The sequence below is a fragment of the Anolis carolinensis genome, chromosome 4 (genome assembly GCF_035594765.1).
Source record: "Anolis carolinensis isolate JA03-04 chromosome 4, rAnoCar3.1.pri, whole genome shotgun sequence".
NCBI classification, from domain to species: domain Eukaryota; kingdom Metazoa; phylum Chordata; class Lepidosauria; order Squamata; family Dactyloidae; genus Anolis; species Anolis carolinensis.
The window spans coordinates 256,109,841-256,238,820 of NC_085844.1; the positions used below are offsets into that span (position 1 = coordinate 256,109,841).

Below are 128,980 nucleotides of genomic sequence, written 5' to 3' on the forward strand. Positions count from 1 at the left end.
AAAGGGATTGGACTCAATGGCCCAAAGGGTCTCTTCCAACCCTCTTTATTATTATTATTATTATTATTATTAATAATTATTATTATTATTATTAATTATTATTACTCAGCGGCCAACTATAGTCCGGCCTGCCAACAGTCCGAAGGATCGTGAACTGGCCCCCTGTTTAAAAAGTTTGGGGACCCCTGGCCTAAGCTATCGCTGAGTCGTTGGGCAAACATTGGTCACCTTAACACTATCATCCTTACATTCCCTTCATTGTTTCCCCCACCCGGCCCGCCTCCTCCCTTCCCATTGGCTGAGGAGCCGAAGCGGGACAAGCACTCTGATTGGACAGCGCTGCCGTCCACAGCCAGCTGATGTCTTCCACCAATCTGTTGTGACTCAGCCTCAGCAGTGCCAGAGTGAAGATGAGGAAGGGGATTCTGGTTTACAGATGCAGGTGTCAGATGGTGGGATTCAAGTTGAGTTTCAGGATGATGCCGTGGGAAATTATGGGATTCAGACACAAGCTGGTTCAGAAGAGCAGCCTGTGGATGACCTCCTGGTGCAGCCTGTCATGGAGGAGAACCAAGGAAACATTCCCATGGGAAATAATGAGCTTGATCTGTCTCAGGCTCACGTTCAGGTGCGAGATAATGATAATGAGGAGTCTGGACTTGACGGTCAGGGCGAGTCTGAAGCCCCGTTGCTCTCTCGGGCTGATCGTTTGCAATGGAAAGGAATGCCACGGCGAAGCCTTAGATTAGCTGGGAAACGGGAGACCACTGAAGGGAAAAGAAATGAATTTTTGGGTTGCTTTTAAAAACAGTGTGTTGAGAGGCAAATCTCTGTCAAAGCAAATCCTCGCTTCATCAGGGTAGATGGTCTATGTCTTCATGCTACTCCTGCTTTGGAAATTCTCCTGTTTGTGAATCCTTGTAACCTGTGGACTATTTTATCTTTGGAAATGGACTACTGCTTCTTGTCTATGGATTATTGGATTTATTGACTACTTTTGCAGCTACTTTTGGAACTATATTTCTGCCTGCTTTGATATTATATATACCCTGCTTTTGCTCAATAAAATTACAAAAGATGGCCTGACATCTACAGCAAGGTGAACTATTCTGAGGTGTGACACAATCGCGTGAAGCCAGCATGGAGGCGGGCGTGGGAAATTTGAATTTGACAGCTCTGTATTTTCCTATAAATGTTGTGTTTCTTCGCCCATTGAGTTATGTCGGCTCCTGGACAAATGATTGCGGTCGTCATCCGTTCCAGCTGGAATTAAATAAACACCCCAGTGGCTTTCCTTCAACCTGGTGAGATTTTTATTTGGAAAAATTAGGGGGAAATTCCATTGGGTTCTTGCTGTCTCGCCAGGGTTCCCGGATCCTCCTTTTTGGGTCTGGCCGGTCTCTGCTTTGCCAGGGCCTCCCAAATTCATACTCAACAACACTTTACCCTGGAAGAGAAAAAGGGCACAATCTCAGATCCTGGGTGACCTCAGGGGGCATTTTATGGACTCTTCAAGTGGGAAGAGACCCCAAAGGCCACCCAGCCCAATCCCCTTCCTTCTTCAGGCAGGAAGGTGTCGCTCAAGCCCTCCCGACAGAGGCACATCTGGCCTCCTCCACAGAAGGAGACTCCACCCAGGCAGCACGTTTCTTCCTTTTCAAAAAAACCCAAAGACTTCCAGAAGGAATTCCTGGACGTGGTTTCCCAGCCATTTGCAGGAAGCCCTGCGCCCTCCTTGTCCCCTTTCCTTCCCTCCAACTCCGTGAAATGGTCTTTGCAAAGGACCTTTGACCTTTGCTGACCTTTGCTGATTCCATTCTCACACCCAGGAATGAGAGCCCGCTTGGTGCAGTGGTGTGAGTGCTGGACTCCAACTCTGGGACCAGGGTTCACATTTCTACTCAGCCTTGGAAACCACAGGGTGGCCTTGGGCAAGCCACACTCTCAGAGGAAGCCAATGGGCAAGCCTGGCCAGAAGCCCTGGAGCCAGTGGGACGGATGCCGTAGGGTCAGTGCTCAGGGGGCGACTAGGAGTGGCCGCTCAACAACACCTGGGGGGCCACTCCACCCCCACTCTCATTCTGTGGCATGAGATACCTAGACAGGGCCCCTCGGTGTCCACTTGGGGTTGTTTCCAGGGCCTCGTGTGGATGCCAAAATCCACGGAGGCCCAAGTCCCATGAAGTACAATGTGCAAGACAATGACATCCCTGGTATGCAATGCCAAAAACCTAGCTCTGCTTTTGAGATTTCTTTTCAGTGGAGAGGAATCATTTCAAGCCATAGGGGTGGATGCAGAACCCATGGACATGGACACAGATGTCCCCTCAAGACGAGGCAGCTGCTTCATCAAACAGCTCCCCAAGGGACACCCCCACCCCAATCCCTGGGCCAAATTGCTTGGATGTGGACAAGATGGGAGGCGTCCAGAGAAGGGCCACCAAAATGGCCAAAGGTGTAGAAACCACAAATCCCTCCGAGGAGCAGCTTGTGGAGCTGCGCAGGCTTAGCTTGGAGACGAAAAGGCTGAGAGCGAAATGTTAGAAAGGATGTCCCATCGCGGAAGGGACAGAATGCTTGGCTTCTGCTGCTTTGGAGACTAGGATTTAAACTGCAAGAAATGAGAGTCCGCCTGAACATCAGGATGAACTTCCTGCTCAAAAGCTGTTCAGCAGAGGCACCTGCTGTCGCCAGGGAGCTTGGCAGCAGGAGCCTCCTTCCCTGGAGGTTCTAAGCAGAGGCTGGGTGGCTCAGGACAGCAAATAAACAACCCTCTGTAAACAGGGGAATGCCAGACTTGAAACAATCAGGACCAGCTAACACCTCCCAACAAAGGATTCCCCCAGGCAGGAAGCAGGCCAGGCTTTGAAACTGCAAGGCCATTCAGTGCTAATCAGGGTGGCCATTTGCAACATTTCCCTTTCCTCAAGCAGACAAGAGTTCTCTCTTCCATCCTGGACATCCTTGTCCAGTTCCCAACAGACCTCACAATCTCTGAGGATGTCTGCCATAGATGTGGGTGAAACGTCAGGAGAGAATTCTTCTGGAACATGGCCAGACAGCCCAGAAAACTCACAGCAATCCAGAAAGGAGAAGCCTTTGCCTGTGTATTTGTGTCTCATTGTCTGTCATTGTCACAAGGCAGTGAATGTTTGTCTGTGTCTGTTTATCTGCTGTAATCTGCTCTGAGTCCCATCGGGGAGAAGAGTGGAAAATAAATAGTGTTGTTGTCGTTGTTCTTAGGGAGAAGGGCTCCTGGATCCATCTCTCCTAATGTCAGTCCAGGGAGATGCAACGGCCAGGAGTGCATACTATCAGCTTTGGCTGATGTTTCCTAGACTTGGAGGACCTAAAGATGGTAGTTCAAGCTGTTGGGAATCTACTGAGCGGTTAGACTCAAAAATAACCCCCCTTGGGGTGATTCCATATAAAATGCAGCTGAGTGGCAGAAGCACACTTCGTGAGCAGCAGAAACTTACGTGTGGAGAGCTGGGATATGCTTTTGTTCCTTAGGATGGCAAAGGATTGCAGAGCCACAATTATAGGTTCAAAATATTTATTGTGGTAAAAAGAAATCCCTTCTAGATAGAAAAGGTTCTTGGAGCAGACTCGTTGTCTAAGCTATCTTCCAAGGAAGGTAAAAGGGTAAAAATATCCAAATATCCATGTAGCTACATTTCGCCTGGAGAAAGGCAGAATGCATACTCTCGAGAGAACCAAGGCAGCGAAGGACGTAAGGGAGGCTGACCACGTGGTCAAAGGCCAGGGGCAACCACAACACCAATAGGGAGGAAGCTACCTCACACCTCAAAGAGAGACCATGGCGACATCTTCAGACACGGGAGTTGACAGTGGTCAAGCAGGAAGAGTAGCGGCAGGAAAGGCCCCTTCTAGGGAATAGAGGAAGGACTCCCTGATTCTAAGCCTGTTTTCTATCCTAGCTACTCGCTGAGGACTGGGGACTTGTGGAATCCAGGATGGCCCTCAATACACACACTGGCAATGCGTTTTACATTGGGCGACCCTTGTGCCAAGTTTGGGAACTCCAGTCGGTTCAAAATGCAGCAGCCAGTTGGTCACAGGGACATCCAGGCATGAGGATAGTATACCCCATACTAAAATAATAATACTAATGCACCTGATTTATATTCCGCTCTATCTCCCCGAGGGAACGCAGAGCGGATGACAATGTTGCACCCCAAGGCAGTGTGAGCACTCGAAAACCAGACAAGAGCCAATATAACCCACTCTATCTTTATTAAAACAATTATAGATCCAAAGGAAATTAGGTATAAAGTCTGAGTAAGGAACAGTTCTTGTCAGAAAGTAAATGATAGTTTTAATTATGTGAAGGAAAAGGTCCGATATTATAATCCAAAATGAGAACTCGTTAGCTCTCCCAAGAAATCAAATCCACAAAGTTAAACAGGGAAACAAGGCTGGTAGAAAACAGAGTTCTATCCACTGGAAATGCTTTGTAGCAATCAAGGGAAACAAGGTGTTAAAGCAGGGGCGATCTTGAATCAGGAACGAGGAATAACATCCGAAGTAAGGTCGGGGTCTACTTGAGAGTCGCGGCCTGGCGCAGCCCGACTGGAAACTGGAAACTTGGCTTGAACAGGAACTAGGAACAGAGAAACCTTTCTCCAGAAAGCATCATTGACACCGCAAAGGAATCTACCAAACACACTTTTAACAGATTCTGGTCTGTTCAGAAGTTGGGGAGTACAAACTCCCAAAACTTTCTCAAGGGAATGCTACCCATTTTCCCATGTTTGCCAGTCTCTGGCTGTGGTAAATTTCCTGTTTTGCCCCCCTTTGTCTAGTCACAAACTCTTTACGATTAAACACTCAGTTCCCAGGCATTTCTTCCACATCTGGCTCTGTCTGCAATGAAGGACTAGAAGAATCCTCCCCAATTAACAATTCTTCAACGTCAACATTTCAGGCACCTGCAGCTGTAAAGGCCCCTCCGTGGAGGGTGCAATGTCAGTGAATTCCTCCTCATTATCGGTGTCAAAGGGCAGGTCCTGAAACGCTGCAGGCCTTGGTGCCTTGGCTGGCTGGGACCTAACAGACAACATACACAGGTAGGCAAACATTCAGTGCCTTTAATACAGTGGAAGAACAGTGACATGCAAATACACAGAACAGAGGTAAAGGCTTCCCCTTTCGTCTCCGGCTTCTGGAGGCGGTGCTCAACTCTGGCCACGGGGAGGGAGGGAGGTGCTCTTGTTCCATTTCCAAGCCCAGGAGCCTGCTGTCCTCCTGGTTGTGCTGCCGACATGGCTGCATGGGCGCCTTTATTACCTTCCCGCTGAAGCTGTACCTATTGACCTAGCCACCTTTGCATGTTTGGGAACTGCTAAGTTGGCAGGAGCTAAAGCTAACATCAGGAGCTCACAGCGTACTGTGGCTTCAAACTGCTAATCTTTAGATCAGCAGATTCAACAGTTCAACAGTTTAACCTGTTGCAACACCACCGCCCCCATTGGCTGTCAATGTGTTTCCGGGCAAGACAAACAGCATTTGATTTGAGGGTTAAAGCCCTGCATGGTTTGGATCCAGGATGGCCTTCTCCCTTACAACCCACCCCTCTGACGGATGTTTATTCCATCCATCCGAAACCCAACTGGTGGCCATCACCCAGAGGACCTTTTCTTCGGTCACCCCAAAACTGTGGAACGACCTGCTGGAAAAAGAGCTAAATGAGTATCAGAATTTTCACACCATCTAATTCTAAAAACCTAAAGGGGTACTTTGTGCTTTTCCTTCATGGCACTAAAAGGGGTTGGACTAGATGGCCCACGTGGTCTCTTCCAATTCTGTGATTCTAGGATTCTCCCAGCAAGTCTACCCAGCCAGCTTTAAGCATGGATTTTAAACTCGTGTCCTGTGTTTAATGTCTGTTCTGTGTATTTTAATATGCATTTTATAGAACTATGTTTTAACATATAAATTTGTGGGATGTTTACAAAGTTTATGTGTTTTAGTTATTCTGTAACCAGTCTCGAGCTACAAGAGGCAGGTAAAATAACAATAATAATAGTTGTTGTTGTTATTTTTATTATTATTTTAAGTGTAACTCCAGCCATATACAAGGGATATCTAGAAAGTAAGGTTACAAGATTTTTTAAAAATACAAAGAATGAATATATTTTAATCAAATTTATAAGGATGATAGCACAGGTATTACACAACCTCTGAGGATGCCTGCCATAGATGTGGGCGAAATGTCAGGAAAGAATACTTCTGGAACATGGCCATACAGCCTGAACAACACACAACAATCCTGTGATCCCGGCCATGAAAGCCTTCGACAACACAGGCATTACAGTATTTTTCCACAGAATCACCATTCAGTTAAATATATTTTGTTATATATTTTGTTTGGAATGAATTTTTGATGCTTGTGTCATAGAATCTCCCTCCACCTTTTTCAGCCAGTTCGTCACTTCGTTTGCAAGGAAGAAGGTTTCACTTCAATTACTTGGGAGTAACACGAAAGAAACTTATCTCCATATATGGGGTTGGTTTGCTAGTGAAACTGAATTTCCGTGTCATGAAAGAATGGATGTCTAAAACGTATCAACAACATGTAAAGTTTGAAAAGCTCCGTCTCTGTCTTAGCAAATCTCTGGGTGTCCTTCTGTCGGGGGTGCTTTGAATACAATTTTCCTGCTTCTTGACAGGGGGTTGGACTGGATGGCCTACAGGGTCTCTTCCAAGTTAATGATTCTATGTATAGAGTTTCTCTGCAGTGTGACTCCGTTCATGTGTACATAGGCATCTACTCCCAGTGAAGCTCTTTCCGCACTCCAGGCATGTAAACGGTTTCTCTCCAGTGTGAGTCCTTTGATGCAAACGTAGCTTTCCACTCTGAGTGAAGCTCTTTCCACACTCCAGGCATTTATAGGGTTTTTCCCCTGTGTGAGTCCTTTGATGTTGCTGCAGAATAGCCTTCCGAGTGAAACTCTTTCCGCACTCCAGGCATGTATAGGGTTTTTCCCCAGTGTGAGTCCACTGATGTGAACGTAGACCTACTCTGGAAATGAAACTCTTTCCGCACTCCAGGCATGTATAGGGTTTTTCCCCAGTGTGAGTCCATTGATGTGAACTTAGATCTGAACTAGAAATGAAATTCTGTCCACACTCCAGGCATTTATAGGGTTTCTCTCCAGTGTGAACCCGTTGATGTGAACGTAGGCTTCTACTCTCAGTGAAGCTCTGTCCACACTCCAGGCATGTATAGGGCTTTTCCCCAGTGTGAGTCCATTGATGTGAACGTAGACCTGAACTAGAAGCGAAACTCTGTCCACATTCCAGGCATTTATAGGGTTTCTCTCCAGTGTGAGTCCGTTCATGCGTACGTAGGTATCTACTCTCAGTGAAGCTCTTTCCGCACTCCAGGCATGTAAACGGTTTCTCTCCAGTGTGAGTCCTTTGATGCAAACGTAGCTTTCCATTCTGAGTGAAGCTCTTTCCACACTCCAGGCATGTATAGGGTTTTTCCCCTGTGTGAGTCCTTTTATGTTGCTCCAGAATATTCCTCCGAGTGAAACTCTTTCCGCACTCCAGGCATGCATAGGGTTTTTCCCCAGTGTGTGTCTGTTGATGGAAACGTAGACCTAAACTAGAAGTGAAACTCTTTCCGCACTCCAGGCATGTATAGGGCTTTTCCCCAGTGTGAGTCCATTGATGTGAACGTAGACCTGAATTAGAAGTGAAATTCTGTCCACACTCCAGGCATTTATAGGGTTTCTCTCCAGTGTGAGTCCGTTGATGTTTACGTAGGTGTCCACTCTCAGTGAAGCTTTTTCCACACTCCAGGCATGTATAGGGTTTCTCTCCAGTGTGAGTCCGTTGATGTTTACGTAGCTTTCCACTCCAAGTGAAGCTCTTTCCACACTCCAGGCATGTATAGGGTTTTTCTCCAGTGTGAGTCCTTTCATGTTGCTGCAGATGATGCCTCTTAGGGAAACTCTCTCCGCACTCCAGGCATGTATAAGGTTTCTCTTCAATGTGAGTCCGTTGATGCAAACGTAGCGTTCCACTCTGAGTGAAGTTCTTTCCACACTCCAGGCATTTATAGGGTTTTTCTCCAGTGTGAATCCTTTCATGTTGCTGCAGAGAATCCCTCCGAATGAAACTCTTTCCGCACTCCAGGCATGTATAGGGTTTTTCCCCAGTGTGAGTTCGTTGATGCAAACGTAGGCTTCCACTTTCAGTGAAGCTCTTTCCACACTGCAGGCATGTACAGGGTTTTTCCCCAGTGTGAATCCATTGATGTGAATGTACACCTGAACTAGAAGCGAAACTCTGTCCACACTCCAGGCATTTATAGGGTTTCTCTCCAGTGTGAGTCCGTTGATGTTTACATAAGTTTCCACTCTCAGTGAAGCTCTTTCCGCACTCCAAGCATGTATAGGGTTTCTCTCCAGTGTGAACCCGTTGATGTTTACGTAGTTTTCCACTCCAATTGAAGCTCTTTCCACACTCCAGGCATGTATAGGGTTTTTCCCCAGTGTGAGTCCTTTCATGTTGCTGCAGATGATCCCTCCGTGTGAAACTCTTTCCGCACCCCCGGCATGTATACGGTTTTTCCCCAGTGTGAGTCCGTTGATGTGAACGTAGACCTGAACTAGAAGCGAAACTCTGTCCACACTCCGGGCATGTATAGGGTTTCTCTCCAGTGTGAGTCCATTGATGCAATTGTAGGCTCCTACTCTCAGTGAAGCTCTTTCCACACTCCAGGCTTTTAGATGCTTTCTCTGTCATGTCAACAATGATATGGGTGCTTAATTGCAATACTGAGACTTGATTCTTCTTTTTTCCTTTCTTATTAGTAAGTGAGATCAGGAATTCAGCAAGGCCATCACCTTGAGAGGATTTCTTCTTCTGGTAATATTGGTTTCCTTACTGCACCCAAGAGATGGCTCCACTGAGTCCTCGTTTCCCTGGTCAAGAAAGAAGAAGGTCAAGGATGAAAACCAGAAACCTTCTCTACCTCCAAGATTTCCCCCCTAAACCTTCATACCATGGCTGCTTGTTTGGTGGTCTATGCCCTCTTGATCTTGGGCCGACCAACCCATGTCCCTGGTCTGGGCAGGGACCCCCTGGGACCACCAGACAGGAAAAGGACTGGCCCTCTCTGCCTGAAATGGACGCATTGGATGTGACAGAGATCCTTGGACGGGTGCCTGTCTCTCCTTCAGTGCCCCCCTTTTGTGGAAGCCCCCAACGACGTCGCTGCCTCTCCCTGTCAAAGAGGCAAGCACCAAAGATGGCGGCTGACCTTGGGGACGCCATCGGTGAGCTCATGCCTTCTTCTCCAAACCCCAAAAAGCTTCGGCACAGGCGTGCGGGTCACACCGACTGGAGACAGAAACGCTGCCATGATATGCGCCGGACTTCTGGTGAGAAGCCAGAACAAATTATTTTTCTAGCAGAGGGAGTTCCTGGCACTTTGCAGAGTGCTGGATTGGCAGCGGGCCAAGATGGTCTGACCACAGACTCTGGAGAACCTGAAGCCCCAGACATGGACAAATATACAATGATGGGAACCGGTAAGCCTCCAAATCGTAGGTCTCAGAGACGTGGCTGTCATCAAAAGAAATTTAAGACTAGAATCTTCTGGGGAGTAGGATTCGGTAACCGGACAAGACCTGCAACTACTCCCTTCTCCCACAAATTGGCCAATGTTCCACCAAGTGGTTCTAGATCTGTTAATATGGAGAAGGGAGCACGCCCCCAAAACACTAGTACCTGGGATTCGAGTATCAGAACTGTGGACATAAAAGAGAGAGTGACCTCCCGGTGTGGTGGAGTTAAGAACTTATCCCAACACTCTCGAGGGAACCTAGACTTGACGTCCCCTAGATCACCCCCCCACCCACAATGCTGGCCGGGGTGTTCTGGCCTTTACACCTGCCCCTCATTACTTTGAGGGCTCTATTTATGACCACTTGGTAATTGGCCATGCCCCACCTCCTTTTCAGGGGGCCAGTCGAACATTGGGCACCTAGTTTCTGCTGTAGAGCCCCCAAGAGAAGTAGGTCTGTGTATGGGAATTCCTACGATCTCTGGGAGGGGGAGATATGACGGTAGGCTCAGGCCGAAAATTAGAGGGAGGCTGAGTCGACGGAAGACTCGGCCCCCCTCTGACCTGCGGCCTATCCCCAAGTGCACCTATGACAGGCGACCAGTTTCCTCCCCTCCTACCCTGGTGTTGGTGAACGCTAGGTCCATAAGGAATAAAACTGCTACTATCAGAGATTTTCTTACTGACCAGGGAGCTGACCTAGTGTGTATCACTGAAACCTGGATCCAAGAGGGGGACGAGATCCTACTCCAGGAAATAACATCTCCAGGTTATGTAATCACCCACCAGATGCGGAGTGGGAGGCGGGGGGGTGGGGTGGCTATGCTCTCCCGAGAAAGCTTTTCTCTTAGGGCAGTTCCTGTTGTGGACATCTCTGGCACTGAATGTGTTGGTCTGGTGTGGGATTCCCCTGAGAGCATGGCCTTTCTGCTGGTGTACCGTGCGCCTAGTGCACCAGCAGACAGCCTATCCCAGCTGCTCGAGACTGTGTCGGAGTGGTCCTTGAGGTTCCCCAGACTTGTTGTCCTGGGGGACTTCAATGTCCACGCTGATACGGACTCTTGCTCAGCAGCGGCTATGGACCTAGTGTCTACCATGGAGACACTAGGACTCTTGCTCTGCAGTACTGGGCCCACGCATCAAGCAGGACATACGCTAGACTTGATCTTCAGCGCAGGAATTCAAGTGACCCAAGCCTCTATTTTAGAGGTTCCATGGTCGGATCACTGTGCCCTGAGAGTCAGGCTGGAGCATGCCTACCCACCTGGCAAGGGCGCCGAGCCGATTTGGGCTCGCCCAAGAAGACTTATGGAACCTAGTAGGTTCCAGAATGCTCTGAAGGATCTGGAGCCTGTCAGCGACTCAATCGATGTGCAGGTGGACATGTGGAACATCAGGCTGTCCAATGCACTCGACGAGATCGCCCCTAGACGCCCTCTCCAACCCCACCGAAATCGGTCTCCTTGGTTCACCGAGGAACTTCGATCGATGAAGCGGGAAAAGAGGCGGCTAGAGGGCGTGTGGCGAGAACTTCATGACAGAGCTTCGAGATCAGCTTACAGGGCATTTATGGAGTCCTATGAGCATGCTACCATCGAAGCAAAGAGAGTATACTATGCCTCTTTGATAGAGTCCGCCAGCTCACGCCCGGCAAAATTGTTCAAAATAATTAGATCTCTAACGACGGTTTCTACCAACCCAAAAAGTGATGATCAGACCCCTTCAGCCGAGGCTTTTCAAAGCTATTTTGCTGACAAGATCTCACTACTACGCCGGGACCTCCCCGCCACAACTGATACAATGAGAGAACTTGAGACTCCGTGGCCACTTGCTGGGCCCACCCTCGACCAGTTCATCCCACTGGACGCAGAGGGTCTCGATAGGCTCATAGCTGCAGCTAGACCGACCACTTGCTCCCTTGACCCGTGTCCCTCTTGGTTAGTAAAATCCTGCTTGGAGGGATTACGTGACCCGCTGCTGAAGATAATAAACAGCTCCCTTGAGCAAGGAGTCTTTCCAGAGGGATTAAAAGAGGCAGTGGTCTCTCCTCTGCTGAAAAAACCAGATTTAGATCGTTTGGTTCCCTCCAGCTACCGCCCAGTTTCGAATCTTTCATTTCTGGGCAAGGTGATTGAGAGGGCAGTAGCGGTGCAGCTGCAGCAGTTCCTAGACGACACAGCCGGACTGGATCCTTTCCAGTCTGGCTTCCGTGCGGGGCATGGGACAGAGACTGTATTGGTTTCCATCACAGATCATCTCCGATGCCAGCTTGACCGGGGCGGGTCGGTGTTGCTTGTGTTATTGGATCTCACAGCAGCATTTGACACAGTCGATAACAATCTCCTGACCCACCGCCTTGCCGTTGCTGGAGTTAGGGGGACAGCTTTAAATTGGCTGGCCTCCTTTCTTCACAACCGTGGACAGCGAGTGGAGAGGGGGGGCCTGGTCTCTGAGAGGTCCCCTCTACATTGTGGGGTTCCTCAGGGGGCCATTCTCTCCCCTCTGTTGTTTAACATCTATATGCAACCACTTGCTCAGGTGGTCCGAGATTTCGGGCTCGAGTGTTATCAATATGCTGACGACACTCAGCTTGTGTTAAAGATGGAAGGCCAACCGGAGTCTGTACCCGACAGTTTTCACCAGTGCCTCGAGGCCATTATTGGATGGTTGCGTTCCAGTAGGTTGAATCCAGCAAAGACGGAGATCCTATGGCTGGGCCGACCGGGCAGTGGGGATATCCAGTTGCCAACCCTGGATGGTGAAGTGCTACGCCCGTCTTCACTAGTAAAGAGTCTGGGAGTCCTCTTGGACCCTTCACTGACGATGCAGGCCCAGGTCTCCGCCGTTACCAAAACTGCCTTTTTTCATCTTCGGCAGGCTAGACGGCTAGCCCCCTATCTATCTAGGGACAACCTGGCTACAGTGATCCAGGCTACAGTCATCTCGAGACTGGATTACTGTAATGCCCTTTACATTGGCCTTCCTGTGTCGGTGATCCGGAAGCTCAAATTGGTGCAAAATGCAGCTGCCCGGCTCCTTGCGGGAGTCCCCATAAGATGCCACATAACACCAATCTTACGGCAGCTGCACTGGTTACCAATTGAGCACCGGATCACTTTCAAAGTGATGGTGCTTACCTTCAAGGCCTTACATGGTCCAGGGCCGATGTACCTGAGGGACCGCCTCACCCCTTACAAACCCCAGAGATCCCTCCGTTCTGAGGACCAAGACCTGCTGGAAGTCCCCAGTTTTAAGACCTTGCATCTAACTGCAACTAGACGCAGAGCCTTTTCAGTAGTGGCGCCATCTCTGTGGAACACCTTGCCACCTGAAGTTCGTGCCTTGCGGGACTTGTTGGCCTTCCGCAGGGCATGTAAGACACACCTGTTTCGGCAGGCTTTTGAGTTCTGTTGCTGATGTTTTAAAAGGTGCTTTTAGGATGTTTTAAAGATTTTTTTTTAAATGATGTTTTTAAAATGTTTTTTAAATTGTTGGTTTTAGCCGGTTCTTGTAAGCCGCTCCGAGCCCTAGGGGAGTGGCGGCATATAAGTTTGAAAAATAAATAAATAAATAAGTCATATTGAAAATGGAAACACCAAGAAATGCAAACATCAGGGTCTCAAGCGCATACACAGATACCAGCAAAGGGAATAACTGATTCTTAAAAAAGAATGAATCTAGAAAGAAAGAAGAAAATGAGGGTCTACTTTTACAACCTCTCCATTTTAATCCATGTTTTTTAGCTCTTGTCATTTGTTTTTACTGGCTAATGTTTAAATTTTTATAATTGTGCATGTTTTTTGTCTATTGTTGTGTTTTATATTGCTATTGTTTTTATTCGGGCTTGGTCCCCTGTGTCCCCTTTGGGGAGATAGAGGCGGGGTATAAAAATAAAGTTATTATTATTATTATTATAAAGGCGTCCATGAAGCCATGCTTTCTACACGACCAGGAGGTGTCTAAGGACAACAGGCTGATCAGCTTGGAAATTGAAAAAAAGCACTCCCCCATGGCCGGAGTTGAGCACTTCCTCCATCAGCCGGAGATTAAAGGGGAAGGGTTTACCTTAGTTCTGTGTATTTGCGTATCATTTTTATTTCACTGTAGTAAAGGCATTACATGTTTTCCTATCTGTGTATGTTGTAATCCACTCTGAGTCTCCTCGGGGAGATAGAGAGGAATATAAGTGTTGCTATTATTTTTACATCCCATTAAAGCAGCTTCATTTGGCTGTCTATACGTTTCTGGAAAAATTCAAAGTGCACATTATTACCTATAAAGCCCTATACCAGGGGTCCCCAAACTAAGGCCCGGGGGCCGGATGCGGCCCTCCAAGGTCATTTACCTGGCCCCCGCCTTCATTTATAACATAATATTTTTATATCAGTTTTAATAATATAATATATTGTATATACATATGATATTGATAATAATATCATTTTATACAATATAATACTAATAATATTACCATATAATAATATTAATTATATGTTATATATTACATATAATATTACAGTATACTGGTATAGTTCAGTATAGTAATATATAATGCTAATATTGTGCTATGCTAATAATATAATATATTGTATGTACATACAGCTGCTCTGTGTTCCCTTCGGGGTGAGAAGGGCGGGATATAAATGTAGTAAATAAATGTAGTAAATGAATAAATAAATAATTTTGGACTTAGGCTCACCCAAAGTCTGAAATGACTTGAAGTCACACAACAACAACAACAACAATCCTAATTAACCTGACTATCTCATTGGCCAGAAGCAGGCCCACACTTCCTATTGAAATCCTGATAGGTTTATGTTGGTTAAAATTATTTTTATTTTTAAATATTGTATTGGTCTTTCATTGTTATTGTTGTTGTTTTGCACTACAAATAAGACATGTGCAGTGTGCAGAGGAATTTGTTCGCTTTTTTTTTCAAATGTCAGAAGTCAGAAGGATTGTGGACCGGCCTCGGCTTTAAAAGTTTGAGGACCCCTGCCCTATACGGTCTGGGCCCATCCTATTTACATGACTCTATCTCTCCCAATGAAGCTGTTCGGACTTTAAGATCCACTGGGGAGGCCCTTCTCACGGTCCCACCTCCGTCACAAGCGCGGTTAGTGGAGACGAGGGAGGGGGCCGTCTCAGTAGTCGTGTCCTCCTCCCCCCCCCCCCCCCGGGGCTCTGGAACACTCTCCGCAGGCCCTTACGCTTTCAACCTTTCGGAAGGAATTGAAAACATGGCTTTATAAACAGGCTTTTGATAATAGTTACATACAATAACATCCAATGGTTGGAGGATTTAATATAAACTATTTTTAACTGGTCTTTATTTTCTTTATTCACCAGAGCAGTGACTGAGATGTTTTAATTGGTTTTAAATAACATACTTATATACTTGAGTATAAGCCTAGTTTTTCAGCCCTTTTTTAAAGACTGAAAAAGCCCCCCTCGGCTTATACTTGGGTGAGGGTCCTGGTTGGCTTATATTTGGTTCAATACATCAATATGAAAACAGATACAAAAGGCGTTGTTAAACAATCAAACAAAGGACTGTTACATTCATAGTAGAAACAATATTTTTCTCTTGAAGGATGAATTTACTCGTCATAAACAATAAATGTTCTTTAGTTCTTTGATTGTTCCACATACACTATCTATCTATTAATCTCTATTATTATTGGTATTATTACATTTATTATTTTTCTCTATTATTGTTGCTACTATTACATTTATTTTACTCTATTTTTATTATTATTAATACATTTATTATTTCACTCTGATCTTATTATTATTATTACAACAAATTTGACAGAAAAAGTAGTTCATTACTATTACATTAATGCTATGTAGTAATCACTGTATTTACGAATTTCACACCAAAATATCACAATGCATTGAAAACATGGACTACAAAAATGCGTTGGATAATCCAGAACGTTGGATAAGTGAGTGTTGGATAAGTGAGACTCTACTGTATCTCTAAGAGGTTTTGCTCAGGAATGCCAAATGGAGGGGAAAAGGCCTCCAGGCTGAACCATCTCATCCAACCCTACAGGGGAGTCCCAAGCCCCACCCCCAAAATGAGCGCCAATGGAACAGACCTCCCGAGAACAGCAACCAGGAATAAGCAAGAGAGGGAAAGCCAAGGGAGACATCACAGGAACCATAAAATGTGTTGTCGAAGGCTTTCATGGCCAGGATCACAGGGTTGTTGTATGTCTTTCGGGCTGTGTGGCCATGTTCCAGAAGCATTCTCTCCTGACGTTTCGCCCACATCTATGGCAGGCATCCTCAGGCCCTTTCCTTTTCACCCCCAGCCGCTTAAGCCTGAGGATGCCTGCCATAGATGTGGGCGAAACGTCAGGAGAGAATGCTTCTGGAACATGGCCACACAGCCCGAAAGACATACAACAACCCAACCATAAAATGAATTCCTTCTCGAAGGAAGGAAGGAAGGAAGGAAGGGCGGGCGGGCTGGGGGCCCCCGGAGGTCTCTTCCGAGTCTCCCAGGAACATGCTAGGGTTCCCCCCACCTCCTCCGCCTCGGCTGCCCGTAGAGCTCCCCGAGCCTCCGCGATGCGTGGCCTGCCGCCGAGGGCCCGAGCTTACCCGCCGCGAAGAGGCCGCCGGGACCTGGGCTGCTCCCTCCGCGCTCCCCTCAGCGGGCGACTCTCTGGGGCGCGGAAGGGGCGGGGCCTGGAGCGCCCTCTCCCTCCCTCTCTGCCCTCAGGCCCCGCCTTCCTTTCTTCCCTCCGTCCCTCTTGCCCCGCCCTCTCCTTGCCTTCCACCAATCCCAGCCAGAGGAAGGGTGGCAGGCAGGCAGGCAGGCAGCCAATGGGAGGGCGACGCTTGTCCTGAGGGGAGAGGAGGCGCCTCCCGGGTGGAGCCTCGCCTGCCTCCGCCATTTTGGAGACAAGGAAAGAAAGGAGCCGAGAGAGAGAGAGAGAGAGAGAGAGAGAGAGAGAGGTGAGAGGGCGGGGCCGGCTTCGGAAGGCGCGACAGGCCCCGCCCACTTTTGGGCCCGGGGTTTGGCACGACCGCGCCCCCAATTGCCCCTGAGAGGAATGGCGGGGGTGCAGCCCTAAACTCCCCCCAGAAGCGGGCCCAGGCCTGGCTGGATTCCGAGCCGGAACCCGCCTTCTTCACCCGGAGCGAGCGCCTGCCTGCCTGCCTGCCTGCCTGCCTGCCTGCCTCTCCTTCCCTGCCTCCCGTGAGGTGACTGCGCTTGAGACCTCCTTGAATGAATTCATGTTATTGCTACGCTCACAGACCACCCGGCTGGCGGGGGGGGGGGGGGGGGGACACTTCCAGATAGATATATGCATGCCTAGTCATAATATAATGTGTTCCTATCATCTCCAGAGACTATATATATGTGTGTGTGTATACACACACAAATAATAATAATAATAATAATAATAATATATTGTGTTCCTGTCATCTCCAGAGACTATATATATGTGTGTGTATGCACACTCACATAATAATAATAATAATAATAATATATTGTGTTCCTGTCATCTCCAGAGACTATATATATGTGTGTGTGTATACACACACATATAATAATAATAATAATAATATATTGTGTTCCTGTCATCTCCAGAGACTATATATATGTGTGTGTGTGTGTGTGTATGCACACTCACATAATAATAATAATAATAATATATTGTGTTCCTGTCATCTCCAGAGACTATATATATGTGTGTGTATGCACACACACATAATACAGTAGAGTCTCACTTATCCAACATAAACGGGCCAGCAGAACGTTGGATAAGCGAATATGTTGGATAATAAGGAGAGATTAAGGAGAAGCCTATTAAACATCAAATTAGGTTATGATTTTACAAATTAAGCACCAAAACATCATGTTATACAACAAATTTGGCAGAAAAAGTAGTTCAATATGCAGTAATGCTATGTAATAATTACTGTATTTACGAATTTCGCACCAAAATATCACGATATATTGAAAACATTGACTACAAAAATGCCTTGGATAATCCAGAATGTTGGATAAGCAAGTGTTGGCTAAGTGAGACTCTACTGTATGTGTGTGTGTATACACACACACATATAATAATAATATATTGTGTTCCTATCCTCTCCAGAGACTATATGTGTGTATGTGTGTGTGTACACACATATATAATAATAATAATAATAATATATTGTGTTCCTATCATCTCCAGATACTATATATGTGTGTGTGTGTGTATACACACACATATAATAATAATAATAATATATTGTGTTCATTACATTTCCATATAATAACTTATTGTGTTCCTATCATCTCAAGAGACTATATATATAGAATCAGAATCTTAGAGTTGGAAGAGACCTCGTGGGCCACCCAATCCAATCCCATTCTGCCACGAAGCAAGAAAATCTCTCTCTCTCTCACACACACACATATATACAGACAGCTTTGCTTGTGTTTACAAAAGTATTTTAATTACTATTTTATTAATTATTATGGAGTGCTTTGCTTGTGCTTTTGGTGTAGAAAGGCAGAAGCAGGGTGGACTAAATGGCCCACGGGTCTCTTCCAATCCTCATTATTATTATTATTATTATTATTATTATTATTATTAACATTGAGGCTGTATTTGTTCCCTTTTTTTACTTCAAAATAAGATATGTGGAGTGTGCATAGGAATTTCAGAGTTGTTGTATGAGGATGCCTGCCATAGATGTGGGCGAAACGTCAGGAGAGAATACTTCTGGAACATGGCCATACAGCCTGGAAAACATACAACAACCCTGTGATCCCGGCCATGAAAGCCTTTCACAACACATTGCATAAGAATCTGTTCACCGTTTTGTTTTTTTTTAAACTATAGTCCGGCCCTCCAACGGTCTGAGGGACTGTGAACTGGCCCCTTGTTAAAAAAGTTTGGGGACTCCTCATTTACAGTAATAAAGAATAATTGCATTTCCTAATAATCAAGAACTGGGTCTGAACGATTCTAACACCCATTTTTTCTAAGGCTTCAGGAGAGGGAAAAACACTAAGCACTACTACATCTTTGCACAGCACATACCCTTTATACGAAGGTGTAAGACAACTGAAGTCAGATCCAAAAAGGCTTGCAGTAGAAAAGGATCCATTCTACACAACCAATCACAATGAGAGCAGAAACGGAGGAGAGAAAAAGTTGGTACATTCCCAACTGTCATACAGGAGCTGTGGGGGAAGGGAAACTCTTAGCCTATACTAAGCTAACTAAACTGTTCCTCATTGAGGACTTGAGACTTGAGCAGTGTGGGGTTGAATTCCCAACACAACTGCGCTTATGACGGAGGTGGGACTGTGAGAAGGGCCTCCCCAGCGGATCTTAAAGTCCGAACAGGTTCATAGGGAGAGATGCGGTCACGTAAATGGGCTTGACCCGAACCATATAGGGATTTGCAGGACATAACTTGCACTTTGAATTGGGCCCGGAAACATATACACAGCTGCTTTAATGGGAGGGGGGTAGTATGTACCCTATAGTTTGCTACAGTCAGCAACCTGGCCACAGATCTTTGTACTGGTTGTAGTTCCCAGGTCATCTTCAGAGGCAGCCCCACGTAGAGAGCATTGCAGTAATCCATCCGAGACTGCGATTTCCTGTTTCTTGGCAGGGGGTGGACTGGATGGCCCATGAGGTCTCTTCCAACTCTACTATTCTATGATTCTAGATGTAACTAAGGCATGGACCACTGTGGCCAGATCTGGCTTTTTGAGGTAGGGGTACAGTTGGCACGCAAGTTTTAATTGTGCAAAGACCCTCCCGGCCACTGGCCACGTCTGGGCTTCCAGGATCAGTGCTGGGTACAGGAGGAGCCCCAGACTGCGATCCTGTGTCCTCGGGGGACTGTGACCCCTTCAAGTGCAGGTTGCCACCCTAGACCCCTACTGACTGGGAGGGCCTCTGTCATGTCTGGATTAAGGTTCAGCTTGTTAGCCCTCATCCAGCCCATCACAGCTGTCAGGCACTGGTCCAGGACCTGGGGAGCTTCCTTGGATTTGGGTGGAAATGAGTAAAAGAGTCGGGCGTCATCTGCATACAGATGACACCAAACTCCAAAATTCCGGATGAGCTCACCCAGCAGTTTCGTGTAGGTGTTAAAGAGCATGGGGGAAAGAATGAAACCTTGTGGGACTCCACAGGCCAATGGCCAGGTGTCTGAGCAAGTATCCTGCAGCACCACCATCTGGGTCCGATCCTCCAGGAACGAGCGGAGTCACAGCAAGGGAGTGCCCCCAAATCCCCTCCCGGAGAGGTGGCCCAGAAGGATCCCATGGTCAATGGTATTGAAAACTGCTGAGAGATCCAGGAGGACTAGCAGGGACACACTCCCCCTGTCTAGTTCTCTGCAGAGGTCATCCACCAAAGCTGTTTCCGTCCCATGACCAGGTTTAAACCCAGTCTGTGATGGGTCAAGATAATCGGTTTCGTCCCTGGAGTTGAGTAGCCACCACCAGCTCTAGAAACTTGCCCAAGAAGGGAGATTGGAAATAGGTGAATATTTGTTTAATACCCAAGGGTCCAGAGACAATTTTTTCAAATTTGGTCTTTTTTATCATGTTAGAAGCGACTTGAGAACATGCTGCAAGTCGCTTCTGGTGTGAGATATTACCCAGGGGATGCACAGATATATGACCATCCTGCTGGGAGACTTCTCTCATGTCCCGCAAGCTAGAGCTAACAGACGGGAGCTCACGTCATCTCATGGATTACAACCACCTCTTTCAGGGATGTTGGAATCTAGACCTGACCCAACAAGGCATTTACAATCCTTGTAATCCATTCGGCCAATCCCCCTCTGCTTAATTTAATAAGCCAGGAGGGGCAAGGGTCTAGCATGTATGTGATCATTCTCACAGCTTGAAGAATCTTCTCCACGTCATCAGGCTGAACAAACTGAAACGAGTCCACAAAAATAGGACAAACAGGTGCCTTGGGTACATTTATTGGTACTGCCGCAATGCTGGAGTCTCTGCATCCCATCCTGGGGCTCATTTGAGGGATGAACTTCCCAACAAGCCTCAATGTGGGTTTGAATTTGTTGGTTGGGGAGGAAAGGTCTGAACTGATGGCAGGATTCCTTTGGGAAAAGGCAGGGAATTTGGTGGCAGCAGACGTCTAATTTGGGGTGCTCAGAAAGCAGTCCTGGGAGCCCTGTAATCTTTGTGGCCCTCAGCATTTAGCACATCCTCGTCATTCAGAGAAACCCATTATCCAGTGAGTGACACCCTTTATTACTGAAAAGAACTGTTCCCTCCTTTCTGCCTGCCTGCATCACATTCCTTTGTCCACATTTGTGTTCAACCCAATGAAATCAATCTGATGCTCTTTCTTCTGTTATTAATTTCTTTCTTCCGGTGGTGAAGTGCGTTAAAGCGCTGAGCTGCTGAACTTGCAGACCGAAAGGTCCCAGGTTCAAATCCCAGGAGCGGCTTGAGCGCCCGCTGATACCTCCAGCTCCTGCCAACCTAGCAGTTCGAAAACATGCAAATGTGAGTAGATCAATAGGTACCGCTCCGGCGGGAAGTTAACGGCGCTCCATGCAGTCATGCCAGCGGCCACATGACCTTGGAGGTGTCTACGGACAATGGCGGCTCTTTGGCTTAGAAATGGAGATGAGCACCAACCCCCAGAGTCAGACATGACTGGACTTAACGTCAGGGGAAACCTTTACATTTACCTACCACTTCCTTTTGTTCTTTCCTTCTATATTCATTCTTTTTTAAGAATCAGTTATTACATTTGCTGGTATTTCTGTATGCGCTTGAGACACTGATGCCTGCATTTCTTGGTGTTTCCATTTTCAATATGACGTATGAAGGTTTAGGGGGAAAATCTTGGAGGTAAAGAAGTTTTCTGGCTTTCATCTTTGACCTTTGGCTTCTTTCTTGACCAGGGAAAACGAGGATTCTGTGGAGCCACTTCTTGAGTGCAGTAAGGAAACCAATAATATTGGAAGAAGAATTCCTCTCAAGGTGATGACCTTGCTGAATTCCTGATCTCTCTTACAGAGAAGAAAGGAAGAAAGAAGAGTCAAATATCTGTATTGCAATTAAACACCCATATCACTGTTGACATGACTGAGAAAGTATCTGAATGCCCGGAGTGTGGAAAGAGTTTCACTCGGAAGCATGATCTGCAACGACATGAAAGGATTCACACTGGGGAAAAGCCGTATACATGCCTGGAGTGCGGAAAGGGATTCACTCATAGCTCAGGTCTGTGTTCACATCAACGGACTCACACTGGGGAAAAGGCCTATATATGCCTGGAGTGCGGAAAGAGCTTCACTGAGAGTCGAAGCTTACGTTTGCATCAAGGGACTCACACTGGAGACAAACCCTATACATGCCAGGAGTGTGGAACAAGTTACACTCGGAAGCATCATCTGCAGGAACATGAAAGGACTCACACTGGGGAAAAACCCTATATATGCCTAGAATGCGGAAAGAGTTTCACTCGGAAGCATCATCTGCAGCAACATGAAAGGACTCACACTGGGGAAAAACCCTATACATGCCTGGAGTGCGGAAAGAGCTTCAGTGAGAGTGGAAGCCTACGTGTGCATCAAGGGACTCACACTGGAGAGAAACCCTATACATGCCTGGAGTGTGGACAGAGCTTTATTCAGAGATCAGGTCTACGTTCACATCAACGAACTCACACTGGAGAGAAACCCTATACATGCCTGGAGTGTGGAAAGAGTTTCACTCAGAGACATAATCTGCAGCAACATGAAAGGACTCACACTGGAGAGAAACCTTATACATGCCTGGAGTGTGAACAGAGCTTCACTCATAGTTCAGGTCTACGTTCACATCAACGGACTCACACTGGGGAGAAACCCTATAAATGCCTGGAGTGTGGAAAGAGTTTCACTCATAGTTCAGCTCTACGTAAACATCAACGGACTCACACTGGGGAAAAACCATATACATGCCTGGAGTGTGGAAAGAGTTTCACTCAGAGGCAGAATCTGCAGCAACATGAAAGGACTCACACTCGAGAGAAACCTTATACATGCCTGGAATGTGGACAGAGATTTATTAAGAGTTCAGGTTTACAGTCACATCAACGGACTCACACTGGGGAAAAACCCTATACATGCCTAGAGTGCAGAAAGAGTTTCACTCATAGGCAAAATCTGCAGCAACATGAAAGGATTCACACTGGAGAAAAACCCTATACATGCCTGGATTGTGGAAAGAGCTTTATACAGAGTTCAGGTCTACGTTCACATCAAAAGACTCACACTGGGGAAAAACCCTATACATGCCTGGAGTGTGGAAAGAGTTTCACTCAGAAGCAGAATCTGCAACAACATGAAAGGACTCACACTGGAGAAAAACCCTATACATGCCTGGAGTGTGGACAGAGCTTCACTGATTTTTCAGGTCTACGTTCACATCAACGGACTCACAGTGGGGAAAAATCCTATACATGCCTGGATTGTGGACAGAGCTTCACTCATAGTTCAGGTCTACGTTCACATCAACGGACTCACACTGGGGAAAAACCCTATACATGCCTGGAGTGCGGAAAGAGTTTCACTCGGAGGGATTATCTGCAGCAACATGAAAGGAGTCACACTGGGGAGAAACCCTATACATGCCTTGAGTGCGGAAAGAGCTTCACTGGGAGTGGAAAGCTACGTTTGCATCAAAGGACTCACACTGGGGAGAAACCCTATACATGCCTGGTGTGTGGAAAGTGTTTCCCTCAGAGGCATCATCTGCAGCAACATGAAAGGACTCACACTGGAGAGAAACCCTATACATGCCTAGAGTGCGGAAAGTGTTTGGCTGATAATAGAAGCCTACGCTCACATCAACGGATTCACACTGGAGAGAAACCCTATACATGCCTGGAGTGTGGCCAGAGCTTCAGTCATAGATTTAGTCTATGTTTACATCAACGGACTCACACTGGGGAAAAACCCTATACATGCCTGGAGTGCGGAAAGAGCTTCACTGAGAGTGGAAGCCTACGTTCGCATCAACGGACTCACACTGGAGAGAAACCCTATAAATGCCTGGAGTGTGGAAAGAGCTTCACTCAGAGTTCAGGCCTACGTTCACATCAACGGACTCATACTGGGGAGAAACCCTATACTTGCCTGGAGTGTGGACAGAGTTTCACTCAGAGGCATCATCTGCAGCAACATGAAAGGACTCATACTGGAGAGAAACCTTATACATGTCAAACCACGGTTAGTAGTACGCCCGTATAGTTTGATTTGCAGAGTGAGGAAGATTGTTAGCCTTTATCCTGTGAAGGATATAACAGCCCCTTTTTACTCTGGGTTTCCCTGAACTCAAACCCTAACGAAGGAAAAAAAAAAAACACTTTAGTTTCTACTTTAAAGCATAGCTGGACTAAAGTTTCTACTTTAGGCCGGGCTGTGGCGCAGGCTGGATAGCAAGCCAGCTGCAACAAATCACTCTGACCAAGAGGTCATGAGTTCGAGGCCAGCCCGTGCCTGCGTCTTGTCTATGTTCTATGTTATGGCATTGAATGTTTGACTTTATGTGTGCAATGTGGTCCGCCCTGAGTCCCCTTTGGGGTGAGAAGGGCGGAATATAAATGCTGTAAATAAGTAAATAAATTCACTTAAAAATAAGAAAAATTTACAGCACAATTCATAGCAGCTTTCCTTAGCACATTGAAATACAAACAAATACTCAGTACAGTAGTACCTAACAGCCAACACCAGTGGCTAGCAGTCAGTACCCACTGGTAAATAGCCAATAAACAGGTATAAAATATAAACTTATATTGAATTTAATACAATAAGTACAGAATTTACAATATAATGTTAATGCTCCATACATCAAAATGAATATAATACCAAATAATGCTTCCTCCATACATAAATTTGCCACCTGTGAAATCAGTCAGTTGAACCAAAGAGCATGTAGAACACACGACCAGTTTTGACTCTTAGTCTTCCTCGGGTGAATTTATCTGAGAAAATTATAATGAATTAACAGGAGCGTATAACATATCCACACAAATACAGTTATAAATCTGATATAAGTACTCAGAATTGTACATTCACATGAAACTCCCTTTACATTCCTCTCTCAAGTTTGTGTTCTTAGATATTTTTTCAATGGTGGGTACTGAACAAAAAGAACAAACAGTGGCTATAACAAAATCAAAAGCTTAAAATGTCAGTTTCAAAAGTTTATATACATATCTGTATACACACAGTGTCTGTGAATTTATGTATTTCTGCAACACTCTTCTGACTCTCTGTTAGTTCTTATTGCGAGTATAGAATGTTCTTTGGGATCACCTGTAATATAATGGGAAAAATTATCATCAGGTGGGATGATTTCAAGTACCAGCTAGACTGTATGTATCCATTTAAAGTGATACTACACTTGATCTTAGCCAAAAGGCCGAGAAACTTGCTCTTTTATCTGACTTTTATGGGAACTGCGATTCCCCTTTCGGGCACCTATGCCCATTTCTATATATTCTGGTCATAGACCGTAATAAATTGCTACAATAGGCTATCCATTTAAAGTGAGAAGGAGTTACTGAATGTCAAGAGTCAGACGCCAGTTAACATACAAAACAGAGTTTATTCCGAAGATAAGCCAGAAAATAACATAAACACAGGAAATATCCTTGAAACACTTCACTTTTCAGTGTTTCGAGAGTAGATTGGACAATAATAACTCAAAAACGAGCCACGCTAATTTCCCATGCTGGCATTCAATAAAAAATTAAATAACGCTTCAATTCAGCTTTGGAAAACAAATAGAGTTAATTGCTGGAAAATAAACAAACTAGAAAAGCAATAAAGCTGCTTCCACGGTGCAGATAAGCTGAAAGCCTCAAAGGGATGATGAATAGCCGTCGTCAGAGGAATCCAAGGTCAGGTCAGGAGGCAGCAGAAATTCCGAAAGACAAACCAATAGTCAGAAGCCGGGAGTAGCCGTCAGTCAGAGGGTGTAGACAGAAGCCAGGTCAAATTCAATCCAAAGTCCGAAGAGGGTGCAGTCATCCAAAACAGGTCCACGATAAGACACAGCGAGAGCCAAGCTAGGTGATATCAGCAGATTCAAATCATAGTCCAAGTCCAGTCTTCATGGAAACACAGAGATCCCAATGGCGCCTCAGCAACACCTTGCCACACGCAAAGTGCAGTGGCCAAACATTCCCATTTTATTCCCCTTCCTCCTAGGTGACCAAACACTCACACCCAAACACCAGGTGTCCCAAATCTACTCAGAGTCTGAACTCCACACAGCTAGAGCTCGTGGATCTGGAGTACCTAGCAATTCGTCGGAGTCCCAATCATCCTGCCCACACTTAGCCCCATGAACACTTAAAATCATAGAATCATAGAACCATCCTCCCTTCTCCAAGCATCCCAATTGGGATCAGCTCCTGCAGAAACCCCAGGTTCAGAAGTATCCATAGGCCCCAAATCCCCAGACATCTCCGGTGGCTGTGCCCATTCAGTGCCCGCTTCCCCAGCCACCACCTGTTCCTCAGCATCCATCTCCCCATCTGAATCTTCCTCAGAAGATCCCCCATATAGCTCTCTAAGTCGCTTCCTGCGCAACTCCTCCAGTGAACCCTCATCACGAGGGTTTTTTCTTCCTCTTCGAATTCCATCACCATCAACCATAATCCCCGAAGGCGCAGTCACAACACTGAATATAATGATATATATGCCTACAACCACCAGATGGGGCTGATTGTATTCACAGTATAGTTGTAATTTATAGTATGTTAAATTTACCAAAGTACAGGCTCACATGAAGCAACATTTAGACCACAAGGGTGCTCAATTTGTAACTTGAACATCCAGTACGATTATCTTTATAAGAATTTAGTATTGTAATCCATATGTTTAGGTTGTGTCACCACTTCTAATATGTGAAATTTAAATGATTCTGAGCTGTGTTGTTGATCATGAAAGTGTTTGTAGAGTATCGATTATCTAGACTGATTCCTGATTCTGCTTTTGTGTTCAATAATCCTGGATTTTACTGCCCGTTGTCCAAACGTATCTCCTCCTATGAGCCAGGAAGATCCCTAAGGTCATCTGGTGAGGCCCTGCTCTCGATCCCACCTGCGTCACAAGTGCGGCTGGCGGGAACGAGAGACAGGGCCTTTTCGGTGGTGGCTCCCCGGCTGTGGAACACCCTCCCCAGAGATATATGACAAGCACCAACCCTTTTGAGCTTTAGAAGAGCGCTAAAAACATGGCTGTGTGCTCAGACCTTTAATGAATAAACAACAAAGACTACCTGGACTGATTTATGGATAAAGCATGAGGATCTTGGATGAACGGATTTAACCATATGTCTTATATTTTATTTTGTATTTAATTGTTCTTAATGGATTTTATATATTGTTACGATTTTAACTATGTTGTCGACATCAAATTGGTGCCAATTGTGTAAGCTGCCCTGAGTCCCTCCGGGTGAGAAGGGCGGGATATAAATGCTGGAAATAAATAAATAACTCCCTTTGTACTACAAGTAGCACAGTGGGTGTATTTAAAAGCTGAATGTGGATCTATGAATGTTTTTGAGGCTAGCAATTGAAAACATACAGAGCAATGGTGACATGGGTAATTCCCTACTAAATTAGGTTTCGTAAGATTTATGTTGTGGACAATATCGAAGTGGACTAGTATATTCTTAATGTTTTTTGTTCTCTTGTATACAATTAAAGGGGGTCTTTCCCATCCTGGGATATCACTAATCAAATTCCAGTATTTTTTAACCATTTTGATGGCAATATTAGACATGTTCATAAGGGTGAGTGGCCATATCAAGCTCTCTACTCTATGTCTAGTCTTGCCTTTAAGTAATATATTTCTTGGTATATTGGATGCGTTTTAAAAAGCGGATTGAATTATGTGCTCAGGATAGCCCCGATTTCTAAATTGAGATTTAACCACTACTACCTCCTAATTGAAGTCATTTTGTGAAGAGGAATTACTTAATCCTAAACATCTGTACAAAGGGTAAGTTATTCTTCAAAGCCCAGTGATGGTAGTTGTTATAATGTAGTAAAACATTTATGTCTGTGGATTTATGATTTCTAACTTTCAATTATTCATTCTCTTTTATAACTCAAACATCCAAGAAGACTACAGATGTAGAACTAATGTTTCCTTTGAATGTAATGTTGGGGTGAATTTATTAATACATGACAATAGTTGTTTCACAGCTTGATGGGACTTAATGATGATAAAAATATCATCTATGAATCTGCAGTATTTACTTACACTGTCTGCAGTACGGTTGTGAGTGTGATTAAGAATGAAGTTGCATTCTAGATTATCCATGAATTGATTGGCTATAGAACAGGCCATGGGGCTCCCCAAAGCTACCCCTTGTTCTTGAAAGTAAAATTTCTGATCAAACTTGAAATAATTTTCTCTAGTTCAATATCAATTAGGTCTAACCAAAAATGTGTAGGAGGCTGACAATTAGCCCTTTTATTCAAAGTTAATTCACATATGTCAGCTCACCACAGCCGCTCCTGAATGAACACACGAGACTCTCTGTGGTATCACCAGGAACTTTTACTGTAGGAAACATGAACATCAGAAAAGCCAAGAATGGGAGGCTCCGGCCAACCCTCCTTTATATACCCTCCCCCTCATTTGAACAGTCTCTTCCCGCTCAGTAAAACCCCGCGCAAATTCCCCGCCAAGTCCATCAGCCGTTTCTCCTCCGAGTCCTGGGACGCAGGTGTCTTATCAATGTCAGTGACCCTGAAACTCAGAGCCACATCCAGGCTCTAGTAGCAGGGTTCTGACATGGCGTCCTCCTCCCCTTCGTCCTGGAAGGAAAAGATTAAACACAACTATTGTTCTCCGCTGTCCAGAGTTCCTTTATACTTTTTTAACAGGCTGCAATGGAATACCGGGTGTACCTTTCCTAGGTCCTTTGGTAGCCTCAGCTCATAGGTCACTTCGTTTATTCTTTTTGCTACCCTGAATGGCCCTATATAGCGTGGAGCCAATTTCTTGGATGGGAACCCCAATTTCAGGTTTTTTGTGCTCAGCCAAACCAGATCTCCTTCGCCCAATTTGTCCCCCTCTCGGCGCCTACGATCCGCAAAGAGCTTGTACTTCTTTTGTGTTTCCCGCAATGCCTCTACCACGGTTTGCCACCCTTGCTTGATTTTGGCCGGCCATTCCTCGTCGGTCTGGCCCTCCCCTTCCTTCCACTCGGGTAGCCTGGGGAAAGGTGCCACCTCCTGTCCGTATACTATTTCGAATGGGGCACGACCTGTGGCCGAATGTACGGCCCCGTTAAAAGCCATCTCAGCAAACGGAAGAAGGTCCGCCCAATCATCCTGTCTATAATTGGTGTACATCCTTAAGAATTGGCACAGTGTCTGTTGGGTACGTTCGACCCCCCCGTTGGTCGCGGGATGAAAGGCCGAGCTCAGGTTCCTTTCTGCTCCTAACAGCTGTAAGAATTTTCCCCAAAATTTTGCAGTAAATTGGACTCCCCGGTCACTAATTATCTTGTCGGGACACCCATGTAGGCGATATACATGCTTCACATACAAATCAGCAAGTTTTTCAGCTGAAGGGAGTTTTGGCAGAGCCACAAAGTGTGCCTGTTTTGAGAATAGGTCCAATATTGTCCAAATGTATCTGTGGCCTCTGCTGGGGGGTAGTTCGCCTACAAAATCCATGGCTACGCATTCCCATGGCCTCATGGGCTCCACCACCTTCTGCAATAGCCCCTGGGGCTTCCCCGGTGGTGTTTTTCCCTCTGCACATAATTCACACTGCGTGACGTATCCCCTGGCGTCTTTCCTCATTCCGGGCCACCAGCATTGTTTGGCCAACAGTTTAATAGTCCTGGTGGGGCCTAGATGACCCGCACCCTTGTTATCATGGTACTTCCTTAACATTTCTCGTCTTAAACATTCAGGAATATACAATTTCTTATTTACAAACACCAAATCCCCACACAATTCTCCCTTTTCTTTGTTTGTTTGTAACCATTTGTCCATTCCATACGCTCGCTTCAACTCTTCCTCCCATATTTCTCCTCCCCCCGTGGAAATGGCAGTACGTTTGTTTTCTTTGGCCGCTTGTGCTCGAGTTAGTACTGCCAGGCCCCATTGCTTATCAAGAAAAATACTCCCTTCAGATTCCTGAATTCCTCCCCCGTGCTGAGGCATCCGAGAGAGAGCGTCAGCGAGTATATTATGTTTCCCCTGGAAGAATCTGAGTCTGAAATCAAAACGGCTGAAATATTGGGCCCATCTAATTTGCTTCGCTGATAGTTTACGAGGGGATCTTAGATACTGTAAATTTCTATGGTCAGTCCACACCTCAAACGGTGTTCCACTTCCTTCCAGAAAGTGTCTCCAGCACTCTAGTGCTTTTAGAATCGCTAAGGCTTCTCTCTCCCAAATCGGCCAGTTTTTTTCTGTATCGCTAAACTTTTTTGACAGATAGCCACATGGCTTCAGGTTCCCCCCCTCGTCTTTCTGTAGCAGAACTGCCCCATATGCCCGGTCTGACGCATCGCAATGTAATACAAAGGCTTTAGACATATCAGGGTGCTGTAGGACAGGCTCCTCAGTAAAACGCTTTTTAAGGGCTTCGAAAGCTTCCTGGCATTCCATTGTCCAGGCCAGTTTGGCCCCTGGGGCCTTCACTTTGGCTGTTTCTCCCCTACCTTTAGTCTTTAACAAATCCGTTAATGGCAAAGTGAGGCGCGCAAAGTCCTTGATAAATGTTCTATAGAAGTTTGCGAACCCTAGGAAGGATTGCAGCTGCTTCCGTGTTTTGGGGGCTTCCCACCCCCTCACGTCTTCTACCTTCGCAGGGTCCATCGCCACTCCCTGGGAGGAAATCCTATACCCCAGAAAGTCTATCTGGTCTTTATTGAACTCGCACTTGGCAAGCTTCGCATACAGTTTTGCTTCTCTCAACTTTTGCAGGACTTCCCTGACTAGTTCTATGTGTTGCTCCTTAGTCCGAGATACTAACAATATGTCATCTAAAAAAACAAAGACTCCCTTGTACAACAATGGATGCAACACTTCGTTGATTAATTGCATGAACGCGGCGCCTCCGCCGCACAAACCGAAAGGGAGCACACGATAATTGAATAATCCGAATGCACAGGAGAAGGCCGTCTTCCACCTGTCCTCTGGTTTAATCTGCAATTTATGGTACGCTTCAATTAAGTCCAATTTAGTGAATATCTGTCCCTCCGATAACTGGGCGATCAAGTCCTTCACTAAAGGTAGGGGGTATTTATTTCCAGAACTGATTGCATTCAGGCCCCTGTAGTCAATGCAGAGCCTCAGCGTTTGGTCCTTTTTGCGCCTGAACAACACAGGCGCCCCTAGAGGGGAATTTGAAGGCTCTATGAAACCCCTCGCTAGGTTTTTATCAATGTATTTTCTCAGTTCCTCCTTTTCCCTAGCCGACATTGGGTATATTTTTGCCTTAGGAAGCTCTGCTCCTGGGACTAGCTCTATCTTCACTTCAACTCTCCGCTTCGGTGGGAAACTGTCTGCTTCCTTCTCATCAAATACGTCCACAAAATCCCGATACTCTGGGGGTAATTTATCTGCCAGTTCTGCTATCCTGATAGAGTCTTCCTCCCCCCTTTTCCCCGGCTCCCTTTCCACTTCCTGGCTCCCTCCTTCCAACTTCATCCTGAAGATCATGCTCTTATCCTCCCAGTTGATTTGCGGGTTGGCCTGCCCCAGCCATGGCATGCCTAGTATAACATTATAGCTGGCTATTTGTGATATCACAAATGACACCTTTCCTTCCCAACTCCCTATCTTACACTTTACATCTTCGGCACTGTACTTAGCTAATGATCCCGATGCTGTGGATCCGTCCAACTGCGAAAAAGCTATTGGGGATTCTAGGTTCGTTCTTTCGCATCCCAATCCCTCGGCTAATTCAGGGGAGATGATGTTCCTGGAACATCCACAATCCACAAATGCTTTGCAGGTTGCTTGTTTGCTGCCACTTTCCAGCTGAATGGGGACCACTATCATGGCTTTGTCCTGACTTACCAACCCCCCCGAGTGGTGCCTCATCGGTGGTTCTTCCTCGGCGCGTTTCCCTGCCACGGCTCTTGGTTTGGGCGGGCCTCCGCCTTCCCCTTTTCTCTGCCAGCACTCGGCAGCCCTGTGGCCCAAACGGCCGCACACGAAGCAGCCCCTCCTGCTGGTGCTCACGTTCCCTGTCGGCTCCGTTCTCCTCCCGGCTGGGGTTGATCCCTCCTTCCGGCTCCCCTCTTTCATCTGCGGCCGCTGCTGTAGCCCTCCTCGGTGCCTCCTCGCCTGGGCCAGCGATGTCTCGATGCGCCCCGCCAGCTGAATCCATCCGCGCAGTGTGTCAGGCTCATCACGATGCACCGCCCAGGAGAGGATCTCCCGCCTGAGCCCCTCTTTGAAGAGTTCTATCTTTGTCACTGCAGACCATTCCGGCACCTTTTCAGCGAGGCATTGGAACTCCTCCGCATACTCAGATACCGACCTCTGCCCCTGGGAGACGGTCTTCAACTCCTCCCTCGCCCGGATCTGCTCCAGTGGATCTCGGAAACGGGTCTCCAGGGCCCCCATAAAGCGTCGGAGTGACCCCAGACATGGGTCGCGCCGCGCGTGTAGTTGAACGTACCAGCTGGCCGCTCCCCTCTTCAACACTGCACCAATGGCCCGTACCCGGCTGGATTCCGTTCTAAAAGTGTGGGCATTGTCCTCCATATAGCCCCTCACCGTGGTCAGGAAAAAATCCAGTTCAGAGGACTCTCCCCCAAACTCGATCCTTAGTTCCTCTCGTCTCGGTAGGGGTCCCTGTGGTGGCAATCCCCAATTCTCCGCCCGTCGCAAGCCCCCTTGCGGGCCAGTGGGCCCCGCTGCTGCTTCCCTTTGTCCTGTGCCACGCCCGGCATTCGCCAGGGGCACCAGGGTCTCAGTTGGGAGCGTAGCCGGGATTCTCGGAGGCTTTTCCCCTTCGTCGTCACTCTCCTCCACCCGCGTCAGGCTCGTTTGGATCTTGGGCCGGGCACCGGGCTCCTTTCGCATTTCCCTTCCCTTCGGTGCTGGGAGGTCTGCAAAGCCCTGGCTGCTTCCCATGCTCACGTCCCACATTGAGCTAGCCCGGAGTTCCCTTCCTCGCTCCGGCTCCGCCAAAACCGCCAGGCGCTCCATCGCCCTCGACATCACTGCCAGGGTGGTCTCCATCGCCGACATCCTCTCCTCCAGAAACACCATCTTTTGCGGGCCTGGGGAAGGTGAACCTTCCTCTCCTCCGGTGCTATCTCCCCGCACCACTCCGCGCCTCTGGGTTACCCCATTCGGCTGGGCATAAGCGGTGGATGACGCCAGGGCCGCCAGCTGGTGGAACTCAGCGTCCGTCTCGGGAGTGGCCCTTTCCGACCTTCCTCCTCCGGCGCCCAAGAGCTCTTCATCCTCCACTTGCATGTTACACCTCACCGCTACAGCGGGATGGTGTCCGTATTCTTGGCTTAGTGTCAGCTCACCACAGCCGCTCCTGAATGAACACACGAGACTCTCTGTGGTATCACCAGGAACTTTTACTGTAGGAAACATGAACATCAGAAAAGCCAAGAATGGGAGGCTCCGGCCAACCCTCCTTTATATACCCTCCCCCTCATTTGAACAGTCTCTTCCCGCTCAGTAAAACCCCGCGCAAATTCCCCGCCAAGTCCATCAGCCGTTTCTCCTCCGAGTCCTGGGACGCAGGTGTCTTATCAATGTCAGTGACCCTGAAACTCAGAGCCACATCCAGGCTCTAGTAGCAGGGTTCTGACAGTACATGCCTCACGCAAAGGGGTGCGAATATACAACACTGTAAAGTCTACAACCATTAGAAATGAATCAATAGGGATCGTCAGGGTCTCAATTATGTTAATAAATTTTTTGGTGTCTCTGATATAAGAAGAAGTCAATTTTACAAAGGGTTGTGGATAGAAATCCAGCAATTTAGATAATGCTTCCAAAACAGAACCCAAACCTGATATAATAGGATGACCAGGAACTAGTGTAATGATCTTATGTATCTTGGGTAAGGTATACAGTACAGGAATTCTGGGATGTGAAGTATTTAGAAAATTGTATTCATCTTCTGATATATCCCCTAGACTTAGTCCCTCCATTATGACAGTTTTTATAATAGACTGAATGTGAGTAGTTGGATCCTGTTTAATATTACAGTAACTGACAACTGTCTATAAATCTCATTCATGTAATTGGTTCCATTCATTAATACCATAGCCCCCCCCCCCACCCCTTTGTCTGCTGGCTTCCAAATAAGGTCCTTATCATTGGCTAAATTCTGAAGAGTTCTCTAATCACTATTTGAAACGTTCAATCCCCACACCTTTCTATTATGAGAAGATGTATGACATAAGTAAAAGACCCAGTCTTTTAAACTTGAACACGCCTATCTGTGTTTTATAATGCGTTTTATGAATGTCTGATGTAAGTTAATATTTTTTTAAACTGATTTATAGTGTATTGCACAATTTTTATATATGTGTTTTATTGTAAGCCGCCCTGAGTCCCCTGTTGGGTGAGAAGGGCGGGATATAAATATTGCAATAAATAAATAAATAATTCATCAGTTACTGCTTTTTTCCCCCCTCTGGCTGTACGTGAACTATAACTCCCAGAATCAAGGTCCATTCCCACTAACCCCTGCAGCATGTTCAGTTGGTCACGGGGCTTCTCTGTGCCAAATTTGGTCCCAGTCCATTGTCAGTGGGGGAGGGGGGGTCACAGTATCAGTGAAGGTACTGCAAGTCCCATTATTCGTGGCAAGTTTTGTTCAGATTCATCATTAGTTGTGTTAACAGTACTCTCTGGATGTAGGTCAAGTACAACTCTAATAATTCATTGTGAATTCTCCCCAAACCTCTTGTTCAGTTGCTGATCAATTCCTCTGTTAACTATATGCCATAGGAAAGGGAAGGAAAGGGTTAAGGAAGAGGCAGTGGGCGGGGTCATGCAAATGAAGGAACCCTGGGGTGTCCATTCTGGAGGAAAAACAGAACATCTAGGACAGGGGTCCCCAAACTAAGGCCCGGGGGCCGGATGCGGCCCTCCAAGGTCATTTACCTGGCCCCTGCCCTCAGTTTTATAATATAATATTTTATACCAGTTTTAATAATATAATATATTATATATACATATAATATTGATAAAATATTATAATGTTATACAATATAATACTAATAATACCATATAATAATATTAATTATATGTTATATATTACATATAATATTACAGTATAGTGGTATATTTCAATATTGTAATATATAATGCTAATATTGTGCTATGCTAATATAATATATTGTATGTACATACAGCTACTCTGAGTCCCCTTCGGGGTGAGAAAGGTGGGATATAAACGTAGTAAATAAATGTAGTAATTAATTAATTAATTTTAGACTTAGGCTCGCCCAAAGTCTGAAATGACTTGAAGGCACACAACAACAATCCTAATTCACTTGACTATCTCATTAGCCACAATCAGGCCCACATTTTCCATTGAAATCTTGATAGGTTTATGTTGGTTAAAGTTGTTTTCATTTTTAAATATTATATTGTTTGTTCATTGTTGTTGTTTCGCAGTGCAAATAAGACATACGCAGTGTGCATAGGAATTTGTTCGTATTTTTTTCCAAATGATAATTTGGCCCCTCAACAGTCTGAAGGATTGTGGACCGGCCCTCTGCTTTAAAAGTTTGAGGACCCCTGATCTAGGATGAAATTGTCCCCACAGGAAAGCCTTCACCTGGGTGGGGGGCAGAATGGTGTTTGTGAAGGACATGGGCAGGGTCTGGGCATCATGTTCATGGTGCTCACTATAACCTGCATGTCAGTTGTGTCTCCTGCTCAGAGGGCCTTTGACAACGCATGGAACTATAGTTGTGTGGTAGCATTCAGAAAGAGCTTGAAAACCTGGCTCTTTGGTCAGGCCTTTGGATAAAGATTGCTCATCCCCATAACAATCTTGTATCTGTGACCATTCTTGTACCGGTTTGCACTTTTTACCTTTGTCAACTTGATATAGACACAGGGTCTACTACTTCCATCCCAATTTGCACTTCCAAGAATTTGCAGCACTTTATCAGTCACCTCGTGTTTACAATATTTATATGCTGCACCTTACCCAGTCTACTTTTACAACCTCTCCGTTTTAATCCATGTTTTTATTAGTTCTTGTCATTTGTTTGTATTGGCTAATGTTTAAATTTTTATAATTGTGCATGTCTCTTGTCTATTGTTGTGTTTTATATTGGTATTGTTTTTATTCGGGCTTGGCCCCATGTCGGCCGCCCTGAGTCCCCTTTGGGGAGATAGAGGCGGGGTATAAAAATAAAGTTGTTATTATTATTATTATTATTATTATTATTATTATTATTATTATTATTATTTATGGAGGTGGGAGGCTGTCTATGTAAGTGGACAGCTCCTCCACTTACACATAAACACATTTTTCACTGGGTTGTTGTATGTCTTTCGGGCTGTGTGGCCATGTTCCAGAAGCAGCACTCCCTCCTGACGTTTCGCCCACATCTATGGCAGGCATCCTCAGGCCCTTTCCTTTTCACCCCCAGCCGCTTAAGCGGCTGGGGTTGAAAAGGAAGGGGCCTGAGGATGCCTGCCATAGATGTGGGCGAAACGTCAGGAGAGAATGCTTCTGGAACATGGCCACACAGCCCGAAAGACATACAACAACCCTGTGATCCCGGCCATGAAAGCCTTCGACAACACATTTTTCACTTTTATTATGAGTATATAGATAGCTAGATCTATATCTATACCGGTCCCAGGTTCAAATCCCGGGAGCGGGATGAGCGCCCACTGTTAGTCCCAGCTCCTGCCAACCTAGCAGTTCGAAAACATGGAAATGTGAGTAGATCAATAGGTACTGCTCCATGCAGTCATGCCAGCCACCTGACCTTGGAGATGTCTATGGACAACGCCGGCTCTTTGGCTTAGAAATTGAGATAAGCCCCAACCCCCAGAGTCAGAAACAACTGGACTTAAGGTCAGGGGAGATATAGATAGATGAGTAGATAAATAGATAGATAGAAGATATAGATTGTTGGGTCTTGCCCCCATGTAAGCCGCCCCGAGTCCCCTTGGGGAGATAGGATACAGAAATAAAGTTGTTGTTATTATTTGTTGAACTTCAGTTGGCTTTTGTAAATAACTGCGGACATTTATTTAGATTTTATGTCACTATATAATTCTTGTCTGCCTGACTGTATTGGTTTCAGTTCGTGATGTCCGGCTCAATTCACTGAGGTGAGGTTTTTAACGCTTCCCAAGCCCCGCCCCTCCCCTCTGAAAGAGCCCAAGGGGGGCCGCGGTGACGTCACTCCCCCTCCCTCCCTCCCTCCCTCCCTCCGCCTCTCTAGGGCGCTCTCTTCCCTCCCTCCCTCCGCCCCTCCTGCCCCGCCCCCTCCCTGCCGTCCTCCAATCCCAGCCGGAGGGAAGGAGGCAGGCAGCCAATGGGAGGCTCCGGTGGGAGGGGCCACTTCCCGGGCGCAGCCAATGGGAGGGCGCCGCCTGGCCGAAGACGGGAGGCGGTGAGGCGGGCCTCCTTTCGGGCGGGGCCTCGCCCTCCTCCGCCATTTTGGAGACCAACGAGGACGGACGAGAGGAGCGGAGAGGAGGAGGAGGAGGAGGAGGAGGAGCGGCGCCTGAGGCCGAGAAGGCGAGAGAGAGAGAGAGAGTGAGTGCGAGCGAGGGGGCGGGGCTTGTTGGGAGGGAGGGGGAGGGGCCTGCCCCCCCTCCTCGGGGCCCCTCCCCCCTCCGGCGCCCGCGAGGCCTCCTGAGGGCCAGAAGGAAGGCTGCGGGGAATGCTGGGAGTTGTAGTCCAAGGCCTCCCTGTAGCTCATGGGCAGAGCGGACCCGAGAGGAAGCCGGGCCAGGCTCGGGGGAAGCGGGCACGGAAGCCGGGAGGGGAGTTTTCTCTCTCTCGCTCGCTCGCTCTCGGGGAACGGCACGCGCCCATGATTCATTGGACGCTTATTCTACTTGCTACAAATGTACCCCTTGGCATTGTATGAATTATTGTTTCATTTATTCGTTTACAGTACAGTAGATTCTCACTTATCCAAGCCTCTGGATTCTCCAAGCCATTTTTGTAGTCAATGTTTACAATACATCGTGATATTTTGGTGCTAAATTCGTAAATGCAGTAATTACAACATAACATTACTGCGTATTGAACTACCGTTTCTGTCAAATTTGTTGTATAACATGATGTTTTGGTGCTTAATTTGTAAAATCATAACCTAATTTGATGTTTAATAGGCTTTTCCTTAATCCCTCCTTATTATCCAAGATACTCACTTATTTATTTATTATTTACAGTATTTATATCCCGCCCTTCTTTCTCACCCCGCAGGGGACTCAGGGCGGATTACAATGAACACATATATGGCAAACATTCAATGCCAACAGACAAACAACATTCAGTTTAGACAGACACAGAGGCATTTTAATATCTTTCCAGCTTCATGATTCCGGCCACAGGGGGAGCTGTTGCTTCACCGTCCACTGGTGGCTGTTCTTCCTCATTCTTTTCCTCATGTTTTCCTGGCAGTTTTATGGTGTTGTAAATTAGTTAAATTAGCCTTCCGCATAAAGCGTACCTAAATTTTCCCTACTTGACAGATGCAACTGTCTTTCGGGGCTGCATAGGTCAACAGCAAGCCGGGGCTATTTTTTTTTTAACGGTCGGAGGCTTAACCCAACCCGGGCTTCAAACTCATGACCTCTCAGTCAGTAGTGATTTATAGCAGGTGGTTACTAGTCAGCTGCGCCACAGCCCGGCCCCAAGGTTTAGCTTGGATAAGTGAGGCTCTACTGTATTTATATTCCGCCCTTCCTTCTCACCCCGAAGGGGACTCAGGGCGGATCACAATGCACATCCACATGGCAAACATTCAACGCCATTATTAGACATATAACAGACAGACAGACAACAGAGGCAGTTTAACCTTGTTCCAGCTTCTGGCTTCATAAGGGTGTCCTCGATTCCAGCCACAGGGGCAGCTGCCGTTTCCTCGTCCACTGGGACACCGAGTCTTTTGGGTGGTAGTACTTCCTCACTGCTCTTCACCTATGGTGACGTAAATTAAGTTAACTTAGCCTCCCCGCATTGAGCGGTACCTAAATTTTATACTCACAGATGCAACTGTTTTTGAACTGCTTAGGTGGGCAGCAAGTTAGGCTAGTAACAATCGGAAGCTTTATCTTGACCTTTGAACCAGTGACCTCTCGGACCATAGTGATTTATTGCAGCTGGCTACTAACCAGCTGCGCCACAGCCCAGCCCTAAATCCCCAAAGCCTGGAACTTCTAGTATCACAGGAACTGCATAATGGGCTGCAGTGCCAGCAGTTTGAAGCCTGTTCTGATTAAACAATAAGGCATCTACGACCTCACTGTAGAAGGAGAAGAATGATGTCGATGGTGAAAGGCAGCGTGACCAGATGGTGCATGGTAATACTGCTGCCAGAGGAGGAAGTGATCCAATACTCCTTCCCCTACAGATTGACTCCACAGTGCTGGTTATGTCTGGTTTTAATGGGATTTAATTTTAATGTCTGCATTATATGTTTTTAAGGCACTGAATAATTGCCTCTATGTAAGCCGCCTTACACAATCTACACACACATATATTCCATATAATAATAAATTGTGTTCCTGTCATCTGCAGTGACAATACATTATATATTTATTTATTTACGACATTTGTATCCCACCCTCTCTCACCCCAAAGGACTCCGAGCGGCGTACAAGTTATATATACGTACAATATATTATATTATTAGCATAGCACAATATCAATATTAGATATTAGTATATTGTACTGTGCCACTTTACTGCAATATTATTAGTAATTTTACATGTAACATATACAGTTATATTGTATGATTATTAGTATTATATTGTATTGCATTATAATTTTATTATCAATATTATGTGTATATACAATATTTTATATTAGCATAGCACAATATTAGTATTTTATATTACTACATTGTTGCTAGGGGGAAGTGCTCCCATCTGATGACATGGGAGACATGGTGGAACTGTGTCTCCTGGTTCCTCCTCTTCACTCTGGCCCCAGAGAGGCAGTTGTTACATGTACACACACACACACACATACATGTTTTCCTATCATCTTTGTTGACATTACACTATATCTATCTATTTATTTGTTTACTGCATTACTGCCCTGCTCTATCTTCACCCTGAAGTCGACTCAGAGCAGTTGCACACACATATATTCCATACTAGCTTGGGTACCCAGCGTTGCCCGTGTTATTTGAAAAAGTTAATTTTTTAATTGTCTGAAATGTAATTGCATTTAGTTGTAGATGAACTACAACTCTCATCATGCCAGGTTAACATTGAGAAACTCCCATCAGTACTTAAACTTTGTTATGTTAGGCAAGTTTGCTCTAGATGCACCATGGGTGGGGTTCAGTTTGCTCTCTGGCTATTTACGATATTTCTATTCCACCCCTCTCTGTCCCAAAGGGGACTCAAGGCGGCTGACATATAGGCAGTTATTTGTGTTAATGTGGGATTTGTGTATTGGTAGTGTTTAAATGAAATTTATGTCTTTCCTGTATTGCATACTGATTGCATCATCCAGAGTGTAACATAGTCTGGAAAGAGTTAATTACTGAGAAGCTGTGATGTCCTTGATGTGTGGCTGGAACCAGGGAATGTCCAGACACAAGTGTGTGTGCATTGCTGATTGCATCAGTTCTGTTCTGTTCTGAGTTGGGTCGAGTGCTGTCTGCTGAGAGTCAAGTCCTGTGTCCATTGTCTGCAAGTCTGTCTTTATTACTGCTTTCAGTAAAACATGTATATAGTTTTACCATTGTCTCTGATGTCTCTTTGTTCTGCGTTCCACTGATTCCATCCAACTGCTGCTGCGCTGCAAATTACTCTGACAATTTTATGCCTTAAAAACAATAGAAAATTAAAATGTACATTTAAAATAGACTAAGAAAATACAATTAAACAATTTTAAAGACATTTTAAAACCAAACCAAACAATCACATTTAATAATATAACATAATCCACAAGCATAATCTGGACCTTTCCTATAGTTTTTACAGATCCTTCCATATCTGTTTATTGCATTAGTTCATGGAGGCCATGAAGCCCTGAGCCGCTCCTGACAGGATGGTCTCAGCGTGGACATTGAAGTCCCTCAGCACTATGAGCCGTTGGGACTCCAATGGCAGGCCCGAGACCACCCCAGCTAGCTCAGGCAGGGAGACTGTAGTGCAGAGGGGTGTCGGTACACTCACAGAATCCCTATCCTGTCCCGGTCACAGACCCTCAGGCTGACACATTTGAAAGTGGTTGACTGCGAGATGGGACACCTGGTCAGGGAGATGGAATCCATATACGGCGACCTATTGCGCCAAATTGCTATGTGTGTGTGTGTAAAGACATCCTTGCAAAGTTGCTTGCTTTCTCTGCAAAAAGGGAGCTGAGAGCTTTTTGCAGAGGCAAGCCACGCCTCAAACAATGTATCAGTTTGCTGGCAGATGGCTTGGTTTGTCAGTTGGAAATCTGCTTGTAGAGAGAGCACAGAAAAGACAGGCTCTCTAGCTACGGTCAAGTGGCAGTTTTAAATATGCTATGCTGGATATATTGAATGCTGATTGATTAGTTATTGATCCTATGCAACTACAAGGACATTGTATGATTGCTGAACTGTTTATTTGACTTCAACTCAACAAGTAAAGTTTTCTTTGTTCTTTCAATTCCTCTGCCTGGTCTGAGTCTTTTGAACATGGTGTTAACTGGACGCTGCTGGTTCCGCTATACACACCTGCTAGACTGCGAGATGGGACACCTGGTCAGGGAAATGGAATCCATATACTGCAACCCCCCCCCCCCCCAGATCTCTGGTGGGCAAAGCTGGCCGAGATTAACTCTCCCCCCCCCCCCCCAGCTTCGTCCAACCAGGTCTCCCCGCTGCCCTACAATTTCCAGGTCCCTCCCCCAACCTCCTCCAAGTGCAAATGGAAAGTGCAAAGGGTTTAGGAGCCCCATGAGTGCATTGAGCAGGTCTGGAAATCTATAAAGGGCAAAGCAGGTTATAAGATTTTACAACTAGTGGGTAAATTAATTAAATTCAATTCAATTAAATAAAGTGCCAGTACAGGACTACGTCATAGCAGCATAGATAACTCAATATAGAGGGACCAAGTTTTAGCAGCATAGGTAATTCGTAGCAGCAATAATTATTAAATTTTGTTAAGGTGGTATTCATAGTTGGAACAGACTCAGAGTTCCGATAGGCCCTTAATAAGATGTTAATAAGATGTTAAGGCAGCAGGATTGTAATGGGCCAGAGGGGGATAATGAGGGACAGGATCTGGGCCTTCTGTGGCTGCAGCAGCGCTCGTGGGCTGCCTCCCAAGGGGCGAGGGCTCACCGAGGGACGTCTCCCCAGATCTCCCTCGGCCAGGCCCTTGCCAGAGGAAAGAGTTTCCTCCAGCAATGGCCTGGCCGAGGAAAACCCTCCCTTGGAGGGAAAGGCGTCCCCTCAGGAAACGAGGAGTGTGCCGCGGGTTTTCCTCAGCCAGGCCATTGCTGGAGGAAACTCCCTTCTCCGGCAAGAGCCTGGCCGAGGGAGATCCGGGGAGACGTCCCTCGGCGAGCCCTCGCCCTATCCGAACCATTCAGTTATCCGAGATTGGGCCCGCCCCTTTATCTCGGATAACCGGGGCTCTACTGTAGTTCGAAAACTGCAGTGAGTGCAAAGATCAGCATCTAGATTACTAACTGGAGTGTTGTATCGTGAGAAGATGACTCGCATGCTGCGACAGCTCCACTGGTTGCCGGTCCACTTCTGGGTTAAATGCAAAGTGTTGAGCGTTACCTATAAAGCCCTAAACCAGGGGTCCTCAAACTTTTGAAGTGGAGGGCCAGTTCATGGTCCCTCAGACTCTTGCAGGGCCGAATTATCATTTGAAAAAAAATATGAACAAATTCCTATGCACACTGCACATGTCTTATTTGTAGTGCAAAAAAACCCCAACAACAATTATTTATTTTTTATTTACTACATTTATATCCCACCCTCTCTCACCCCGAAGGAGTCAGAGCAGCTTACAAGTTGTATGTACATACAATATATTATATTATTAGCATAGCACAATATTAGCATTATATATTACTATATTGTACTATACCACTATATGGTAATATTATTAGTAATATTAAATTTAATATATAATGTATAATTAATATATTATATTATTATTAATATTATTATATTGTATGACATTATAATAATATTATTAATAATATAATATGTATACACAATATATTATATTATTACTATAGCACAGTATTGGTAAATGAAAGAACAATACAATATTTAAAAATAAAAACAATTTTAACCAACATAAACCTATCAGGATTTCAATGGGAAGTGTGGGCCTGCTTCTGCCCAATGATATAGTCAAGTTAAGTAGGATTGTTGTTATTGTTGAGTGCCTTCAAGTCATTTCAGACTTTGGGTGAGCCTAAGTCTAAAACTGAGGGCGGGGGCCAGGTAAATGACCTTGGAGGGCCGCATCTGGCCCCCGGGCCTTAGTTTGGGGACCCCTGCCCTAAACAGTACGGGTCCAGGCTGTTTGTCAAATCGCATCTCCCTGTCTAGATCATCACGTGCACTGCGGTCTACAGAGGAGGTCCTCCTCTCAGTGCCACACCCATCACAAGCTCGGTTGATGGGAACGAGAGAGGGTGCCTTCTCTGTGGTTGCTTCCCATCTCTGGAACTCCCTCCCTACAGAAATTAAATTGGCCCCCACCCTCCTCTCCTTTAAAAAAACTTCTAAAAATGCACATATGACCTTTAGTGTATGGGGAGGGGAAGAATTAGGACTGATAGCTAATCTACGTGTATTAGATGGCTCTTATGATACATCTTAAATGAAACACCATTATCAGCCATTTTAATGCAATATCTCATAATTTGTTTTAGGGTGTAAATTATAATGTTTATGTTTTAGTTTTTATGTCTTAATGGATTGTTCTTCTTTTTATTTTATTTTGATTCTTAATTCCTTTGTTGTAAGTTTTCTGTTGTTACTCTCCATTATTTTGTATTATTTTGATGTGTCTGTACCTATTTTGAGGCATTGAAGGTTTGCTTTTTCATGTGTAGACCTCCCTGAGTCCTTCTGGGGAGAGAGGATGGTCTAGAAATAAAGTATTATTATTTATTATTATTATTATAGATATGCTGGATTTCGTATCACAAAATCACAAGTCGAACACTTCCCAAGTGTCTAGGACTGTGTGATGTATTTTCGGATGATGCACACAGATCCCAGCAGGGTGGCCTTTTGCAGTTGGCAGATCGTAATTTTGTCAATGTCTATTGTTTCCAAATGCCAGCTGAGATCTTTTGGCACAGTACCCAGTGTGCCCATCACCACCGGGACCATCTGCACTGGTTTCTGCCAGAGTCTTTGAAGTTCAATCTTGAGGTCCTGAGTTTTTCCTGTTGTTTTTCGTCAATGCGACTGTCACCTGGGATAGCGACATCAATGATCCAAACCTTTTTCTTTTCCACAACTGTGATGTCTGGTGTGTTGTGTTCCAGAACTTTGTCAGTCTGGATTCGGAAGTCCCACAGTACCTTTGCGTTTTCATTTTCCAATACTTTTGCAGGTTTGTGATCCTGCCAGTTCTTTACTGCTGGGAGGTGGTACTTGAGGCATAAGTTCCAATGAATCATTTGGGCCACATAGTTGTGCCTCTGTTTGTAGTCTGTCTGTGCGATTTTCCTACAGCAGCTGAAGATATGATCAATGGTTTCGTCAGCTTCCTTGCACAGTCTGCATTTTGGGTCATCAGCTGATTTTTCGATCTTGGCCTTAATTGCATTTGTTCTGATGGCTTGCTCCTGGGCTGCAAGGATCAGGCCTTCTGTCTCCTTCTTCAGGGTCCCATTCGTATTATTATTATTACTTTTAATTGTGCAAAGGCTTTCCCAGCCATGGCTGACACTTGGGCTTCTAGGCTCAGCGCTGAGCCCAGGAGGACCCACAGCCTGCGGACCTGTGTCCTCAGGGGGAGTGTGACACCGTCGAGCACAGGTTAAATGTGCAAATGCCCTCCTAGCCACTGCTAACACATAAGTTTCAAGTGTCGGTTATGAATGCTGAGCACAGGTTACCAGCCTAGAGCGCAATCAGCCTCCCGACTGACCAGGAGGACCTCTGGATTATGCTTAAGTTTCTTAGCCCTCATCCAGCCCATCACAACTGCCAGGCACTGGTCCAGGACCCAGGGTTGATGGTATCGCAAGCAGCTGGTCCTCCTGTCCCTGCTAGTTTGCTATGGAGGTCATCCACCAAGGCGACCAAAACTGTCTCCATCCCATGACCAGGTCTGAACCCAGACTGATGCGTCAAGATAACTGGTTTCATCCAAGAATCCCTGGACTTGAGTAGCCACCACCTGCCCTAGAATCCTGCTCAAGACGGGAGATTTGAAATAGGCCGACAGTTGTTTAATGCCGAAGGGTCCAGGCTGATCTTTCTCAAAATTGGGCTTACGGCCGCCTTTTTCTGGTATGTTGTCCCAATGAAGCATTTACAATTCTTGTAATCCATTTGGCCAATCCCCTTCTGGCTAATTTAATAAGCCAGGAGGGTCAAGGGTCTAGAGCACATGTGGTCGCCCTCACAGCTCCAAGACCCTTCCCCACATCATCTGGCTGAACAAACATCCATCAAAATAGGACAGATTGGGGCCTCGGGTACATTTACTGGTACTGCCGCAATGCTGGAGTCTGCATGCCATCCTGGGGCTCATCTGAGGGAGTGAATCGCCCAAAGGGGACGTTGTTCAGCAAAGACGCATTTTGTGAACATCCCAACAAGTTGGTTTCAATTTTTTCATTGGGGAGGCAGGGTCTGAATTGGTGGTAGGATTCCTTTGGGGAAAGGCAGGGAATTTGGTGGCAGCAGGCATCTAATTTGGGGTACTCAGGAAGAGGACGTGGGAGCCATTGTGGGAAAGGAGGCAGCACTGTAATCTTTGTGTCCCTTGGCATTTAGCACATCCTGGTCATTCAGAGAAACCCACTATCCAGTGAGTGAAACCCTTTATTATTGGAAAGAGCCATATTTGTGTTTGACCCAATGAAATCAATGTGATGCTCCAATACATTGAAGGAGTTTGTTTTTTTAAAATTTTAAACAATTATATTCCACCCTCCTCCTCACCCCGAAGGAGACTCAGAGTGGAGCACAACATATATACAGCAAACATTAAATGCCGTAAAATAAAATAGACCATAAACATACATAAAGAGTCCCTCCTTTTCTTCTTTCTTTCTAGACGCACTCCTTTTTAAGAATCAGTGAATGCCTTTGCTGGTATCTGTGTATGCGCTTGAGACTGTGATGCCTGCATTTCTTGGTATATGTGATTGAGATTGTATGTGATTGAGACCCTGAGGACATTTTCAGCATGACCTATGAAGAGAAAAATCTTGGAGGTAAACAAGGTTTCTGGCTTTCATCCTTGACCTTTTGCTTCTTTCTTGACCAGGGAAAATGAGGATTGTGTGGAGCCACCTCTTGAGTGCAGTAAGGAAACCAATAATATCGGAAGAAAAAATCCTCTCAAGCTGATGGTCTTGCTGAATTCCTGATCTCAATTACAGAGAAGAAAGGAAAAAGAAGAGTCGAGTATATGCATCGCAATTAAACTCCCATATCACTGTTGAAATCATGGAGAAAGCATCTGAATACCTGGAGTGTGGACAGAGTTTCACTCAGAGGCAACATCTGCAGCAACATGAAAGGATTCACACTGGGGACAAACCCTATACCTGCCTGGAGTGTGGACAGAGTTTCACTTCTAGTTCAGGTCTTCGTTTACATCAGCGGACTCACACTGGGGAAAAACCCTATACATGCCTGGAGTGTGGAAAGAGCTTTGCTCAGAATTCAGTTCTACATAAACATGAAAGGATTCACACAGGGGAGAAACCGTATACATGCCTGGAATGCGGAAAGAGCTTCAGTGAGAGTGGAAGCCTACATTTGCATCAAAGGACTCACACTGGAGAGAAACCCTATACATGCCAGGAGTGTGGACAGAATTTTACTTTTAGTTCAGGTCTACGTTCACATCAACGAACTCACACTGGGGAAAAACCCTATACGTGCCCAGAGTGTGGAAAGAGCTTCAGTGAGAGCGGAAGCCTACGTTTGCATCAAAGGATTCACACTGGAGAGAAACCTTATACATGCCTGGAGTGTGGAAAGAATTTTACTTATAGTTCAGGTCTACGTTCACATCAACGGACTCACACTGGGGAAAAACCCTATACATGTCTGGAGTGTGGACAGAGCTTCACTCATAGTTCAGGTCTACGTAAACATCAACGAACTCACACTGGGGAAAAACCCTATACATGCCTGGAATGTGGACAAAGTTTTATTCAGAGTTCAGGTCTACGTTCACATCAAAGGACTCACACTGGAGAGAAACCTTATACATGTCTGGAGTGTGGACAGAGCTTTATTCAGAGTTCAGGACTACGTTCACATCAACGGACTCACACTGGGGAAAAACCTTATACATGCCTGGAGTGTGGCCAGAGCTTTATTCAGAGTTCAGGTCTGCATTCACATCAGCGGATTCACAGTGGGGAAAAACCCTATACATGCCTGGAGTGCGGAAAGAGTTTCACTCGAAGCCATCATCTTCAGCAACATGAAAGGATTCACACAGGGGAAAAACCCTATAGATGTCTGGAGTGTGGAAAGAGCTTCACTGAGAGTGGAAGCCTACGTTTGCATCAGCGGACTCACACTGGAGAGAAACCATATACATGCCTGGAGTGTGGTCAGAGCTTCACTCAGAGTTCAAAACTACGTTCACATCAATGGATCCACATTGGGGAGAAACCCTATAAATGCTTGGAGTGTGGAAAGAGCTTTGCTCAGAATTCAATTCTACATAAACATCAAAGGACTCATACAGGAGAGAAACCTTATACATGTTTGGAGTGCGGAAAGAGCTTCACTGAGAGTGGAAGCCTACATATGCATCAAAGAATTCACACTGGAGAGAAACCCTATACATGCCAGGAGTGTGGACAGAGTTTTACTTATAGTTCAGGTCTACGTTCACATCAACGCACTCACATTGGGGCAAAACTTTATACATGCCTGGAATGTGGACAGAGCTTCACTCATAGTTCAAGTCTACGTTCACATCAACGGACCCACACTGGGGAAAAGCCCTATACGTGCCTGGAGTGTGGACAGAGCTTCTCTCATAGTTCTGGTCTTCGTTCGCATCAAAGGACTCACAGTGGAGAGAAACCCTATACATGCCTGGAGTGTGGAAAGAGCTTCAGTGAGAGTAGAAGTCTATGTTCGCATCAAAGGACTCACACTGGCGAGAAACCCTATACATGCCTGGAGTGTGGACAGAACTTCACTCATAGTTCTGGTCTACGTTCACATCAACGGACTCACACTGGGGAAAAACCCTATACATGCCTGGAATGTGGAAAGTGTTTTACTCGGAAGGATCATCTGCAGCAACATGAAAGGATTCACACTGGAGAGAAACCGTATACATGCCTGGAATGCGGAAAGTGCTTCACTGAGAGTGGAAGCCTACGTTCACATCAACGGACCCACACTGGAGAGAAACCCTATACATGCCTGGAGTGCGGAAAGAGCTTCAGCGAGAATGGAAATCTACGTTCCCATCAAAGGACTCACACTGGGGAAAAACCTTATACATGCCTGGATTGTGGAAAGCGCTTCTCTCGTAGTTCAGATCTACGTTCACATCAAAGAACTCACAGAGGAGAGAAACCCTTTATATGCCTGGAGTGCGGAAAAAGCTTTGCTCAGAATTCAGTTCTATGTAAACATGAAAGGACTCACACTGGAGAGAAACCCTATATGTGCCTCGAATGTGGAAAGAGTTTCTCCCAGAGGGATCATCTGCAGCAACATGAAAGTACTCATGCTGGGGAGAAACCTTATAAATGCCAGGAGTGTGGACATAGCTTCACTTATAGTTCAAGTCTAATTTCGCATCAGAGGATTCACATCCTGGAGTCTGGAAAGACCTTCTCTGAGAGTTCAAATCTACATCAATTTGGAATTCACACTGAAGAGAATAGTAGCATTTGACCCCCAAGAAGCTTTCCATACTTTCATGTTGTTGACAAACATTTTAGACAGGCATTCTTTTGTGACATGGTAATTCAGTTTCACTAGCAAACCAACCAATTAAACCAACCCCATATATAGGTATTTTTGTTGTTTATTGGTTCAGTTGTTTCTGATTCTTCGTGACCTCATGGACCAGCCCATGCCAGAGCTCACTGTCGGCTGTCACCACCCCAGCTCCTTCTTACAAGGGCTATCCACAAAGTAGCTTACGTTTTGGATTTTGAAAAGGACAAAGAATAGGAGAAATCATTTACCATATGCAGCTGAAAGACACATTCCAATACTACAATCTCACGTAATCCCCACTGAAATCTAGGCACATCTCATATAGATAAATGAGTTTGAAAAGGTCTGCCCCAGTAAATTTGCCGCCTCTCTCCTCCATTTCCAACAATGGGGGCATGGCTGGCAGCACGGTGTTTCGGCTACGCTGCAGGAAGGGAGAAGGGGGAAGAGCTGAGGACACAAGCAGGGAATTTACTGGGGCAGTACATTTCAAACTCATTTATCTATATGAGACGTGCCTAGATTTCAGTGGGGATTACGTGAGATTGTAGAATTGGAATGTGTCTTTCAGCTGCATATGTTAAATGATTTCTCCTATACTTTGTCCTTTTTAAAATCCAAAACGTAAGCTACTTTGTGGATAGCCCTCTTATATAGAGATAATTTTCATATAATCTTTTCTGTATAAGCATTTATTGTGTAGTTTCCTCTATAGCTGCTCCTCGTAGTTCATCACAAACATCATTATCAACCATTTTATTTTCTTAACTAGAAACCTATCAATTTCACTGGTAATTGCTGCAACTCAACAAATTGTGTTGATGACAAAAGTCATAACAGAATCTACACTTGAACACACCAGCACTCCACTTCTGTAGTGATTAAACCTTCCTGAATGTTTTTAAAGAGAGGCTGGATAGCCTTCCACAGGTGCTTTGACTGTGTCTTCCTGGCTGGCTGAAGGGGGCTGGACTAGATGCCCTTTGGGGGTCTCTTCCAACCCCTGTGACTCCTGGGGGTCTGGAGTCTCCTTTGGAGGATTTAGAGCTGATGTGGGAGGGCTGTTTGTTGGGAGGGCTTAAACTGTGTCTTCCTGGCTGGCTGAAGGGGGCTGGGCTGGATGCTTTTTGGGGGTCTCTCCCAGTGGGGGTGGGGGGAGCCATTTTCTATGTGACACACCTGTGGACTACAGCCGACACCCTTGTGTGTCATGGCACACAATTTGGACGGCTCTGGTCTGAGACATACAAAGGCAATGCTTGTTAAAGCTGAAAAGCGAGGGCATAACCTTGGGATATTGTTATCATATTGTGGTGCCTCTGCAGAAAGGCCCATAAATATTGAACTCAGAGGCATACGATGCTGGAAATAAATGGTTAAGTTATCAGTTGGAAGAGTGTTGCCCAAAGCAGAAGTGTCCTTACATACGATTATCTAAAGGGAGGAGAATAAGAAGGGGTGCAATCCACTCAGTGTGACGGTCTTAGAATTAGACCCAGGTCTGTTTGTTTGTTAATGTGCTTTGTGTGTCTCTATAGGAGTGTTTTATTGGGGTGTGTTTTCCCTGATTTATTTTTGTAGTTTTTGGTAATAACCAATCAGTGAGCTGTGTAGCTTTAGCCTTGTATATTATGGAATTAAACTGGATTAAATAAGAAGTTTGGTAAAATCAGATAAAATTAAATTACAAAAATGTTTTATTTAATAAGTTCATCGCCATGACAAGATGCCCTGTTTTGGGAGAGAAAGAGATCTCGATCATGAATTTGGTTCTGCAGCGAACCGAGGGTAGATCCTCCCTAGAAAGAAAACAAGTCAGTTTGACATTCGGATCCCAGTGGGTGGTTCTCACCATATCCAGAAGTGGTTGTAAATACTGGGATCTCACCTTGCCATATAAACAACAGTCGAACAGGATATGCACCATGCCCTCAATGGCTGGAGCGTCACAGATGCAGATTCTTTCATGATAATGGATTTGGTTATTTGAATCATCCTGTTCTTTCCATAGAATTAAGTTGCTGCAGTCTTGCTCTGGTCAAGACCGTTCTCTGTCTCTGCATGAGGTTCATCCTAAGGGACTTTTCTGTGCCAAGTATTATGATATTTTTGCCTAGGAAGTTGAAAGATTGGAGCTGTTCAACAAAGCTGTGCTCTGAGATCACTTGGGATTATTTTCTGTGATTATATGTATTCATTATATATGTCTTAATTATAATTCTTCTGGGGACGTGAGCACAATATTTAATTTTATATTTCTTATATTGTATATTTTTCTATGTTAATTCCTTCCGTTTAGTTGATATTTTACTATTGATAATGATGCTGGGTAAAAAGGAAGAGGGGCTGACCAAGGGCAAGATGGATGAATGTTATTCTTGAAGAAACTGGCTTGACCTTGAAGGAGCTGGGGGTGGTGATGGCCGACAGGGAGCTCTGGCATGGGCTGGTCCACGAAGTCACAAAGAGTCGGAAGCGACTGAACGAATAAACAACACCTTTTATTATTATTATATGTTTTCATGATAACCTTACATCGGTGCGGCAGCAAAAAAGGCCAATGCGATTCTTGGATGCACCCAGAGGCCTTGTTGAGTCTCTATATATAAAAATGTGTGTTTTACTATGGAGTAAACAACAAAACCACTGAACCAAATCACACCAAATTTGGCCACAAAAGACATAGTCATCCAAAATATGTCTTTCAAACAAACAAAATAGAAAAATAAAGTCCAAATTACACAACCAGGAAAAGCCATTTTTTCCCTACCTGCTAGTTAGAAGGGTAGGCACCGCCCACTTTGTCTCCTAGCAACCCACTCAGCCAGAATGGTGCCCAGGGCCTCTTCACTCAGGCCTCTTCTTGCTGCACTGAGACTATTCATTGCTATTCAACCTGGCCAACCAAGAATTCCACAAGGTAGAAAGCGGCCAGGTTTGCAAGCAGCAAGGCTATTCAGCATTGTTCAACCTGGCCAACCAGGAGTTCCCCTACATAGAAAACCCTCAGGTTTTGAAGCCACGAGGCTACTCCATCCCATTCAACCTGCCCAAGGAAAAATGCCCCTATATAGAAAGTGGCCAGGCTTTGAAGCAGCAAGGTTATTCAGTGCAACTCAAATTGGGCAAAAAAACCATTCCCCTAGAACATAAGCAGCAAGCCTATTCCATTGTATTCTAGCTCACTAAACAAGAAGAAAACGGCCAGGCTTTGAGGCCACAAGGCTATTTACTGCTATTCCATCTGGTCAACAAATGATTCCCTTAAACCACAGCAACGCGTGGCCGGGCACAGCTAGTTATTCTTATTATTAAAAACATGCCAAAGGAATTGAAATCAACTTATAGTAAAAACCAAAAGAAATACAATTTAAAATCGCAAAATATATAACCATTAAGAGAATTAAATTTTCATAGTATTAAAAAGTGGGAGAAGCCATGCTGCAAGAGTAGCTAGACTCATTGCCTTATCCTCCGCAACTTAATGGATTTATAAACCACTAGCTTTGCTCGGCCACACGTTGCTGTGGCTTATGGGAATCCTTTGTTAGCCAGATGGAATACCAGTGAATAGCCTTGCAGTCTCAAAGCCTGGCCGTTTTCTGGAGTAGCTGGAGCTTTTTGTTGTATGAACGTAGAGGCATGGATGAGGGGTTGTGCTGCCAAGTTTGGTGTTTCTGGGATGTGTAGTTTTGTTGTTTTGTCCTAGGCCAAAATTTCATTACTCTTTTATATATATAGATTGCCTAAAAACATTTCAGTGATTTAGAAGCAAAGAGATTATCTTCTATGGCCTGGGAAAACTAAAGAGCTCATTAAAAATAATGAGAAGTGTCCTGGACACATATAAATCTTAAATCCACAAGCTGAGAGCAGTGAAAAACAAGAGGAATCACTCCAAGGCTGCCTGAATTCATTAATTACTGATAACCATGGGGACATCTGCAGCAGATAAGGTATTGCAAAACCCAAAGGGGACAATCTGGAACAGAAATTTGATATATTAATGGACATTATACAGGGAATGGAATCTTCCATCCATGAATTATCTGCTGAGGTCTGGGAATCTCAAGCTAAAATGACTGAAATTTAAACAAGAACAGAATGTAGTGAGAAAAGAATTGGAGAATTGGAACAGGAGAATTTCTTTAAAGCCAAAACAGTTGACTTGGAGAACAGATCAACACACCGAAACTGAAGATTATATGGATGGCCCGACATGCCAAAAATGGTGGGTTAAGTAACGCCAAAATTTGAATACTGGTGGGGTTGGGGGGGATTAGTTTTGTCATTTGGGAGTTGTGGTTGCTGGGATATATAGTTCACCTACAATCAAAGAGCATTCTGAACTCCCCCAACGATGGAATTGAACCAAACGTGACACACAGAAATCCCATGACCAACAGAAAATACTGGATGGGTTTGGTGGGCAGTGACCTTGAGTTTTGGAGTTGTAGTTCACCTTTATCAAGAAAGCACTGTGGACTCGAACAATGATGAATCTAGACCAACCTTGCACAAATACTCATTATGCCAAAATTTGAACACTGGTGGAGTTTGGGGATAATAGATCTTGCCATTTGGGAGTTGTAGTTGGTGGGCTGCTCTATATGCAGAAGGATATAGAGAGATCAGAAGGATTACTCAATTAAAAAATCAGCTCCTCACCATGCCCCCAATGGGCTTGCTACAAATTTTATAAAATTTTCCAAGAGGAAGTAATCCCTGATTTACTAATCTTATATAACAAAATTATGGAAAATAAACAATCCCAGAGATATGGAAAAAATCAGAAATTAATAAGAATTTTAAAACCAAATAAGGAGGAACATGATCCTAACTCTTATAGACCAATTACTCTATGCAGTGTGGATTGTAAAATATTTACAAAAAATATAGCAAATAGGTTGGAACAGATAATGCCCACTTTAATTGAGGAAGACCAGTCCAGATTTATTAAATAAAGAATGATTGCTGGCCCAATCAGAAATATTTTAAATGTAATTGACCACGCAACAAGAAAGAAAGCAGATTTACTCCTAATAAAATTCAATGTTTACAAAGCATTTGATATGATAAATCATAACAACTTAGTCAAATTATGTGAGGACTGTAATTTGGGGATAACAATGTGTGGAGTAATTAAAGAATTATGCAAAGAAAACCAAGTGGAAATAATAGTAAATGGATCTAATTCCAGAATCATTCATATCAAAAGTGGGACCAAACAAGTCTGCCCTCTCTCCCCACTACTCTTTGGTCTAGTGATAGAACCCTTAACTAACCTAATTAGGTCAGACAAAAATATAAAAGGACTAGCTGTGCCTGGCCACGCGTTGCTGTGGCATAGTCCTAAGTGGGTTTTTATTTGTGGAAGCAAGTATGACTGTTGTAATTAGTCACCTCGATTAGCATTGAATTGTCTTGCAGCTTCAAAGCCTGGTTGTTTCCTCCTTGGGGACTCCTTTGTTGGGAGGTGTTAGCTGGCCCTGATTGTTTCCTGTCTGGAATTCCCCTGTTTTCAGAGTGTGGTTCTTTATTTCCTGTCCTGATTTTACAGATTATAGTGTTCTGTATTATTATACCACTGTAATTTTATATATTATATTTATATTTTTTGTATGATTTGCTTAGAACTGGATTATATGTGGCCCCTTCTACACAACTGTATACAATGCACACTGAACTGGATTATATGGCAGTGGGGACTCAAGATAATCCAGTTCAAAGCAGATACTGTGGATTATCTGCCTTGGCATTCTGGGTTATATAGCTGTGTGGAAGGGCCTTGAATCTACACTGCCATATAATCCAGTTCAAATCAGATAATCTGTATGTTATATGCAGTGTGGAAGAGGCCTAAGTGAGGCCTAACTCTGCCTGTCCCCTGGGCTGAGTGGGTTGCTAGGAGACCAAGTGGGCGGAGCTTAGCCTTCTAACTGGCAGCAATTGGATAAAAACAATTATTCCTCTCCCTCTAATTAGGACTCTATTTTTCTTTTCTTTTTGTTGTATGAACAATGTTGTATGTTGCATGGATGAGGGGTTGTGCTGCCAAGTTTAGTGTTTCTGGGATGTGTAGTTTTGTTGTTTTGTCCTAGGCCGAAATTTCATTTCCCTTGTATATACAGTAGAGTCTCAATTATCCAACACTCACTTACCCAACGTTCTGGATTATCCAACGCATTTTTGTAGTCAATGTTTTCAAAATGTTGTGATATTTTGGTGCTAAATTCGTAAATACAGTAATTACTACATAGCATTACTGTGTATTGAACTACTTTTTCTGTCAAATTTGTTGTATAACATGATGTTTTGGTGCTTAATTTGTAAAATTGTAACCTAATTTGATGTTTAATAGGCTTTTCCTTAATCCCTCTTATTATCCAACATATTCACTTATCCAACGTTCTGCCGGCCCGTTTATGTTGGATAAGTGAGACTCTACTGTATATAGATATAAGATAGAGAAGAAATAAAAATTTATATGTAGATGATGCAGTAGTCCTTATAGGTGAAATGGAGGACTCAGTTAAGGCGGGAACAAAAGTAACTTAAAAAATGTGAAAAGATTTCAGGCCTTGCCATTAATATTTAAAAATCAGAAATTTTACATAAAACCCTGAATTAGAAGGAGTTAAAAGAAGCTCAATCTGTCCTAGGTGAGAAACCAGGGAAAAAGAAGTTAAAATACCTAGGCGTATTTTAAAATCTAAATATAATTCAGATAAACTATAACCAATTATGGGGGAAAGGAAGTAAACAAATCAACAAGTGGGGGAAAAGGAATTGGGACATTACAACTAGGCTGAAGGCATCAAAATGATATTACCTAAATTTTTATACTTATTCCAAACCCTCCCATTTTGCATCCCACCTAAAACAATCAAAAAATGAGTCAATTCAATCAAAACGTGGAGAGTTGGCTCCAGTAAGAACAGAATCGCTATTTCAGTATTCTTTACTCCACAAGAAAGTGGAGCCTGGGGAGAACCTTGCCTCCAAAACTACTTTGAACCTTGCCAGTTGGCCAGGTTACTTGAACTGGACATTGGCGAGCCCAAAAGATGGGCCAGATTAGAGAGTCTAATAAATGGATAAGAATTGTGTCTAATGGGGAAAATTGGGGGGGGGGATTAAAAAGGAGGTCATTTGACCTCAACAATGACATGCTTGGAAAAATGATAAACTTCCAATGAATAAGATAGATATGTTCCCAGTAGGATCCAAAGGTAAAGGTTTGCCCTTGATGTTAAGTCTAGTCGAGTCTGACTCTGGGGAGTGGTGCTCATCTCCATTTCTAAGCCGAAGAGCCGGCGTTGTCCATAGACACCTCCAAGGTAATGTGGCCGCTGGCATGACTGCATGGAGCGCCGTTACCTTCCCACCAGAGCGGTACCTATTGATCTATTCACATTTGTATGTTTTTGAAATGCTAGGTTGGCAGAAGCTGGGGCTAACAGCGGGAGCTCACACCTCTCTCCAGATTCAAACCTCCAACCTTTCAGTCAATAAGTTCAGCAGGTCAGTGATTTAACTCCATGGGATGCTGGTCTCCTTCCGGGCTAAATACAAGGTGCTGGTCAGTACCTTTAAAGCCCAAAATGCCTTGGGTCCAGGCTACTTGACCGATCGCATCCCCTCTTACAAACTAGCCCGGGTACTGCAGTCAACTAAAGACCTTCTTCTGGTCATTAGCATATGGAGATGAGGAGGAGGATTAATTCTGGATCCTGGTTGAGAACTACGCTGTGTCTGGGCTCTGATAGTCTACGTACTTCAGCCCAATTTCCCACCATAGGCCACATAATCCAACCCACACAACTGTGTTGAACTTCCGTTGGCTTTTGTAAATTACTGTGAACGTTTATTTAGATTTTATGTCACTATATAATTCTTGCCTGATTCCGTCAGAATGTATTGGTTTAGGTTATTGATGTTATATTCAGTCCAGTGATAATAGGTTTAATTGGATGCTAGGTTTTTAACGCTGTATTCATTTGTGGTGTCTTGTTGGGATTTTATGCCAAGATTTATCTGTTTTTTGAAGGCATCGAATGTATGCTGTTGTTTGTTGGAATCTGTCCCGAGTCCCTTCGGGGAGATAGAGAGGGCGAAAGAGAAATAAAGTCTTATTATTATAATAATGTATCTCTTTCTGTCATTAATAAAACATTTCTACACCAGCCATAACCTTTGACACAGCCCGAACTGCGGACAAAATTCCTATGTCATCACAATGGACACATACATTACACAAAACTCCCCTTTTCCCCTGAGACATAGAATCACAGCATAAAATCCAAAGTGTATTCAGACACCGTCTTACTCCCTTGGTAAATCTCTTTAACTCTCCTTTGGCCTTCGCTTCAGCCAAGGGGTCCTGGAACCTATCCCTCAAGGCCCTCAGGAAGTCATCCCCTCGCCCTGGTGTCCTACATCTGCATCAGCCAATCTGCAGCGGGGCTTTTTAAATTGGCCCCTACAGCACGGATCCTAACCCTTCCCGAAGGGAAATGATCACCATTGTCCTTTATAAAATGCCTCACGTTTGTTGCGAAGTAAGAGAGCTGCGTTGGGTCATAGGATCATAGAGTTGGAAGAGACCTCATGGGCCACCCAGTCCAACCCCTTTCTGCCAAGAAGCAGGAAATCGCATTCAAAGCACCCCCGACAGATGGCCATCCAGCCTCTGCTTAAAAGACTCCAAGGAAGGAGCCTCCACCACAGTCCGGGGCAGAGAGAGAGTTCCACTGCCGAACAGCCCTTCTCACAGTGAGGAAGTTCTTCCTGATGTTCAGGTGGAATCTCCTTTCCTGTAGTTTGAAGGCATTGCTCCATTGCGTCCTAGTCTGCAGGGCAGCAGAAAACAAGCTTGCTCCCTCCTCCCTAGGACTTCCCTTCACGTATTTATACATGGCCCTCATCATGTCTCCTCTCAGCCTTCTCTTCTGCAGGCTAAACATGCCCAGTTCTTTAAGCCTCTCCTCGTAGGGCTTGTTCTCCAGATCCTTGATCATTTTAGTTGCCCTCCTCTGAACACATTCCAGCTTGTCAACATCTCCCTCCAATTACATTGCCCAGAATGGGACACAATGTGATTCCAGGTGTGGTCTGACCAAGGCAGAATAGAGGGGAACATGACTTCCCTGGATGTAGACACTAGACTCCTATTTATGCAGGCAAAAGTCCCCTTGGCTTTTTGTTTGCTGTCGCATCACATTGTAGGCTCATGTTTAACTTCTTGTCCACGAGGACTCCAAGATCTTTTTCACAAGAACTGCTGTCAAGTTAGGCATCGTCCCCCATTCTGTATCTTTGCATTTCATTAAACTTCATGTGTAGCTCTCCCCTGTCAGGAGTCACTTGCAACTGGCTTCTCACCAACAGTCCTTTCTGGTAAGCAGAAGTGCCTTGCTGCTTCGTGCCTTCCGCCGTATCTGCAAACACCACTCGACCCGTCAGCCTGGATGCTGCTTCTCCCTGGGATCAGGCCTGTCTTTGATCTCTCTGCTCTGTGACGGCCATCCAGGATGCCACCACCTCCTTTCTCATCTCATTAAGCTGGAAAGAAAAGGTCTGCAGTATTCACTCCATCGGATTGACCTTCTCCAACCGTTTAGTTTCCGAGGGGGCCTCTCCCACAACTCCCGTTCCATCCATCTGGGGGGTCTTCTGTCCTACTGTTACTGTTGCACCCCAAGGCAGCGTGAGCACTGGAAACCAAAGAGACCAATAATCATATAATATCTTTATTAAAACAATAATAAATTCAGGAAAGAATAAGTGGAAAGGATGAGTGAGCAATAGTCCTTTATGATCTGGTATGAATTAGTCCAAAGAGTTGAAGAGCTATGTCCAATATTATTGTCCAAAGTCCAGAAACCGAAACATGCTCAAAACTGTTGGGAAGTTCTTGAGCGGGGAAACAACAAGAAAGCAGGAGTGAATAACAAGGTCCAAAGTCACTAGGAAGTCTTGGATTTCAAGGCAGGAACAAGACAAAGCTAAAAGCAATCTGGATTCAGGAACAAGGCAAGGACGTGAATTTACTCTGGTTTAAATCGGGAGTCACAACCTGAGAGTGGCTGAGTTTTTCCTGTTGTTTTTTGTCAATGCGACTGTCACCTGGGATGGCAACATCAATGATCCAAACCTTGTTCTTTTCCACAACTGTGATGTCTGGTGTGTTGTGTTCCAGAACTTTGTCAGTCTGGATTCGGAAGTCCCACAGTACCTTTGCGTGCTCATTTTCCAAGACTTTTGCAGGTTTGTGATCCCACCAGTTCTTTTCTGCTGGGAGGTGGCACTTGAGGCATAAGTTCCAATGAATCATTTGGGCCACATAGTTGTGCCTCTGTTTGTAGTCTGTCTGTGCGATTTTCTTTTATTATTATTATTATTATTTGGGTTCAGGAACAAGGTTTCCCTCAAAGGGAAGGAATGGGGATCTCAGGAACTAAAACATTAGGTTAACACAGGGGTCCTCAAACTTTTAAAGCAGAGGGCCGGTCCACAATCCTTCAGACTGTTGAGGGGCCAAATTATCATTTGGGGGGAAAAACCAAACAAATCCCTATGCACACTGCACATATCTTATTTGTAGTGCAAAACAACAATAACAATGAAAGAACAATACAATATTTAAAAATGAAAATAATTTTAACCAACATAAACCTATCAGGATTTCAATAGGAAGTGTGGGCCTGCTTCTGGCCAATGAGATAGTCAGGTTAATTAGGGTTGTTGTTGTTGTTGTGTGACTTCAAGTCATTTCAGACTTTGGGCAAGCCTAAGTCCAAAATTATTTATTTATTCATTTACTACATTTATTTACTACATTTATATCCCACCCTTCTCACCCTGAAGGGAACTCAGAGCAGCTGTATGTACACACAATATATTATATTATTAGCATAGCACAATATTAGCATTATACTATATTGAACTATACCACTATACTGTAATATATATATTATGCAATATATACCATATAATTAATATTATTATATGGTATTATTGTTAGTATTATATTGTATAAAATGATAATATTCTTATCAGTATTATATGTACATACAATATATTATATTATTAGCATAGCACAATATTAGCATTATACTATATTGAACTATACCACTATACTGTAATATATATATTATGCAATATACAATATATAATTAATATTATTATATGGTATTATTGTTAGTATTATATTGTATAAAATGATAATATTCTTATCAATATTATATGTACATACAATATATTATATTATTAGCATAGCACAATATTAGCATTATACTATATTGAACTATACCACTATACTGTAATATATATATTATGCAATATATACTATATAATTAATATTATTATATGGTATTATTGTTAGCATTATATTGTATAAAATGATAATATTCTTATCAATATATGTACATACAATATATTATATTATTAGCATAGCACAATATTAGCATTATACTATATTGAACTATACCACTATACTGTAATATTATATATATTATGCAATATATAACATATAATTAATATTATTATATGGTATTATTGTTAGTATTATATTGTATAGTATATTATTCTTATCAATATCATATGTATATACAATATATTATATTATTAAAACTGATATAAAAATATTATATTATAAATGAGGGCGGGGGCCAGGTCAGTGACCTTGGAGGGCCGCATCCGGACCCCGGGCCTTAGTTTGGGGACCCCTGGGTTAACACAACATCTAGGCAAAATAGGAACACAGAGGAAAAAACATGGAGCGTTTAGGGCAAATGACATACAGGAGAGACGTAGTTTTCCCAAGTCCCTTTGACAAGCCAGGCCTCCCAGGAAGTCGTGGCCAGGGGTGGTCCGCCCTTGACTGTCATGGCAGACTCACGGCGAGGAGGGGGGGAGGGAGGGAGGGGGGGAGGGGGGGCTGGAAGGCCCGTGGAAGGCCCCGCCCACCCACCCTCGCCAGCCGCCACTCGCGCCCCTCCCTCCCTCCCTCCTCCAAGAAGAAGCGCCCGCCCAAGCCCCGCCCCTCCCCTCTGAAAGAGCCCAAGGGGGGCCGCGGTGACGTCACTCCCCCTCCCTCCCTCCCTCCCTCCCTCCGCCTCTCTAGGGCGCTCTCTTCCCTCCCTCCCTCCGCCCCTCCTGCCCCGCCCCCTCCCTGCCGTCCTCCAATCCCAGCCGGAGGGAAGGAGGCAGGCAGCCAATGGGAGGCTCCGGTGGGAGGGGCCACTTCCCGGGCGCAGCCAATGGGAGGGCGCCGCCTGGCCGAAGACGGGAGGCGGTGAGGCGGGCCTCCTTTCGGGCGGGGCCTCGCCCTCCTCCGCCATTTTGGAGACCAACGAGGACGGACGAGAGGAGCGGAGAGGAGGAGGAGGAGGAGGAGGAGGAGCGGCGCCTGAGGCCGAGAAGGCGAGAGAGAGAGAGAGAGTGAGTGCGAGCGAGGGGGCGGGGCTTGTTGGGAGGGAGGGGGAGGGGCCTGCCCCCCCTCCTCGGGGCCCCTCCCCCCTCCGGCGCCCGCGAGGCCTCCTGAGGGCCAGAAGGAAGGCTGCGGGGAATGCTGGGAGTTGTAGTCCAAGGCCTCCCTGTAGCTCATGGGCAGAGCGGACCCGAGAGGAAGCCGGGCCAGGCTCGGGGGAAGCGGGCACGGAAGCCGGGAGGGGAGTTTTCTCTCTCTCTCGCTCGCTCGCTCGCTCTCGGGGAACGGCGCGCGCCCATGATTCATTGTAGGCTTACTCTACTTGCTACAAATGTACCCCTTGACCAGGGGTCCCCAAACTAAGGCCCGGGGTCCGGATGCGGCCCTCCAAGGTCATTGACCTGGCCCCCGCTCTCATCTATATATATAAAATGATAAAGTTGTTTGCGCAGTGACTATAACAACAAAACTAAACATCCCAGAAATACGAAATTTGGCAACACAATGCAAAAGGCTTGCCTCCAGGTTACAACAACACAACCACACTACAAAACCACAATCCGGACCCACAAAACTCACAACAACACATCATGCGATAACAACACAACTAAACTCCCCAGAAATACAAAACTTGGCAACACAATGCAAAAGCCTTGCCTCCCAGTTGTAACAACACAACCACACCACAAAACCACACAGGACCCACAAAACTCACAACAACGCATCGTGACTATAACAACACAACTAAACGCCCCAGAAATACGAAACTTGGCAACACAACGCAAAAGCCTTCCCTCCAGGTTGTAACAACAGAACCACACCACAAAACCACAATCCGGACCCACAAAACTCACAACAATGCATCATGACTATAACAACACAACTAAATGTCCCAGAAATACGAAACTTGGCACACAACTAAACACCCCAGAAATATAAAACTTGACAACACAATGCAAAAACCTTGCCTCCCGGTTGTAACAACACAACCACACCACAAAACCACAATCCGGACCCACAAAACTCACAACAATGCATCGTGACTATAACAACACAACTAAACATCCCAGAAATACGAAACTTGGCACACAACTAAACGCCCCGGAAATATAAAACTAGACAACACAACGCAAAAATCTTGCCTCCCGGTTGTAACAACACAACCACACCACAAAACCACAATCCGGACCCACAGAACTCACAACAATGCATCGTGACTATAACAACACAACTAAATGTCCCAGAAATACGAAACTTGGCACACAACTAAATGCCCCAGACATACAAAACTTGGCAACACAACACAAAAGCCTTTTCTCCCGGTTGTAACAACACAACCACACCACAAAACCACAATCCGGACCCACAAAACTCACAACAACGCATTGTGACTATAACAAATACAAAATCTGACAACACAACTCATCCACCTCCCCAATCCCTACATTCACACTTGGCCTCCAAAAAAACAATTACAATAATAACAATGACAACAACAGCAATAAGAATCAACACCATCACAGGCAAGAAACAGCCAGGCACTGAGGCTGAGAGGCCAGTCAGTGCTACACTGGGCCTCCAAAAAATACAGTAGCATCTAACTTATCCAACCTTCATGACCACTACAACAACAATAATAATAAACACCTACACAGGCAAAACAAAAAAAGACTATTGTACCACAATAAAAATATAAACCGCACTCAGCAGAATCAGACATTACAATTAACAACAAACCAAAGACAACAGGGATCTCAAGCAATTATCAATCAACACAAAAATTGAAGAAGGTAACAGACTTCAAATACTACTACTAATGTGAGTATAAAGAAGGTGGAGGTCACAGCATAAATACAACCTAATGTAGACTGACCAACACCACCAGACTAAGACACAGCAACGCGTGGCCGGGCACAGCTAGTTTATAATATAATATTTTTATATCAGTTTTAATAATATAATATTGTATATACATATAATATTGATAGAAATATTACAATGTAATACTAATAATAATACCATATAATAATATTAATTATATGTTATATATTACATATAATATTACAGTATAGTGATATAGTTCAATATAGTAATATATAATGCTAATATTGTGCTATGCTAATAATATAATATATTGTATGTACATACAGCTGCTCTGAGTTCCCTTCAGGGTTAGAAGGGTGGGATATAAATGTAGTAAATAAATATAGTAAATGAATAAATAAATAATTTTGGACTTAGGCTTGCCCAAAGTCTGAAATGACTTGAAGACACACAACAACAACAATCCTAATTAACCTGACTATCTCATTGGTCAGAAGTGGGCCCACACTTCCTATTGAAATCCTGATAGGTTTTTAAATATTTTTAAATTTTGTATTGTTCTTTCATTGTTATTGTTGTTTTGCACTACAAATAAGGTATGTGCAGTGTGCATAGGAATTTGTTCATATTCCCCCCCACAAATGATAATTCGGCCCCTCAACAGTCGGAAGGATTGTGGGCCGGCCCTCTGCTTTAAAAGTTTGAGGACCCCTGCCCTTGACCTTTTATAAATTACTAGCTGTGCCCAGCCACGGGTTGCTGTGGCGAAGTCTGCTGGTCTGGGAAATAAAGTATTGAGGAATTGGTGGTAGTTAAGGTCAAGGGTAAAGGTTTTCCCCAGACATTAAGTCCAGTCGTGTCTTACTCTGGAGGTTGGTGCTCATCTCCATTTCTAAGCCGAAGAGCCGTCGTTGTCCGTAGACTCCTCCAAGGTCATGTGGGATGACTGCATGGAGCGGTGTTACTTTCCTGCCGGAGCAGTACCTATTGATGCACTCACATTTGCATGTTTTCAAACTTCTGGGTTGGCAGAAGCTGGGGCTAACAGTGGGGGCTCTCTCCGCTCCCCCAATTCAAACCTGCGGCCTTTCGATCCAGAAGTTCAGCAGCTCAACGCTTTAACATGCTGCACCATCAGGGGATATTATTTCCTAAAAGTTGTGAATATACCATATTTCTGATTTTTTTTTGTCTGTTGGAGGCAAGTACGAATGCTGCAATTAGGGAAAATGATTAGCATGTAATGGCCTTGCAGCTTTAAAGCCTGGCTGTTTCCTCCCTGAGTGAATTTTTTGTTGGGAGGTGTTAGCTGGCCCTGATTGTTTCCTGTCCGGAATTACCTTGTTTTCAGAGTGGTGTTGTTTGCAATATTTTATGTGCTTTTACTGTCTGTGGCCCTGAGAAAACTGAGGATTTGCCAGACTTTGGTGATGGGAACACTTTGTTGGGAAGTGTTAGCTGGCCCTGATTGTGTCCTGTCTGGAATTTCTGTTTTCAGAGTGTTGTTCTTTATTTAGTGTTCAGATTTTAGAGATTGTATTGTTCTGTTTTATTATACCACAGTAATTTTTATATATTCAGATTTTAGTGTTTTTGAATAGTTGGAGCCAGATTGTATTCATTTTCACAGTTCACAGCAACACAATAATAATAATAATAATGATAGTAATAATAATGACTTTGGTAATACACAGTGCTTCACTCCCTTCTCAGCTTCCTTTCTGGAAGAATCGTTTCTTGGAAGATGTTAGCTGGCCCTGATTGTTTCCTTTCTGGAATTTCCAATTTCCCCGCTTTCAGAGTGTTGTTCTTTATTTACTGTCCTAGTTTTAGAGATTATATTGTTCTGTATTATTCTCTCACAGTAATTATTTCATATTACAGTAGAATCTCACTTATCCAACATTCGCTTATACAATGTTCTGGATTATCCAACGCTGTCTGCCTTTTAGTAGTCAGTGTTTTTGTAGTCAGTGTTTTAAATTCATTGTGATATTTTGGTGGTAAATTTGTAAATATAGTAATTACTACATAGCATTACTGTGCATGGAACTACTTTTTCTGTCAAATTTGTTGCATAACATTTTGTTTTGGTGCTTAATTTGTATAATGATGACCTAATTTGATGTTTAATCGGATTTTCCTGAATCCCTTCTTATTATCCAACATATTCACTTATCCAACCTTCTGCCGGCCTGTTTATGTTGGATAAGTGAGACTCTACTGTATATTGATAATGTTATATTCTTAGAACTGGATTATATGAGGCCCCTTCTACACAGCTGGATAAAATGCACACTGAAGTGGATTATATGGCAGTGTGGAGTCAAGATAATCCAGTTCAAAGCAGATAACATAAGATTATAAATGGGTTATATAGCAGTGTGGAAGGGCCTTGAGTCTACACTGCCATATAATCCAGTTCAAATCAGATAATTTGTATTTTGTAGGCGGTGTGGAAGAGGCCTGGTTGAAGAGGCCCTGAGTGGGTTGCTAGGAGACAAAGTGGGCAGAGCTTAGCCTTCTAACTGGCAGCAATGGGGGGAAAAACAGTTATTCCTCTCCCTCTAATTAGGACTTTATTTTTCTTGGGTTTTTTTTGATGTCAAAACACAGTCCGGGTGACCATGTCTTTTGTGGCCAAATTTCGTGTGTTTTGATTATTTCGTTTTGTTGTTTACCTTAAAGCAGAAAATAACAGAACATTTTTATATATATAAGATGATGTTTTAATCTGATTTTGTACTCCGATCAGATGTATTTGTATGAATTGTATATGTTGTACGGTGCTTTGACCCCCACCCATGGGAGAAAAGTGGGATAGAAATTAATAATAATAATAATACAGTAGAGTCTCACTTATGCAACACTTGCTTATCCAACGTTCTGGATTATCCAACACATTTTTGTAGTCAATGTTTTCAATATATCGTGATATTTCGGTGCTAAATTTGTAAATACAGTAATTACAACATAACATTACTTCACTTCTTCACTTCACTTCACTTTATTTCTTAATTAGTCGCTCTCCACCAGAGTGCTCAGATTACTGTGTATTGAACTACTTTTTCTGTTAAATTTGTTGTTAAACATGATGTTTTGGTGCTTAATTTGTAAAATCATAACCTATTTTGATGTTTAATAGGCTTTTTCTTAATCTCTCATTATCCAACATATTCGCTTATCCAATGTTCTGCCGGCCCCTTTATGTTGAATAAGTGAGACTCTACTGTAATCCTTTTTTCTTTCGTCTTCCACTTAAGCAGCTGAGGGGGGAAAGGAAGGGGCCCGTGGCTGTTAGAAGTGGTGGGAGTTGTAATCCCAAACACATGGAGGGACGGCCCAAGTTGGGCCAGGCCTGCTCTATAACATAAAGAAGCGCAACAGGCCTGGGCTAACTTGGGCCTTCCCTCCAGGTGTTTTGGACTTCAACTGCCACTATTCCTAACAGCCTCAGGCCCCTTCCTATCCCTTTACCATTTCTTTTTCTGCTTAAGCGAGTGAAGCTTTGTGAGTGAACAAAAGACTCTCACGCTTGGAGTAGGGGGACTCAAGGTCAAGGTAGGCACTGAGGAGTGGGAAGGACGGGGCGGGAGGAGGAAGAGGAGGCCAGAGGAGGAGAGCAATGGGCTGCCGGCGTTGTTCCTCCTCTTCTTCTTCGGACAAAAATCTGTTCCCCTTGCACTGTGGGTTAAAACTGAGATTGACATGCATCCTCAGGGATTCAAAGGCTAGAAAGGGCTTGGCGATATGCGCATGCTCAGCGTAGGGCAAGCAAAGTGGGCGGGGGGGGGGGGCGGTTCCAGGAGACTCCAGTATTTTTATTTATATACTAGTTGTACCCGGCCACGTGTTGCTGTGGCCTAGTCAGGTTCAATGGGAAAGAAAGGATAGTGAAAGAGCAGGTTTCAGATTTCACAATGGTTGTGGGTAGGCAATATTTGTGGTTATTTTGTTGTCTGTGCAGATAGAGAGATTGTGTGGTTTGGTGACTCTGAAACACGCAACATATTACTGTCCATGGGAGAAGCAATCCATTCCTAGATGTAAACCTCAGAATTCTAAAGATTGACACCGAGTGTAAATATAATATGCGGGGAATGACAGGGGGCATGGCTTCCTCATTGTCCTGGTCCCCGTGTTATTTTCCTGCCGGGAGAGGCCATAGGCCCCTTACAGGCAGTGACCCAGTGCCCCCTCCTCCCTATTATTGCTGCTGTAGTTTTTGTTAGTGGGGAGGTGGGGCCCCAAAGACACCCCCTCCCTAAACGTAAGGAAGGTCCTCCTAAATGTCTCTCTTCCCTTCCCTTCCCTCTCAGTCACTCATCCTCAAGCCTTAGGCCTCCCTGGAGACCTCTTCCGCCTCAGCAGTTTCCTTGGAGTCTATGCCCCCCCCCGCCCCGAAGCGGAAGGAGGCTCTTCCTAAATGCTTCCCTTCCTTTCACTGTTAGTCAGTCATCCTCAGGCATCTGGCCTCCCTGCCGGCCTCTCCTGCCTCCGCTGTTGCCTGGGAGGCGATTCTTGTTATGGCCCATCTCTGAGGCCAAAGGAAAGGCCCTTCTTCCCCTCCGCCATCTTCCTCCCTTCCCTTTCCCCCACCACTTCTGGTTTTTTCTCAACATTTTAGCTTATCCAACGTTCTGCCGGGCCATTTTTGTTGGATAAACGAGACTCTATTGTATCACTGTATGCGCTTGAGGCCCCGAAGCCTGCATTTCTTGGTGTTTCCATTTTCAACATGACATATAAAGGGAAAGGGGGAAAATCTTGGAGGTAGAGAAGGTTTCTGGCTTTCATCCTTGATCTTTTGCTTCTTTCTTGACCAGGGAAAACGAGGATTTTATGGAGCCACCTCCTGGGTGCAGTAAGGAAACAATATCGGAAGAAATCCTCTCAAGGTGATGGTCTTGCTCAATTCCTGATCTCAGTAACAGATAAAAAAGGAAAAAAGAAGAATTGACTATCTGCATTGCAATTAAACACCCATATCACTCTTGACATGACGGAAAAAGCATCTAAATGCCTTGAGTATGGAAAAAGTTTTACTCAGAGGGATCATCTGCAGCAACATGAAAGGATTCACACTGGAGAAAAACCCTATACATGCCTGGAATGCGGAAAGAGGTTCACTGAGAGTGGAAGCCTACGTTTGCATCAAAGAACACACACTGGAGAGAAACCCTATACATGCCTGGAGTGTGGACAGAGCTTCACACATAGTTCAAGTCTATGTAAACATCAACGGATTCACACTGGGGAGAAACCCTATACATGTCAGGTGTGTGGACAGTGTTTCACTCGGAGGCATCATCTGCAGCAACATGAAAGGACTCACACTGGAGAGAAACCCTACACATGCCTGGAGTGTGGACAGAGCTTTATTCAGAGTTCAGGTCTACGTTCACATCAACGGACTCACACTGGGGAAAACCCCTATACATGCCTGGAGTGTGGAAAGAGTTTTACTCAGAGGCATCATCTTCAGCGACATGAAAGAATTCACACTGGGGAAAAACCCTATACTTGCCTGGAGTGTGGACAGAGCTTTAGTCAGAGTTCAAGTCTACGTTCACATCAACGGACTCACACTGGAGAAAAACCCTATACATGCCTGGAATGTGGACAGAGCTTTATTCAGAGTTCAGGTCTACGTTCCCATCAAAGGACTCACACTGGAGAAAAACCCTATACATGCCTGGAATGTGGACAGAGCTTTATTCAGAGTTCAGGTCTACGTTCACATCAACGAACTCACACTGGGGAAAAACCCTATACATGCCTGGAGTGTGGAAAGAGTTTCACCCGGAGGCATAATCTGCAGCAACATGAAAGGACACACACTGGAGAGAAACCCTATACCTGCCTGGAGTGTGGACAGAGTTTCACTTATAGTTCAGGTCTACATTCGCATCAACGGACGCACATTGGGGAAAAACCCTATACATGCCTGGAATGTGGACTGAGCTTCACTCAGAGCTTTAAACTACGTTCACATCAGTGGATCCACATTGGGGAGAAACCCTATAAATGCTTGGAGTGTGGAAAGAGCTTTGCTCTGAATTCAATTCTACATAAACATCAAAGAACTCACACAGGGGAGAAACCGTATACATGCCTGGAGTGCGGAAAGAGCTTCACTGAGAGTGGAAGCCTACATATGCATCAAAGGACACACACTGGAGAGAAACCCTATACATGCCAGGAGTGTGGACAGAGTTTCACTTATAGTTCAGGTCTACGTTCACATCAGCGGACTCACATTGGAGAAAAACCCCATAAATGCCTGGAGTGTGGACAGAGCTTCACTCATAGTTCAAGTCTAAGTTCACATCAACGAACTCACACTGGGGAAAAACCCTATACATGCTTGGAGTGTGGACAGAGCTTCTCACATAGTTCAGGTCTACGTAAACATCAAAGGGCTCACACTGGGGGAAAATCCTATACATGCCAGGAGTGTGGACAGAGCTACACTCAATGTTCAGATCTACGTTCGCATCAAAGGACTCACACTGGATATAAACCCTATACATGCCTGGAGTGTGGAAAGAGCTTTAGTGAGAGTAGAAGCCTACGTTCGCATCAAAGGATTCACACTGGAGAGAAACCCTATACATGTTTGGAGTGTGGACGGAGCTTCAGTCAGAGTTATAAACTACGTTCACATCAATGGACTCACACTGGGGAGAAACCCTATAAATGCCTGGAGTGTGGAAAGACCTTTGCTCTGAATTCAATTCTACATAAACATCAAAGGACTCACACGGGGGAGAAACCCTATACATGTTTGGAGTGTGGAAAGAGCTTCACTGAGAGTGGAAGTCTACGTTCACATCAACGGACTCACACTGGAGAGAAACCCTATACATGTCTGGAGTGTGGACAGAGTTTCACTTATAGTTCAGGTTTCCGTTCCCATCAAAGGACTCACACTGGAGATAAACCTTATACATGCCTGGAGTGCGGAAAGAGCTTCACTTAAAGTAGAAAGCTATTTTCGCATCAAAGCACTCACACTGGAGAGTAACCTTATACATGCCTGGATTGTGGAGAGAACTTCTCTAGTAATAGATTTCTATGCTCACATCGAAGAACTCATACTGGAGAGAAACCCTTTATATGCCTGGAGTGCAGAAAGAGTTTCACTTGGAGAGATCATCTGCAGCAACATGAATGGACTCACACTGGGGAAAAAACCTATACATGCCTGGAGTGCGGAAAGATCTTCACTGAGAGTGATGGCACCCAACTCCAAAACTCCGGATGACCTAAGCCAGCGGTTTCATGTAGATATTAAAGAGCATGGGAGAAAGAATGGAACCTTGTCGTTAACTTCCCAAATTTCCTTCATTTTTAAAAATATTTTATCTCTCGTTTTTTAATTTTCTAGGATCCTGTTCTCTTTTTTAACATCTTGCTGCTTTTATAATTTTTAAAGTTTTTATATCCATGCTAATTCGTAATCTGAACTGTTTATGACTCCTTGAAGATAGATGGAGACCACATTTGCCCTCCTCCAATTTGCTGGGACTTGACCTGTTCTCCAAGAACTCTCAAAGATGATGGCCAGTGGTTCCGAAATGATTTCCGCTAGTTCCTTCAATACTCTTGGAAGTAGTTCATCTGGCCCTTGAATTTGTTTAGAGCAGCCTGGTATTCCTGGACAACTTGTTTCCCTATTTGGGGTTGGATTTCCCCTAATCCTTCATGCACTCAATGTTGCTGAGGTTGAGGACGGCTTTCTTTTTGTGAGAAGAGAGAGGCAAAGAAGGCATTAAGTAGTTCTGACTTTTCCCTATCCGCTGTCAGCATTTCCCCATCTTCTCCTCGCAGAGGCCTGATTGCAATCTTAGAGCTTGCTTAGGTTCATAAGGAAAGATGCGATCGCGAAGATAGGCTGGACCCAACCCATTTAGGGCTTTGTAGGTAATAACCTGCACTTGAATTGGGAGTGAAAACTTATTGGCAGCCAGTGGAGCTGTCTTAAGAGGGGGTGTTGTCCGCTCCCTATAACTCATGCCAGTTAGCATCCTGGCCAGTGACCTGTGTACCAAGTGCAATTTCTGGGCCGTCTTCAAAGGCAACCCCACATAGAGTGTGTTGCAGTAATCCAGTCTGGAGGTAATTAAGGCATGGACCACCATAGCTAAGTAAAACTTCTCAAGGTACGGTCGCAGCTGGCGTAAGAGCTTTAACTGTGCAAAGGCCCTCCCAGCCACCACCAGCACTTGAACATCAACTGTCAGTGCTGAATCCGGAAGGACCCCCAGACTGTCCTCGGGGAATGTAACCCCATCGAGCACAGGTTGCCACCCTATGCCCCGATCAGCTGCATGACTGACCAGGAGGACTTCTGTCTTGCCGGGATAGAGCTTCAGCTTGTTAGCCCTCACCCAGCCCATCACAGCAGCCAAGCACTGGTCCAGGATCCTTGGGGCTTCCTTGGAATTTGGTGGAAAAGAGTAGTAGAGTTGAGTGTCATCTGCGTAGAGGTGGCACCGAACTCCAAAACTCCGGATGACCTCGCCCAGTAGTTTTATGTCGACGTTAAAAAGCATGGGGAAAGAATGGAACTTTGTGGGACCCCACAGGTCAATGGCCAGGGATCTGAGCAGGTATCCTCCAGCTTCACCGACTTTCATTAATTTTCATATAAATTGTTTTCTTGGGAGAAGGAGAGGAAGAAAAAGGAAGAAGAGAAGGAGGGACAGAGGAAGGAGGAGAAAGAGGAAGGAGGAGGAAGAATAGGAGGAGGAAAATGAGCGGAAGAAAGGGAGCAGAGGGGCATCTGTCTGTCCAAGGTGTGCCTTGGGGTCGGCCGAGGTGGCGACCCCACAGAGGCCTGCCTGAAGCTAGAGCCCAAAGGGCCCCTGAAGGGACCCAGGAATGCACAGGTTGGGCAGGAGGGTTCAAAGGCCTCCACCTTTTCCCATGGAAAGCCCTTTTCTTTCCTTCCTTCCTTCCCTCCCTCTCCGGCCATGTTCCCTCCTCTCTTTCCTCTTCGGCTGGGCCGGGACCACGGTGGCGGTGAGGGCCAGGCGCTTCCTTGAGGGAGGGCAAGCTCATGTCTCGCCTCTGGCGGATGCGCTGAGGGAGAAGCGTCGGGCTCCCCCTCCTCGTCAGCCTCGACAGCGCCTCCTTCTCCTGGCTCAGGTGAGCAGCCGGACGGACGACAAGGAGGAGACTGGCGAGGAGGGGGGGGAACCTTGCACTTTCCCCTCCACGCATCCGCCAGTGGTGAAGCATGAGGACCTCTTTGCCCTCCCTCAAGGGAGGCGCCCGCTTTCATTCCATCACAAGGACTGCCAACGGTGACGGCTGCTCCTCAGCAACACCTGCCTCCCTCCTTCCCTCCCTCACCCAAGTATAAGCCAAGGGGGGCTTTTTCAGCATGAAAAACGTGTTGAAAAAGCCGGCGTATACTTGAGTATGTATGGGGTGTGTTTGTAGTTCTCCCGTTGCCATTAGAAGCCTTCCTTCTATATCTGTCTTAACCATTTGAGGGTGCCAGAGTTTGGGGAGATAGAATACCAGGTCATTTCTTGTGGAAGTTCCCTCTGAAGCCAATTCTTCTCGCGCTTGTTTTCGTTTTCAGCCTTAAAGAATCAAGGAATAACATTTCAGGCCACCTGGAGACCCCTTAAAGGCTTCTTCCCAAAGGCATCCAGGGAAGAGCTTTTCTCTCTGTGGCCTCCATTCTTATGATTTCCTTGAGCCTAGCTAGTTCTTCTCTGTTGCTGAAAATCTTCCCCTGGATGGAGAAAAAGAAGAAAAGGGGGGAGTGGGCAAAGGTGAGAGGAGTTGGCAGGAAGGAGGCTTTGTGGCTGGAGCTGGGCCTGTCTTTGCATCTCATCGTGGGCTCTACCGAGGGAATGCATGGCCTGAATGGAACGTAGTTCAGCATGGACTCATTTTGTGAACATCCAACAAACCTCAGTGTGGGTTTGAATCAGCCAGTTGGGAATGCAGGTCCTTGTTAGTTTGGAAGATTCATTTGGGAAATGTGGCCGGAGTGACCCTTTGAGATGCTGAGGAAGCAGAGTTGGGAGTCCCTGTGGCATGGGAGATACTGACACAATCAATAAAAAAAAAATCCTTGTTCCTTTGAGCTTTTAGCACAATGCTGGTAATTCATGGAAACCCATGATCCAGAATATATTCAACCCTTGAATGTTGGAAGGAGTTCTGCCTGCCTGCCTGCCTTCTGTTCCTTTAACCACATTTGGGTTTCACCCAATGAAACTGGTGTGGCCCTCTGTAACGAAGTGTGTGATTTTATTTTGATTAATGGATAATATGTTTATTTGATTTTGTTTAAACAGTCAGGTTTGGTTAAGTTTAAAATGGTGAGTATTAGAGCTGATAATACTAGGAGGTAACCAGCTCAGCATTAGAAGACAGGTTACCATGGCAATGGGGGCGGAGCCAACCGTCGTTTGGAAAGGAAAAGGGAATGTTTTAAAACCCAGTCAGTCAGTGAGAGTCTGTGATTTCCAGTCACAGGGAAAGGACTGATTCTCATGTGGAGGATCAGGGTGGCTCAAATGAGGGAATTTGAGTCAATTCTAAAATAAGGTGACTTATTTTAGGGAGTCTGTGATTTTTAGTCACAGGAGAAAAACTGGTTCAAAGGTTAAGGAAACCAGGGAGGCAGACCTCTAGTAGAGCCAGACTAAGCAAGTTGGGTTACTTGTTTAGGGCTAGTTGTGGAGGCTGTGGAGAAGGGAAATTAATCCCAGTGGATCTAAGAGATCAGTGTTTAGTTTAGTCCTGAGAGAAGGAAATATTTTGAAAGTTGTAACACCTCAAATCCAATTGTAACCGTTAATCTAAGTGCCTTTAAAAAGTTATAGAAACCATTAAGCTCTGTACATGCAATAAACTTATTTTGATTTTTATTCCATCTAAGTCTCTGCCACAATCATATACTAAGTTAAGCAACATCACCATCTGAAGTAAAATAAACAAAGAAAGCATAAAAAGAATAAGTGCCATCTGCCTGACATCTCCTCTATTGGTGGCAGCGAAGAAGATAGTTAAAACATAGAATAATATAATTAAAATCATCATCAAGACATTTTTATAATTGGTGGTAACTGTGTGTGGTGGGAAATAAAAGATTCCATCCCTGCCTCAGTCCATTACAATTGGTGGCAGCGGTGGGATCAAAAGGGATTCATCTCTGCCATTTCATTTAGTACACCCTCCAATATGGGAATAAGGTTCCGTTCCTTCCTTCCGTGATTCCTTCCTTCTGTTGTCGAAGGCTTTCATGGCTGGGATCACAGGGTTGTTCTAGCAGAAGATGTAGCCATTCAATGCAAATTAGGGAGATTAACTGGAACATTTAAGCTGGCTTCCAACTGACAAGAGTTCTTCCCTCACCCTGGACTTCCCACAGATATATATAAACAGTCCTTGCTTAGTTTTTCCATACCTTAGAACCTCTGAGTTTGCCTGCCATAGATGTGGGCAAAACGTCAGGAGAGAATACTTGTGGAATATGGCCACACAGCCCGAAAGACATACAACGTTCCTTCCTTCTCTTATCCTATCCTTCTGTGTTTCCTCCCTTCCATCTTTCCTTTCTTCTTTCCTTTCTGGCTTTGTTTACCTTGAGCCAGAGGTATGCGGCTTCATGTCTAACCTTTTTCTTTTTCTTTTTCTTGACCAGGACATGAGAGTTCTCAGGAGCCACCCCTGCCGTGATGGGAAACGAACCAGCTTCTAGTAGATATTAAGGCATTCGGAAACCAAAGTGCAGTAAAGAAACCAGTCCGAAAGGAAAAAGGATTCCTCTCAAGGGGGTTTAGATTATAGTGTAGAACCATAGAGTCGGAAGCGACTGCATGAGGCACCTCGTCCAGGCCTCTGCCATGAAGGGAAAAGGCAAAGTACCCCTGACAGATCATAGAATCATAGAATAGTAGAGTTGGAAGAGACCTCATGGGCCATCGAGTCCAACCCTCTGCCAAGAAGCAGGAAATCACATACAAAGCACCCCTGACAGATGGCCATCCAGCCTCTGCTTAATGAGCATCTAGCCTTTGTTTAATAGATTCCAAAGGAGCCTCCACTACATTTTGAGTTCCACCGCTGAACAGTTCCTTCTGTCGGGAAGTTCTTAATGTTCAGAAGGAATCTACTTTCCTGTAATTTGAACTTACTGATGTGAGTAATCATAAAGGGAAAAACAAGAATCGAGTGTCCATATTGGAATTAATTGTACATAACACTGTTGACATGGAGGAGAAAGCATATAAATGTATTGAATGTGGAAAGAGCTTTAGTCAGCATGGAAAACTGAAGACACATCAAAGCACTCACACTGGGGAGAAACCCTATAACTGCCTGGAGTGTGGACAGAGCTTTGCTCAGAGTGGACATCTACATTCACATCAAAGGACTCACACTGGTGAGAAACCCTATAATTGCCTGGAGTGTGGACAGAGCTTTACTCGTAGTTCAAGCTTACATTCACATGAAAGGACTCACACTGGGGAGAAACCCTGTACATGCCTGGAGTGTGGACAGAGCTTTGCTCGTAGTGGAAGTCTACGTTCACATCAAAGGACTCACACTGGGGAGAAACCCTATAAATGTCTGGAGTGTGGACAGAGCTTTGCTTGTAGTGGAAATCTACGTTCACATCAAAGGACTCACACTGGGGAGAAACCCTATAAATGCCTGGAGTGTGGACAGAGCTTCACTGAAGGAGGAAGTCTACGTAAACATCAAAGGACTCACACTGGGGAGAAACCCTATACATGCCTGGAGTGTGGACAGAACTTCACTGAAGGAGGAAGTCTATGTAAACATCAAAGGACTCACACTGGGGAGAAACCCTATACATGCCTGGAGTGTGGACAGAGCTTCACTCAGAGGGGAAATCTACGTAGACATCAAAGGATTCACACTGGGGAGAAACCCTATAAATGCCTGGAGTGTGGACAGAGCTTCAATGAAGGAGGAAGTCTACGTTCCCATCAAAGGATTCACACTGGGGAGAAACCCTATAAATGCCTGGAGTGTGAACAGAGCTTTGCTCGTAGTGGAAGTCTGCGTTCACATCAAAGGACTCACTGGGGAGAAACTTTATAATTGCATCGACAGTGGAAACAGCTTCACATATAGTCGCAATCTACATAAACATAATAGAATTCACACTGGAGAGAATGGTGGTAATGGACACTAGAGTCTTTCTAACATGTACAAAAGCAACAGGTGTTAGAAATGCAAGCCCAAAGTTGGAACATTTTATCATTGTGGTGTATTGTAAAGAGATTGAGCTACAACACATTTCATCCTGGAAGTAATTTGTGAGGGCAGTTAGAAAAATATAGTATTACAGTAAAGTCTCACTTATCCGAGATAAACGGGCCGGCAGAACATTGGATAAGCGAAACTGTTGGATAATAGGGAGGGATTAAGAAAGAGGCCTATTAAACATAAAATTACATTAAGATTTTACAAATTATGCACCTAAACATCATGTTTTACAACCAATTGACAGAAAAAGCAGTTCAATACACAGTAATGTTATGTAGTAATTACTGTATTTACGAATTTAGCACCAAAACACTGCAACATTTACTACAAAAACATTGACTACTAAAAGGCCTACTGCCTTGGATAATACAGAACATTGGATAAGTGAAGTTTGGATAAGTGAGACTCTACTGTAATTTTTCAACAAAGTTCAGATTTGGAATTAAAAATATAAAGATTCAATCTACCTTGGAGGAGAAATGTTGGTTCAAAGCCGTTTCCCCTGTAAATTTCCTCAGAACATGTCTATTGATTTCTCTCCTTGGCATCCCAGAAGGAGACCGTGGTCTACAATATTGAAGGGCCCAGAGATGTCCAAAAGAACCAAGAGGGACACCCTCCCCCCACTGTTCCCTATGGTCTTTCCCACACGAGGAGCAAAAAAGACTCACCTGGATGTGGACCAAACCAGGTGACACAGCAGCAGGCTGCAAAAGCAACGGGCAAAGAGCAAGAACCAAGAGAGAGAGAGACAGCAACTGCCTCCCTTCCTGCTGTTTGAGGTAGCTTCCCCCCACAGGCCCAGCACTTGAAGGAGGTTGTAAAGGATAAATCGGCATGTAAAAAGAAAAGAAAAAGTCAAGAGAATAAGCTAGTCTGAAGAGGAAAAGATTCCTAGCTGCTGCTAAAGCGGCGGACAAAAGGAACTAAGGCGGTAGCCCCTCCCACTGGCTATATACCTTCATGGGGAGTGGGCGGGGCTTCCGCCAAAATGTATCTTAGAGCCCTAGAAGATTCCAAACTGACTGCGCAGGAAAATACCCTATGTGCGATTTCACAGAGACCACGATGGAGAAGTGAGCTTCCCGAGGGAACGGCCTTTGGTGGGAGATGCTGCAGCGCATCACAAAGGTCTCCGTGGCGCCCCCTGCAGGCATGGAACATCCATCCAGGGAGAGAGGGAGGGAGGGAGAGCACCCTTGATGGGCAGGACCAGAGGAGGGGCAGGATGGGAAAGCCATTGGAACAATAAGGTAATAATAATGATCATAATATCATAAAACAAATATAATGATATGTAATACTGTAATAATTATTATATTCCATAGTAATTATAATTTGCCTTTGGTCAAAGCACAGGATCATATATTTTGGCAAAGGGTAGATTTGTGTGAAGCCCAAAGGAGTGGATCGACAACAAATCGGATAGGATAAGATTATTATATTATATTATAATATTATAATTATCTTATCCTATCCGATTTGATGTCAACAATGTTATAATATAGCAATAATCATATGGCAATATAATAATTGTAATATATGACACAATATATAATATAATAATATATTATAAAATAATAATGTAATATAGTATAATATTTCACAATATTAATATAACACTATAATAATAAAATAATAGTAACATATAACATTAAAATATAATTATTATATGTATTATATTTTAAAATAATGTAATATTATATCGTTTGATATATATTAATATAACAATATTATAATGATATAATGATATAATAATACATTCTCTTATAGAGTAACATAACAATTACAATATAAGCCAATTCCTTACTTCTTAGTAGATGGCCACGGGATGCGGTCCCATTGCGGCCCCCTTATTTCCTTCCATCCTCCCTCCCTCCCTCCCTCCCTCCAAAGGGAGGAGAGGCCAAGGGTGATCCTAGGCCGCCCCCCCCCAGCACCCCTTGCCCACCTCCCTCTCCCCAAACCCTCCTCAGCCCACGGCCTCCCTCTCTGGTTTGGACACAGGACATCCCGGCCACACACACAAGGGCTTCCCGGAGGCAAGGGGCCTCGCGTGGCCTTTGGGAAGTGGGGAGGGGGCCTTGGTCGGGGGGGGGGCCTTCTCTGACCAGGTGAGGGGGTCCCTCTTCGAGGGGGCCTTGAATGGTGGACTCTTGCCAGTCTGGGCTTGGCCGGGGGGCCTCTGGGGTTCTGAGTCCGCGTGGGGATTGGTGGACGTAGGTGGGAGAGTCAGATGGTCTCCAGGACTTGGGTCAAAAAAGTCCAAATCTGATCATCATCATTATTATGATGACTAGCTTGGGTCCCCGGGGTTGGCCAGCTTATTTGACAAAGTCAGTATTTTAATTGTCCAAAATGCACAAGGTTGTATGTGAACTACAACTCCCATCATGCCAGGTGAACCCCCAGAAACTCCATCAGTGATGTTGGGCAAGTTTGCTCTGGATGCATCATGGGCGGGGTCTGGTGTGCTTTCTGGCTGTAGGGTGAACTACAGCTCCCACTATGGTGAGTCCCTCCCTCAAACCCCTCCAGTAGGTTGAGCCAGTCACGGGGGTTCTGTGTGCCAAGTGTGGTCCAGGCACATCATGGGTGGAGGTCACTGTTTCTCTGGTTGTGAGTGAACTACAACTCCCAGAATGGTCACTACCCTAACCCAAACCCCTCCAGTCATCAAATCTCGGCATATCAGGTCTGTGTGCCAAGTTGGGTCCAGATCCATCCGTGTTTGGGATCACAGTGCTCTTCCCCCAAAACAAGGGGAAATTTATTTATTTACAGTATTTATATTCCGCCCTTCTTTCTCACCCCGAAGGGGACTCAGGGCGGATTACAATGAACACATATATGGCAAACATTCAATGCCAACAGACAAACAACATTCCGTTTTAGACAGACACAGAGGCATTTTTAACATCTTTCCAGCTTCACAATTCCGGCCACAGGGGGAGCTGTTGCTTCACCGTCCATTGGTGGCTGTTCTTCCTCATTCTTTTCCTCGTGTGCAGTTTTATGGTGTTGTAGATTAGTTAAATTAGCCTCCCGCATAAAGCGTACCTAAATATTCCCTACTTGACAGATGCAATTGTCTTTCGGGGCTGCTAGGTCAACAGCAAACCGGGGCTATATATATATATATATATTTATATATATTTATATATATATATATAAAGAGTGATGGCATCACGGCAGCGGACAAAACAACAAAAGTAAACACCCCACAACCTCGAAAATTGACATCACAACCCCTCATCCATGCCTCTAGGTTGATACAACAAAAAGAAAAGAAAAATAAATTCCTAATTAGAGGGAGAGGAATAATTGTTTTTATCCAATTGCTGCGAGTTAGAAGGCTAAGCTCCGCCCACTTGGTCTCCTAGCAACCCACTCAGCCCAGTGTTAATAAAATAATGATAAAAAATAAATACAAATAATACAATAAAAAATTATAAAAAACACTAAAATAATTAATACAATAAAATACGATAACAAAATGACTACAAATAATACAACAAAATAATAAAATATAATAAATAAAAAAGATAAGTGACAATAAAATTAATTTTAAAAAATACAAATAACGTCAAATAAAAATTCCACAACAACTTTTCACCGATACCACCACCACTTTGCCACAGCAACGCTAGTGTGTGTGTGTGTGTGTGTGTGTGTGTGTATATATATATATATATATATATATATATATATAAAATGATAAAGTTGTTTGCGCAGTGACTGTAACAACAAAACTAAACATCCCAGAAATACGAAATTTGGCAACACAATGCAAAAGGCTTGCCTCCAGGTTACAACAACACAAACACACCACAAAACCACAATCCAGACCCACAAAACTCACAACAACGCATCATGCGATAACAACACAACTAAACGCCCCAGAAATACAAAACTTGGCAACACAATGCAAAAGCCTTGCCTCCCAGTTGTAACAACACAACCACACCACAAAACCACACAGGACTCACAAAACTCACAATAACGCATCGTGACTATAACAACACAACTAAACGCCCCAGAAATACGAAACTTGGCAACACAACACAAAAGCCTTCCCTCCAGGTTGTAACAACACAACCACACCACAAAACCACAATCCGGACCCATACAACTCACAACAATGCATCGTGACTATAACAACACAACTAAACACCCCAGAAATACGAAACTTGGCACACAACTAAACGCCCCAGAAATATTAAATTTAACAACACAATGCAAAAGCCTTGCCTCCCGGTTGTAACAACACAACCACACCACAAAACCACAATCCGGACCCACAAAACTCACAACAATGCATCGTGACTATAACAACACAACTAAACGTCCCAGAAATACAAAACTTGGCACACAACTAAACGCCCCAGAAATACAAAACTTGACAACACAACACAAAAGCCTTTTCTCCCAGTTTTAACAACACAACTACACCACAAAACCGCAATCCGGACCCACAAAACTCACAACAACGCATCGTGACTATAACACAACTAAACACCCCAGAAATACAAAATTTGACAACACAATGCAAAAGCCTTGCCTCCCAGTTGTAAGAACACAACCACAACACAAAACCACAATCCGGACCCACAAAACACACAACAACGCATCATGACTATAACAACACAACTAAACGCCCCAGAAATACAAAACTTGGTAAAACAATGCAAAAGCCTTGCCTCCCGGTTGTAACAGCACAACCACACCACAAAACCACACCGGACCCACAAAATTCACAACAACGCATCATGACTATAACAACACAACTAAGCGCCCCAGAAATACGAAACTTGGCAACACAACACAAAAGCATTCCCTCCCGATTGTAACAACACAACTACACCACAAAACCACAATCTGGACCCACAAAACTCACAACAATGCATCGTGACTATAACAACACAACTAAACGCCCCAGAAATACAAAACTTGGCACACAACTAAACGCCCCAGAAATACAAAACTTGGCAACACAACACAAAAGCCTTGCCTCTCAGTTGTAACAACACAACCACACCACAAAACCACAATCTGGACCCACAAAACTCACAACAACGCATTGTGGCTATAACAAATACAAAAGTTGACAACACAACTCATCCACCTCCCCAATCCCTACATTCACACCTGGCCTCCAAAAAAACAATTACAATAATAACAATGACAACAACAACAATAAGAATCAACACCATCACAGGCAAGAAACAGCCAGGCACTGAGGCTGAGAGGCCAGTCAGTGCTACACTGGGCCTCCAAAAAACAATACAGTCGCATCTAACTTATCCAACCTTCATGACCACAACAACAACAATAATAAACATCTACACAGGCAAAACAAAAAAAAGGACTATTGTACCGCAATAAAAATATAAACCGCACTCAGCAGAATCAGACATTACAACTAACAACAAACCAAAGACAACAGGGATCTCAAGCAATTATCAATCAACACAAAAATTGAAGAAGGTAACAGACTTCAAATACTACTACTAATGTGAGTATAAAGAAGGTGGAGGTCACAGCATCAATACAACCTAATGTAAACTGACCAACACCACCAGACTCAGCCACAGCAACGCGTGGCCGGGCACAGCTAGTATATATATATATATGGTCGGAGGCTTAACCCGACCCGGGCTTCGAACTCATGACCTCTCGGTCAGTAGTGATTTATAGCAGCTGGTTACTAGCCAGCTGCGCCACAGCCCGGCCCCAAATCCCCCCAAAGGCCTCCAGTATTTTTGCTGGTCATGGGGTTCTGTGGGCCAAGTTAGTTCCAGGTCCATCATTGCTAGAGTTCAGAGTGCTGTTAGATTGCAGGTGAACTGTACATCCCAGTCGCTACAACTCTGGGCCAATTCCCCTCCAAACCCACCCATATTCAAATGTGGGCCCATCAGGTCTGCAGGCCAAGCCTGGTCCAGGCTCATCTGTGTTTGGGTTCACAGTGCGCTCTGGATGGAGGTGAACTACAACTCCTCTGTATCCCCCCAAAGGCCTCCCGTATTTTTTGCTGGTCATGGGGTTTCTGTGGGCCAAGTCTTGTCCAATTCCATCATTGCTAGAGTTCAGAGTGCTGTTCGATTGCAGGTGAACTATACATCCCGGTCCCTACAACTCATAGAAACCATGGTGAATTCTCCCCAGACCCCCCCCCCCCCCCTCTCTCTGGTATGTTCCACTGCTGACCAGTTCCTCTGTCTGCTGTGCGCCATAAAAAAGGATAGGACATAGAGGGGAATTGGCATGGCCCCGCCCACTGCCTCTCCCTTGACCCTTTCCTATTCTTTCCTTGGCACACAGCAACTGAGCTCACTGGAGATTGAGGTTTGGGGAGGACTAACCCTGACTGAGAGGAGTCGTAGGGAGTGGGACGTATAGTTCTGCTGCAATCTAAGAGCCCCGTGAACCCCACCAACAAAGGGCCTGGAACTTACTTGGCACACAGGCCCAACACGGCCACCTTGGCATCCCGGGCCAGGCTGTGGTGCAGCCGGTTAGTAGCCATCTGCAATAAATCACGACTGACTGAGAGGTCGTGGGATCGAAGGCCGGGTCAGATTGAGTTCCTGACCATAAAGAGCCTGGCTCGGTGCTCACGTAAGCAGCTCAACAGACAGTTGCGTCTGTGGAGTAGGAAATTCTAGGTGCCGCTTTATGCGGGGAGGCTAATTTAACTATTTTGTGACCCCATAAAAACTGCCGGCAGCATGCGGAAAGGAATGAGGAAGCCCTCCCATCAAGGACTCGGTGTCAGAAGCTAATGATGAAGCGGCAGCGCCCCCTGTGGCCGGAATGGCGCACTCCCTCCTGAAGCCGGAAAGCGGAAAAATGTTGGATGGCCTGTGTGTGTGTATCGTGTGTCCGGTAATGGCGTGGCGTGTTTGCCATGTACAGGAGAGTCTCACTTATCCACGTTCTGGATTATCCAACGCATTTTTGTAGTCCATGTTTTCAATTCATTGTGATATTTTGGTGCTAAATTGGTAAATACAGCAATTGCAACATAGCATGACTGCGTATTGAACTACTTTTTCTGTCAAATTTGCTGTTAAACACGATGTTTTGGTGCTTAATTTGTAAAATCGTAACCTAATTTGATGTTTAATAGGCTTCTCCTTAATGTCTCCTTATTATCCAACATATTCGTGTATCCAACGTCCTGCTGGCCCGTTTATGTTGGATAAGTGAGACTCTACTGTAAATAAATACATAAACAAACAAATACTACTGGCAGGGTTTGGGGTGCCTGGCCTCGGCATCGGAGAGTTCCAGTTCACCTGGGCCCGGCAGGCGAGGGATCCGGACCAGGCCCAGCACGGGCGCGGGGGTGCCTGGGAGTTGTAGTCCTCCCTTCCCAGAGAGCCCTGCGCCGGGCCAAGGACGCCTCCCAACACGCCGCCGCCGCCTCCTCCTCACCACGGCCCCGGGCAGCGAGGGGTGTCTGGGGTGGAGGGAGAGAGACCCGCAAACAAGGAAGGCCCGTTGTTTTCCCTCACGGCTTCTCTCGTTCCTTGCCGCCCGTCAATCAAGGCCGGGGAGCGGCACGCAGCCAATGGGGGCCTCCGGTGGGCGGGGCGTCCCGGGCTCAGCCAATGGGAGGGGGAGAAGGAGGGAGAAAATGGCGGCCGTCTTCTTCATCCGTCCTCGCCGCCGCCGCCTCAGGCCTGGCCGGGTTTTTTCTCTCTCTCTCTCTCTCTCTCTGAGGCGGGAAGGAAGATGGCGGAGCAGAGGCCGGAGGCGCCGAGAGAGAGGTCTGTACGGAGAGAGACAGGCACAGAGCCCGTGATTCGGGGCGTGAGGGAATGCCGTGCGAGGGTGGGCCCTGGGCTCCGTGCGGGAGGGAGGACTACAACTCCCAGCATCCCCTTCAGCCAAACTAGGTCTCCATTGGACGCCTTGCCCACTGGAATGGACACTGTAGTCCAGGGCCCCTCAAACGTTTAAAGCAGAGGGCCACAGTCCTTCAGACCGTTGAGGGGCCGAATTATCATTTGAAAAAAAATACAAATTCCTATACATACTGCACATGTCTTATTTGTAGTGCAACAACAACAACGAAAGAATACAATATTTAAAAATGAAAACAATTTTAACCGACATAAGCCTATCAGGATTTCAATGGGAAGTGTGGGCCTGCTTCTGGCCAATGAGACAATCAAGTTAATTAGGATTGTTGTTGTTGTTGTTGTTGTTGTGTGCCTTCAAGTCATATCAGATTTTGGGGCGAGCCCAAGTCAAAAATTATTTATTCATTCATTTATTTAATACATTGATATCCCGCCCTTCTCACCCCGAAGGGGACTCGGAGCAGCTGTATGTACATACAATACATTATATTATTAGCATAGCACAATATTAGCATTATATATCGTCATATTGAACTATACCACTATGCTGTAATGTTATATCTTTCTATATATATAAAAGAGTGATGGCATCATGGCGACCCAAAAAACAACAAAACTACAGGCCCCCCAACCTCGAAATTTGACAACACAACTCATCATCCACGCCTCTAGGTTGATACAACAAAAAGAAAAGAAAAATAAAGTCCTAATTAGAGAGAGAGAAATCATTGCTTTTATCCAATTGCTGCCAATTAGAAGGCTAAGCTCCTCCAACTTGGACTCCTAGCAACCCAATAAAAAATAATAAAAAACACTAAAAAATTAATACAATAAAATACTATAATAACAGAAAATACTAAAAATAATACAAGAAAATAATAAAATATAATAAATAAAAATATAACTCACAATAAAATTAATAAAAAATGCAAATAACGTCAAATAAAAATTACACAACAATTTTTAACCAATACCACCACCACTTTGCCACAGCAACGCGTGGCCGGGCACAGCTAGTGTAATATATAACATATAATTAATATTATTATATGGTTTAATTAGTAGTATTATATTTTATAACGTGATAATATTATTATCAATATTATATGTATATACAATATATTATATGATTAAAACTGATATAAAACATTATATTATAAAACTGAGGGCAGGGGCCAGGTAAATGACCTTGGAGGGCCGCATCCGGCCCCCGGGCCTTAGTTTGGGGACCCCTGTTGTAGTTGTTTCTCTTAGTCTGTTTGTCCCGTTGTGTTTATATTAGTGATCTGCTTTGTTGTTTATTTGTTTGTTTATTCATTTACTACATTTATACCCCACCCTCTCTCACCCCGGAGGGGACTCAGAGCGGCTTACAAGTTGTATGTACATCTATCTATATATATAAAAGGGCAATGAAATTTCGGCCTAGGACAAACCAACAAAACGACACATCCCAGAAACACTAAACTTGGCAGCACAACCCCTCATCCATGCCTTTACGTTCATACAACAAAAAGAAAAGAAAAATAAAGTCCTCATTAGAGGGAGAGGAATAATTGTTTTTACCCAATTGCTGCCAGTTAGAAGGCTAAGCCCCGCCCACTTGGTCTCCTAGCAACCCACTCAGCCCAGGGGACAAGCAGAGTTAGGCCTCACTTAGGCCTCTTCCACACTGCCTATAAAATAAAGATTATCTGATTTTAACTGGATTATATGGCAGTGTAGACTCCAAGACCCTCCCACACATCTATATAACCCATTTATAATGGACTTAACGTCAGGGGAAAACCTTTACTCGTTACCTTAACTACCACCAATTTCTCAATACTTTATTTCCCATACCACCATACTTCGCCACAGCAACACGTGGCCGGGCAAGGCTAGTACAATATATTATATTATTAGCATAGCACAATATTAGCATTATATATTACTATATTGTACTATACCATTATACCGTAATATTATTAGTAATATTACATTTAATATATAATTAGTATTATTAAATTATACAATATTGCATTATTATTATTATTGTTAGCCACCCTGAGTCCCCTATAGGGTGAGAAGAGCGGGGCAGAAATACTGTAATAAATAAATAAATAAATATTGTATTGTATTACATTATAATATTATTATCAATAATATATGTATACACAATATATTATATTATTACCATATCATTCATTTACAATATTTCATTTACAATATTGGTAAATGAAAGAACAATACGATATTTAAAAATCAAAATAGTTTTAACCAACATACTGTAAACTTATCAGAATTTCAGTGGGAAATTATGGGATTTCAATACGTTGCAAGCCGCTTTGGGTCTCGAGAGGGAGAAGAACGGGATATAAATAGAGGTTTATTATTATTATTATTATTATTATTATTATTATTATTATTATTGACACAACGACGTTGTATGACACAGCAAACAAGATAGACATGCTGGATTTCGTTTCACAAAACCACAAGTCGAACACTTCCCAAGTGTCTAGGACTGTGTGATGTATTTTCGGATGATGCGTGCAGATCCCAGCAGGGTGGCCTTTTGCAGTTGGCAGATCGTAATTTTGTCAATTTCTATTGTTTCCAAATGCCGGCTGAGATCTTTTGGCACGGCACCCAGTGTGCCCATCACCACCGGGACCACCTGCACTGTTTTCTGCCAGAGTCTTTGAAGTTCAATCTTGAGGTCCTGATAGCGGCTGAGTGTTCCCTGTTGTTTTTCCTCAATGCGACTGTCACCTGGGATGGCAACATCAATTATCCAAACCTTGTTCTTTTCCACAACTGTGATGTCTGGTATGTTGTGTTCCAGAACTTTGTCAGTCTGGATTCGGAAGTCCCACAGTACCTTTGCGTGCTCATTTTCCACAACCTTTGCAGGTTTGTGATCCCACCAGTTCTTAACTGCAGGGAGGTGATACTTGAGGCATAAGTTCCAATGAATCATTTGGGCCACATAGTTGTGCCTCTGTTTGTAGTCTGTCTGTGCAATTTTCTTACAGTAGCTGAGGATATGATCAATGGTTTCATCGGTTTCCTTGCACAGTCTGCATTTTGGGTCCTCAGCTGATTTTTCGATCTTGACCTTGATTGCATTTGTTCTGATGGCTTTCTCCTGGGCTGCAAGGATCAGGCCTTCTGTCTCCTTCTTCAGGGTCCCATTCGTGAGCCAGAGCCAGGTCTTCTCCTTATCAGCTTTTCCTTCAATTTTGTCAAGGAATTTTCCATGCAGTGTTTTGTTGTGCCAGCTGTCAGCTCTAGTTTGTAGTGCGGTTTTCTTGTACTGGTTTTTTGTCTGCTGTGCTTTGAGGAGTTTCTGATTTTTGACTTCAGTCAAAGCAGGTTCTTCACTTTGCTTTACATAATCTGCCAAGGCATATTCTTCTTCTTTGACTGCTTGTTTTACTTGTAGGAGTCCTCTGCCCCCTGATCTTCTAGGCAGATAGAGCCGGTCAGCATCACTGCGAGGGTGCAGTGAATGATGAATGGTCATGAGTTTTCTTGTTTTTCTGTCCAAATTGTCCAGTTCCTCCTGTGTCCAATTTATAATGCCAGCAGTATATCTTATGAGCCAGTATAGACTTCGTTTGGGTTTGATTCTCCATAATGCTAATGGGTTAGGTGCTCTTAGTTCTGCTCCTCAGCTGAGGCCTCTCTGGCTTGGTTGGACCTTCTGGTAGTTACACTACCGCCAGCACAGCCCTCAGTCATCATTGGAGCAGTTAAGCCCCCCCACCACGTCAAGGTGGCACCTGCGGGGGGATTATTATTATTATTATGCACAGCTAGCCTTGTTGGGCCTGTCTCCAAAGTCTGGTCCAGATCTGTCCTCAGCTGGGTCCAGTGCTTTCTGGATGTGGGTGAACTACAACTCCCAAAACCAAGGTCCGTTCCCACCAACCCGTGCAGCATGTTCAGTTGGTCAAGGGTCTTCTCTGTGCCAAGTATGGCCCTAGTCCATTGTCGGAGGGGGTCACAGTGTGAGTGAAGATGCTGCAAGTCCCATCATCTGTGGCAAGTGTGGTCCAGATCCATCCTTGGTTGGGTAAACAGTGCTCTCTGGATGATGGTCAAGTACAAGGTCGGGTCTCAATCCGACGCGGGCGTCGACCCATGGCCTTTCTTTCAGTCATAATAATATAATAATAATAATAATAATAATAATAATAATAATAATAATAATTTATTCTTGTACCCCGCACCATCTCCCCGAAGGGACTCGGGGCGGCTCACATGGGGTCTTGCCCAACATCACAATATAAAATCAAAACAAAAACACAAATTTACAACAATAAATCAACAATATCGGTAAAAAATATCGGTCAGCAGTGATCTCTTGCTGCTGGCTGTTAACCATCTGCACCACAGCCGGGTCCTTCCCACCCTCCTCCCCGGACCCTCCTCGGGCTCCCCTCTGCGGCGAGGCAGGCCGCAACTGAGAGGGCTCCAGAGGCCATCCTCCCGGCCTCCTCGAGCCATCCTCCCGGCATAAGGATGGGGAGGAGGGTGAGACACGCAGTGGCTGGGAGCGCTCCAGAAGGCTCTCTGCTGCTACGTGCCTTCCTCCCCGTATATTTGGCATAAGGATGCGGCCGGCCACCCTGTCCTTATGCCAAGAGGACAGGGAACGTGAGGAGGAGGGCCAGAGGGAAGCGCCCAGGGGCCACATCCGCCCCCCCCCCCCCAGGCCTTACCTTAGGGGGAGAAAAGCGATATATAGATGTAGTAAATGAATAAATAAATATAGTCTGCATTTTGCACAAGCCCTTGCCCTGTCCTATCAAATCTGAGCATGCCCACTTTTTCCATTTACTGGTCTATTGATGTCGGTTGATTATGTAGTTTTATGGTGTATTTACTTTTTCTCATTTCAACTGTTTTAATTATGTTGTTTATTTGTTATACTTTTTAAATTGTGTTTTACCTTGGAATCCTTCTTTATGCTGGGCTTTGTCCCCATGTAAGCCACCCCAAGTCCCTTCTGGGAGAGAGATGATGGTTGGATATAAGAATAAAATTATTATTATTATTATTATTATTATTATGTGTATACAATATATAGGTGTCAATAACTATATTTTCCAATTCCCGATCACTTCCTTGTGCCTTCCTCCCTTCCCTCCTTCTCTCCCTCCCTTCCTCTCTTCTTCCTTCCTTCCTTCCCTCCCTCCCTCCCTTCCTCTCTTCTTCCTTCCCTTCCTTCCTAATTTATTTATTTGGCTAAACGTAAACGTTTCCCCTTGACATTAAGCTCAGCTGAGTCTGTACTTTTTATCTTGCTCCATATCCTTATATCTGATTTGGGGATTAGTACGGTTGTGGATTCTTTCCAAGATTCCGGAATCTCACCTTTTCCAAGACTTTATTCATTACTGACACAAGTATCGGTGCCAGTTCTTCCTTGCATGTTTTGTGATAAAGTGGCGAAAGGCCATCTGGACCAGGAGCTTTAATTGGTCTAATCTTATCTATTGTTTCCATTAATTTGCCTGGTGTGATTCATCTATCTAGATTGGCTTTCATTGCTTCTGTTAGTCTTGTACGCTTTCGCTCGTTTATTTATTTATTTCGTGTCAAAGGTAAAAGATTAAGGTTTCTCCCTGACATTAAGTCCAGTCCGGTCAGACTCTGGGGGTTGGGGCTCATCTCCATTCCTAAGCTGAAGAGCCAGTGTTGTTCATAGACACCACCAAGGTCATGACTGCATGGAGCGCCATTACTTTCCCGCTGCAGCAGTACCTATTGCATGTTTTCGAACTGCTAGGTTGGCAGAAGCTAACAGCGGGAGCTCACCCGTCTCTTTTGTTTAGAACCACTGTTCTGGCCCTTCCAGTTTTCCTTGCTTTGCTAATCCTTCGACTACGTCTTATTTAGTTGGCATGATAATATAATTTAATATTTGGAAGACCTAACCTGCCTTCTTTTTGTGCTTTATATCATTTAGTTTTATTTATTCTGGCTTTTTTATTTCCATTACAGTCCATGTTTAACATAATTTGCCATTTTTTAAATTCTTGGTTTGACATATTTATAGGTAACATTCTAAAAAAATTTTAAAAAAATATTAGATATTTTCATCTTAATGCTATCTTTCCAAACCATGATAAATTTGAGTTCAGCATATTTTGATAATTTTATATTTATTTCCTTTCTTAATTTAATAAAATTATTAGTCTCTTCTAATTCTCTAGTTCCATTTATTCCCAAATATTTAAATAAATAATTATATTCCCAAATATTTAAATAGTTATGAATTATTTTTAGAACCCTACCCATTAAACTTGACATTTGTCTCTCTGCTATGAAACTACATCAGTCTTCATTGATATACTTATATATACATTCATTCATTCTTCTTGCCATAATTGCTGTTAAAATTTTAGCCTCTTGATTTATTAATTAAATAGGCCTATATGATCCGGGTTCTGTAGGGTCCTTGTTAAGTTTCAAAGTTAATATAATCAGAGACTGTTCCCGAGATGGTGGGATCTTCTCTCCTTTTATTATCTTATTATATAATTCTTTTAATTTAGGTATTAATAAAGTTTTAATTTTTTGATAGTATTCCGGTCCCAGCCCATCAATTCCTGGGGTCTTCCCGGGTTTTATCTATAATTTCTCCAATCTCTTTTTCTGAAATTAATTGTTCCATAACTAATTGTTCTGTTTCCTGGATCTTTATTTTTCCAAGATTTCTAAATATATTCTTCTATTTTACTTTTGGAGTTTTCTTTTGCCATGTGTAGTTCTTAGTAAAATCTTGAAAAAGCTAATATTTTGTCTTCCATACTTGTATGAGGCTTACCTTCCTTGTCTTTAATGGATGTTATTATTTTCTTCCCTTTCTAATGTGTGATGCTTTGGCGCATAATTTGGAGGTTCTATTACTTTATTCAAAGTATTCTCCATTTTAAAATATCAAATCTCTTTGTGCCTTTTCTAACTCTTGTTTTGATAGATGCTTTCTCATTGCTAATGCTTTTATATAGCTTTGTTTATCTTTTTCTAGCATATATTTCATCTCTATGTTGTCGACGGCTTTCATGGCCGGGATCACAGGGTTGTTGTATGTCTGTCGGGCTATGTGGCCATGTTCCAGAAGTATTCTCTCCTGACGTTTCACCCACATCTATGGCAGGCATCCTCAGAGGTTGTGAGGCATGGACCTCTGAGGATGCCTGCCATAGATGTGGGCGAAACTTCAGGAGAAAATACTTCTGGAACATGGCCACACAGCCCGAAAGACATACAACAACCCTATTTCATCTCTAATTTCTTAATTTCCAATTCTAATCTTTTTTCTTCTTTTTGTTTAAATTACGTTGTTCTTTAACAAAATTCCTCTGGCTACTGCTTTCACTGCATCCCATACAATCATAGTGGAGCAGATGATGATGATGATGATGATGATGATAGTAAATCTTGATTTGTGCCTCGCCATCATCTCCCCTAAGGGACTTGGGAAGGCTCACAAAAGCACTCCAAATGCCGCATATAAACAACAATATACAAGTATAAATACAAAGACATAAGTAAAATCAACAGAGCATATAAAATCCCACCATTAAAATTGTAAGAGTATGAAATTATAAAAATTCTTGAGACAGAGTAGAATCTGTGGAAGACCGGCTATCTGCCGTAACAATCCAACCGCGGAGCAGCAGTGGTTCATCAAGCTGACCATAGATTACTCAGGATCAAAACATGGTCTGTCTGAAGAGCCATGCTTTTAAACTCACCCAAAAGACTTGAAGTGTGGGGGCTAATCTGATTTCTTTAGGGAGGGCATTCCAGAGCTGGGAAGCCGCCACCACGGAGCCCCCCCCCCCCATCTTGTACTTGAGACAATGGTGGGACCTAGAGAAGGGCCTCCCCAGCAGATCTCAATGCCTGCACCAGTTCGTAGAAGGAGATGCAGTCTCGAAGATAGGTTGGACCCAAAGCATATAGGGCTTTATAGGTAATCACTTGCACTTTGAATTCGACCTGGAAACTTGTTGGAAGCCAGTGGAGCTGCTTTAAAGGGGGCGTGGTATGCTCCCTGAAGCTTGCCCAGGTTAATAATCTGGCTGCCTGGTATTCCTGGGCAACTTGTTTCCCTATTTGGGGTTGGATTTCCCCTAATCCTTCATGTACTCAATGTTGCTGAGGTTGCGGACGGCTTTCTTTTTGTGAGAAGAGAGAGGCAAAGAAGGCATTAAGTAGTTCTGAGTTTTCCCTATCCGCTGTCAACATTTCCCCATCTTCTCCTCGCAGAGGCCCGATTGCAATCTTAGAGCTCACTTAGGTTCATAGGGAAAGATGAGATCGCGAAGATAGGCTGGACCCAACCCATTTAGGGCTTTGTAGGTAATAACCCGCACCTTGAATTGGGAGTGAAAACTGTCTTAAGAGGGGGTGTTGTCCGCTCCCTATAACTGGCCACTGACCTGTGTACCAAGTGCAATTTCTGCGCCATCTTCAAAGGCAACCCCACATAGAGTGTGTTGCAGTAATCCAGTCTGGAGGTAATTAAGGCATGGACCACCGTAGCCAAGTAAGACTTCTCGAGGTACGGTCGCAGCTGGCGTAAGAGCTTTACCTGTGCAAAGGCCCTCCCAGCCACCACCAGCACTTGAACATCAACTGTCAGTGCTGAATCCGGAAGGACCCCCAGACTGTCCTCGGGGAATGTAACCCCATCGAGCACAGGTTGCCACCCTATCCCCCGATCAGCTGCATGACTGACCAGGAGGACTTCTGTCTTGCCGGGATAGAGCTTCAGCTTGTTAGCCCTCACCCAGCCCATCACAGCAGCCAAGCACTGGTCCAGGATCCTTGGGGCTTCCTTGGAATTTGGTGGAAAAGAGTAGTAGAGTTGAGTGTCATCTGCGTAGAGGTGGCACCAAACTCCAAAACTCCGGATGACCTCACCCAGTAGTTTTATGTCGACGTTAAAAAGCATGGGGAAAGAATGGAACTTTGTGGGACCCCACAGGTCAATGGCCAGGGATCTGAGCAGGTATCCTCCAGCTTCACCGACTTTCATTAATTTTCATATAAATTGTTTTCTTGGGAGAAGGAGAGGAAGAAAAAGGAAGAAGGAGGGATAGAGGAAGGGGGAGAAAGAGATGAAGAAAAAGGAAGAAGGAGGAAGAATAGGAGGAGGAAAAGGAGCGGAAGAAAGGAAGCAGAGGGGCATCTGTCTGTCCAAGGTGTGCCTTGGGGTAGGCCGAGGTGGCAACCCCACAGAGGCCTGCCTGAAGCTAGAGCCCAAAAAGCCCCCGAAGGGACCCAGGAATGCACAGGTTGGGCAGGAGAGGGTTCAAAGGCCTCCACCTTTTCCCATGGAAACCCCTTTTCTTTCCTTCCTTCCCTCCCTCTCCGGCCATGTTCCCTCCTCTCTTTCCTCTTCGGCTGGGCCGGGATCACGGTGGCGGTGAGGGCCAGGCGCTTCCTTGAGGGAGGGCAAGCTCATGTCTCGCCTCTGGCGGATGCGCTGAGGGAGAAGCATCAGGCTTTCTGGGAAAGCTTTATTTGCCAGTGTGAGTTTCTGCCAGAGCCTGATCCCAGAAGGGCAGTTGGTTCTCGCAGAAGCAGAGGCAGCAGGAGGACATTTTTGCTCCCTGGCTTCAGGTAGGATTTGGCTAAGATTTGGCTAAGATTTTAAACTGAGTGTGGGCTTGGCTCCTGTGGTCAAAGTCTAACTGTTGTGTGACTGTTGTGTTGAAAGAGAGCCAGGTACTTAAGTTGATTGACAGCAGGCATTGTCCCCTGTTAATTGAGTTTCTGGGAAAGCTTTATAGAAAGCTTTATTTGCCAAAGGCACCTTTACTAACTATCCTTTGCAGTACATACAGGAAACAAAGCAACATAAACAAATACACAAAGAGGTGGTTTGTTGCAGTTTGCACATAAAGTGCGTGCATATTACTTAACTGTACAAAGATCCCACTTGGCCACCACGCTCACCAAGAGATGCAACAAAAGCAAAACATTCCCATCACATGCACCAGCTGTGGCATGTTCCGCTTTTTCACACAAAAACTAGACAACTACATCTGCTCCAAATGCAAACAGATGACTCTGATGGAGCAGAGGATCCAACAGCTCGAGCACCGTATTAAGACCCTTAAGGACATTCAGGCACTCGAGCTCTTCTTGGACACTGCACAACACGCTGCTGTAGATCAGCAGCCTGCATCACACCAACACCACCAAGACCATGATCAGGAACCTTATGGGGAGATCAACTCAAAGGTAGACAACCCTCAGGCTTGGAAGGAGGTCACCCATAGAAGGAGACGCAGGACCAGGCAGCCTCCGCAGAACTCCTCTGCTTAGCTGCATTTACACAACAGATTTGAAATTCTTACATCATTAACATACAATCAGGAAACACATCTTGTGGAGGACCACAGTTTCTTAGATACCACTCAGTGGACCACCCTGGATCAATGCGCAGGGGATAGCCCTGACGGGGACAGTGCATCACCACAGTCACACTTATGTAATCATGCAAATGCTCCATCCCCAATCATAGACCAGGAGCAACAGGAACATCCTTGGGAGAGTAATGGGCTCTCGGATGTATCTCAATGGATTGTCATTGATGAATGCACTGGGGATGTTGAGGAGGAGGACAACACTTTACACCTACATGATTCACTTCAACAGGAACACTCTTCAGGGGACATACACACTGTCTTGCACAAAAGGGACCCTGTCAATCCTCAAAGGAAACAGGTCTTGGTAGTAGGTGACTCCCTCCTTAGAGGAACGGAAGCCATCATTTCCAGACCGGATGGGATGGCTCGAGAAACATGCTGCCTCCCGGGGGCAAAAATACACCATATCACTCAGAGGCTCAGCAGGCTCCTAAAGCCCCATCACCCTCCACACCTTATGTTGATTCATGTAGGTACCAATGACACCGCTAGGCATACTTTTCAAAAGATCACAAATGATTTTCGAGCTCTGGGAACAAAGCTAAAACTGTATAATGTACATGTGATCTTTTCATCCCTCCTCCCTGTTGTAGGACACAGCTCTACAAGGGCTGGAAAAATAGTACAGGTCAATAACTGGCTCAGAAAATGGTGTCAAGTGGAGCATTTTGGCTTCCTTGACCATGGTCTACTCTTCCAAGAGGATGGACTACTGGCAAGCGATGGGGTGCATCTCACACAAGTAGGAAAACATCTTTTTGCACACAGACTCAGAAACCTCATCAGGCGCACTTTAAACTAGATCCACTGGGGGAGGGGAACAACAGCCTGGCGAACACTATATTACCCACGACCACAGGGAACCGCCGTAAGGCTAAACGGAGGGCTGCACAAACACAGCAAGGACCAAGTACAGAGAGCACAATAATCCCAAATAAACAGTTCGAGGGGAGGTCACAGGGGCTTACATGTCTTTACACTAATGCTCAGAGCATGGGAAATAAGCAAGACGAACTCCAACTCCTAGCACAGCACCACACATACGATGTCATAGGCATCACTGAAACCTGGTGGGATGACTCCCATCACTGGAATTTAACCATTGAGGGCTATAACCTCTTTCACAGAAATAGAACAAAGGGGAGAGGAGGGGGAGTAGCTTTATATGTCAAAAACAGTTACGTTGCAGAAGAAATGCAAGACTGTAATCCGGGAAACCAGCTTGAAAGCATCTGGATAAGAATCAAGGGAACCGGGACTCAAAAAGATCTTGTCGTGGGTGTCTACTACAGACCTCCGAGTCAGGATGAAGGACTTGATGAAGCCTTCTGTCAACAGCTGACCAAACAGGCACAAAGAAGAGATATAGTAGTCATGGGCGATTTCAATTATCCCGATATCTGCTGGAAAACAAACTCAGCCAAGAGTACAAAGTCCAACAAATTCCTCACTTGCCTTGCAGATAATTTTATAGTCCAGAAGGTAGAAGAGGCAACAAGGGGATCAGCAACGCTTGATCTAATCTTAACAAATGTGGAAGACCTGATCAATACAGTTGAAGTGGTTGGATCCTTAGGGGCAAGTGACCATGTGCTCCTGCAGTTTGCAATACAAAGGAATGCTGAAACTAAGACAAGTCAAACACGCACTCTGGACTTTAAGAGAGCTGACTTCCAAAAAATGAAGGAATTACTGAGCGGCATTCCATGGACGCCGATATTAAAAAACAAGGGAGTTAAGGATGGATGGGAGTTTTTCAAAAGTGAAATACTCAAGGCGCAAATGCAAACAGTGCCAACAAAGAAGAAAAATAAGACAAGTGCAAAGAAGCCAGAATGGATGTCCAAAGAACTTCTAACTGAGCTAAAGCTCAAAAGTGACATGCACAAGAAGTGGAAAAGGGGAGAAATCACCAAAGAAGAATTCAAACGTATAGCCAACACCTGTAGGGAAAAGGTTCGCAAGGCTAAAGCGCAAAATGAGCTCAGGCTTGCCAGGGACATAAAAAACAACAAAAAAGGCTTTTTTGCTTACGTTGGTAGAAAAAGGAAGAAAAAGGAGGCGATAGGACCATTGCAAGGAGAAGATGGGGTGATGGCGACGGGACAGGGAAAAGGCAGAACTACTTAATGCCTTCTTTGCCTCGGTCTTCTCAGAAAAAGAAAGCCATCTTCAACCTCAGCAACACGGAATGGACGAAGGATTGGGGGAAATCCAACCCCAAATAGGGAAACAAGTTGTCCAGTAACACCTGGCCACTCTAAACGAATTCAAGTCCCCAGGGCCAGATCAGCTACACCCAAGAGTACTGAAGGAACTAGCGGAAGTTATTTCAGAACCACTGGCAATTATCTTCGAGAGTTCTTGGAGAACGGGAGAAGTCCCAGCAGATTGGAGGAGGGCGAATGTGGTCCCTATCTTCAAGAAGGGAAAAAAGAACGACCCAAACAATTACCGTCCGGTCAGCCTCACATCAATACCAGGCAAAATTCTGGAAAAGATCATTAAGGAAGTGGTCTGCGAACACTTAGAAACAAATGCGGTCATTGCTAATAGTCAACACGGATTTACCAAAAACAAGTCATGCCAGACTCATCTGATCTCTTTTTTCGATAGAGTTACGAGTTGGGTCGATACAGGGAATGCTGTGGATGTAGCGTACCTGGATTTCAGTAAGGCCTTCGACAAAGTCCCCCACGACCTTCTGGCAAACAAACTAGTAAAATGTGGGCTAGACAAAACTACGGTTAGGTGGATCTGTAATTGGCTAAGCGAACGAACCCAAAGGGTGCTCACCAATGCGTCATCTTCATCATAGAATCATAGAATCATAGAATCATAGAATAGTAGAGTTGGAAGAGACCTCAAGGGCCATCTAGTCCAACCCCCCGCTAAGAAGCAGGAAATCGCATTCAAAGCACCCCCGACAGATGGCCATCCAGCCTCTGCTTAAAAGCCTCCAAAGAAGGAGCCTCCACCACGGCCTGGGGAAGAGAGTTCCACTGCCGAACAGCCCTCACAGTGAGGAAGTTCTTCCTGATGTTCAGGTGGAATCTCCTTTCCTGTAGTTTGAAGCCATTGTTCCGTGTCCTAGTCTGCAGGGCAGCAGAAAACAAGCTTGCTCCCTCCTCCCTATGACTTCCCCTCACATATTTGTACATGGCTATCATGTCTCCTCTCAGCCTTCTCTTCTGCAGGCTAAACATGCCCAGCTCTTTAAGCCTCTCCTCATAGGGCTTGTTCTCCAGACCCTTAATCATTTTAGTCGCCCTCCTCTGGACGCTTTCCAGCTTGTCAGCATCTCCCTTCATCTGCGGTGCCCAAAACTGGACACAGTATTCCAGGTGTGGTCTGACCAAGGCAGAATAGAGGGGGAGCATGACTTCCCTGGATCTAGACGTTATTCCCCTATTGATGCAGGCCAAAATCCCATTGGCTTTTTTAGCTGCCGCATCACATTGTAGGCTCATGTTTAACTTGTTGTCCACGAGGACTCCAAGATCTTTTTCGCACACACTGCTGTCAAGCCAGGCGTCCCCCATTCTGTATCTTTGATTTCCATTTTTTCTGCCGAAGTGAAGTATCTTGCATTTGTCCCTGTTGAACTTCATTTTGTTAGTTTCGGCCCATCTCTCTAGTCTGTCAAGATCGTTTTGAATTCTGCTCCTGTCTTCTGGAGTGTTAGCTATCCCTCCGAGTTTGGTGTCATCTGCAAACTTGATGATCGTGCCTTCTAACCCTTCGTCTAAGTCGTTAATAAAGATGTTGAACAGAACCGGGCCCAGGACGGAGCCCTGCGGCACTCCACTTGTCACTTCTTTCCATGATGAAGACGACGCATTGGTGAGCACCCTTTGGGTTCGTTCGCTTAGCCAATTACAGATCCACCTAACCGTAGTTTTGTCTAGCCCACATTTTACTAGTTTGTTTGCCAGAAGGTCGTGGGGGACTTTGTCGAAGGCCTTACTGAAATCCAGGTACGCTACATCCACAGCATTCCCTGTATCGACCCAACTCGTAACTCTATCGAAAAAAGAGATCAGATGAGTCTGGCATGACTTGTTTTTGGTAAATCCGTGTTGACTATTAGCAATGACCGCATTTGTTTCTAAGTGTTCGCAGACCACTTCCTTAATGATCTTTTCCAGAATTTTGCCTGGTATTGATGTGAGGCTGACCGGACGGTAATTGTTTGGGTCGTTCTTTTTTCCCTTCTTGAAGATAGGGACCACATTCGCCCTCCTCCAATCTGCTGGGACTTCTCCCGTTCTCCAAGAACTCTCGAAGATAATTGCCAGTGGTTCTGAAATAACTTCCGCTAGTTCCTTCAGTACTCTTGGGTGTAGCTGATCTGGCCCTGGGGACTTGAATTCGTTTAGAGTGGCCAGGTGTTCCTGGACAACTTGTTTCCCTATTTGGGGTTGGATTTCCCCCAATCCTTCGTCCATTCCGTGTTGCTGAGGTTGAAGATGGCTTTCTTTTTCTGAGAAGACCGAGGCAAAGAAGGCATTAAGTAGTTCTGCCTTTTCCCTGTCCCCTGTCGCCATCACCCCATCTTCTCCTTGCAATGGTCCTATCGCCTCCTTTTTCTTCCTTTTTCTACCAACGTAAGCAAAAAAGCCTTTTTTGTTGTTTTTTATGTCCCTGGCAAGCCTGAGCTCATTTTGCGCTTTAGCCTTGCGAACCTTTTCCCTATAGGTGTTGGCTATACGTTTGAATTCTTCTTTGGTGATTTCTCCCCTTTTCCACTTCTTGTGCATGTCACTTTTGAGCTTTAGCTCAGTTAGAAGTTCTTTGGACATCCATTCTGGCTTCTTTGCACTTGTCTTATTTTTCTTCTTTGTTGGCACTGTTTGCATTTGCGCCTTGAGTATTTCACTTTTGAAAAACTCCCATCCATCCTTAACTCCCTTGTTTTTTAATATCGGCGTCCATGGAATGCCGCTCAGTAATTCCTTCATTTTTTGGAAGTCAGCTCTCTTAAAGTCCAGAGTGCGTGTTTGACTTGTCTTAGTTTCAGCATTCCTTTGTATTGCAAACTGCAGGAGCACATGGTCACTTGCCCCTAAGGATCCAACCACTTCAACTGTATTGATCAGGTCTTCCACATTTGTTAAGATTAGATCAAGCGTTGCTGATCCCCTTGTTGCCTCTTCTACCTTCTGGACTATAAAATTATCTGCAAGGCAAGTGAGGAATTTGTTGGACTTTGTACTCTTGGCTGAGTTTGTTTTCCAGCAGATATCGGGATAATTGAAATCGCCCATGACTACTATATCTCTTCTTTGTGCCTGTTTGGTCAGCTGTTGACAGAAGGCTTCATCAAGTCCTTCATCCTGACTCGGAGGTCTGTAGTAGACACCCACGACAAGATCTTTTTGAGTCCCGGTTCCCTTGATTCTTATCCAGATGCTTTCAAGCTGGTTTCCCGGATTACAGTCTTGCATTTCTTCTGCAACGTAACTGTTTTTGACATATAAAGCTACTCCCCCTCCTCTCCCCTTTGTTCTATTTCTGTGAAAGAGGTTATAGCCCTCAATGGTTAAATTCCAGTGATGGGAGTCATCCCACCAGGTTTCAGTGATGCCTATGACATCGTATGTGTGGTGCTGTGCTAGGAGTTGGAGTTCGTCTTGCTTATTTCCCAGGAAATTTCATGGAAAGAAGTGACAAGTGGAGTGCCACAAGCAGGGCTCCGTCCTGGGCCCGGTTCTGTTCAACATCTTTATTAACGACTTAGACGAAGGGTTAGAAGGCACGATCATCAAGTTTGCAGACGACACAAAACTGGGAGGGATAGCTAACACTCCAGAAGACAGGAGCAGAATTCAAAACGATCTTGACAGACTAGAGAGATGGGCCAAAACTAACAAAATGAAGTTCAACAGGGACAAATGCAAGATACTTCACTTCGGCAGAAAAAATGGAAATCAAAGATACAGAATGGGGGACGCCTGGCTTGACAGCAGTGTGTGCGAAAAAGACCTTGGAGTCCTCGTGGACAACAAGTTAAACATGAGCCAACAATGTGATGCGGCTGCTAAAAAAGCCAATGGGATTCTGGCCTGCATCAATAGGGGAATAGCGTCTAGGTCCAGGGAAGTTATGCTCCCCCTCTATTCTGCCTTGGTCAGACCACACCTGGAATACTGTGTCCAATTTTGGGCACCACAGTTGAAGGAAGATGTTGACAAGCTGGAAAGCGTCCAGAGGAGGGCGACTAAAATGATTAAGGGTCTGGAGAACAAGCCCTATGAGGAGCGGCTTAAAGAGCTGGGCATGTTTAGCCTGCAGAAGAGAAGGCTGAGAGGAGACATGATAGCCATGTACAAATATGTGAAGGGAAGTCATAGGGAAGAGGGAGCAAGCTTGTTTTCTGCTGCCCTGCAGACTAGGACACGGAACAATGGCTTCAAACTACAGGAAAGGAGATTCCACCTGAACATCAGGAAGAACTTCCTCACAGTGAGAGCTGTTCGGCAGTGGAACTCTCTGCCCCGGACTGTGGTGGAGGCTCCTTCCTTGGAGGCTTTTAAGCAGAGGCTGGATGGCCATCTGTCGGGGGTGCTTTGAATGCGATTTCCTGCTTCTTAGCAGGGGGTTGGACTAGATGGCCCATGTGGTCTCTTCCAACTCTACTATTCTATGATTCTATGATTCCCCCTCCTCGTCAGCCTCGACAGCGCCTCCTTCTCCTGGCTCAGGTGAGCAGCCGGACGGACGACAAGGAGGAGACTGGCGAGGAGGGAGGGGGAACCTTGCACTTTCCCCTCCACGCATCCGCCAGTGGTGAAGCATGAGGACCTCTTTGCCCTCCCTCAAGGGAGGCGCCCGCTTTCATTCCATCACAAGGACTGCCAACGGTGACGGCTGCTCCTCAGCAACACCTGCCTCCCTCCTTCCCTCCCTCACCCAAGTATAAGCCAAGGGGGGCTTTTTCAGCATGAAAAACGTGTTGAAAAAGCCGGCGTATACTTGAGTATGTATGGTGTGTGTTTGTAGTTCTCTCGTTGCCATTAGAAACCTTCCTTCTATATCTGTCTTAACCATTTGAGGGTGCCAGAGTTTGGGGAGATAGAATACCAGGCCATTTGTTTTGGAAGTTCCCTCTGAAGCCAATTCTTCTCCCGCTTGTTTTTGTTTTCAGCCTTAAAGAATCAAGGGATAACGTTTCAGGCCACCTGGAGACCCCTTGAAGGCTTCTTCCCAAAGGCATCCAGGGAAGAGCTTTTCTCTCTGTGGCCTCCATTCTTATGATTTCCTTGAGCCTAGCTAGTTCTTCTTCTGCAGCTGAAAATCTTCCCCTGGATGGAGAAAAAGAAGAAAAGGGGGGAGTGGGCAAAGGTGAGAGGAGTTGGCAGGAAGGAGGCTTTGTGGCTGGAGCTGTGCCTGTCTTTGCATCTCATCGTGGGCTCTACCGAGGGAATGCATGGCCTGGATGGAACGTAGTTCAGCATGGACTCATTTTGTGAACATCCAACAAACCTCTGTGAGTTTGAATCAGCCAGTTGGGAATGCAGGTCCTTGTTAGTTTGGAAGATTCATTTGGGAAATGTGGCCGGAGTGACCCTTGGAGATGCTGAGGAAGCAGAGTTGGGAGTCCCTGTGGCATGGGAGATACTGACACAATCAATAAAAAAAAATCCTTGTTCCTTTGAGCTTTTAGCACAATGCTGGTAATTCATGGAAACCCATGATCCAGAATATATTCAACCCTTGAATGTTGGAAGGAGTTCTGCCTGCCTGCCTGCCGTTCCTTTAACCACATTTGGGTTTCACCCAATGAAACTGGTGTGGCCCTCCAATATGGGAATAAGGTTCCGTTCCTTCCTTCCGTGATTCCTTCCTTCTGTTGTCGAAGGCTTTCATGGCTGGGATCACAGGGTTGTTCTAGCAGAAGATGTAGCCATTCAATGCAAATTAGGGAGATTAACTGGAACATTTAAGCTGGCTTCCAACTGACAAGAGTTCTTCCCTCACCCCGGACTTCCCACAGATATATATAAACAGTCCTTGCTTAGCTTTTCCATACCTTGCAACCTCTGAGTTTGCCTGCCATAGATGTGGGCGAAACGTCAGGAGAGAATACTTGTGGAACATGGCCACACAGCCCGAAAGACATACAACATTCCTTCCTTCTCTTATCCTGTCCTTCTGCATTTCCTCCCTTCCATCTTTCCTTTCTTCTTTCCTTTTTGTATGCGGCTTCATGTCTAATCTTTTTTTTTTCTTTTTCTTGACCAGGACATGAGAGTTCTCTGGGGCCACCCCTGCCGTGATGGGAAAGGAACCAGCTTCTAGTAGATATTAAGGCATTCGGAAACCAAAGTGCAGTAAGGAAACCAGTCCGAAAGGAAAAAGGATTCCTCTCAAGGGGTGATCTTGCCAAATTCCTACATTCACTTTAGATTATAGAATAGAACCATAGAGTTGGAAGAGACTGCATGAGGCACATAGTCCAGGCCTCTGCCATGAAGGGAAAAGGCAAAGTACCCCTGACAGATCATAGAATAGTAGAGTTGGAAGAGACCTCGTGGGCCATCAAGTCCAACCCTCTGCCAAGAAGCAGGAAATCACATACAAAGCACCCCTGACAGATGGCCATCCAGCCTCTGCTTAATGAGCATCTAGCCTTTGTTTAATAGATTCCAAAGGAGCCTCCACTACATTTTGAGGCACAGAGTTCCACTGCTGAACAGTTCCTTCTGTCGGGAAGTTCTTAATGTTCAGAAGGAATCTATTTTCCTGTAATTTGAACCCACTGATGTGAGTAATCATAAAGGGAAAAACAAGAATCAAGTGTCCATATTGGAATTAATTGTACATAACACTGTGGACATGGAGGAGAAAGCATATAAATGTATTGAATGTGGAAAGAGCTTTAGTCAGCATGAAAAACTGAAGACACATCAAAGCACTCACACTGGGGAGAAACCCTATAACTACCTGGAGTGTGGACAGAGATTCGCTCATAGTTCAGCTCTACGTAAACATCAAAGGACTCACACTGGTGAGAAACCTTATAAATGCCTGGAGTGTGGACAGAGCTTCACTGAGAGGGGAAGTCTACGTATACATCAAAGGATTCACACTGGGGAGAAACCCTATAAATGTCTGGAGTGTGGACAGAGCTTTGCTCGTAGTGGAAATCTACGTTCACATCAAAGGACTCACACTGGGGAGAAACCCTATACATGCCTGGAGTGTGGACAGAGCTTCACTGACAGTGGAAATCTACGTAAACATCAAAGGACTCACACTGGTGAGAAACCCTATACATGCCTGGAGTGTGGACAGAGCTTCACTCAGAGGGGAAGTCTACGTATACATCAAAGGATTCACACTGGGGAGAAACCCTATAAATGTCTGGAGTGTGGACAGAGCTTTGCTCGTAGTGGAAGTCTACGTTCACATCAAAGGACTCACACTGAAGAGAAACCCTATAAATGCCTGGAGTGTGGACAGAGCTTCACTGAAGGAGGAAGTCTACGTAAACATCAAAGGACTCACACTGGGGAGAAACCCTATACATGCCTGGAGTGTGGACAGAGCTTCACTGAAGGAGGAAGTCTACGTTCCCATCAAAGGATTCACACTGGGGAGAAACCCTATACATGCCTGGAGTGTGGGCAGACCTTCACTGAGAGAGGACATCTACATATACATCAAAGGACTCACACTGGGGAGAAACCCTATACATGCCTGGAGTGTGGACAGAGCTTTGCTCGTAGCGGAAATCTACGTTCACATCAAAGGACTCACACTGGGGAGAAACCCTATAAATGCCTGGAGTGTGGACAGAGCTTCACTCATAGTTCAACTCTACGTTCACATCAAAGGACTCACACTGGTGAGAAACCCTATACATGCCTGGAGTGTGGACAGAGCTTCACTCAGAGGGGACATCTACGTAGACATCAAAAATCTCACACTGGGGAGAAACCCTATAAATGCCTGGAGTGTGGACAGAGCTTCACTGAAGGAGGAAGTCTACGTAAACATCAAAGGACTCACACTGGGGAGAAACCCTATACATGCCTGGAGTGTGGAAAGAGCTTCACTGAAGGAGGAAGTCTACGTAAACACCAAAGGACTCACACTGGGGAGAAACCCTATAAATGCCTGGAGTGTGGACAGAGCTTCACTGAGAGTGGACATCTACATATACATCAAAGGACTCACACTGGGGAGAAACCCTATACATGCCTGGAGTGTGGACAGAGCTTTGCTCGTAGTTCAGGCTTACATTCACATGAAAGGACTCACACTGGGGAGAAACCCTATACATGCCTGGAGTGTGGACAGAGCTTCACTCATAGTTCAGCTCTATGTAAACATCAAAGGACTCACACTGGTGAGAAACCCTATACATGCCTGGAGTGTGGACAGAGCTTCACTCAAAGGGGAAGTCTACGTACACATCAAAGGATTCACACTGGGGAGAAACCCTATAAATGCCTGGAGTGTGGACAGAGCTTTGCTCGTAGTGGAAGTCTACGTTCACATCAGAGGATTCACTGGGGAGAAACTTTATAATTGCATGGACAGTGGAAACAGTTCACATATAGTCGCAATCTACATAAACATAATAGAATTCACACTGGAGAGAATGGTGGTAATGGACACTAGAGTCTTTCTAACATGTACAAAAGCAACAGGTGTTAGAAATGCAAGCCCAAAGTTGGAACATTTTATCATTGTGGTGTATTGTAAAGAGATTGAGCTACAACACATTTCATCCTGGAAGTAATTTGTGAGGGCAGTTAGAAAAATATAGTATTACAGTAAAGTCTCATTTATCCGAGATAAACGGGCCGGCAGAACATTGGATAAGCAAAAATGTTGGATAATAAGGAGGAATTAAGAAAGAGGCCTATTGAACATAAAATTACATTAAGATTTTACAAATTATGCACCTAAACATCATGTTTTACAACCAACTGACAGAAAAAGCAGTTAAATACACAGTAATGTTATGTAGAAATTACTGTATTTATGAATTTAGCACCAAACCATTGCAACATTTACTACAAAAACATTGACTACTCAAAGGCCGACTGCCTTGGCTGATACAGAACATTGGATAAGTGAAGTTTGGATAAGTGAGACTCTACTGTAATTTTTCAACAAAGTTCAGATTTGGAATTAAAAATATAAAGATTCAATCTACCTTGGAGCAGAAACGTTGGATCAAAGTCATTTCCCCTGTAAATTTCCACAGAACATGTCTATGGATTTCTCTCCTTGGCATGTTTAAACTGCATGTTTATTCTGCTTCTATTTACAAAGTTCGTAGGTCAGATTGGCAGGGCATGGTAAACTTGAAAAATCGATTTATTGATTGGGAGGTGTCAATACAACTCGGAACAACTGAGCTCATACAGTAGAAGAGCTCCTTCTCACGGCCACTTTGTGCAAATAGCAGGCACTTTCTGTTTGTAGGAAAACTCATTTTTGAGTTACATTATTTCTTCCTTTCACTTCAGAAAGCAGGTTACGATTAAATTTAGAAAGGCAAACAAGAGAAACCGCTAAGGAAAATCAGCCTAATATTTGCAGATTGACTATGGCTTCGGTAATAATGTGATATGTACTCAAAGTATTCAATAAGAGATAGCTTAAAAGGGAAACTGCAAATAATGGGATCAACAGTTGCAAAGGAAACATAAGAAATCTGTATTCTAAGGAGATTGGTGTTAATGGAATCTGCTTTTAAAATCAGTTTTTATAAATGTTATAAACATTGAAGAGAGTTAACAATTTAGTTCAAGAATTAGAACATTTAAACTTTGGAATCACCAGGTGTCTGAATTCCATAAAACAAACTGATTTTGTGATGGTCCTTTGAACACGGATCACCCTCTTTTGCGGAGCCTCCAGTGGCCTAGGGGATAAAAGCCTCGTGACTTGAAGGCTGGGTTGCTGATCCGAAAGCTGCCAGGTTCGGATCTCACCCGGGAAGAGCGCGGATGAGCTCCCTCTTTCAGCTCCAGCTCCAGCTCCATGCGGGGACATGAGAGAAGCCTCCCACAAGGATGTTGGGCTTCTACCTTGTCCGTTTAGAAAACTTCTTTAAAATTGGTGGGCTAAAAGGGGTCGATATGCCCTCCATGTCTGGCGATTTTCACCCCTCGATCCCTAAAACTGAAGGGAGGGCGAGCCTTTGAAGCCTTACCATTCACATTTTTTTCAGATGCGAGATCAAAATCCCATTTGGATAGGGTCCCGTTTTCGGAAGTGGAAAACGAAAACGGAGCAGAACAAATGCAACAAAACAAAACGGATAGCGATTTCATACAAATGCAAATCATTACTCTGTTCCCTTCCTTGTCTGCTGCACTCGAATGGACGGGAAAAGTATGCTGCAACCATTAAGGTTAAATGAAACCAGAGTTGTATTTGTTGAGAGTGTTAGATTTTATTTATTTCGTGTCAAAAGCATTGGTACAGCAAATACATTTCAAATAATGGAAATAAAATAGAAAAGAAATCACAAGCAACTAAATAGTTTTGGACCAAAAGCGGGCAACAGCAACCGCATTGTCTGTAGCTTTAAACAACTCCTCCGTACATGAGGCAGGACATTGTGGGCAAGCAGACATATGCGGAGTTGTTTGTTCAGCTCCACAGTCACACAAGGTGGAGGATTCCTCCAGGTCGTGCCACCTTGCCAGGTTCCCTTTTGATCTGCCCACTCCACTTCCGAGTCTGTTCAGGGACTTCCAAGTGGCCCATTCTTGGTTTGCCCTAAAGGAAGGAAGACCCTCGTGGGGGGCCATCCAGTTGGTTGCCAGGTTTAGCTGCCCAGAGGGACACCCTTGTTGCTGCTGGAGGAACATCAAGAGGAGGGAGTGGTGGTTCTCATGAAGCCCTTCCTTGACTTGAGTCTGGTGGGAGGAGGCCAATAGTCATCCAGTGGGTAGCTTTCACAATGTTCGACCTTATTTCTCTCACAGTTAGCAGCAACTTCCCATTGCACGTCAGGAGGGGCAATGCCAGCTAACTTGTAGAGTTTATCAACAGGTGTAGGTTTAAGGCGTCCCGTGATGATTCTGCATGTTTCGTTTAGTGCTATGTCCACCTGCTTCGCATGGGCAGACTTGTGCCAGACAGGGCAGGCAGACTCTGCAGTTGAGAAAGACAAGGCCAGGGCTGATGTTCTTACTACTTGTGGGTCTGCTCCCCATGCGCTGCCAGTCAGTTTCCGCAGGATGTTATTGCGTGCAGCTACTTTGTGCTTGGTGTTCGTGCAGTGTTTCCTATATGTTAGTGTTCGGTCTAAGGTGACACCGAGGTATTTAGGATGGAAATAGTGTTCGAGCTCTTGGCCTTCCCAAGAAACTTTCAGTTTCCTGTTGGCTGCACGGTTACGTAGGTGGAAAGCACACACTTGTGTCTTGGCAGGGTTAGGGTTAGGGTTAGGGCCTCCTTTTCTGGATCTGGGGTGTGACTGTATTTCACGACTACAGTGGGCCCTTCACACTTGTGTGGCTTAGGGTCCCCGGACCCACATGAAAGCGAGAAAGCCCAAACCTTCTCAATCCCATTGACCACCTTTAGCACACCAAAAGCACAAGACAGTAGAATCTCACTTATCCAATGTTCCGTATTATCCAAGGCAGTTTGCCTTTTAGTAGTCACTGTTTTTGTAGCAAATGTTGCAATGTTTTGGTGCTAAATTCATAAATACAGTAATTACTGCATAACATTACTGTGTATTGAACTGCTTTTTCTGTCTATTAGTTGAAGCTTCCGAACAGTCTTCAAAGGCAGCCCCACATAGAGCGCGTTGCAGTAGTCTAATCGGGATATAACAAGAGCATGGACCACCGTGGCCAAGTCCGGCTTCTCAAGCTACAGGCGCAGCTGGTGCACAAGTTTTAACTGTGCGAAGGCTCCCCTAGCCACCGCTGAGACCTGGGGCTCCAGGCTCAACGATGAGTCCAGGATCACCCCCAGACTGTGCACCTGCGCCTTCAGGGGGAGTGTGACCCCGTCCAGCACAGGCTGTAACCCTATACCCTGTTTGGCCTTACGACTGACCAGGAGGACCTTTGTCTTGTCTGGATTCAATTTCAATTTGTTGGCCCTCATCCAGTCCGACACAGCGGCCAGACACCGGTTCAGGACCTGGACAGCCTCCTGAGTGACAGGTGGGAAGGAGTGACAGAGCTGGACATCATCTGCGTACAGATGACACCTCACCCCGAAACTCCGGATGATCTCTCCCAGCTGCTTCATGTAAATATTCAACAACATAGGGGACAGTACAGAACCCTGTGGGACCTCACAAGTCAACGGTTGTGGGGCCAAGCAGGCGTCCCCCAATGACACTATCTGGGACCGACCCTCCAGGAATCAGTGGAGCCACTACAAAACAGTGCTTCCGAGACCCATCCCCGCAAGGCGTCCCAGATAGATACCGTGATCGACGGTATCGAAGGCCGCTGAGAAGTCCAGCAGAACCAGCAGGGACACCCTCCCCCTGTCCAGTTCCCGGCGAAGATCGTCGACTAAGGCGACCAAGGCTGTCTTGGTACCATGCCCCGGCCTGAAGCCAGACTGCGCTGGATCCAGAAAATCAGTGTCATCCAAGAATCCCTGGAGCTGCGAGGCAACCACATGTTCCAAGACCTTGCCCTTATATTGGCTAACAAACAAACAAAGGGGGGTTTTCACTCAGCATTCACACACATGTTCATGCATTTATCTTCATGCACACATCCAAATATTACCCCATCCTTTTTTCTCTCCTTGGAGAAGCACCTGCTTAGGCCCCGCCCTGCTTCCCTTCAGCCTGCCAACGGAAAACTCCAAAAAGACCGTGGCTCCAGAACGCACTCCTTTCTCTTCCCATGAGAAAAGGGGGCAAGTGACCAGACTCCTCCGTTGAGTATCTGCCACTTTCCAAAGTACACCATCTCCACTGAGCATGGTGGGTGAACTAGACTGCTCCGGTCTGCCACAATTTCTGAATTGTCACAAGGTCATTTATATTGCTGCTGTTGTCCCGTCACCCATCCTGCATCTTTGCTTTTCCTTTTTTCTGCCTGAGTGTCGTATCTTACATTTGTTCTTGTTGGCATTCATTTTGTGAGTTTTGGCCAATCAAGTCTGTCATCTGTTGAGGTCATTTTGTATCCTGATCCTCTCCTCTGGAGTCTTTGCTCTCCCTCCCAATCACCAAACATGATAAACACACCCTCTAAACCAGGGGTCCTCAAACTTTTAAAGCCGAGGGCCGGTCCACAATCCTTCAGACTGTTGAGGGGCCGAATTATCATTTGGGGAAAAATACCCGAACAAATTCCTATGCACACTGCACATATCTTATTTGCAGTGCAAAACAACAATAACAATGAAAGAACAATACAATATTTAAAAATGAAAATAATTTTAACCAACATAAACCTATCAGGATTTCAATAGGAAGTGTGGGCCTGCTTCTGGCCAATGAGATAGTCAGGTTAATTAGGATTGTTTTTGTTGTTGTTGTGTGTCTTCAAGTCATTTCAGACTTTGGGCGAGCTTAAGTCCAAAATTATTTATTTATTCATTCATTTACTACATTTATTTACTACATTTATATCCCACCCTAATCACCCCGAAGGGAACTCAGAGCAGCTGTATGTACATACAGTATATTATATTATTAGTATAACACAATATTAGCATTATATATTACTATATTGAACTATATCACTATACTGTAATATTATATGTAATATATAACATATAATTAATATTATATGGTATTATTATTAGTATTATATTGTATAAAATGATAATATTATTATCAATATCATATGTATATACAATATAACATATTATTAAAACGGATATAAAAATATTATATTATAAATGAGGGCGGGGGCCAGGTAAATGACCTTGGAGGGCCGCATCCGGCCCCCGGGCCTTAGTTTGGGGACTCCTGCTCTAAACCTTCATCCAGGTCATTAATAAAGAGGTTGAACAGACCTGGGCCCAGGACCGAACCCTCTCCACGGCACTCCACTAGAGGCTTCTTTCCAGGATGAAGAGGAGGATCCCATGGAGAGAAGCACCCTTTGGGTTCGGTTGCTTAACCAATTCCAGATCCACCTAAGAGTAGCCTTGCTTATCCCACTTAGGACTGTACCAAGATCAAATGAAATATGCATATATGATATGTGTGGTTTGAATGGAAGAATGAATGAGAGCTAATAAACGTGAAGACAACAGTCTGTATATGTTATGATTGAGCCTCGTGGCTCTGTTACTGACAGGCGTGGGCGTAAGACTCCTCGAGAGTCAGATACTCTCGAGGAGCGAGAGAGAAAAAGACTGCGAGACATATTTGCAGCACCATCTGATGAAGAGTCTTTCGAGGGGTTTACGGAGAGAATGGAGGAGGGGCAGGTTAGCTCGGAGGAGGATGAGATGGATTGGACTCGGGTAAGGGAGGAATTGGGTGCCACTGGCCATGATGGGGCAGAAGATGAATGGGGACCTTCAGGATCAGATCCATGGCTTAGCTGGAGGGATGGGACGGGATCCACAGCTGGAGATGCTGCTGGGCGTAGTCAGAGGTGTTCCAGCTCTGACGAGGAAAGTGATGAGGAAACGCCCGGGTTAAGGAGGACAGCTGACAGTGATGAAGATTTGTAACTGGCATAAAATGGGGCTTGAGAGCAATTGCAAATTGCGTTGGGCAAGGTAATCTGGGATCCGTGTGTGTGTGGGACGCTTCCCTGAAGACTTGTGTGCTTTCCTGTGCTGAGACGTAAGTTGATTGGAATCCAGGGTCAGACGGCGGGAGGGATTGTGTGGGCATTTGTTTGTGCAAACCTGTGCTTACTCTTATTAGCTTGACCTTCCGTCGTCTTCTTGACGGACGCCATCTCCTGCTTTGAATACCCGGACTGAACTGACCACGGCTTGGCTTCATCCCCTTCTTGGACTTGGGAAAACTACAAACGTCTGCTTCTGGCTTTGAACTACGGAACGGAACTGGTCTACTCTACTGTTGCATTCCCTGGCTGATTTGTTCGTGCTGGAAATCCTGTCTGCTGTGTGTGTGTGGGAGCGACGCAAGTTACTGTAAACACTGTGTTGGCAGCAGAGAGGAATCTGCTGCCAATTAGCTGCATTCTTTGTATCTTTTGTTCTTGGCTCTCGTTTTGTTTATATTCAGGCTGAAGCAAGCAGTTTGTTTTTTACCCGGATTAAACTCCGGTTTAATCCGGTTTATCTTTTGAACATTTATTTTGCCCCTTTTTGCTCCTAAAGGCAAATACTGCCTGGCCCTTGTGTTTTACGGGCTTGTTTTGAGTTCTGTAACCTAATAAACTCTGTTACTTTGAATCTCGTGGCGTTCTGTCCTTGACAGTATACTAAGGCTTGCAAACCATTAACTACCTGCTCAAGAATTGTAATTAAAATGTGCTAATAAGATCTGAAATAGTTGACCTGCCTGGTAAACTGTGATAAGAACTGTGACTGATAAGAGAAATGTTTACAACTGTTAAGAAGGAAGTAAACACGGAGCTGCTTGTGTTTGCTAACACCAATCAAGAGGAATCGACATCTGGTCCAGGAAACTGAGGATATTCCAGGATGGAAGACGTCTATCATTCATTTATAACTTTGGGACAACATCAGCAAAAGATTGCTACATAAGTGACCTCATGACAATCCAGAAAGTGTGACAGACAGCAACGCTGTTCACCCGCCATGCTCAGTGGAGATGGCGTACTTTGGGAGTGGCAGATCTGCTCTGGGAAGGCAGGATTCTGGTCACTTTTAGGGCCTCCTTTTCTCATGGGAAGAGAAAGGAGTGCGTTTTGGAGATGTTCTTTTTGGAGTTTTGGTGTTTTGGCGTTTTGGAACTATGTCTTGGCAGGCAGCAGTGGAAGCTGGGTCTGGCCTAAGCAGGTGCTTCTCCAAGGAGGGAGACAGGATATGGTAATATTTGTGTGCATGAAGATAGATGCATGTTGTGTGTGAATGCTGAGTGAAAATGTAACCCCCCCTTTTGTCAGTTTATTAGCCAATGTAACTGGGGGTTGTTTGTCAATCCAATGTAGTTGCATAGAATCTGTAGGTCTGTAAGTCTAATGTTGTTCTTTGTTGTTCTGTAAAGGTTCTGCTATACCTCTCAGACTGAATTTGCAATAAAAAGAACCTATGCTTCAAAGTTATTGAGAAGTTGTTCATAACAGGACTAGAAGGTGGTGGGGGACGTTGTCGAAGGAAGGCCTTGCTGGAATCAAGGTCTGCTCTATCCACAGCATTCCCTGCATCTGCCAAGCTTGTAACTCTGTCGAAAAAAGAGATCAGATGGGTCTGGCATGACTTGTCTCTGAGAAATCCATGCTGACTTTGAGTGATCACAGCATTCCTTTCTAAGTCAATACGGTTTCGTTTAATAAACCTCACCCCTGATACTGGGAGATCCTCGGACAGCGAGGCCATCTCTTCCGCTTTGTGTAGATTTATCCCTGCTTCATGTGAACCCCCTGTAGTAACTGAGACTGTTTAACGGTGTCACGACCCAGGCTACAGAGCACCAATAACCATACGCAGAGGCCAGATTCTATCTAATATCTTTATTAAGGAAATATATAAAGTTAATAAAAGCAAATGTAAAAGTTAGTCCAGAAGCAGACCTTTCAGGAAAGGTCAAAATTAGTCCAAAGAAACAATGTCCAATATGAAATATTAAGGTCCAAAGTTGTAATCCAATAACCGAAACACTCACTTTGCCAGGCAAAGTGAGGGGAGATGACAAGGTCCTTTAGTCCATGAACTTGAGCAAGGCTAGGAATTAACTTGATACTTGAAAACAAGGCTTGAATCGTGGCACAAGGTAACAAAGAACAAGAACAAGATCCGTGGAATTACTTGGTAAAATCCGTGAAACAAGGCAAGGTTTAGTCCTGAAAGGCGAGGCAAGGTCCGTAGGTAAACAAGGCTGGGAAACAGGAGCGAAGGCTTGAAAACAAGAACAAGGCTTGAACAGGAACGAGGCTTGGATCGGAGCGCGCTGTCCAGACACAACTCGCTCCGGAGGCTGACGAATTGACTCCGCAAAGTTACTCCGCGGGTAAAACACCTATATAGAGTCTAACTTTCCCGCCGAGAGCAGTTCTCTGGGAACCAGAAACGAAAGCTAATCTCTGAGACCAGATGTTTGACTCCTTAAAGATTCTCATGGAAAGCAGGCTTAATTGGCTAAATTCTTAGCAATTATTCTAGCACTCCTGCGCGAGGCCGCTTCCAAACCTCTCTGTTGTTTACAAAACTCATGGCGAGAAAACACAGGAGATGTAGCCTCAGTGTTTGTTTGACATACTTCTGGAACATAACCCTCTTGCAGGTGCAAGGTTCCCAGATCTGGCTGGGAAGAATCTGTCTGGGAAGAATCCAGTTCTGACTGGGAAGGTAAAAAACCCAAGTTTTCTTCTTCATCAGGCATCACAATGTCATGAGCAGGACTACAAGGCCCATGGGTCATCACACACGGTTACTTTTGTCAATATTCTTATGATTAGTTTTTCAAATATTTGTGTCCACATTTGCAAAGACTTTCTGTATAGATTTCAGATTTCCATTTTAATGTCAAAATACATAGGATGATTTTATATAGGATTTGCATTTGAGTAGATCAGATCTAGTTTGCCAAATAGTCACTGTTTAATGTTTTTTATGTTGAATGTTTTTATATTGTGGAATATTTTAAATTGTAAGTCGCTCGGAGCACTCTGGTGGAGAGCGGCTAATTAAATAAAGTGAAGTGAAGTGAAGATTTGTGCTACATTAGAACAGTAAACACAAATGTCACGTAAATAAAATAAACATTAAATATTAAATAACCAATTTTTTAAAAAAAGGTGTAAACATAAACCTAATCTGGGAATTTTCAAAAATATTTTTGTGAATATTTCTATGATTATTTCTATGAATAAATTTAGGATTTTTTTCTGTGTATATCTTCTGTGAGTATTTTTGGGAATGTTTCTGCAAATTTTTATGATCATTTTTGTGAATATTTTCTGGAACATTTTGATAATATTTCTATGAATATATTTATGAATGTTTTCCTTAATATTTTGTAATTTTTGTGAATATTTCTGTAAATTTGTATATGATTTCTTGTGAATATTTCTTAAAATGTTAGGATACACAGCATCTCCCCCTCACAGCAGAATGGAAGGCAAAGAACAATGATAATGGCCGATGAAGATTCATGAAACCGTTGAGACGGACAAATTAAGAAAGAATAATACAATAATATAAATATTAGGCTTGTTCCTTTTGGCTGAACCTCAATCCGGCTGAATTTCGGGAGATCTGAACCTACTGCAGGGGTTTGTGGGAATTGGCCCTGTGTTGTGACCCAGCCACAGGATAGCCAGAGTGAGGATGAAGAAGGGGATTCTGGGTTTCAGATACAAGAACCAGTTGAGCCAGAAGATGGGCTGCAGGAATACAGGCCGATTCAGAGGCTCGAGAATTGCAGTTTGAGCAGAATGAACTGTTGACCCCAGAAGCCATAGATAACAGCCAGGATGACATTCCCATGGGAATTAATGAGCAAGAGAGCTCTCTAGTCCCGGTTCAGGTGCAAGATAACGATAGCGAAGACCTTGAATTATCTAGGGCTGACCGTTTGTTATGGAGAGGTTTTCAGGTTCGTAGGAGTGAGAGGCTAGTGGGAAAGAAAGGCCACTTATGGGAAAAGAAATGCCTTTCTCGGGTGCCTTTAAAAGTGTGTGTTTGCAGATAGCTCGTTGTCAAAGCAAATCCTTGCTTCATCTACGTGGATGTTCTTGTTTCATGCTCAAGAGAAGTTTTCCTGGATCTTTGTACCTTTTGGGCCTTGTTTTTGGGATCTACTGTTTATTGCCTTGCCTTATGGATTCTTAGATTGCTATGGCTTATGGACTAATGGATTTTCATGGCTTATGAACTATTTGGATTCCTATTGACTCTTTTATTGCAACTTTGAAAACCCTTTCAACTGCCTGCTTTGATTTATATATTTGCTTTGCTCAATAAAACTTCAAAAGACTTTCTTCTGTGTCTGACTGGGTGTCTATAGCAAGGTGAACTATTCTGAGGTGTGACACCCTGATTATGGCAGTTGTACTTCACCTGCATCCAGAGAGTATTGGACCCTGCCAATATCCTATCGGGACCACACTTGGCACACAGACCCAACATAGCCAATTATAAATACTGCCAGGGTTTGGGGGTGACTTGGCATATGGGAGTTATAGTTCACCCTTATCCAGAGAGCACTGAAGCCATCTGGTGATAGATCTGGACCAAACTTGGCAGACAGACCCAACATGGCCAGCTGTGCATACAGGTCTGGTTTGGGAAGGACTGGGAATTGTAGTTCACCCACATTGTTATGTATTTTCTAATTGGAGCATTTAATTAATAACAAAATTAAAGACTATTATCCACTGGGGACAAAAACATTTTCAAAATTATTGTGGAAAAGCTAGCCATGTCTGGGGGAAAACCTGTGTTTTTGGAGCATATTTTAAATCTTAGTGGTACCGAGCAGGCCATGATCAGCTTCACTGGTTCAGAAAGGTAATGTGGGGGAGGCAGCCCCAAAAGAGGGCAATAGAGGGGCTGAGGGAGAAGGATGACTCCAGGTCAGGGGCAGAGTGGTCGGCTGGCCACCCCACCCCACAAAGAGCCTACCAGTCCCCCAAAGAAGGAAAGGGGGGCGGGGATAGAGTGGTTGCCTGGCCACCCCACCCTTTCTAAGTTCAGCCACTGGCCAAACAAGGGGAAAGGAGCTGGCGGCCTGTGTGAGGCGGGTGATGCAGGATAGACCAGAATCCTCCCACCACGAGGAGGGTGAGCAGCATGGAAAATAATCTTTGGGCAGCGAGGGAGTCGGGGATGGGGGTGGAAAAGCTTGGGTTGGCAAGGAGGACCATAAGGCTTTTGGGTACACTTTGAGAACATCTCTTCTGCTGTATGGATGACCTTGGTGACCCATCATCCAAGGTCAATCCCCCCAAACCAGCAGTACTTAAAGGTGGTCATGGTGGGTCTGTGCCAAATTTGACCAGATCCATTGTCAGTAGGATTCACAGTAGGATTCCCTGGAAGTTCTCCCTGGATGTGGCGTGAACTGCAATTCCCATCATCCAGGATCAATTCCCCCTCCCCACAACCTCTCCAGTATTTTAAGATGGCCATGTCTGATATCTGGGCCATGTTTGTGCCAGTTCATTACCTGTGGGAGTGACAATGCTCCCTGGAAGTGGGAGCCATCTTGGAAAACATGCACATGCACACACTAGCTTTGGTACCCAGCATTTCCCAGGTTATTTGAAAAAGTCATTTTTTTTTATTTTACAGAATGCGTAAAGTTGTGGCTGAACTACAACTCACATCATGCCAGATTAACCCCCTCAAACTCCATCACTGGTTAAAGTGTGTCATATTGGGAAAATGTGCCAATTTGGGGTCTCTGGCTGCAGGGTGAACTACAGCTCCCGCCATGGTGGGTCAGTTCCCCCCAAACCTCTCCAGTATATTAAGTTAGTCGTGGTGGTTCTGTGTGCCAAGTTTGTTGGAGGTGGTCACAGTGTCTCCAGATGTAGGTGAACTATAAATCCGAGTAACTTCAACTCCCAAATGTCCCTCCAAAACTTACCAGTATTCCAACTTGGTCATATCGGGTATGTGTGCCAAATTTGGTGCGGATCCATTGTTCGCATTCACAGTGCTCTCTGGATGTAGGTAAACTATAATTCCTATAAATCAAGGTGACTTTCCCCCAAAGCTCTCCTGCATTTTTCTTGGTCATGGGGGTTCTGTGTGCTAAGTTAGGTTCTGGGCCATCCTTGGTGGGGTCCAGAGTGCTCTTTGATTGCGGGTGAACTATAAATCCCAGTACCTACAATGGTTGTAAATCAAGGAGAATTTCCACCCCAAACCTGTCCCGTATTTTGCTTTGGTCATGAGGGTCTCTGTGTGCCAGTTGTGGTCCAGGTCCATTGTCAGTGGGGGTCACAGTGCTGTGTCTTGATGGAGTCAGTCCCAAACTGCGGACCTGTGTCTTCAGGGGGAGTGTAACTCGTCTAGCGCAGGCTGTAACCCTATAACCTGTTTGGCCTTCCGACTGACCAGGAGGACCTCCATCTTATTTGGACTCTGAGAGGTCCAAGAGAACCAAGAGGGACAATAACAATAACAGTTCCCTCTGCTCCTTCCCTCCTTCCCGCACAAGGAGCGAAAAAGACTCACTGGGATGTGGACCAAACCAGGTGACATGGCTACAGGCTGCAAAAGCCACGGGCAAGGAGCAAGAACCAAGAGAGAGAGACAGGAACTGCCTTCCATCCTGCTGTAAACGGGAAAGTGAGCTTCCCAAGGGAACGGCCTTCAGTGGGACATGCTGCAGCGCATCACAAAGGTCTCCATGGCGCCCCCTGCAGGCACGGAACATCCACCCAGGAAGGAGGGAGGGAGGGAGAGCCCCGCTGATGGGCAGGACCAGAGGAGGGGCAGGACGGGAAAGACATAACAATAATAATACTGGGATCTGGGCGCATCATCCGAAAATACATCACACAGTCCTAGACACTTGGGAAGTGTTCAACTTGTGACTTTGTGATATGAAATCCAGCATATCTATCTTGTTTGCTGTGTCATAGGTAAAGGTAAAGGTTTTCCCCTGACGTTAAGTCCAGTCATGTCTGACTCTGGGGGTTTGTGCTCATCTCCATTTCTAAGCCGAAGAGCCGGCGTTGTCCGTAGACACCTCCAAGGTCATGTGGCCAGCATGACTGCATGGAAAGCCGTTATCTTCCCGCCATAGTGGCACCTATTGATCTACTCACATTGGCATGTTTTCGAACTGCTAGGTTGGCAGAAGCTGGAGCTAACAGCGGGCGCTCATTCCGCTCCCGGGATTTGAACCTGTGACCTTTCGGTCCGCAAGTTCAGCAGCTCAGTGCTTTAACACACTTCGCCACTGGGGCTCATATAATAATAATAATAATAATAATAATAATAATAATAATAATAATAATAATAATAATGGGTGCCATGCCAAAAGATCTCAGCCGGCATTTGGAAACAATAGACATTGACAAAATCACGATCTGCCAACTGCAAAAGGCCACCCAACTGGGATCTGCGCGCATCATCCGAAAATACATCACACAGTCCTAGATGCTTGGGAAGTGTTCGACTAGTGATTTTCTGATACGAAATCCAGCATGTCTATCTTGTTTGCTGTGTCATACAATGTCGTTGTGTCAATAGAATATAATAATATACAATACAATATTATAATTATTATATCATAATTATAATTTGACTTTGGTCAAAGCACAGGTTCGGATATTTTGTCAAAGGGTAGATTTGCATGAAGCCCAAAGGAGTGGATTGACAACAAATAGGACAGGATAATTATAATATTGCATTATATTATAATATTACAATTATCTTATCCTATCCAATTTGATGTTGATATTATAATATAGTAATAATCATACGATGGAGCCCCCAGATGGCATAGTGGACTAAGTGACTTGAAGGTTGGGCTGCTGACCTGAGGCTGCCAGGTTCGAATCCCACCCGGGAAGAGTGCGGATGAGCTCCCTCTGTCAGCTCCAGCTCCATGTGGGGACATGAGAGAAGCCTCCCTCCCACAAGGATGGTAAAAAACATCAAAACATCCGGGCGTCCCTTGGGCAACGTCCTTGCGGACGGCCAATTCTCTCACTCCAGAAGAACTCAAGTTGCTCCTGACACACAAAAAAAATAATCATATGATAGTATAATAATTGTAATATATTATAATGGCATAATATTAAATATAATAATATATTATATCATAAAATAGTAATGCAATATAATATTATATTTCATAATAATAATACACCATAATATTATAATAATAAAATAACAATAATATATACTACTAAGACATAATGATTCTATTATGATATAAAATATATTATATCGTAAAATAATAATGTAAGGCCGCAGGAGGAAGGGAAGGGGGTTTCGCTGGGACCTCATGCCGTGGCCGTCCGTCATGAAGGAAGGCATTCAATAATTGTTATATTATTCTATAACTTTATATCATTAATATTATTATAATATTATTATATATTATTTTATAATTATTAATATACTGTTGTGATATATTACAGTAGAGTCTCACTTATCCAATGTAAACGGGCCGGCAGAATGTTGGATAAGCGAATATGTTGGATAATAAGGAGAGATTAAGGAAAATCCTATTAAACATTAAATTAGGTTATGATTTTATAAATTAAGCACCAAAACATCATGTTATACAACAAATTTGACAGAAAATGTAGTTCAATACACAGTAATGCTATGTAGTAATTACTGTATTTACGAATTTAGCACCAAAATATCACGATGTATTGAAAACATTTATTATTTATTAACATCACTTTTACCCCGCTTTTCTCCCCGAGGGGACTCCAAGTGGCTTACAATAAATAGGCAAAAATTAAATGCCTAAAAACAATGTAAAAACAACAATTCATATAAAACAATCTACAAAACAACAATTCATATAAAACAGATACCATTGCAAAATAAAATCACATTATATAAAATTTTAAGAATGTCCAAGATTAAAATCCATTCATCCAGAATCCTCAATAAATCTTCATACAGGTCATGTAAAGTCCATTGACTACAAAAATGCGTTGGATAATCCAGAATGTTGGATAAGCGAGTGTTGGATAAGTGAGACTACTGTATTATATTGTCTAATAATATTATAGTAATAATTATATTATTTGAAAATAATAATGTAATATCAGAAATATAACAGTATAATAATAGGGTTGTTGTATGTCTTTCGGGCTGTGTGGCCATGTTCCAGAAGTATTCTCTCCTGACGTTTCGCCCACATCTATGGCAGGCATCCTCAGAGGTTACCTCACAACCTCTGAGGATGCCTGCCATAGATGTGGGCGAAACGTCAGGAGAGAATACTTCTGGAACATGGCCACACAGCCCGAAAGACATACAACAACCCTGTGATCCCGGCCATGAAAGCCTTCGACAACAGTATAATAATAATATAACCCGGCGTTGCCCTGGTTATTTGACAAAGTGAGTGTTTCAATTGTCCAAAAGGCATAAGGTTGTGGGTGGACTACAACTCCCATCCTGCCAGGTTCCCCCCCAGAAACTCCATCAGGGGTCAGAGTGGGCAAGTGTGCTCGGGAGGCATCACGGGTGGGGCTGAGCGCGCTCTCTGGCTGGAGGGTGGACTACAACTCCCATCCTGCCAGGTTCCCCCCCAGAAACTCCATTAGTGGTCAGAGTGGGCAAGTGTGCTCGGGAGGCATCACGGGTGGGGCTGAGCGCGCTCTCTGGCTGGAGGGTGGACTACAACTCCCATCCTGCCAGGTTCCCCCCCAGAAACTCCATCAGGGGTCAGAGTGGGCAAGTGTGCTCGGGAGGCATCACGGGTGGGGCTGAGCGCGCTCTCTGGCTGGAGGGTGGACTACAACTCCCATCCTGCCAGGTTCCCCCCCAGAAACTCCATTAGTGGTCAGAGTGGGCAAGTGTGCTCGGGAGGCATCACGGGTGGGGCTGAGCGCGCTCTCTGGCTGGAGGGTGGACTACAACTCCCATCCTGCCAGGTTCCCCCCCAGAAACTCCATCAGGGGTCAGAGTGGGCAAGTGTGCTCGGGAGGCATCACGGGTGGGGCTGAGCGCGCTCTCTGGCTGGAGGGTGGACTACAACTCCCATCCTGCCAGGTTCCCCCCCAGAAACTCCATCAGGGGTCAGAGTGGGCAAGTGTGCTCGGGAGGCATCACGGGTGGGGCTGAGCGCGCTCTCTGGCTGGAGGGTGAACTACAACTCCCATCCTGCCAGGTTCCCCCCCAGAAACTCCATCAGGGGTCAGAGTGGGCAAGTGTGCTCGGGAGGCATCACGGGTGGGGCTGAGCGCGCTCTCTGGCTGGAGGGTGGACTACAACTCCCATCCTGCCAGGTTCCCCCCCAGAAACTCCATCAGGGGTCAGAGTGGGCAAGTGTGCTCGGGAGGCATCACGGGTGGGGCTGAGCGCGCTCTCTGGCTGGAGGGTGGACTACAACTCCCATCCTGCCAGGTTCCCCCCAGAAACTCCATCAGGGGGTCAGAGTGGGCAAGTGTGCTCGGGAGGCATCACGGGTGGGGGCTGAGCGCGCTCTCTGGCCTGGAGGGTGAACTACAACTCCCATCCTGCCAGGTTCCCCCCCAGAAACTCCATTAGTGGTCAGAGTGTGCTCGGGAGGCATCACGGGTGGGGCTGAGCCGCTCTCTGGCTGGAGGGTGGACTACAACTCCATCCTGCCAAGGGTTCCCCCCCCAGAAACTCCATCAGGGGTCAGAGTGGGCAAGTGTGCTCGGGAGGCATCACGGGTGGGGCTGAGCGCGCTCTCTGGCTGGAGGGTGGACTACAACTCCCATCCTGCCAGGTTCCCCCCCAGAAACTCCATCAGGGGTCAGAGTGGGCAAGTGTGCTCGGGAGGCATCACGGGTGGGGCTGAGCGCGCTCTCTGGCTGGAGGGTGGACTACAACTCCCATCCTGCCAGGTTCCCCCCCAGAAACTCCATCAGGGGTCAGAGTGGGCAAGTGTACTCGGGAGGCATCACGGGTGGGGCTGAGCGCGCTCTCTGGCTGGAGGGTGGGACTACAACTCCCATCCTGCCAGGTTCCCCCCCAGAAACTCCATCAGGGGTCAGAGTGGGCAATGTGGCTCGGGAGGCATCACGGGTGGGCTGAGCGCGCTCTCTGGCTGGAGGGTGGACTACAACTCCCATCCTGCCAGGTTCCCCCCCAGAAACTCCATCAGGGGTCAGAGTGGGCAAGTGTGCTCGGGAGGCATCACGGGTGGGGCTGAGCGCGCTCTCTGGCTGGAGGGTGGACTACAACTCCCATCCTGCCAGGTTCCCCCCCAGAAACTCCATCAGGGGTCAGAGTGGGCAAGTGTGCTCGGGAGGCATCACGGGTGGGGCTGAGCGCGCTCTCTGGCTGGAGGGTGGACTACAACTCCCATCCTGCAGGTTCCCCCCCAGAAACTCCATCAGGGGTCAGAGTGGGCAAGTGTACTCGGGAGGCATCACGGGTGGGGCTGAGCGCGCTCTCTGGCTGGAGGGTGGACTACAACTCCCATCCTGCCAGGTTCCCCCCCAGAAACTCCATCAGGGGTCAGAGTGGGCAAGTGTGCTCGGGAGGGCATCACGGGTGGGGCTGAGCGCGCTCTCTGGCTGGAGGGTGGACTACAACTCCCATCCTGCCAGGTTCCCCCCCAGAAACCTCCCATCAGGGGTCAGAGTGGGCAAGTGTGCTCGGGAGGCATCACGGGTGGGGCTGAGCGCGCTCTCTGGCTGGAGGGTGGACTACAACTCCCATCCTGCCAGGTTCCCCCCCAGAAACTCCATCAGGGGTCAGAGTGGGCAAGTGTGCTCGGGAGGCATCACGGGTGGGGCTGAGCGCGCTCCTCTGGCTGGAGGATGGACTACAACTCCCATCCTGCCAGGTTCCCCCCCCAGAAACTCCATCAGGGGTCAGAGTGGGCAAGTGTGCTCGGGAGGCATCACGGGTGGGGCTGAGCGCGCTCTCTGGCTGGAGGGTGGACTACAACTCCCATCCTGCCAGGTTCCCCCCCAGAAACTCCATCAGGGGTCAGAGTGGCAAGTGTGCTCGGGAGGCATCACGGGTGGGGCTGAGCGCGCTCTCTGGCTGGAGGGTGGACTACAACTCCCATCCTGCCAGGTTCCCCCCCAGAAACTCCATTAGTGGTCAGAGTGGGCAAGTGTGCTCGGGAGGCATCACGGGTGGGGCTGAGCGCGCTCTCTGGCTGGAGGGTGAACTACAACTCCCATCCTGCAGGTTCCCCCCCAGAAACTCCATCAGGGGTCAGAGTGGGCAAGTGTGCTCGGAGGCATCACGGGTGGGGCTGAGCGCGCTCTCTGGCTGGAGGGTGAACTACAACTCCCATCCTGCCAGGTTCCCCCCCAGAAACTCCATCAGGGGTCAGAGTGGGCAAGTGTGCTCGGGAGGCATCACGGGTGGGGCTGAGCGCGCTCTCTGGCTGGAGGGTGGACTACAACTCCCATCCTGCCAGGTTCCCCCCCAGAAACTCCATCAGGGGTCAGAGTGGGCAAGTGTGCTCGGGAGGCATCACGGGTGGGGCTGAGCGCGCTCTCTGGCTGGAGGGTGGACTACAACTCCCATCCTGCCAGGTTCCCCCCCAGAAACTCCATCAGGGGTCAGAGTGGGCAAGTGTGCTCGGGAGGCATCACGGGTGGGGCTGAGCGCACTCTCTGGCTGGAGGGTGAACTACAACTCCCATCCTGCCAGGTTCCCCCCCAGAAACTCCATCAGGGGTCAGAGTGGGCAAGTGTGCTCGGGGAGGCATCACGGGTGGGGCTGAGCGCGCTCTCTGGCTGGAGGGTGAACTACAACTCCCCATCCTGCCAGGTTCCCCCCCAGAAACTCCATCAGGGGTCAGAGTGGGCAAGTGTGCTCGGGAGGCATCACGGGTGGGGCTGAGCGCGCTCTCTGGCTGGAGGGTGAACTACAACTCCCATCCTGCCAGGTTCCCCCCCAGAAACTCCATCAGGGGTCAGAGTGGGCAAGTGTGCTCGGAGGCATCACGGGTGGGGCTGAGCGCGCTCTCTGCGTGGAGGGTGGACTACAACTCCCATCCTGCCAGGTTCCCCCCCAGAAACTCCCATCAGGGGTCAGAGTGGGCAAGTGTGCTCGGGAGGCATCACGGGTGGGGCTGAGCGCGCTCTCTGGCTGGAGGGTGGACTACAACTCCCATCCTGCCAGGTTCCCCCCCAGAAACTCCATCAGGGGTCAGAGTGGGCAAGTGTGCTCGGGAGGCATCACGGGTGGGGCTGAGCGCGCTCTCTGGCTGGAGGGTGGACTACAACTCCCATCCTGCCAGGTTCCCCCCCAGAAACTCCATCAGGGGTCAGAGTGGGCAAGTGTGCTCGGGAGGCATCACGGGTGGGGCTGAGCGCGCTCTCTGGCTGGAGGGTGGGACTACAACTCCCATCCTGCCAGGTTCCCCCCCAGAAACTCCATCAGGGGTCAGAGTGGGCAAGTGTGCTCGGGAGGCATCACGGGTGGGGCTGAGCGCGGCTCTCTGGCTGGAGGGTGGGACTACAACTCCATCCTGCCAGGTTCCCCCCCAGAAACTCCATCAGGGGTCAGAGTGGGCAAGTGTGCTCGGGAGGCATCACGGGTGGGGCTGAGCGCGCTCTCTGGCTGGAGGGTGGACTACAACTCCCATCCTGCCAGGTTCCCCCCAGAAACTCCATCAGGGGTCAGAGTGGGCAAGTGTGCTCGGGAGGCATCACGGGTGGGGGCTGAGCGCGCTCTCTGGCTGGAGGGTGGACTACAACTCCCATCCTGCCAGGTTCCCCCCCAGAAACTCCATCAGGGGTCAGAGTGGCAAGTGTGCTCGGGAGGCATCACGGGTGGGGCTGAGCGCGCTCTCTGGCTGGAGGTGGACTACAACTCCCATCCTGCCAGGTTCCCCCCCAGAAACTCCATCAGGGGTCAGAGTGGGCAAGTGTGCTCGGGAGCATCACGGGTGGGGCTGAGCGCGCTCTCTGGCTGGAGGGTGGACTACAACTCCCATCCTGCCAGGTTCCCCCCAGAAACTCCATCAGGGGTCAGAGTGGGCAAGTGTGCTCGGGAGGCATCACGGGTGGGGCTGAGCGCGCTCTCTGGCTGGAGGGTGGACTACAACTCCCATCCTGCCAGGTTCCCCCCCAGAAACTCCATCAGGGGTCAGAGTGGGCAAGTGTACTCGGGAGGCATCACGGGTGGGGCTGAGCGCGCTCTCTGGCTGGAGGGTGGACTACAACTCCCATCCTGCCAGGTTCCCCCCCAGAAACTCCATCAGGGGTCAGAGTGGGCAAGTGTGCTCGGGAGGCATCACGGGTGGGGCTGAGCGCGCTCTCTGGCTGGAGGGTGGACTACAACTCCCATCCTGCCAGGTTCCCCCCCAGAAACTCCATCAGGGGGTCAGAGTGGGCAAGTGTGCTCGGGAGGCATCACGGGTGGGGCTGAGCGCGCTCTCTGGCTGGAGGGGTGAACTACAACTCCCATCCTGCCAGGTTCCCCCCCAGAAACTCCATCAGGGGTCAGAGTGGGCAAGTGTGCTCGGGAGGCATCACGGGGTGGGGCTGAGCGCGCTCTCTGGCTGGAGGGTGGACTACAACTCCCATCCTGCCAGGTTCCCCCCCAGAAACTCCATCAGGGTCAGAGTGGGCAAAGTGTGCTCGGGAGGCATCACGGGTGGGGCTGAGCGCGCTCTCTGCGTGGAGGGTGAACTACAACTCCCATCCTCCAGGTTTCCCCCCCAGAAACTCCATCAGGGGTCAGAGTGGGCAAGTGTGCTCGGGAGGCATCACGGGTGGGGCTGAGCGCGCTCTCTGGCTGGAGGGTGAACTACAACTCCCATCCTGCCAGGTTCCCCCCCAGAAACTCCATCAGGGGTCAGAGTGGGCAAAGTGTGCTCGGGAGGCATCACGGGTGGGGCTGAGCGCGCTCTCTGGCTGGAGGGTGGACTACAACTCCCATCCTGCCAGGTTCCCCCCCAGAAAACTCCATCAGGGGTCAGAGTGGGCAAGTGTGCTCGGGAGGCATCACGGGTGGGGCTGAGCGCGCTCTCTGGCTGGAGGGTGAACTACAACTCCCATCCTGCCAGGTTCCCCCCCAGAAACTCCATCAGGGGTCAGAGTGGGCAAGTGTGCTCGGGAGGCATCACGGGTGGGGGCTGAGCGCGCTCTCTGGGCTGGAGGGTGAACTACAACTCCCATCCTGCCAGGTTCCCCCCCAGAAACTCCATCAGGTCAGAGTGGGCAAGTGTGCTCGGGAGGCATCACGGGTGGGCTGAGCGCGCTCTCTAGGCTGGAGGGTGGACTACAACTCCCATCCTGCCAGGTTCCCCCCCAGAAACTCCATCAGGGGTCAGGAGTGGGCAAGTGTGCTCGGGAGGCATCACGGGTGGGGGCTGAGCGCGTCTCTGGCTGGGAGGGTGGACTACAACTCCCATCCTGCCAGGTTCCCCCCCAGAAAACTCCATCAGGGGTCAGAGTGGCAAGTGTGCTCGGGAGGCATCACGGGTGGGGCTGAGCGCGCTCTCTGGCTGGAGGGTGGACTACAACTCCCATCCTGCCAGGTTCCCCCCCAGAAACGTCCATCAGGGGTCAGAGTGGGCAAGTGTGCTCGGGAGGCATCACGGTGGGGGCTGAGCGCGCTCTCTGGCTGGAGGTGAACTACAACTCCCATCCTGCCAGGTTCCCCCCCAGAAACTCCATCAGGGGTCAGAGTGGGCAAGTGTGCTCGGGAGGCATCACGGGTGGGGCTGAGCGCGCTCTCTGGCTGGAGGGGTGGACTACAACTCCCATCCTGCCAGGTTCCCCCCCAGAAACTCCATCAGGGGTCAGAGTGGGCAAGTGTGCTCGGGAGGCATCACGGGGTGGGGGCTGAGCGCGCTCTCTGCTGGAGGGTGGACTACAACTCCCATCCTGCCAGGTTCCCCCCCAGAAACTCCATCAGGGGTCAGAGTGGGCAAGTGTGCTCGGGAGGCATCACGGGGTGGGGCTGAGCGCGCTCTCTGCTGGAGGGTGAACTACCAACTCCCATCCTGCCAGGTTCCCCCCCAGAAACTCCATCAGGGGTCAGAGTGGGCAAGTGTGCTCGGGAGGCATCACGGGTGGGCTGAGCGCGCTCTCTGGCTGGAGGGTGGACTACAACTCCCATCCTGCCAGGTTCCCCCCCAGAAACTCCATCAGGGTCAGAGTGGGCAAGTGTGCTCGGGAGGCATCACGGGTGGGGGCTGAGCGCCGCTCTCTGGCTGGAGGGTGGACTACAACTCCCATCCTGCCAGGTTCCCCCCCAGAAACTCCATCAGGGGTCAGAGTGGGCAAGTGTGCTCGGGAGGCATCACGGGTGGGGCTGAGCGCGCTCGTCTGCTGGAGGGTGAACTACAACTCCCCATCCTGCCAGGTTCCCCCCCAGAAACTCCATCAGGGGTCAGAGTGGGCAAGTGTGCTCGGGAGGGCATCACGGGTGGGGCTGAGCGCGCTCTCTGGCTGGAGGGTGGACTACAACTCCCATCCTGCCAGGTTCCCCCCCCAGAAACTCCATCAGGGGTCAGAGTGGGCAAGTGTGCTCGGGAGGCATCCACGGGTGGGGCTGAGCGCGCTCTCTGGCTGGGAGGGTGGACTACAACTCCCATCCTGCCAGGTTCCCCCCCAGAAACTCCATCAGGGGTCAGAGTGGGGCAAGTGTGCTCGGGAGGCATCACGGGTGGGGGCTGAGCGCGCTCTCTGGCTGGAGGGTGAACTACAACTCCCATCCTGCCAGGTTCCCCCCCAGAAACTCCATCAGGGGTCAGAGTGGGCAAGTGTGCTCGGGAGGCATCACGGTGGGGCTGAGCGCGCTCCTCTGGCTGGAGGTGGACTACAACTCCCATCCTGCCAGGTTCCCCCCAGAAACTCCATCAGGGGTCAGAGTGGGCAAGTGTGCTCGGGAGGCATCACGGGTGGGGGCTGAGCGCGCTCTCTGGCTGGAGGGTGGACTACAACTCCCATCCTGCCAGGTTCCCCCCCAGAAAACTCCATCAGGGGTCAGAGTGGGCAAGTGTGCTCGGGAGGCATCACGGGTGGGGCTGAGCGCGCTCTCTGGCTGGAGGGTGGACTACAACTCCCATCCTGCCAGGTTCCCCCCCCAGAAACTCCATCAGGGGTCAGAGTGGGCAAGTGTGCTCGGGAGGCATCACGGGTGGGGCTGAGCGCGCTCTCTGGCTGGAGGGTGGACTACAACTCCCATCCTGCCAGGTTCCCCCCCAGAAACTCCATCAGGGGTCAGAGTGGGCAAGTGTGCTCGGGAGGCATCACGGGTGGGGCTGAGCGCGCTCTCTGGCTGGAGGGGTGGACTACAACTCCCATCCTGCCAGGTTCCCCCCCAGAAACTCCATCAGGGGTCAGAGTGGGCAAGTGTGCTCGGGAGGCATCACGGGTGGGGCTGAGCGCGCTCTCTGGCTGGAGGGTGAACTACAACTCCCATCCTGCCAGGTTCCCCCCCAGAAACTCCATCAGGGGTCAGAGTGGGCAAGTGTGCTCGGGAGGCATCACGGGTGGGGGCTGAGCGCGCTCTCTGGCTGGAGGGTGAACTACAACTCCCATCCTG

General features: G+C 45.8%; 6 protein-coding genes and 1 long non-coding RNA gene across 17 annotated transcripts; 4 read left to right on the forward strand and 3 right to left on the reverse strand.

Annotated features, from left to right (window-relative positions):
- Positions 1-1,290: 1,290 nt before the first annotated feature.
- Positions 1,291-16,313, reverse strand: LOC103282446 (oocyte zinc finger protein XlCOF6-like). Its single transcript, XM_062979280.1, has 2 exons — positions 16,211-16,313; positions 1,291-8,957 (listed from the first exon to the last, which is right to left on the reverse strand). Exon 2 carries the CDS (start codon positions 8,776-8,778, stop codon positions 6,739-6,741), a length of 2,040 nt encoding a protein of 679 aa, XP_062835350.1. The 5' UTR covers positions 8,779-8,957; positions 16,211-16,313; the 3' UTR covers positions 1,291-6,738.
- A 209-nt stretch (positions 16,314-16,522) lies between these two features.
- On the forward strand, positions 16,523-27,158 carry LOC100559229 (zinc finger protein 850-like). Its single transcript, XM_062979283.1, has 2 exons — positions 16,523-16,816; positions 21,521-27,158. Exon 2 carries the CDS (start codon positions 21,701-21,703, stop codon positions 23,852-23,854), a length of 2,154 nt encoding a protein of 717 aa, XP_062835353.1. The 5' UTR covers positions 16,523-16,816; positions 21,521-21,700; the 3' UTR covers positions 23,855-27,158.
- A 1,005-nt stretch (positions 27,159-28,163) lies between these two features.
- Positions 28,164-33,437, reverse strand: LOC134298588 (uncharacterized). The gene is made up of 2 exons (XM_062979284.1): positions 31,672-33,437; positions 28,164-28,443 (listed from the first exon to the last, which is right to left on the reverse strand). Exons 1-2 carry the CDS (start codon positions 33,217-33,219, stop codon positions 28,402-28,404), a joined length of 1,590 nt encoding a protein of 529 aa, XP_062835354.1. The 5' UTR covers positions 33,220-33,437; the 3' UTR covers positions 28,164-28,401.
- A 3,721-nt stretch (positions 33,438-37,158) lies between these two features.
- Positions 37,159-49,171, forward strand: LOC103282273 (zinc finger protein 850). 2 transcript variants are annotated; one of them, XM_062979281.1, is made up of 2 exons: positions 37,159-37,373; positions 46,258-49,171. In XM_062979281.1, the coding sequence occupies exon 2, from the start codon at positions 46,440-46,442 to the stop codon at positions 48,870-48,872; it is 2,433 nt and encodes an 810-aa protein (XP_062835351.1). In that variant the 5' UTR covers positions 37,159-37,373; positions 46,258-46,439; the 3' UTR covers positions 48,873-49,171. The 2 variants fall into 2 exon arrangements, with proteins under 2 accessions (XP_062835351.1, XP_062835352.1); XM_062979282.1 differs by having other exon boundaries at positions 37,159-37,369.
- Positions 49,172-55,714: 6,543 nt separating this feature from the next.
- LOC134298589 (uncharacterized) lies at positions 55,715-60,853 on the reverse strand. The gene is made up of 2 exons (XR_010005696.1): positions 60,725-60,853; positions 55,715-58,636 (listed from the first exon to the last, which is right to left on the reverse strand). It is a non-coding gene; the product is annotated as an uncharacterized LOC134298589 (long non-coding RNA).
- A 287-nt stretch (positions 60,854-61,140) lies between these two features.
- LOC134298590 (protein Shroom4-like) lies at positions 61,141-77,747 on the forward strand. 3 transcript variants are annotated; one of them, XM_062979285.1, is made up of 3 exons: positions 61,141-61,364; positions 68,004-68,075; positions 74,852-77,747. In XM_062979285.1, the coding sequence occupies exons 1-3, from the start codon at positions 61,141-61,143 to the stop codon at positions 74,856-74,858; spliced, it is 303 nt and encodes a 100-aa protein (XP_062835355.1). In that variant the 3' UTR covers positions 74,859-77,747. The 3 variants fall into 3 exon arrangements, 1 of the variants encoding a protein (XP_062835355.1); XR_010005698.1 differs by having other exon boundaries at positions 61,266-61,364; positions 68,004-71,792; XR_010005697.1 differs by lacking the exon at positions 61,141-61,364 and having other exon boundaries at positions 64,159-71,792.
- Positions 61,232-115,811, forward strand: LOC107983645 (zinc finger protein 420-like). 8 transcript variants are annotated; one of them, XM_062979289.1, is made up of 2 exons: positions 61,232-61,368; positions 103,004-115,811. In XM_062979289.1, the coding sequence occupies exon 2, from the start codon at positions 103,598-103,600 to the stop codon at positions 105,293-105,295; it is 1,698 nt and encodes a 565-aa protein (XP_062835359.1). In that variant the 5' UTR covers positions 61,232-61,368; positions 103,004-103,597; the 3' UTR covers positions 105,296-115,811. The 8 variants fall into 8 exon arrangements, 7 of the variants coding, with proteins under 7 accessions (XP_062835359.1, XP_062835356.1, XP_062835357.1 ...); XM_062979286.1 differs by lacking the exon at positions 61,232-61,368 and adding an exon at positions 78,214-84,221; XM_062979287.1 differs by lacking the exon at positions 61,232-61,368 and adding an exon at positions 91,582-93,333 and having other exon boundaries at positions 101,907-115,811.
- The last annotated feature ends 13,169 nt before the right edge of the window (positions 115,812-128,980 follow it).

Excerpts from the sequence above, each read along its gene's own strand:
- LOC103282446 (XM_062979280.1), bottom strand. The coding sequence starts at position 8,778 with ATGACAGAGAAAGCATCTAAAAGCCTGGAGTGTGGAAAGAGCTTCACT.
- LOC107983645 (XM_062979289.1), top strand. The coding sequence starts at position 103,598 with ATGGAGGAGAAAGCATATAAATGTATTGAATGTGGAAAGAGCTTTAGT.
- LOC134298588 (XM_062979284.1), bottom strand. The coding sequence starts at position 33,219 with ATGTTCATGTTTCCTACAGTAAAAGTTCCTGGTGATACCACAGAGAGT. Across the intron at positions 28,444-31,671 it reads GGCACCACTCGGGGGGGTTG|GACGAAGGGGAGGAGGACGC; the intron begins GTAAGTCAGGAC and ends TTTTCCTTCCAG.
- LOC134298590 (XM_062979285.1), top strand. The coding sequence starts at position 61,141 with ATGGGAGGCTCCGGTGGGAGGGGCCACTTCCCGGGCGCAGCCAATGGG. Across the intron at positions 61,365-68,003 it reads AGGCGAGAGAGAGAGAGAGA|GGAAAACGAGGATTTTATGG; the intron begins GTGAGTGCGAGC and ends TTTCTTGACCAG.
- LOC100559229 (XM_062979283.1), top strand. The coding sequence starts at position 21,701 with ATGACTGAGAAAGTATCTGAATGCCCGGAGTGTGGAAAGAGTTTCACT.
- LOC103282273 (XM_062979281.1), top strand. The coding sequence starts at position 46,440 with ATGGAGAAAGCATCTGAATACCTGGAGTGTGGACAGAGTTTCACTCAG.